Source organism: Symsagittifera roscoffensis, chromosome 3, assembly GCF_963678635.1.
Source record: "Symsagittifera roscoffensis chromosome 3, txSymRosc1.1, whole genome shotgun sequence".
Taxonomy (NCBI): Eukaryota; Metazoa; Xenacoelomorpha; order Acoela; family Convolutidae; genus Symsagittifera; species Symsagittifera roscoffensis.
The window spans coordinates 28,242,151-28,386,329 of NC_087064.1; the positions used below are offsets into that span (position 1 = coordinate 28,242,151).

The 144,179-nt window shown below is 37.2% G+C and overlaps 4 protein-coding genes across 4 annotated transcripts in view; 1 reads left to right on the forward strand and 3 right to left on the reverse strand.

Moving 5' to 3' along the window:
* Positions 1–11,181: 11,181 nt before the first annotated feature.
* LOC134841293 (mitogen-activated protein kinase kinase kinase 15-like) lies at positions 11,182–81,428 on the reverse strand. Its single transcript, XM_063857187.1, has 28 exons — positions 81,419–81,428; positions 50,284–50,509; positions 49,659–49,843; positions 49,215–49,365; positions 48,757–48,914; positions 47,981–48,211; positions 46,919–47,101; positions 41,194–41,297; positions 40,448–40,719; positions 39,811–40,127; positions 36,125–36,334; positions 35,830–35,903; positions 31,843–31,935; positions 31,288–31,521; positions 30,636–30,873; positions 27,194–27,344; positions 26,939–27,063; positions 26,654–26,751; positions 26,162–26,382; positions 25,144–25,444; positions 22,249–22,309; positions 22,110–22,175; positions 21,953–22,037; positions 21,790–21,878; positions 18,676–18,886; positions 14,827–15,154; positions 12,565–12,998; positions 11,182–11,444 (listed from the first exon to the last, which is right to left on the reverse strand). The coding sequence occupies exons 2-28, from the start codon at positions 50,495–50,497 to the stop codon at positions 11,392–11,394; spliced, it is 4,887 nt and encodes a 1,628-aa protein (XP_063713257.1). The 5' UTR covers positions 50,498–50,509; positions 81,419–81,428; the 3' UTR covers positions 11,182–11,391.
* On the reverse strand, positions 50,599–56,293 carry LOC134841472 (nuclear pore complex protein Nup214-like). Its single transcript, XM_063857482.1, has one exon. The coding sequence runs from the start codon at positions 56,288–56,290 to the stop codon at positions 50,705–50,707; it is 5,586 nt and encodes a 1,861-aa protein (XP_063713552.1). The 5' UTR covers positions 56,291–56,293; the 3' UTR covers positions 50,599–50,704.
* A 53,412-nt stretch (positions 81,429–134,840) lies between the features above and the next one.
* LOC134842148 (dynein light chain Tctex-type 5-like) lies at positions 134,841–138,332 on the reverse strand. The gene is made up of 5 exons (XM_063858355.1): positions 138,175–138,332; positions 138,020–138,051; positions 137,381–137,477; positions 135,241–135,487; positions 134,841–135,089 (listed from the first exon to the last, which is right to left on the reverse strand). The coding sequence occupies exons 1-5, from the start codon at positions 138,180–138,182 to the stop codon at positions 134,871–134,873; spliced, it is 603 nt and encodes a 200-aa protein (XP_063714425.1). The 5' UTR covers positions 138,183–138,332; the 3' UTR covers positions 134,841–134,870.
* A 2,793-nt stretch (positions 138,333–141,125) lies between these two features.
* Positions 141,126–144,179, forward strand: part of LOC134841397 (autophagy-related protein 13-like) — a 10,755-nt gene continuing 7,701 nt past the window's right edge. Inside the window, exons 1-2 of the mRNA XM_063857361.1 lie at positions 141,126–141,353; positions 143,200–143,383. Of these exons, the coding sequence (XP_063713431.1) occupies positions 141,183–141,353; positions 143,200–143,383 (355 nt within the window). The 5' untranslated portion in view covers positions 141,126–141,182. The remainder of the gene's footprint in view (positions 141,354–143,199; positions 143,384–144,179) is intronic.

Here is a 144,179-nt window from a genome sequence, read left to right on the forward strand (position 1 = left end):
TAAAATTGTGATTGTTTCTTTTATGGGATTTGTTTTATAAATTTACCAAGATGTTAATTGCCTAATGACTGGGTCAAGATTTTGGTATTTTTGTAGTAGTTCAAGTGTTAATTTCTCTGCATTTGGTAGAAAGATATTTTCAATTTCTAACTTTGAGAGACGTTTGTTATTGAGATGGTCATGGAGGTTAAAAACTTGATTTATTGTGTAGTTTGTATCGGTATCTGGAGGTCCTCATAAATTTATATTATCAGTTAAATTTTCTTTTTCTATTGAAGGGAATAGATTTGTCTTGTACATTTTTTGTTTGAATGGTTTTTGTTGTGTGTTGTTTTCGATCCTTGATGAATATGGTATTGGTTTAAATGTAGTTTAAAGTTTCCTAAGGGTTTCCTAAGAGGTCTACTTCATAATGATTGTTTTGGCAATCTAAATATAATGGAAAAAGTTGAAAGTTATTTATTTGTGTCTGATCAACCTCAGTTTTTACTGCATATTTGCATTCTAGTCTTGGCGATGTTTCATCTTTTGCAAGAAAAAAACTTAATATTTTGTGGTATTTCTACTGTTGTTTTTCTTGTTAATAATTCAGGTGGTGGGTTTCTACTAAAAATGTCTGGCAGTGCAAGATTTTTTCTTGCTTGTTAAACATATGTAGGTTTGGGTTTTTCATTAAAACTAATTGAAATCTGTAAACTTTATGGTTTGGATTTGGTTTTTGTGTGAAAAGAAAAATTATAGGTTTATGGTCTGTAAAGAGAATTATTGGATGTTTTGATCCAAGTATTAAAAATTCATATTCTGTGAGCGTGTATATTATAGCTGTGCATTTTCTCATAAGTGTAGAGAGTCTAAGTCCAGATTGTGTGAATAGTCTTGAGTTTGCTGAAATAAAATTTATTTTATTTGTTCCACCGTGTGATTGTAGTAATGCTGCGCCGATGCCAAAACTTGAGGCGTCGCAGATGGCATAAGATGGTTGAACTAGATCTGGAATGGTGTTGATATGTGTTCAGTGTTATAACTTCTTCAAATCGTTTCTGATGTTCTGTCGTCAGTTCAAATTTTTTCTGATGTCTAAGAATGTTATAAAATAGTCAGAAAAACAGTTGCATTTTATAGACGTTTTTGCTTATGAAGTTAAGCATTCCAAGAAATTCTTGGATTTTCTTTTTGTTGGATGGAGGTTGCAGCTTTATGATTGCGTCTATGCGGGATTTCAATGGTGTGATCGTATTTCCTTTGATAATATGTCCTAGGAATTTTACACGGGTGAGAAAAAATGTGATTTATCTTTGGCTGCTTTCATGTTCTCTTTAAGTGGTGTTAGATGATATTTTTCTAAGACATTAAATATTTCGTGCTTTGTCTGTGATTGCATGAAAACATCGTCTAAATATTACGTCAGTGAGCTCCTTTTTCCTGCTTGGTCTGTTTCTGATGCTCCACTAGTGCCGCCCCCATAAAGTGAAACAGAACAGGCATCCACGGGTGCCTTTCTCCTATTCTCGGGGTGATTAATACCTGTGACAATAGTCTCTCTTTGACAAAGATTTGATGTGGACGAAGATTACGTCAGTGAGCCCTTCGTTCTGCTTGGTATGTTTCTGCTCTTCTAGTGACGCCCCAACAAGTGAAACAGAACAGGCAATTGGCTAGAAAAAAACAAGCTGACCTTAAATGAAGATAAAACAAAAACAATGATACTATCTAAGAAGAGCAGCGGTAAATCAGATGTCAAAATGAATGGAATAATTATTGAAGAAAAACAATCGTTTCGATACTTAGGTGTTCAAACTGACTCTAAACTTTCCTTTACTGATCATATTACAACAATTGAAAATAAATTGTCGAGGTTTTGTGGGATGTATTACAGGTTGAGGAAAGTTTTAGGTAAAGATCAACTATTGAAAGCATATAACGCTCATGTGAAACCCATTTTACAGTCCGGGGTTTTGGATTATGCGTCAACAGACAAAACGAAATAAGAAACAATTGAAATTAAAATTAAACGGCTTATAAAAATTATTTGTTATGAGAAAAGAAACGAAAGCATCGAAAAATTGAGACAAAAACGCTAATTATACTTCGTAAAGCAATTACATATCTATGATTTATTGAAATTATTAAAGTTACTATGTAAGGTTTTGAGAAAAGAGTGCATATCGGCCATTGTCCAGGAAACTGTAACTGAGAAAAATTTGAATACAATTTTGAATATGAGAGTTTTAGCTAGGCAGAGACCTGTGCAATTAAAAGGTAATCAAAAAATTTCTAAAAAAATAGAATTAGAAAACTTTTCAACTTTGTTCTAAAATACTACCCAGATTTTGTAACTAAGATTCAGAGCTGCACACAATATCAATTACAAGTCTTCAACATGAGTTTTTGGACAATTTTATTCTAGAAAATTATCAACTGTTTAAACTCATTTTTGAGTAGAATTAGTATTTAAAAAAAAGATTTGCTGTCAAGGGTAGGTATACTGCTGAAATTTTCCCCTTTTTCACATCAAAGTTTTTTTTCCTCCTTAAATCATCAAATCTTTTTTTTTTGATTTCTTGATCAACTATCGATATTAAAAAATAACAGAGGTCATAGCAGGATCAGAGGCGCCTGCAAATGGGCTGCATAGTTCCACGGCGTTCTCGCAATGAGATTTTGTTTGGTTGTAAATGTAGTAACTTTTACAATGAATGGAATCTAATTTGCAAACAATTTAATATGATTATTATATTAACCACAGCCTTCAACAAAACAACCAAAACCTAACAAAAAAATTACAACACTTGCTGCTCCCGGTAGCACAAATACACAAAATATTATGCAACTGAACCGGTATAACAGGGCTAGGTACTATACCAAAACGAATTTTTACTAGACCGACCTTTTACCAGACCTCAATTTACTAACTCAATTAGTATAAGTTTAAATTAGTGGAAGACTTGGAAAAGAACCGGTTAGAACAAACAAAGCTTTATTGAGAAACCGTGAAATCATTGTATTTTACCAGACTAAACGGCCTCATTACATCTGTCAATCGTATTAGAAAAATTCATGCTTTGGAAAGTCAATAAAAATCAGCAAACAAATGGGAGAAAGGCCAAATGAGCGAAAGCTTCACGGGCGAAAGACCGAAAACAAAAATAGCCGAAAGTCAATTATTAAAATGAATCAATTGCCATTGAATGAAAAGGAGTTAAACGAAGCAAAATTTTGCTTTTTTATAACGAAATCCTTGAATTATAAATTTTGTTTCAATTTCGCCGGCAGTCAGTGATAATTTGAAAACTTTTTTTCCGCCGTTTTTATTTTCGGCTATGAATAAATCCCTGGAAACATTTAATTTCTCAGAGATTTTCACGCTTTTTTCCAAACTTTGGCATACTCAAATTTGATTGATTGATTTTTAATTTCGCCCATTCGGTCTTTCGCCTATGAGGGATTCCACCCAAACAAACGATAGTCCAAAGTTTCCAAAATCTGTTTTTCTTTTTTGAATTAATTGGCTTCCGCCCAAAACTAAGCCGAAAATTTTTGTAGACCCAAGCGTGGACTTAACCTCCAGGGTAATCTGCAGATACTGTCGTGGGATTTGAAGTTTCAAAATTGTTATAAGACACGTTTCGAAACTATCGCACTTGCGTAATTCCTTTAGCAAATGTTTTTCGGGAAACATTTACAATGCCCGGTTTCAATAGTCTTGATAACCGCAAAGGTGATAAAATTTTATTTGATATGGCGCGCGGAAAAAAATATCATTGTTTTTGCAGAAAAATTAGATCAAGACCCCCCCCCAGATACCCAGATATACCAAGTTAAGATCTTCCACCCCAGCATTTAATTCGCATTAAATTTGCTAAGCGCTGCATGTAAAATGCTCGATTTTGATCGGCTGAAAATTTTTAACTTAGAACTTTGGGGGGGGGGGGGGGGGGGGGAGATGTTAATTTGGTCCGAAATGTTTAGCTCATCCTGATAATTACAGGACCCTGCCTGATATGACCAATCTTTTTTGTATTTTATTTTCATCTATCCCAAAAGCTTAATTCAATGAAACAGTTTCAAGAAATTCGAAACAAATTTTTATTTCATTATGATAAATCATATCTGGCTTAGCAATCCATTTGGTTTAGTGTCATTAATGATTAGGAACTGAGTCACAATCATTGATTCACGATGTATTTTAATTATCATTTTTGATTCAAATTTCCTTAGTTTAAGCCCAATGATGTTTGTTTTTCACATGTTTCGAAGTTATTTGAATAAGACTGATGGAAGATGCAGTTTTTATTGGCTGCCATTTCACGTAAGTTGAATACATTTTAGTTCAGAGAAATCGCCAATTTCTTTGAAACTTCTTCATAGACTTTTTTGTTGTTGCAATTCACCCTGTAGTTGTTACAAGTTCCCAAGCCAGTTAAAGCGGCAATTTTATCATATTTGCAAAATAATTTATCGCAGAAGAGTTCACTCGTTGTTTTCATAGTTTTAAAATTCTTTTTCTGCAAAAAATTGCATCTGATTGCTTTATTGTTGTCAGTTTTTGCACAGACTAAACTTTTGCTGTTTTTCCCAGCAATTCTTAAGAATAAATTGTGCTTCAAGTTGTTCTCCGACGCGCATGCATTTTGGCTCTTTGGGTTTGCTTTTTCACCCGGATATTTGTATGGGTATTTAAGCCAAGCTCGAACAGCTTGTTGGACTATGTTTCGACCAGGATTTACTGTACAATATATGCTGCCATAGGTCATGTTAAAGTCCCAGGTTGAAAAGGTTCCAGTTCGGATGCAAGATGTCCCTTTAACCTCCGCTTTGACCTTCGAAATTTTGACGGGATTTGAATTCTTAGGCATCTTGAATTTGTGTCCCAGAATTGATTTTATTGAAGCAATAACTTCAGAGGTGCAGTCTTTGCTAGCCTCTGAGAAAAACAACAATATCATCAGAAAAGGCAATGAAAAAAACCGATACCTGATTATTATCATGTTTGAAATTAATTTCATAAACTGGAACTCGGTTTTATGTTAAGAAAAGAAAGGAAAGGTCAAAACGAGGAACAAATAATAAACTGAGGAGATAGGAAGTCAAAGATCATAGATCGAACAAAAATAGTAATCGATGAGAAATAAAAAATAGCTGAGCCTGGAGGGAAAATTATTGATCTTGATGATAAATTTCGGAAAAATAGAAAATCAAAGATCCTGATAATGGTGATGATCTTATTCGACACACACGCACACACACACACACACACATCACACACACATGCACACACACACACACACACACCTCCAAGTTCTAGGTGAATGGAGAGGTGTTTTAGTCTGGCAGTTTTCAACACTTCGCAAACACTAGCTAGAAAATGATAGTTAACAGCCCGGGTTGACCTCCATAAACCGAAAATGCTTATCTTACAATTCGATACACCCAAAATGTTTATCATTCAATTCCATATATCAAATGTATGGAAAAATGGTAACCATACACTTCCATATATGAAAATTGTATGACTAGCATTTTTTTGATGACGACAGCAAAAGTTTTTTAAAGTAATATTGAAATTGCCCCAATTTTTTTTGTTCTTTTTTTCAACCGCAAATCGAATTTTGTACTCAAACGAACATTTTCCAAAAAAAATTTTGCATGCAACTTTTAATTTTTTGAGTGCATAACCTAGTCCTGGATGCACAAAAATTGGATTTTTTCCGTTTCTCTGGATAACTTTTTTTAAAATAGGCTGAAAACTCCTATTTATTTTGTATGGCATGTTTCTATATGCCTTGATCAATGTCTGATAATTTGAAAATTCTAATTTTATAAATGATCATCTCTGAAAAGTTTGATGCTTTCAGTATATACTCTTACACAATACAGGTAGTTGCCGATGTATTCTAAATGCCAGACGATCAACCTTTGGTGATTCTAGTTTTGAGTGAACAACGGTTTTAGTCACTTGTTTTCGGTCACGAAAACATCCCAAAAACTTTCAGAAATAATTTTTTTTTTCATATCAATTTTTTGGTTTATGAAAAAATGCTTGTCTTACAAAACCCATAAATGAAAAAATGCGTATGTTAGAGTTTTCTTAACATTTTTTTTGTATCTATGGACTTTTACGAAATTTTATGATAGGCATTTTTCATATATGAAGATTGTAGGATAATTATTTTTGGTCAACCCGGGAGCTCAACAAAATGAAATAAAAAAAGTAGAACAAGCCTCGCATTAGTAAAATTTTTGATATATGTGGAGTCCAAGCTGTAAACCAGAGATTAAGAGTCGCACGTTCTCGCATCTGATCCGCGGGAGGTTGACAATTGGCTGACCTTACACACCAATGATGAACTTAAAAATTCCAAAAATTGGTAATGCTATCCAGCAACAATGCCACTAAAAAAACTACTGCTAATTGGGCCTTTGAACCTCCGACCAGTAGATCTGGAACCTCACATCCTTTTAACTATGCTAAGGTTGCTTACTGATCACTGATTGTCAAACACTAGCCACAAATTAAACAGAATTTCGAATTAAACAGCTACGAAATTTTCAATGCTGCAGATCTTGGTTATAACAAAGTGCCCATAAATGAGCACTTTTATTTGTTGGTTCCGTTCATACTATTACACTACGCTAGCGATAAAACAAATTCGTTTAAGTGAATAGCTCAGTTAGCCAAAAGATGAGCACTTTATTTGTAGATTAAGTTCATACTAATTCACTACGCTAGCGATAATACACATTCGCTTAAGTAACTAGCGCAATTAAAAATAATTTTTATGATAAAAGACTTGTAATGAAGCAGCTAACCCAATTTTACATACGCCGAAACCATTAAAGTCAAAGAAATCTTACTAATGTGAAAGAAAACGGAATTGAAGCAAAATCTTAAAACTCAACCTACTGGATTTTCACAAACACTAAATATGGCACTTTAACGACAAAAACTCTATCGGCTTTTAGACAAAATTGATACTTTTGAAAAAAAGTTAACAAAAATAAACAGAGAAACAATCGTCCAAAAACGCCAGACATTCCAGAAAAAAGTTCAACTTGCATAGATTTAAAAACCGAGCTCCAGCTAGGACTCAAACCCTGAACATTAGGTTCCTAAGACATTCAATTTACCATTATGCCAAACAAGTGAAATAACAGAGTACAGTTTTTTTGCTTCATTAAAAAGACCAAAAAATAAATAACAATTGTTTTCCATTGTATTATATACATTTTTATTACATTAAAACTGCTAATTTTTATTTACTTTCTTTGCATTTTGGTATTTCAATTTGAAGTTAACTAAAAATCAAGTATGAGTGCATTTTAAAGTTTCAGTGATGATCAAAAGAAAAAAGTAAGTAGGTATGTATAAAACTGTTCAAATTTTTGGTCTTAAGAAACAAGTTTTTTTGGGAACATTATAGAACAGTTTTACTGCAAAGAACATCAAAAAAAAACTTCGCGAACTGAGGTATCGAAATCACTTTCAGCGTACCTTTGAAAAAATTTACAATTCAACCCTAAAAATCAAAAACTCAAAATCTTACATTTGCGCACACCTCAACGCGCGCTCTTCTAAAGCAACAACGCGTACTTCTGTCTAATAACTCGCATTGAGTACTCGCAGCAATTGAAATATTCATTTATTTTTTGTTTCGGTTAATTTTAATCATTTTCGTTCCAATGTTTTAAAAGACGCGGGAGAAGCCATAACTTTTTTAAATAAAATTAACACGCCCACCTGACAGTTAGAAAATTGTCATGAAACCTAGGCAAGCAAAAAAAAAGACCTTGAATTTAAGCTTTCAATTTTATGACGTTTAAATTTATTGCGGTAAAATTCTTTGACTCTCAAGAACTTTTCACGATTGAATTTTTTTGTGCAACCAAAACATGATCTGAAATTTACTCATTTAAAAACAACTAAATTATTAAATAATTTTTTTTCCGCCCACATTTTTGAAAACTCAACGCCACTTTCGACATTAAGAACAAGCATATTTTTCACGCCACTTGAGCTTTTATAATTAAATTGCGTACTTTACCTTCTTTTAAGACAATGAATTCGAAATCAATTTTTTAAATACAAACCAGAATTTAGGACTTTTTCCTGATCGAACAATGAAAAACGACCAAGATCAGTGATAAATCACTCCTATCCCTACACTTAACTCAGAATAAAATAGGTTATTTTTTGGCAAAGAGTTACAAATAGTAGTTTTTCACTTTATTTAAATTGTGGTAACACTATTTATTTCTGGGAAAACCTCATAAACAGTTTGTTATTCAGCTATGGTTTACACATTGCCAAGCCAAACTGTGCATTTTGTGAATTGTAAGCGGATTCCGCAATGGGCCGAAATCAGACTTGTCTTTGCTGTTTTAGATTCCAAAAACAAATAGCTAATACACCGTACCGCTCAAAATCACTCCAAAAATAGGCAATTTTGCGGAATCCGCAACAGTCTTTGCGGAACTCTGAACCGTTTGTAGAATCCGCAAATATGCAATAAAATATAGGTAGTGTAAAATTGAGCTGTTGCGGAATCCGCAAAATGTAAGCGGAATCAGCAAATTGTAAGCGGAATCCTTACTTTCCTTAACTGCAAAAAGTTTAAACTGATCTGCTAAAAACTGAAAGAATGAACACCCTTCCAATCTCAAACACCGAAAGAATCAACATTTTTTCTATCTCGAATACTGAAAAAAAAACTCAAGTACTAAAAAATATATTTTTCCGATCTCATAAACTGAACGAAAAAAAAACGAACGAATACAAATTAAACTGTACAATTTCATAGATTAAAAATCAAGAAATATTGTTCGGAGTTTTATTTCAAACACTAAAAGGGTGCATCCACAATTTTAGTTGGACAATGATTTAAGTTTTGTTCAGGGATTCCAGTAACAAAAGATAAATCCTTGCTTTTATATTCCGCGGTAGCTAGGTAATGTCTTTAGCTATATCTCTTAAATGACTTACATGTTCTCTTACTGACTGGTTCAATTCAGTACAAAAAAAACTGCGATCTATTGATGCTCGTGGAATCCACTTACATTTCCGGAATCCTCTCACATTTGCGGCATCCGCTAACATTTTGCGGAATCCGCGAACTTTTATGGAATCCGAAACAACTAGCTATATTTACGTGTTGAAAATTCTGCGAGAATATGTTGTACCGACAAATTTGAAGTCACAGTATTCGCACGCGGAATCCACCAAATTTGTTTAAGTGGAATCCGTTTACATTTTGGAACACGTTTAAAGACTTGTCTCTGGAATCCAGTAACCTAAAGGCTCCAAATTCTACGCCTGTTTGACGTGAAGCTGACTTCTGTCTCACCGATAAAAATTTGGAACTACAACTTCATTTTCAATTTGTTGCTTTACAATGCCAAACTGTGCACTAAATAGGCGCAAAAAATACCCAGTTCTCTCAAATTTGGTTTATTTAACCAAGAAAGTGTCAATTAGAAAATGTTCTTGTAAATCAAAGAATTTTAAGATTATCAATTTTTCTCTGAATTTCTAAAGCTGAAATTTTTCAAAATTAAGTCTATGTTTCGTGAGAGAAAGTTTTTTCCTTTTTTTTGTGTGTATGATTTTATGTGTATGTGAAAAATTCAAACACTTTTTCTGTGTGTAAGAAGTTTTTGTGTATGAAAACTTCAGCTTTCGAAATTCAGTGAAAAAATTGACGCCCTCAAAAAATTTTATGATGAACAAAAACATTTTAAAATTGACACTTTTTGATTTTAAAAAACCTAATTTGAGAAAACTGGATCAATAAGAAAATTTTTCATTCCCTAGGGAAATAGGAAAAATAAATTCCATTTTCAAAACTAGAAATCAATTACGTTTTTTGTGACCTTTACAAATTTCCTGTTTGATAGTCGAGTTTGCTTTCCTTTCACACATAGGGGAAGCTTCGCTTCGCAAACACAAAAAGCAGCTCCATAGAGTGCAATTACACAAATTAGAAATAAGCCTGAAATTAATTTAAAAAATTCTGCTACCTCTGAGATGACCCCTTTTGATGAAAACTTTTATTTGCGACTCAAGTTAGGAAAAAAAAGGGTCGTAATAACACACAAAGCTAATCGCAAGTGTAAACAAAGGAAGTAAACTGAACTTTGCAATCATCAAACCGCGAAAACTTAAAATTTAAGATACTATCTTCAAAAAAGCATACATACAAACAAATAGGTTTTGAGTTTTTTTTAGGAAAAATTATATTATTTGTGTACTCTTAAATTAATTTTTGCGGTTTGATTTTGATTTTTGTTTCAAGTTCACTGCAGTTCCTTTGTTCGATTCAATTAACTTTACTACGTTCATAACGTTCATTTTTATCAAATACAAAAAAATACTTCGTTCCTGAACTTCTCTTTCAGCAAATTTTCTGAACAACTGCTAATCAGTCTCGAACAATTTTCCAGAAAACGCATTAACCATTAGTCATTCCTGAATTAAAACTTTTCTCCATACATTGCTCTTCATAGCTTCATGCATGCAATTTGACGAGAACTTTCTTCGTGGTATTTCGATGGATCGTTGAGCATAAAATGCACTTCCCAAATAGCAAAACACGGCCATCTCTCAAATTTCAATTGTTTTTGAAAATAAGCTTTTAAAAACTAACAATATTATGTCGTGATTCTAAAAAACTTCTAAAAAGTTGCATCTCTTAACTTATGTTTTAATCATCGATCGCTGCTGTATAACAAATAAAAACGAAAAGTTGGCTACGCAATTAAAAATCGCCAAAAAAAATAAATTTTACAGAACTTCATTTAACACTACGAACTTTCTTTGAGGAACGGAGAGAGAATCACGCAATCCTACGTCATATTTCCTTCTAGCTCTAGAATGGAAGAAGTAAAGACACTTGGAGCAAGCTCGTTGCACTTTTCAGAAACAATGTTTATTTTCTTTGTAAAAATTGGGTGCTATGTGAAGAATAAAGTTCAATCCTCACAATTGGCTGGTGTTTTTTTTTGTTCTCGGTTATTCGCAGCCAAATGACATGCGCTGCAACAGAATGAGTTCAAATTAACTTTCTTTAAACCTCTTTTTCAAATTAAACTTCCTCTCAACATAAGAAGCGATGCTTTTGGGATACTTTAGTTACCCTGAGATTAACAGATGAAAAAAGATGAATGTAAAACCTAAAATTTTGTGACATGAAAAAGTGAAGCATTTAATTTAGTTCTTCAGCATTAAGTAAATTTGGAAAGTTCTAACTAGCACCAACATGCATCCAAAAAAATCATTATTGATGCAAACTACTTTTGCAATTTAATTGAGTTAAAAATCAAGTTTGACAAACAGACGTGAGATTATTATAAACTAAGTTTTTCGAGAATTGTTCATTGGCACACAATGAAGAGAAGTTAGTTCGTAGATGGCTGGTCACTGTTCAGAGTTGTTTCAGAACTGATGGTACCTGGCAACAAAACAGAGCTCATTTATCCATGGAAAAGACCAACATTCGAGCTGTTGTCAATATTATGAGCTTGATTAAAATGTTTTTTTGGACTGGTGATTATTTATTCGCACTCGAGTAAAAAGACCGTTTACCCCACTTGCAATTAACGAATCTACCAAACCAAATTAAGCCTTCACCAAACTTTTCTCTAAATAGTAACCACGTCTACAATCTGTTCAAGCAATTAAACTTCAATATTTCAAGTAATTTCATGAAGCGAATCGGTTGGCAAACAAATTTAGTTTTTATTGAAAGGATCAAGCGATGATTTTTGAATTAGTTTAAGTTGTTAATTAGACCGAAACGGTTTGCAAAAATTTCATGTTTTTCTTATTGGAGCTATGAAAATTTGAAATTTTTTAATCGAGTGAATTGGTTCGCGAAAAGTTCGATTTTTCTAAGCAAGCTTTTCAAGCTATTAAACTATGAAATTTTTCATGTCATTTCATAGCGCAAATCAGTTTGCCAAAAGTTGGTTTTTGTAAGCATTCGGGTTTCTCTTTTTAGTTAACTAGTTTCAGACTCAAATGACTCTGTAAACGCAAAACTTCGGACAAAAAGTGGTCAGGTACTGTCTAGCCTTGAAGATGAATCGAGTTCATTTTGTCTAAAGAGTTTTGAACTTTTTTCAGAAAGAATATTCTAGAATATTCCAGAACTTAGAATGATTGAAAGTTCTTGAAACGCCTCTTAAACGTTGAGCTCGATGGTTGCTGTGAATGATTCTTGGAAGTTCTGATCTAAGTCTTTTTAAACGTTGTGCTCGGCGAAAAAGTTAAAACGTTAAGTCCATAGCGCATTAAGACTTCCATTTAATATATAAGAAGATATAAGATAGTAAATGCAAAATTGTTGTCAATATCTTTTCGGTTAACGAATCTGAACGAAGTTAATTAACCTAAAACTGCTCGTTTTCATGTCAAATTTCTGTTTTTCACTTATTTCCACACGTAAAACCGGGTCCAAAAAAATCTAATTAATCTAAAATATTATAGCTTTCGACCGATTAAACTGGTCAAGGTGAACGTTATGGTCAACAATTTAACATTAACTACATATACTAGTTCAAATGACTCACTTGTAGCAGCTGGACTGTTCAGTTCACATGCATTTGACCTGATCAGTCTCTGACCAACTTCCAAGTCCTCTAAGGTCAAATGATTTCTGAAAGATGTCTGATCATTATAGGCAGCATTCAGTGAGTTCCATCCTCCGCCAGTTGCGCTTGCAGTTTGGGGCTGTGGAAAGTTGTAACCATCATGCCAGTAACTGCCCGTGGCTTGGTTGATTAAATTATTCAAGTTTGTCCGCGTGAATAAACCATCGCCCTGATCCGAACTATTCTGATTCTGGTTTCTCTGAGGCTGCGTTTGCGTGCTGTTACCTTGCCTACTGCCACTCATGGACTGAATGTCCCTTATGACGTCGGAGATTCGAGCCTGATTCAGGTGAACTTGAATACTCAACAAGTTATTCAACGTTTGCTGAGTTTCGGAGAGATACCTCTCTAATCTAAAACAACACATTCAACACAAATGCGAAGCTGCTCTTTGAAAGTTTGCAAGAAAAATTGGCAAAAAAAAGTTTAGAAACTAGCAAAAGATGTTGACTCAAGTTGAAAAATTGAAATTGCGTTATAACAATCTAGTCAATAGACATTTGGAAAGCTTCACTGAACTCAAGAAGCATTTTCGGAAAAAACATATTGCCTCATAGTTCTGTGAACTTCAAGAATATTTTTGTGCAAGTATCATAGAAAAATCCTAGCTCTTAAATTTTCATAACGAAAACTGAGAATAAGACAAAAGCAATCAAACATTTGGTTATCTTTTAAAAATTTTCTGTTATTGTTTATCTTTGAACTGGGAGAGTGAAACTAAGGGACATTATAAGAGAAATTATAATTAAAAGACTTTAATATGATACTACACTTAAGATCCGACGTACTTTATTTGAGTTAGGCAAAATAAGGAAGAAAATTTGAAGCAAGAAAAATAATTAACTTGTTTTTGAAAACAGCCGAAAGACCAATGAAAAAATAGATATACCCTTAATTTATCAAATTTCCAGAACAATTTATGAGAGATACTTTCTGATAAAACTAACTCAATTAGAGAAAACTGGATCAATAGGTCATCAATTTATTCTGCAAAATGTTAAGACCCGCTATCGAAATTAGAAGTCGTTCGCGTTTTTGGCGACGTGTACAATTTTGGTGCTCGATCGTGGAATTGTCTCCCTTTTAACAATCTAAATTCTAAAATCTATTTTTGAAAGTAAAAGCCACGTTTTCTCTAGCTATTTGAATGTTTGTTTTAGGAGAGCGTTGTTTGCCTTTCTTCCAGGAAATAAAATAGAACAAAACTTAAAAATAAATCAAAATCAAACCGCGAGAAATCAAATTTGAGGGTGAAAAAACTGCAAAATTATATAGACTAATTTAAGTCTTTCACTATATCCATTGGAAAACAAAAATACCCTACACTATAGTTCTTTCCCACCCATTTAGGGAAAAAGAAACAGAAACTGGATCAACATATAAATTCCCTTTACACTTGGAACTATGAAAATAAAAGATTACTTTCTAGGCTAAAAATCAATCACTTTGTTTGTGCCATCTGCACTTTACTAGTTGAGAGCGTAATCTGTTTTATTTTAGGCAAATAAATTTCATGGAGTTGAAAAAGAAGTCAAAATTTAAACAGTATAACATCAACTTTTTATAGTATTTTTTGAAAAAAAAAATGACATAATTAGTGTCTTCACTTTCATCATTGACACTTAATTACGATTAATATGATGGTAAACATTTTTATTCTATAACACAGAGGCGAAGAAGCGGAGCTTCGCATTGCTTGCAATAAAACACAAACAGAAAAAACTGAAGTCGAAAAAAACGTTGAAAAAAACTAGTTCTAACGGAACCCCCGTTAATCGATAAAAGTTCATTTAAGCAAACATGCTAAGCAAAACATGCTAATTGAATATTAAATAAGCAGCGGAACAAAATCATTACACTGAACCATGAAATTTTTTTTAAAATTCTGTGAAACCCCCTGAAACCACAATTAACTACACTTGCAACTATAATGAAGAAAAAAAAGGTCCAGTCCTTAGGGTGAAAAGGCGACGGCGTTACCTTTAGGCCAAGTTGGAACGAGCCTGGAAGTTTTTAAGATTCAGTAAAAAAGCAACGAGAAAAGCAAGTAAGAAGGGTTATTTACGGAAAAAAGTCTTGTTCCTGATTACAAGACACTGGGTCTCGCAAGTGTAATGAAACTCCATTTCGTTCAATGACACTTGAGTGCTTGTATAATAGATATTGAAGTAATGTCACAACCTTGTCGTCTCTTGGGCCATTGATAAAAACTGTGCTGAGAATCCCGAGAGTGAACCAGTGATACCCGATGATCCAATCGAATTTGGCTCCGAGTTTATATTCCTCGGATCTGCTGCTCTTGTTGGTAGGGAGTAGGGATTCTGTACATTCCTCTGTCTGTTCAAAGTGTTACCTCCGGGTGCTGTCTGACTTCGCTGTTGGAAGGTATGGCTACTGTCGTTCACTTCGAAATTGTTCGTTCTTGGGATGCTCGTTCTGTGCGCGTTCAGAGAGAGAGTATCGAAATCTTCGGGGTCAAAGCCAGCATCTGAAGTTTCCGTTATGTCATCTAAATAAAAACAGTTTACCAATTAATTAGAATCGCTGACTATTAAAAACATAATTTTCAGGTTTTGGCCATTATTTGACTTCAAGTTTGAAAACGAGCGTTCGCTTTAATTTGAAGTCAAATCATAGTTACAAATTAATCATTCGATACAAGGGTTATTTCAGCATTACTAATAATCAGTCAACACAGCCATTTAATTAAGAATTGTAGAATGGTAGCACCTATAGCACCACTTATATTTGCGACTTAGTTTGGAGAAAATTGGTATCGTGCTATCACACGACGCTGCGTTGTGTAAGCAGACGGGCAATAGTCCGAAAAAGCAGACAGATCCCGGCCGGATTCGAACCACAAGCCTTTGTCGTCTCAAGGAGGTGTGTTACGTTTACGCCAGATGCGCTGTATTTTTGACTGATTTCTTTTTTACACAGAGGGTAAGCGGATCTTCGCACCACTTGCGATACAAAACAAGAAAGCCGCTATGTCGGAAAAAATCGAGAAAAAAATTTCAAGATGTCAAAAGAAACTATACCTGTCAAAATGAATCAGGCTAGTTTTAAAACAAACACCAGCTAAAGAAATATAATCTGAAATTGGCATCTGAATCAAACTACCAAAATAACCTTAGAAACCTTTCGAGCCAAAAAAATCAATAAGACTTCAGACTTATTAAAAGTTAACAACTCCCCCTCGCCCTCAAAATACAAAAAAACTTAAATTGTTCGTCAAAAATATGAGGCCATTAAGCCGATATAAAATAGACCGAAACCTATTAACCCGACAAAAAATCAAAATGGAAAAGCTGAAAACATATTTAAAAAAATTAAGACTTAAAATTTATCAAGCCGCCCTCAACCTCAAAACACGCACGCATACAGGCGAAAGATATTGCAAATGATTATAATGCACAGAACATCAAGCTAAGTATGCTCTTTGAGCTCTGTTGCTGTTATGTAACAAAGAGAAAACTTAGCTTAGCTGACTCTTTAAGCTTTATACCACTCGAAGTGGATAACTGTATTAAACTGATGAAACCGTCGAAAGCCTTCGGACCAGACGGTATCGGCACGGTTCATCTCAAACATCTTGGCCCGCTAGCTATTAACCTTTCTTGGAAAAATTTTCAATCGCTCTGTCTCATGAAGTCATAAGTAGTGCCCCTCCCGAAACCTAACAAGAACTTAAAAATTCAAAATCCTAGAGCTCGGTCTCAATTTTAAGTCCAGCCGCTAAAATTTAAAATCGATAATCAACCCAACTCTAACTAAACACCTCCCAAAAGCCCACATTCAACATGACTTTCGCTAAATGCACTCAACCCTTACGGCATTATCAGTCCGCGAATTTTTTTTATCAGTGATGAAATCAGACAACCAAGGCCACCCTCTAGAACAGTTTTGGCCACTCTAGACTTATTCAAAGCTTCGACATGGTCTGCCATCGAACTCCTGGATCTCCTTCGTGGCACCAGCGTACCAGGTAGCTTAACCAGATGGTACTCAAATCATCTGAGTGGTCGCCAAGCGAAACACTTTTCAGGGATGCTCTGTCTACATCCAGGATTGAACGTACAGGTGTCCCTGAAGGATCAGACCTATTACCAACATTATTCGAGTTTTACGTTCATGATTTCCACCCCCTTTGTAGTCAAACAACTTTCAAAAGACCTCATCTACCCTATCAAACTACTTAGCTAAGTTACACCAGTTACTTGCGTCTAGACTTCTAGATCTCTTCATTTTTCCTGATCAAAAAGCTTCGCCAGCTTTTTGCTCGTTCAACAAAAAATTCAGCACCAACCGCCCAGTCAAAATAGACAATACACCCCTATCATTGGAAAAGCACCTCAAAATACTCGGTGCCTTCACTGAGCCATCCCTTGAACTCTCAGAGCACTGTTAGCGAATGACAGCAAAAGCCTTGCACAGGATTGCGAAGCTGAAGGCCCATCTGGAAAAAATTGGGGTCAGTCAGAAGAGACATTACTGGTTACCTAGAAGGATTTGGTCAGACCAAATTTAGATTAAGCATACCCAGCATGGTCCCATGCCGCCAGTTTCTCGTCTTTGAACACACTTCAAGTAGTTCAAAACGCCGCTCTCTGCACTATAATTGGTTGTATAGAAGGGAGTGCCCCAGAACTCTTACCGTTTCAGAGTGTAAAATTTAGAATGTTGCCTATCATAAACTACTTTCCGCTCAACTTACCCTCAAAAGATATATCCCCTCAAACCTTTTTTTTTTTTTTTTATCACTATCACCCCAGTATATATATATACTCCCACAATAGAACATGTCCTCCAAGACACATTCAAACTCTTCTTTTACCACTTTAACTAAGCCCTTTCGCCTTAAAAACTACAAATCGGATTGAAAACAACCACAATAATAGTGTCGAGCAAACACCCTGATGTCTCTCCCAGTAAAGAATCCCTCCCTTGCGCCACCAGAAGAACCCCTTTCCCAATTAAGGTTCGATTACAGCCCCTTCTTGAACTCCTACCTAAATAAAACCAACCCAAACGTCCATCAAAACTGCCCCTACTGTACTTCCCAAGACACCACTTTACACCTTTTCAACTGCTCGAAGAATACCACTACCTTGATTGAAGATGAGAAATTTCTCAAACTCGGTTTAGGCATGCCGGACGAGCCCCCTCGGGGTTAACAACACACGTATACATTTTTTTTTTCGCTCGTCAAATAACGCAATATGAAACCATTAAGCCAATATAATATAGGCCGATACCAATCAAGCCGAAAAAAGGCCAAAAAAATGTAATGAAAAATTTAACCATAAACTCTATTAAGCAATTTGTGCGATCCAGAGGTGAGCATAAAAACTAACTAAGTTTCACTTGAAACAACCCAAAATTAGGCCACATTTATCAAAACACTAAGAGCAGCTAAAATAGTAATTGCTTATAGCAAAAAACAGAGGCGAAGCTGTGCTTCGCAAACACTAGCAAGAACACGGCAAAAATAAGCTCTATAAAATGCAATCAGTTTGAAAAACAAGAAGGTTCGTACCAATACACTACGCTCGCAAGCTCGCTAGTATTAACAATTCTACTATGTGGCAACTAAGCCGACAACCATAAGCAGTCAAATAATAAGCCGACAATTTTTTTTTGAAAGAAATGTACATTTATTATGAATTGAACCCAAAGTTACCACCTCTAATTTTAACCATTCTGTGAACTAGGTTATTCACGGGAAAAAGTTCAGCGCCCGATTGCACCACTCTTGCTTATCGCAAGGGCAATGAAGCAAAATTAAACACGTAACATTTTTAGGTGCTAAATCTTGTCAACGAAGTTATTTACGTAAAAAGTCTAGCACCCGGCTGCAACACCCTTACTTATCGCAAGGGTAAACATTATGGCAAATATAGCATAGTCATTTAGATGGCAATGCTTGATGCATTGAAAATCGTGTTCCTGTTCTTTTTAAATGCAGTGCCCTAAAAATATTTGGAACCAGAAGCCAAGGAAAAATCAAAAAGTGCCAACAAATCTCACCAAGGTCTTCCCTAGTTCCCTTTCTCTGGTTCAACCCTTCCTCCTCGTCCGAGCTGTCTTCAGTAGTTTCTCCTGTAGTCGTACCTTCCACTGCTTCCGGTCTCTTTCTGGCCAGCAGGAAGTGTGCATGCTCCACCATCGGTTCCAGCACCGAGGCTGTCTGCAGTATTTGATTGGGGCTATCGCCACACTCTTTCAACAGCTTCACAATCTGAACAGAATTAAATAGCATATCAACTTTTATTACGAGACAAAGAATTTTTAAAATATCTGAAATTAACTTTTACGCCACAAAATTATCAGGTACGACAATTCACCTGAGGAAATATTTCATTACTGTCTTTGTAATTTGGCAAAATTTATTAGTCCGACCACTCTCGAAGAGTGGCAACAAACCATTGCAAAAAGTTCGTTTGTCAAAGCTCCCCTCATAATTGCTAAATGACGCAAGCCAATTATGACGCATTAGCAGTATCAGTAAATTTGAAAAACAAGAAATTTACCAAATAACAGGCCTCAATTTATGGAGCGGACGCATTTTAACTAATATACGAAAAAGTTCATTAAAAACATCCGATCCTGCCCAGGTTCCAACCCTGAGACTAAATGAGAGACTGAAGATCGACTAAATGAGACACTGAAGCCAAAGTTTTAACGCTATATTTGAAAGCTATTTTAGCCATAATCACCGCTCTTTTCTGCATTAACCACCTATTTTAATCGCCCCTTCTGGAGACAAAAAGAAGATGAAATTAATTTCTGATCTTTTTAGATTTTTTCAGAATCTAAAAATGTTGGCCATGACAATTTTTTTAGAAAATTGTCATGGCACTCAAAGGAGCCGAAAAAATGTTGGCCATGACAATTTTTCAGAATCTAAAAATGTTGGCCATGACAATTTTTTAGAGAAAATTGTCATGGCACTCAAAGGAGCCAAAAAAATAGCCAACAGACAGTTGAAAAAGAGTCAGTGAACGAAATTATATAACAAAAAACTGACTTGTTTTTTGAAAAATCTCAACTTGATGGAAAATTGTCATAGCACTCAAGGGAAAATTGTCATGGCACTCAAAGGAGCCAAAAAAATAGCCAACAGACAGTTAAAAAAGAGTCAGTGAACAAAATTATGCAAACAGAGGCGACGTTGAGCTTCGCACCACTTGCGATGCAAATATGAATGACAATGAAAATCAAACAAAAAAATTCAAAAAATCGTTTTTGTTAATGAAAACTGCAACAAAAGCCTCGTAGCTGAATAAGTTAGCTTTATTTCAAGTTGCTGGAAATGCCATGCTTGAGACAAAAGCCCGGGAGTTCGATTCCAGTCGAGAGCTGTTTTTCTTGCAAATAGAGATTTTTCCCGTAGCTCAATGGGTTAGCTTTATTGCAAGTTGCTATCATCCACATGCTTGAGACAACAAAAAATTATCCACACAGAGGCGAAGCTGAGCCTCGCGCCACTTGCGATACAAATATGAATGACTATGAAAATCAAACGAAAAATTCAAAAAAAAAAACTGTTTTTGTCAATAAAAATTGCAACAGCTCATGGGTTAGCTTTAATCCAAGTTGCTGTAATCCCCATGCCAGTTCGAAAAGAGTCAGTGAACGCAATTATACACACAGAAGCGAAGCTGAGCAGACAATTGGAACAAAAGTTGGAAAAGAGTCAGTGAACACAATTATACACACAGAGACGAAGCACACACACACGCAGAAAATTTTTTTTTGGACGCAACGACGCAATAAGAGGTCACTTAATCGATATCAATCAGGCCGACATTTATTATGCCGATAAAAAAGACAAAAGAACAGTTTTTCACAAATCAAGCTGGTAAATTACAACCAATGTGAAAAGCAAGTTTCGATTCGACCGGACTTTTAGGACTTTTTAAATGCTGAAAATGACTGCAGTGAACATTGTTTAGAGCTAAAATAAACGATTGTTAGATAGGGCAAATAAGCCGACAAAACATAAGCAGACAGATAATAAGCCGTATTTTTTTGAACCGGAACATTTTCAGTTTGAAAAAAAAACGGGCCCTGGTCAGATTCGAACCCAGGACTTTTGCCGTCCTAGGCGTATGCGTTACCAACAGGCTAAGTGTGCAGGAAACACTACAAAACTTGAATTCATTATGAACCAAGGAAGGTACCATCAGGAGTTCAATTAGCCTGAGGAAAAAATTGTTTACGGAAAAAAAGTCTAGTACCCGATTGCAATACCCTTGCTATCGCAAAGGTAAATACATGATTTGAAATTTTAAAAGAAATGAAGTTTTCTGGATAGCAACGCTTGCTCAGATGAAAATCAATAGGTAAGCACAAATGTCATGGCACTCGAGAGTATAGAAAAATGTCATGACACCCAAGGATATCAAAAAAAAGGCCAACAGATAGTTAGAAAAGAGTCCGTGAAAAAACTGGATCAATCAGTAAAAATTTTGTTTCGCTGGGTAACTTGATAATTGAATTCGATTTTCGAAACAAGAAGTCGATCATGTTTTTCGTGACCTTAACATTTATGCTGTTCGATAAAGGAGTTTGCCTTCCTTTTAATAGAGGAAATAATCTGAACTTGAAAAAAAAGTAAATTTGAGCCTCAAGATATTTCTGACTTTTCCTGAAAGTCAAAAAAAAAACATCGCGACTAATATAAGAGTTTGAAATACGCTACCTTTTTAAACGAAAGTTATTCAAAGTTATTGTTGCTTTTCTGTATCCACTTAATTCATGCTTGTTAATTGCTGCCTGGTATTGAATAGTCAAGCAACTGAGAAATTGTGAAAAGATATTGTGATGGTAGTAAAGTAGAGCTTATGAAGCAGTAGGTCTCAGGTTCGAATCCATAAATTTCGCAATTTCTTTTCTAATTTTCGTATTTTTAGATTTTTAAGTGTTTCACGGTTTGGCTTAGATAGGTGAATTGCAGCCTCGACTCTGTTTAACAAACTTACAGCAGACGCTTGCGCTATATTACGAATTCTGTTTTGCATTTTCGAACTTGACTCACAAATTAGTGCACAATTTCAAAATCTGTGTAGAATAACACATGTTTCTTATATGTACAAAAAAACGATTGCGTAATCACTCACTAATTAAATATACACTTACCGTACTGATGAAGCACTGCAGACTGCTGAATATTTCGCCTATTTGTAGCAAAGAGTTTTCATCAGTTCCAATCCATTCCAGCACAGTTTCTGTCAAATTAAATACTCAATGAAATTAAACAAAACTCAGATACTTTTTTTGAATTAAATGCAGCCCTACAAACCAAGTCCTCCGTCCAAAACTTCATCAGTTTTCATGTCTACCCTCAAATAATCGCGAAAGGTCATCAATAGCATATTTAGAAGTTCCTGAAAACACAATAAAAACTTAGTTATTTCGATCGATATGGGTTTAGTAAACAATGTTAGATAAGCCCCTACTGTGGTAATCTGCAGTCTATTTTGACAGTGAGTTCTTTGCGTGTCCAGGATCCATAAATCCAGTATCTATTAAAGAAAAATGAGATAACACATTGTCAAAAACATTACTATCACTAAGCAGATCATGCTGAAAAATTACCCTTTCGGTCTTCGTTTCGATGAAATACGTCAAGGCATGTCGAATTCCATCCACAATGCTTCTAAAATTAAAATAGTGATTAATCGGAATTATATCACTGAGGCGAGATTGCGCTTCGCAAATACTAGCGAGAACACGACAAAAAAGCAGCGCTATAAAGTGCAATAAGAAAAAGTATAAATAAGCCTCGAATTGAAAAAAAAAATCGGCTACGCCTTCGTACATACGACCTACTGCTTCCTAGAATCTATGAGTATCACACACTAACCACGGACGCTTAATTAATGACAAACACTAGCCACAAATAAGGCAAAGAACGGATGCAGTGCAATTTCCATCCAATGCTACAGCGAAATTTCCATATAAGTGAACACTTGTATTTGCAAGAAATAATACATTAACGCTCGCAAGTGTAATGTTCAACAATATAACGGAGGCGGAGCGGATATTCGCACTACTTGTGATACAACACAAACGTAGCAAGGCAAACTAGCCAACAAAAAATTCAGACGGAAGCCGCTAAGTCAAAAAATACTTTAAAAATTAGTTCAATCAAAATTTTCTTATCTTTGTCTCGTTTTGTTTTGATCAAAGATTATGTTAAAAATATAAATATATATGTCGAAAAAATTGACTGTGAAGTAAGCGGTAACAAAGCCGACCATACTTGAGGAGACATACGTCGAGCCAAAAAAAATAGTTTTCATAGCCCCCAATCAAAACACACGCATAAGAAAAAATTTTCGCGCATAAGAATTATTTTTCGCTAACCAAACGAAGCAATAAAAAGCTATTAAAACGATATAATATCAGCTGAAAATGTAAACCAAAAATGATAACAAAAGAAAACACCTCATACGTTACCAAATCGAAGCAGATAAATTTACACAACATGAAAAGCAACTTTCGCAAGGATAAATAACATGTTTAACACATTTGTGATTTATTTCCAAATATCCATGAACACATGAAAACAGAAAAAAATCATCGAAAATCGAAAGTTGAAAACATAGCCAACGGAAAGTTGGAAAAAGTTAAAAAGAACAAGGAAACCGAAAAAAAAACTGATTGAATTCCACTGCAAAAAACATACCAGGTTGAAACTCTTTGATCTTTACGAGCAAATTACGATTGACACTTTTTTGAAAAAAACTAATCCAATTTAAGAAAACTGGAGCAGTGGGTAAATTTTAATTCCTTGGGAAATATAAAAACGGAAATCCACATTCGAGACAAGAACTCGTCTACGTTTTTCGTGCCATATCCACTTTCGTAATTGGAGAGCGTAAAAAACCTTGTCTTTAGCAGCTGAACTTTAATCGCACTCATAAAAAATCATATATACCTAAGTGCATTCATAAATGCATTAGTATGGATGAATGTACTTATGTAGTTATTGTAGCAGTTTAAGACTTTCTGAAAAAAAGACATCATTCTTCTACGCTTCAAAAATTAAATTATTGTCAATCATATGTTTTCCTTTTTCCTTTTTTTGACCTTTTGAAAAACGGGGCGAAGCTTTGTGTTCGAGTGTGTTGTAGTTTTTTTTGTTTTCCACGCAAAATCAGGTACCACAAATAATTCTGACTGGGTTGATTGATAAATCAAATCGAAGTTATTTTAGTCTTGATTCTTACGTCATAAAATAGTTTCCAAGGTGATGATAACCATGATTAAGGCGATGGTAACTTAAATTGGTGATTCAGGCTATAAAAAAACTTGATTATTTTAAATAAAAACTAGTTTTGAAAAGAAGCTTTATCCTGAGGAAAAGATTCAAAAAAACTTTTGTTCTTTTTTTGCAAACTGTTGTCGATTATCCCTAAATTCCTAAACTTTTTGGGTGTGCTAAACTTTTCGGGTAATTTATAGTTATCTCGTCACACTCTGCATAAAAAACGAAACTATTTTCAAGAACTTATTAATTTGAAGAACTTTTATTTGTAGTTTTTAAGAATATGGTCGGACCAATATGTGATACTTGCACAGCAACCGCTTACCCTTGTATATCATTTGTTTTCGGAGTTAAGCTTATAATTAGCTTTCTTTCCCGTGAAACGTTGAAATAGGTTTGACACTTGGAAATAACTTCAATTTGCAGAAATTGTCAGAAATACACCACTCTTCAATAAAATTGAAAACTCTGTGCACTTCAAAAAAATTCATGGTTGGCACTTTTTTTACTTATAGACGAAGCTGCGCTTCAAAAACACTAGCTAGAACACAAAAAATAGCTTTATAAAGTGAATTTTTTTTAAAAAAAAAGAAGTCAGCCTCCATTTAGTAAAACTTTGCAACGTATTGGCTTCGAACCTAAAAGCTCGAGAATTGGCGTCTCACGCCCTGCCCTCTCGTTTTATTATTGTTATTTTCTTTGGAACAAACAGCTTTTTTCGGATCATTTGATGAAATAAAAATGGATCAACTGTGTTAACTTATTACAATTCCAAAGTCATGATATCAAAAAGCCGTAAAGATGCCACCAAAAGTTCCACCAATATTTGCTGTGACTAAAAAGAATGGTCTTAGGTTAAAAAGAGAATGGTCATAGTATTGCACTAACGCTCACTTAAGTTCGTTAGTGTAATGAACTACTAAAAAAGAACTCTAAATTACCTATTAGAAAAAACTGGGTCAATGGGTAATTTTTTAATTCTGCTGTAAACTCTGTCCGTTATTGTAATTTATTCATTCATGTTTTTTGCGCCATTTGCACTTTTCTATTAGAAAACATGATGTGCTTTCCATTCAGCAAATGAATTAATGAGAGTCAACTACTTCTTAAAAATAAGAAAAACCACAAAACTTAGATAAATCACTTCGTTCATAAACGGTTAAAAAGTAGATTTGTGCTCCAAAGTTTGTATTTTAGCCGTTTTCCTTTAGTTTACTTACTTTCTCTTCCCTGACTTCGTAGGGGTCGATACTTCGCACGACTGTCCCGTCTGACTATCTCCCGATTTATGTCTTGACTTTTTGGTCTTTTGCTCCCCACTGCCACCAACGCCTACAGGCGAAGGAATACCGGTGCACTCTTTCAGCGATATCCTCGCTAGTTTTTTGTCCCTATCTGAGATCGAGACTGTTTTAATGTCTTCCACAGCTGGATCGGATCTGAACTTGGCTGACGTTTTGGAAACCAGATCAGTTACGAGGTCGTCTTCCACGTTCACTTTCATCGGATCCGCGTATGGCACTAAACATTAACGAACGTCTCAGCAAAAATTTGATATTATTCACTTTGGGCAATAGTTTGTCCACTAGCTTTCTATACCCGAAAGATTTAGGAAACTAATGAATCGAATACATGCTCGAATATTTACCATCTGTCTGTCACAAATCATAAAATTCACCAACAGCACCAAATAATTTAGCAATCCAGGAAACTAATGAATCGAATACATGCTCGAATATTTACCATCTGTCTGTCACAAATCATAAAATTCACCAACAGCACCAAATAATTTAGCAATCCATTTGACTCAATCTAAATTATCGTACATGGGTTCGAATAATGACTGATGATTAGTTTACGTCAGTTTACTAAACAATTACCACGAACTGGGAACTAGAAAGATGATGACGTCGAAACTATTTTGGAAGGATGTTTCCAATACTCCAACAAAATAGTGAACCAGGCTAAATCGGACACGATTTCAAGACACGAGGATTTTATTCTTGGCAAGCGATACAAACCGCATATCAATTATACCTAATGAATTTAAATACAGAGGCGAAGCTGCGCTTCGCAAACACTAGCCACAACACACAAAAGGCAAAAAGAGAAATAAGCCTCGAATTAGCAAAAATTCGTCTACGTCGACGAAAATTTCATTTGACGAGTTAGGTTGGAAAAAAGGAGGTTTATTCTAAGGCACTAACGCTCGCAAGCTGGCCAGTGTGAAAAACATACCTGATTTGCTCCGATCAAAGACTTCTTTATTTAGCCCCTGGCGACTGTCAGACTTCGGAATGTGGTCTCTACTGCCCACAGCACTGGACTCACTGCTCCTATCGCTTCCTCCCCCTCCTCCCCTTGCACTGGGGGGCTGACTCCTGCAGTGCTTTGCAATCCACGACTCCATCTTCAGTTCCTTCGGGGAGATCCTGTCTTCGGGATTTGTCTTACAGCACCTGCAATGTATCAGCGTCATCATCGCTTACTTTTCTGTTACGCTCAAAACAAGTTTTCACAGCTGATCTCTTTTATCCACTTGATTTAACTCTAAAGCCAGTCAAAATTTTGAAAAAATAATTCAAGGGAGCCTTCGTAATTAGCATGTTCGACACGCACACCGTTATCATATGGCATGTCACAAACGTGGGTTATTATTAGTCGATATATTTAAGCGCTGATTCAAATTAAGATACTTACTTTTTAAAAATCATAATGACTCAGACTTACTTTTCAATGAATTCGGCAGCTTCTTTCGATGCTTTTTCGGGCACTGGAGGAGTCACGGTTCCTCTGCCCACTTGGAAAATGATGAACAAAGGGTCAATCTGAAACAAAACACATCACTCTTAATTTTACGATATTTACAATAACTCGTTTCATGACGCCGAAAACTAATAAGCTTAATTTTATGCTTTATATAAATGATCGTTTACCTATCATTATCACCAAAAACAATTAAGCGCCCTTCAATTTCGTGACAAACTCCACTTTCTTAAAACTGACTTTACTTACCCCATGGAACGGAATCTTTCCACTGATCATTTCGATGACCGTGCAACCCAAAGACCAGACATCTGCAGTGTACGTGTAACCACGAGGACATGCTATCACCTCTGGTGCCAAGAAGTTGGGCGTCCCTGAAATACATGCAATAACATCAAGCTGCTTGGGTCAACTTTTTGAAAGTTTAGTTTTACTCTTTCATCAATGAAGATGGAGAGCCACATACTGAAAACAATGGAAAAATTGCTCGAATAGAATAGACACCTTTCATGTTGGTATTGAGAAGGTTGCTGATCTTGGACAATTGTTTGGATGTTCCGAAGTCAGCTATCTTCATGATGGGACACTCTTTATTGTTGAGATCCACGAGCACGTTCGCACCCTTGATGTCCCTGTGAATCACTTCATGCTCATGCTGAAACATGAATATTGCTAGTAACAATCTACATTCTGATCTCAGGAAAGGCAATATAGTTTTTTAAATGGCATTTAAAAAAAGAACGGCTGCAAAATGATACCGCTTTTAGACACAAATTTACACGTGTTTACCATTGTTGCAACATATTTTGTATATATTGTAACAATGAATAAAATGTGTTTTAAGTTGTGCTTCACTCCAAAAAAGAAAAAAATATCAATCAAAGAACACAAATTTGCACAAGCGCAGAAGACAACTCAACCTGTTAAAATATATTGACTAGAGAAAAGAAAGAAGTGTAAAAATTACTTGTAAGTCGAAAAAACTAAATCTAGCAAAATTCCATACTTTTGTCTGGGATGAGATTCATAAACAGCTTTAACAAGCATAGAGAATCAATGACCTAGTGGCAACTAAGGCTTGGTTAAAAAAAAAACTTGGGTCGAATCGTTAAGCCGAAGACGAAACTATAGCCATGAAAAATTCAAGCAAGCCATAAAATTTTTGAAATACAACTTTCTAAGATCCATACCTCCTGGAAGAGGCAAAACTTTATTACAAAATTCACTTATGACACTTTTTTATTAGCCACCCTTTTTATTAGCCCCTGCTCAATGCAGAAACAACCGCGGAGGACGGTGATCTTATCCATTTCGCCGCAGCCGATACCACCTTGAGGAGGCGGATGACTCTGGGACCCGTACAACAGTGACCGAAGTAGGATTCGAACGACCGACCCTCGAGTTGAGAGACGCGTGCCTTACCCCACTCGGCCACCTACTACGCAATACAAGTTGACTAAGCCGATACAACATAAGCCGAACCCGTTTAGCCAAAGAAAACTAAAAATCGGAGTTGGTAAATCTACAACACAGAGGCGAAGTTGCACTTCGCATACACAATCAAAAATATGACCGACAACGCTACTGGGAAAAACTGAATGAGTCTACAAAATTTCTTAAGTGACGCACACCAACTATGAGTCTACATAAATACTAAGTGACGCAAGCCAATAATGACGCATTAGCAGTACCAGTCAATTTGAAAAAAAAAATTACCAACTAACATGCCTCAATTTATAGAGCGGACGCATTTTAACTAGCATACGAAAAAAATTCATTCGACAAAACATGCGACCCTGCTGAGGTTCGAACCCTCTTATTTTGGTGCTATTCTCCTTCCCTACCTCTACGCTACAGAAACATATCACCTTGAAGCTAAAGTGCTATTTGTAATACAATAGTGTGTGTTATTATCCTTAGAATTTGCTGTACTTAATCGCTGGTTATTGATCTTATGCATATACTACAATAAAAGAGCATTTTGAAAAAGAGCACTAATATTTGCGACTTAGGTTGGAAAAAAAGTGAGTTCGTAATATCACACTAGCTTTGCTTGTGTAAACAGAGAAACTTTAAATTTGTGTAAAAACTGTTTGAATCAACAATTGAAGAACCCAAAATTGCAACCGAAACAGCTTGCAGATATGAATTGCACTTGAAAACAAAAACGCAAAACTAGCCGAAGAAAGTAGGACGAAAACCACAAATCCGAAAATATGAAAATATTTGAAATTAATTACTACCTCAATGAACTAAGAGGTAGTTTTGCTTAAAACTTTCAAGAAATTAAGCATGTCAGCAGAAGTGAGAATTTAAGCAGAATTTGTAAGCAACGTTGCTTAGGGTAAAAACTATCCTGCCTGCAAGTCTATTGCTCTCGCAAATGAACAAATAGCAAGATTGGTTGATCTTGCGAAAAAATGGATGACGTATAAGTGAGAAGGTTTTTTTTGTTCCGACCCTAGAAAATGAGGAGGAACTTTGTATTCAGGTTGGTTTTAGCGAGACAAACCAGCTTGAAATTTTTGGTCCAATTTCGAGCGAAAGAGGTGAGTAAAATTATCGTAATGGGTGGAGTGTTATATCATATCAAAGTCATTTCAGCCCTGATTCGACCGGCATTAAAGATATTTAAAAACTTTAAAAAGTTGTTCCAGTGTCGAGAAAAACCGGTTTGAAAATTTTGTCAAGCTTCGAGTAAGTAAACCAAGCGAGCAGGCTTTCTATAGAAAAACAAGCCATAAGAAATTTAGTTCAACTCCAGTATAATTTTTTTTTGAAAATATTTTAGCGCCATCTTTGGAACAGAAAATTTCAAAACAATTTCAGCAAAAAAAATTGAACTAAAAATCTTTTTTTTTTGGTTTTTTTTCGACTTAAATCGTAGCCCGATTTGCTTATCTTACTATTACTGTCGAATATGCCCAAATTCTCGGTTTTCGTCAGACCCTTTTATCACACGACTCGCAAAAAACCACACTGAATAAAAAATGAAAAAGTGCTTTTGTTATTTTTAGAAGATTATGGTCGGAAAATTCTGTGCTGCTTACACAACTACCGGCTATCATTGTTTAAATGTGAATTTTTAAAAGTTTTTTAGCCATTGTTATAAAATATGAATTAAATTTGTTTTAAAACTGTTATTGTTTTTAATTATTTCATCAGTCTCTCATTTTATTTTATGCATTGTCCTGATTTTGTTTAGGTTCATTAAAAAACTTTATGATATTCATATTGAAATTAATTGCAGGCTAATACAGTGCCCGTATTCTTCACAGAAATAATAGACCCTACTCCCCTAGAATATTCACCACTCCAAATTTTACTGAATGGACCTACCGGAATTTTATACCATAACATTTATGCCCATTTTAAGTTTATGAAAAATAACCCAGTTTTGAGCACTCCAAAAAAAGGTTTTTGGACGCAGAAAATGTTTCGTCTGGAGTAAATATCAAAAATTTTATGCCAATTTTAGTCTTCAAAAATCTTTGGCTAGATTTCACCTATAAATCAGAATTATTCCAAAGTTGCGGTACCCCTCTGATAATTTTTAACCCCTCCCCGCAATGAAAAACACATATGTGTTCAAAAATTGTCTACCCGCCCAGTAATTTTCGACTGCCCGAGAATTAAGTACTGCAAGTATCAGCAAAAATTAGATTTTTGTTATTTTACTTATTTTTCTTTCTTCATTATATTTTTGTTATTTTGTTTTATATGCAACTGAATTTATTGTTCGAGTGTTACCAAATTATTTGTTTAACTCTTGAGTTAATATGACCTTAAATACCTTGTGGTTTCCATGTTCTCGTCTGTAGAACTTTAAGCTATTGGTCAAACGAGTTTGTCCTTCGTTAGAGGATATTTGTAGAATTTCACGATTACGGCAGTTTTTTGAAGTCGCAGTATCTAACTACTGACTGGACTCGCGAAATTAACTTACCAAATAAATGAGCCCATCGAGAATCTGGTTCGTAAACTGAGCAGCAGTTGCGTCCGGAAGTCCTCCTCTGTAGTGCGAAGTGAGGAAGTTGGACAGACTACCCCCGTTAACGAATTCCATGAAGATGTAGAATTTGCCCACTTCTGGGTCCACGTGGTGTCCCAGGAATTTCACAATGTTTTGGTGCTTGAGACGCATGTGCAGCTGAATCTCATCACGCAACACCTGCATGGAGCCACTAAGAGCACAAAAATTTCATGTCATTACATTGAACACAGTCAATTAAGTCCTCCGACAAAGATGATCCTAAAGTTCTCAAAATGCCATGAATTCATCGACTCTTTTCAGGATTTATCGCCAATTTAAATTTTCGTTTAACTTTTGCAAACCAGTAATTTTATATTTCCCCGAGTTCTCATAAAACAGTACGTGAGACTGAAAAACCCTATTTATCACCGCAAGCAACTTCCGAAAAACGCATTTAGATGCAGTTTTTGGGCGCTTTTGATTTAAAAAATCGGTATATTTACTCCGCGGGCGTCCATTTTGATTTTATTAACATTTTCAATAATATTTTTTCCAAAGCCAACAAGGCTGAAACCATGTTTTGATTTGAAAATAAAGCAATGGTTTTTTATAACACGGCTTTTACCTGCCATTTTCTGACGATCCTCTGAATCCCATTTCGATCACTTTGAGAGCAAATACAGCATCTGTATCTTTATCCACAGCCTTGAACACTTTTCCGTATGCACCCGATCCCAAGTATGCTTTCTCTCCATTGGGCCTAGTCAGAATTTCGAAGTTTGTGATCTGCTGCTGTCTGCTCGATGGCGCGATCGGATTCTTGTCCGGGAACAATTCAGACTTTAAAGTCTCGTAGAGCCTGTAAACAAAGGGAGCTAGAAACAACAATCTCAATACATCACGCAAGGCAGCACTTTATTCAAACCGCTGTTGACCCCGGACTTAATCCTATTCTGTACATTTCTTGACTGGTAATATGGCCTAAGCTTTGAAAAGAGGGCACTGTACAGTGACAATTGATATGACATAAAAACTATTGTACACACGCTGCCCGTCATTTAAGCTCTTACAGGTAGAAACAATTTCAAAAAATTAGCAGGGGCTCAACAGCGGTTCTCTGTGAAAAGCTGAACAACTGATATGTTGGTCTTTTGTACAAATTTAGTGCCCATTTTCTAACCTGTCTCGGTGTATTTCCGAAGGAAAGTACACTTGGAAGTCGTCCAGTTTGTTCACATACATCAGCAGGCATCTCCCGTCGTTCATGTACGTGCTGAAACGAGTTCCCAATAAAATCTGAAGAAAACTTACAAAGCGATAAACCAGCCGAATCAACCCGAGGAGAAACAATTTAAGCCGAAAAAATTCAAATTCCCTCCCACTGAAGACATTCACACACGCCCACGAACACTTTCTGCGGTCGTCGAACGACCAATTATAAAGCTAATGAGCCGATAAAATATAGGCTGAAACCTATTAATCCGAAAAAAAACAATGAAGTTTTATTAAATCGAGCTGGTAAAATTACAAACCAACATAAAAAGCAAATTTCGAATAAGAAGGATATTGTAAATGATAACAAGCTCATAATCTGTCTGTTAAGAAAACTCAACAGACATTTTTTGAAGAGATGAGTCCAAGTGAGTCCTGCGAACTAAAATATTTACGTGAAAATTTACGGCAATTATTTACAAGTGTAAAGACCTATACTTTGAGTAAAAATTGTTCGAATCAGAAAAGTTGAAGCTGATTAAATTAGCAGACCAAAATGATCAGACAACTGATAGCACCACAGCACAAAAACTTCCATGCAGAAACATTTCAATTTTCAAAAAGTAACTGGACTCGATCCCCCACGCCTTTGTCGCTGCTTTACCTTTAAGCGCAGCGGGTAAAATATACAGCAGGAACTTGATATGAAAATAAAGTAATCTGATAAATTCTCGGAACAAAGTTATTAACAGGAAACGTTCCAGGTTGCAACACAAAACCCAGTTGCACTTGAGATACAAAAAAGAATGACTATCAATATTCGCAGATGAACCGAAAAATCGAAGAAACAATTTAGTTCCAAAAACAAAAATTTCAAAACAAATCCTTTATCTCCGATTTGAACTTCTTGCACCTTTGGAAATTTCACAAAAAAGGCGAAGCGAAGCTTCTCATTACTTGCAATACAACACATTCATTGCATGACAAACTAACATACAGAAAGTGACGAAAACGGTCGAAAATATCAAAATAGTTGATCTGTCAGAAATTTTTCTACATTGAACACTTTGTCTTGAAAAAATCCTTTCAAGAAAAAATGCCAAGTAAGACCATTGAATGTTAAACAATTATCGAAACAAAACATACAAAGCGGCAACAAAGCCGAAAATTCTTGAGCAGACACACGTTGCGCCTAAAAAGAATTGTTTTCAGTAGAAAAATTAACAACTCAAAAAAGATTTTAAAAAACTTTTTGCTAGTCAAACGGCTCAAAAAGAAGCATCTAAGCTGATATATCAAAGAAATAAGAAAAAAAAAAAAGAAAAACTGATACAAAACTCGGAGTTAAATTTAAAACCAATATTACGAGCATTTAAAATGCAGACAATCTCAATTTCCATTTGTAACTTTTAGCGTACAGACAAATCATATGCGCAGTCAATTCAGTACCCATGCTATTAATTCAGCGGTTACAAAACATACTGATTGATTGTCATTTCTTCCATTCTGTAAACAAAGTTCTTTACCGGAAAAAAAACAACTGCCGGTTGCAACACCATTGCTTTTCGCGAGGGTAAACAGAAGGTTCGACACAGAGGCAAAGCTTCGCAAACACTATCAAGAACACGACAAAAAGCAGCTCTATACAAAGCAAGAATAAACATTAGAAATAAGCCTCGAATTAGTAAAAAAAAAAACTTCTGCTACCTCTGAGATGATCACTTTTATTTGCGAGTCAGGTTAGAAAAAAAGAAGGTTCATAATAACACACTAAGCTGATCGCAAGTGTAAGCAAAGGAAATGAACTGAATTTTAAAAAATCAAACCGCGAAAACTCAAATTTTAGAGTGATAAATTTTATGATTTTTTCTTCAAAAAAAAGAAACAAACAAATGAATCAAATTACCAAGACTACAGGTTTTGCTATTTTTTTTTCAGGAAAAAATTTTAAATTAGTTCACGCTTAAATTCGATTTTTAAGCAAATTTTGATTTATTTGCGTTCCTGAACTTCTATTCCAGCAAAATTCCTGAACAACTCCCAATCATAGTCTCGACAATTTTTCCCGAAAGCGCATTAACCATTAAATTAGAATGTGCAATAAAAAATAGAAATGAGCCTCGAAATAATAAAAATGCGACTAGGTCTCGATTTCGGTCTGCGACATAAAGATTAAGAGCCTCACGCACTAACCACTTAACACATCCGAAACACTAGCCACAAATAAAGCAGAAAACAGATGCTATGAAATTTCCAAAGCTAGATCGTGATTATAGCCTGAGTGCCACCAAACAAGTGAACACTTTCCACTTTCAATGAACACTTTTATTTGAGAGCTAGGATTTAAAAAAATGTTCGTACTAATGCACTAGCTGCTCGCTGGTTTCAAACGTGTAAAAACTGACTGACAATTTTTGAGAACTTTTCTCAACTTTCGAAGGGAAAAATATATCAGGTTAAACTTGATATAGCTTAAACATGAAAAAATTCTTTCGTTAAACATGCAAAATTTTTATGCTTAAACATGGGAGATAGCTGCCACTCGCATTTAAATATAGTATAGATTATTCGTTTTCTTGCTAATTTTTGACGATTCTAAAACTAAAGAAATCAAAAGTCAAACCGCGAAAAAGTAAATTTGAGCCAGAGTAAATTTTAAGACTTTTCCAGAAAAAAACGAAACAAAAAAACAATCATCAAGACTTATATAAGAGTCAAGTCTGAAAAAATCATAGCCAACTGACGGTTGGAAAAGAGTAATGAACGCAATGAAACTTGTTTTTGCTGACTTGTTTTTTTTTCAAAAATCCTCATCTTTTGAATTTCGAAGAAAAAAATAGATGGCCTTAAAGCTCTTTGAATTTGTTAAACAACTTTGTTAAAATTGACCCCATTTGAGAAAACTGGATCAATAGGCAAAACTTTTTTTTTCACTGGGATATCTGATAATTAATTTTCATTTTCGAAATTAGAAGTCGATCACATTTTTCGTGGCCTTTACAATTTTGCTGTTCGATACCTTTTAACAACAGAAATGCACTGACCTCAAAAAAAAATTGCAAGTCAAACCGCGAAAAATTAAAAATTAAGCGTGAACAATATTTAAGATTTTTTCCTGAAAAAAATTCTTTAAAAAAATCAGCAAGACCTATATAAGAGTCCTCACAACCGTTCATCACTCTTAAAAATCATCATGACCTAGATTAGATTCTGAACTACCTGTACAAGAGACGGCAAATCGGCCAACGGTTTTTGTCAAAAGTTGATCCCTTTTTTGCAGAAAATGTTTTGAACTTTTGAAGTTTTTTTTTATTCCAACGGCGCTAAGAAATATCAACACAGAGGCGAAGTTGTACTTCGCATACACAAGCAAAAATATGACCGATAACGCTACTGGGAACAATTGAATGAGTAAAACTGTAAAACTGAATGAGTAAAAGTGACGCACGCCAATTATGAATCTATAAAATGCTAAGTGACGCAAGCGCAAGCCAATTATGACGCATTAGCAGTACCAGTCGATTTGAAAAAAAAAGAAATCAAATAACTAACATACCTCAACTTATAGAGCGGACGCAATTCAAGTAGTATACGAAAAAGTTCAGAAAGAACATCCGACGCTGCCCACGTTTGAAACCTCTTATTTTGTTGCTGATCTCATTCCCTACCTCTACGCTACAGATATATGATAAATTGAAGCTAAAGTGCTATTTGGAATATTATAGTCTGTGTTTTAATATCCTTAGCATTGTTTCAACAATATTTGCGACTTAGGCTGAAAAAAAAGATAGTTCATACTGTAACACTAGCTTTGCTTGTGTAAAAATAAACTGTTCAATAAAAATTTCATGGCTTAACCTTCTATGAATCGCTTCGCCCATTCACATTTAAAAACTTTTTTAAAAAGCACATTTAAACTCACATTTAGAAACTCTGAAAAGGACTGAGTGCTTACTTGACAGCAGCGAGGTCCGAAGCTGTGAATTGCCAGTTGGTATGTTTGGGGTCAATCAAAAGCAGATCGAAGCTCTAAACCGAAGCAAAGCAAGTCAATCGGACTGTCCCAAATAAATCAACACGGAAAGGACTACAGTAGCAATGAACTTGAAGTGGCTATGAATGGCTAAAAGGTAGGTGGGTCTCATGATTGCTCACTCCAAAATTTATAAAACTAATACCAAAATAACAGCTGCTGGACAGAAATACAGCTTTATTTTGTTTTCATTATTCAGACTAGATATATGTCTCACCTCTATAGGTCCAGGCACGTTTGCCCCGTATGAACAAGGTCCTCTGTGTATAATAAGGTTGGCGGGCACGAACTCATAGGTGCGATGGGCACTGGCACTAGTGGCATGAGTCACTTGCTCTATCACCAGCACTGGGTACTCACAGAAAGATTTGGAGGTGTCCTCTCCCACGAACAGAAAAAACTGCATCCAGAACTCAAACAGCTGCGCCTGTGACAAAAAACACGGTTGTTATTTACAGTTTTTCTTCATCTTGCATCAAATACTGCATATATACCGACACGCTCGGGGAAAGAAATTGAGCAAACGCTTTTTGCCTCTTTTCCACCACATCTCCAATTTTCAGCTTTCTTAGTTCTCTTATTTATTACACTGAGGCCAAGCTGCGCTTCGAAAACACACGCGAGAAAACGACAAAAAATTAGCTGTAAAAAAAGAAAATCAGCTGTAAAAAAGAAGTAAAAATAAGCCTTGAAAATTATGAAATAAAATAAGCTTAAGACATCCGCACTATCTTTGCATGTAATAATTGGTGAGCATGAAGCCACATTATGTATGAATTATGCATTTCAAAAAAAATTACCAGATATACTGAGCTGAAAAATTTCAGTTTTCATATTTGTACTATCGTTTGAAACAAAAAACTTCATTCGGTTCAATTGATGATCCAAAATTCATAATTTGTGTTGAATATTTATAATCGAATGCCAAAGCATATGCTTGAAATTTCTAACAAAAAAATAAAAACGCCGTAAAGGTGCCCCAAAATTGGCACCTTTTTTTTGCAAGGTTGGAAAAAAGATATACTCGCACTAACTCATCCAAAACGAAACAAAAAAATACAGAGGTGAAACTGCGCTTCGCACCGCTGGCGATACAAAACCAGAATGCCGCTAAGTCGGAAAAACAAACGAAACATCAAAAATGTAGAAAAAACTAGACCTGTTAAAATTAATCAGGCTAGGTTTGGAAAAAAACATGCCAGGACAATAGAATGTGATAGTCCAATCGGAAGAAAATTTACCAAGCGGTAACAAAGCTTAACATTCTTTATCAGAAAAAAACCAGACTTACAAAAATAACAAGTCTCCCTCACTCTCAAAACACGCATATACGAAAATTTTTCGCTCGTCGAAAGACACATTGAGGCCATTAAGCCTATATAAATTAGGCCCGAAACCTATCAGGCCTATAACACGAAAAAAACAAAGAAAATATACCAAGTCAAGAAGTTACAAATATAGCCAATCGAAGATTGGTAAAGAGTATTGAACGCAAGTAATTTAAAAAAAAAAACACTGACTCTGTTGAAAAAATCTCAACTTTCGAACTTCAAAGAAAAAATAGATCCCTTCAATCTTCAAGCTCTTTGAATTTCTAGAAAGATTTATGATTGGTGCTTTTTTGATAACATTAACCCAAATTGAGAAAACTGGATCAACAGGTAAAGTTCTTACTCCGCTGGAAATCTAAAAAATAAATTCCACTTTTGAAACTAGAAATCAATCACGTTTTTTGGCGCCATTTCCACGTTCGTATTTGGAGAGTGCTATTTACGTCAGTTTTAGCACATGAATTTCAATTGAAATCAAAAACTGTATACATAACTAAGTGCATTCATAGATGCATCAATATGTATGAATGCGCACCTGCGTTACTTGAGACTTTAATGCATATTTTAAGACGTTTTCCTAAAAAAATAGCAAGACCTATATAAGAGTCTTCACTACGTTCATTACTCTTAGACAGCAGAAGTAAGCAAAAACACTAAAAGCAACTCTAATGTGAAAAGCGTACAGCAAAAAAAAAACAATAATACGATGTGCCAACTAAGCCGAAAAAACATACGCAGACAAATAACAAGACGGCAACGGAAATTTTCTTTAAAACGCAATTTTTCCCATTTGAAAAAAAAAATTATCAGAGGGTTTCCGCGACTTTGGTTCAAATCTGATAAATTTAATAGTAAAATGTAGCCAACAATTTTCTGGTAAATAGGTATAAACAAAAAAATTTTGATTTTAAATTAGGATTTAAAGATTGAAATATACAGAAGCGAAGCTGCGCTTCGTAAACACTTGCGAGGAAAAGCATCTCTATAAAGAAAATTAAGAATAAGTAGAAATAAGCATCGAATAATTAAAACTTTTGCGGTGACGGATTCGAACCAGCGACTTCGAGATTAGGATTCTCGCGTCCTTCCCTCTCAGCCACAGGCTCTTGCACAATCTGCAAACACTGTCAATAAATAAAGCAGATAACAAATTCCAATGCTGCAGATCAATTTTCCAATGCTGCAGATCAAGATCACAGGAAAAGTGCCACCAAATCAGCACTTTTCATTGAAAATTAGGTTGGAAAAAAGTAGAGTCGACATACTAAAATACTACTCTCGCAAGCGTAAAACAGCCAATAGACAGCTGGAAAAGGCCAAAGAAACCTAAATAAATACTGAAAACTTTTTTTGAAAAAGTCTCGACTTCCGGATTTCCAAGAAAAATAGCCAACAGGCAGTTGGAAAATCTCAATTTTCGATGTTAAAAAAATAGATGGTTTGGAAACTCGTATTTCTGTAACAATTTATGGTTGACACTTTTTTAGATAAAATTAACACAATTTGAGGAAACTGGATCATTTCGCTGGAAAATTCGACAGAGGCCAAGCTTCGCTTCGCAAACACTTGCGAGAACACGACAAAAAGCAGCTTTATAAAGTGCAATGATAAAAATTAGACATAAGCTCCAAATTAGTAGAAACTTGGCTACCTCAGATTCGAACCTGCTACCAAGAGATTAAGAGTCTCACACACTAACCACTCAGCCCCGGAAGCTTAGTAGACTCCAAACACTAGCCACAACAAATAAAACAGACCAGTAGCTATGCAATTTCCAATAATACTGTGAAGGTTCCAAATAAAAGAACACTTTTAATGAACTTTTATTTGCGAGTTAGCTTAGAAAAAAAGAAGGTTCGTAATAACACTCTGCTGACGACCGCAAGTGTAATAATTAAATTGTTCTTTCAAAACTAGAAGTTGATCACGTTTTTTGTGACCTTTACACTTCTGCTGTTCGATAGTTGAGCTTGCCTTCCTTTTAACGAAGGAAATTATCAAAATTTGAAAATAAATCAAGTCAAACCGCGAAAAAGTAATTTTGATCCTGAGTAATTTTAAGAAAATTAAAAAAAAATTCATCACCAATATAATATTCCGGCACAGAGGCCAAGCTTCGCTTCGCAAAAACTTGCGAGAACACGACAAAAAGCACCTCTATTAAGTGCAATAATTAAAATTAGAAATAAGCCTCGAATTAGTAAAACGGCTACCTCTGAGATTCCAACCTGCGACCAAGAGATTTAGAATCTCAACCACTCAGCCACGGAAGCTTAATAGACACCAAAAATTAGCCAGAAAAAAAAACAAAACAGAGCTCAGTTGCTATGCAATTTCCAATGCTACAGTAAAATTTCCAAATAAATGTACACTTTTATTTGCGAGTTAGGTTAGAGAAAAAAGAAGGTTCGTAATAACACACATCCTGATCGCAAGTGTAAACCATTTTCCAGTAATATTAATATGATGCAGGCGCCAACAACCAAGAAAAAAATGCTCTGCGCTATAGCTACTTTCTCGCAAGAGAATTGTCTCAACTAAAATATAAATGTACACGATGAAGCGAACTAACCGAATCTTCATAGGAGTGACCAGGCAACGTCAACAACTTCTTCTGCTGCTTCGGAAGCGAGTGATCTGAGTTCGAATATGGACTGTTCACACTCTTGGCCAACTCCTGTCTCTTCGATAGAATCAACTTCAGGTTATGAAGTGTGGATTTAATGTACCACGCCGGCGCATTGAGGTGGAACATTCGTCTGGCTGCGTCAACTGCTTGTTGTTTGTCGTCCAACAGAACGCATAGTTCGAAGTAAGTGGCAACTACCCAGTAGTTCCCGATTTGGTCCAGACGACCCTGAGAGCCAATTGAGAAGCTCAGCTTGTTGTCTAAATAATGATTTCAGTGAAGTCTTTTGGAAAAACCACCTGTTGCGCAAATAATTCATATACAAAAGGTTCTTTAGAAGCGAGGGTGATAGCACTGACATCGAACGAACATTTCTATCCACCATTAAGGTTTAGCCGCTGAGCTTTTTTCAGACAAAGTGGTTTCAACAAGAAAAGGTTTTTTTTACCGAACAAAGTTTTCGTGAACAAAATGAAGGCTTTTCAAGCGAAACTAAGCGATGCCCCTTTTGAAGCTTATGGGGAAATTAAAAACTACTGCACTTAGTAAATTAGGAACTAAGTGGAAAATAAGCACTAACTGAGACGTTTCAGATCTTTATCAGTTTCGAATGTCTTGCCGGCAGCGACTAAAAGTGTGGCCAGATTAATCATGGCGTAGTCTGATGGTTCCAACTGGGCTCCCTTCTTGTACCAATCTATGGCGTTGTTGAGGTACTTTTCATTCTGATATTGGGACTCAATGTACAGGTCCTTGTATATTCTTCCGCAGAGACACAGCATGTCTGCACTGGGTTCCTCCACTGTTTCGATAACCTCCAGCGCTTCTTCTCTATCACCCAGTCTCTGGCGTCTAAATATAAGGCTGAGGTCTTTAATTAAGCTGGACAACAACAAATTGCAAGCATCTAGGCTCTAACGTGTTACCACTTCGACCAGGATCACCTGATTTTTGGTTGCTCTTTTGAACTTCAGAAACAATTTTTTTAATGAAGTTACAACAACAGCACTATATTGACTGGTTCTTGCAATTACCAGAAATGTTAACAAAGACTGACTTATACCACCACTACTTACCACTCATACAAAAAAATATCCTACGCTTTCAGGCTCCTAAATTATAGTTAAATGATTTTTTCCGCATTCAAAAAGCTTTTAATGAATCTGGAAAAGCGTAAGAAGTAAAGTATTCTTCTATTTTTATACTTAACTCACGTGCTCTAAAACTACCAGGGGGGGGGGGGTGTCTACACTTTAAGTTGCGGGGTTTCCTGCAATTAATAAGTACTTATTACGGCAATCAAATGCGTAAAATTAGATTTCTTGCCTGTTCAGTGCGAATGCATAGAGGTATATAAGCCCCTCTTTCTGCGAAAGATCGTAGTTCCTCTCCTTCACATAGCGGAACACGTCGATCATTGAAGCATAATCCTGAAATAACATGATGATCAATGATTGCAGATCAAATTCGAACAAGGCTATGAATCCAACAGAGAGTTGGAAAAGGTTACTGATTTCCACGAAACCGGAAAAATGATAGACGTTTATTGAATGATTTTCAACTTTCGAACGTTAAAGCAAAAATTAAAACAGGCGAAGTGGAGCTTAGCACTATTTGCGAAACAACACAAAAATAAGAAGTCGAAAAGAAGAAAAAATTGATAAAAATTGGGTCTACTACTTTAAATTTTCGTATATCTCCATAGAAATTTATTCCAGTCAGACATTCAAATATTAAATTAGCAACGGAATAAAACTTCAGAAGAGGAAACAAAAACGACAATCTTTGAACAAACACAAGTTGAGCCGAAAAAAAAATGATATTATAAATACTACAATGAAAGTTTCTTACAACACAAACAAAGTCCGTGATAGGCGCAAATTGCCGACAAAACTTGAGCAAACAAACGAAAGTCCGACAATTCAATTTTTACCGAATTTTTTAAAACTGCATACACCAAAAAAAAACAAAGCTCGACCGAGACTCAAACCCCAGACCTTAAGGTGCAAAGGCGGCGGCGTTACCCCTACGCCAAGTGGTAAGGAACACAAAGGATCTTACGAGAAGACAAAATAATTAAAAAAAGAATTTGTAAGAAAGTTTGTTGACGGGAAAGGGTATAGTGCACGAGAGCACGACACTTAATCTCGCAAGTGCTCTTTCAATTTCAAGATTCTTTAATGACTAACACTTTGATCATAAGACTAATCAATTAGAGAAAAGATTTTTCCACTCCTCTGGCAAATCTAAGAATTAAAATCCCCTTTCGAACCTAAAAATCATTTACGTTTATTGGAACCATTTGCACTTTCGTAATCGGAGAGTGTAATTTGCCTTCCGTTTAGCAAATGAAGTTGAATTGGAATTAAAAATGAAGCAAAACTCATACCGCAAAAAAATAACCACTCGACCTAAATAAGTGTTCGTTCATTGACACTTGAAAAGGGCTATAATTCAGGGGCGGATTTAGGAGGGGGCGGACGCCCCCCCCCCTCAGGGATTCGACCCCCTGCCGACCCAAAGGGTCCCCCCTTTGATACTTTTTAAGAAATCCATTTTTGGCCGACCGACCCTAAAAATTTTCTAAAGGCGCCTTCGGCGCCAATATATACTAATTTTTTTTTTTGGGGGGGGGGGGGGAGCGCGCGCCGAAAAAACGCAATTTTTCGGTCAAAACTTTCCAAAAAGTGCCTAAAAACGCCTTTTTTGACCTGTTTTTTCAAAATTTTGCCTGCGGCCCAAAAAATTTGGCCAAAATAGGGACAAAACCGTGCTTTGGGAGAGCTCGAAAAATCAATTTGGTCGACCTAAAAAAAAAAAAAAGGTCGTCAAAATTTTCGAAAATTTTTTGAAAATCCGCCCCCCCTCGAGAAAATCCTAGATCCGCCCCTGCTATAATTCAAAAGTGTTGACCTGTTACAAACAAAAGATGAAAAATGGTTCACAATTAAGACATTCTCGGGTGCTGAAAATTTTTTTTTCTAATTATATGGTGTAGTGCTAAATGTATAAAATGTGCTACTAATTTAGCCATTAAAAAACTACTGTTAAACTTGTTAAAATAATTCCAGCCTTTCGAATTTCTCGGAATAGTCAAAGAGCTATCCGTTTTTGACGTATGAGTACGAGGTTTTTAGTACGACGCGTTTATTGGATTCTGGTTCTCGAATTGAACGAAGTGATGAAAAAGAAAAGCAACTACCACAGTCAGAAAAACTGTGAGCCAACCTACTTTCAATCAGACTTCAGACGCATTTCCGTAGTTCGCGCGATTTTTGATTGGAACATGCGTTAAATTGTTTACACAGCGGCGATATAAGCAAGCCGGTGCAAAAAAAAGACAGAAGCCACAAAGTCAAAAACATACCCAACCTACAATTGGAAAAGAGTCAATGAACGCAAGTAAACAGAAAAACTTTCTGAAAAATGCATTTTTTGGAAAAAATCAATTTTCGAATCTCAAAAGAACATAGATGGCCTTGTAGCTCTTTGAATTTCTAGAACAAGTTACGGCTGGCAATTTTTTTGATAAAATCAACCCAATTTAAGAAAACTGGATCAACGGGTAAAATTTTTATTTCGCTGGGAAATCTGACAATTGAAGTCCATTTACGAAATTAGATATTTATCACTTTTTTGTGGCATTTTTTGTTGTTCAATAGTGGAGTTTGCTTTCCTTTTAACAAAGGAAATGAAGACTAAAAAATCAAAAATCAAACCGCGAAACATCATCATTGAACGTGGATAAAGTTTAAGACTTTTTCCTGAAAAGAAAACACTAAAACAAATCAGCCAGACCTATATAAGAGTCCTCATCACGCTCATTACTCTTGATAGCCAACAGACAGTTGGAAAAGAGTCATGAACGCATATAAACAGAACAAATAGAATACAATACTGATTTGTTTTTCTTTAAAAAAAACTTCAACTTTCGAATTGCGAAGCAAAAACATATCGTCTTTGAAAATCAAGACTAAATTATTATTGACACATATTGGATAAATAAACCCAATTTTTTTAAAAACTGGATCAATAGGTAAATTTTTTATTCCGTGGGGAAATCTGAAAAATAATTCCAATTTCGAAACTAGAAATCGATCACATCTTTCATAATTTTTACGCCTGTTTCATAGTGGAGTTTGCCTTCCTATTAAAAACCAAAAAAAAAAGAAATCAAAGTCGAACAGTGAAAAAGCAAATTTGATCTTTAACAAATTTTAAGACTTTTGTTCAGGCTCAAATTTACTTTAAGACTAAAAAAAAAAAATCATCACGACCTTCAAAAGTGTGTGAATTACGTTCACCGACTCTTAAACACTAAAAGCAACTACAATGTGAATTCCATACAGCAAAAAAAACTCTACGACATCGCAGCTATGCTAAAAAAACATTAGCAGACAAATAAAAAGCCAACAATGTTTTTTGAAACGGAAAAAATCCCGTTTGAAAAAAAACAAGCCCATTCGATAACTCCAACCCAAGAGTGCCGGAGACCGAAATTTTAATTCCCTATAAACTGAAACTGAGTTTACCATTTCTAAGTTTGACCATTCTGTGAACAAATTTACTTAAGGGAAAAGTCTACTACCCGATAGCAATACCCTTCAAAACATAGCCAACTGACATTGGAAAATAATAATGAACGCAAGGAAACAGTATAAAAACTGACTTGCTCGTTGAAACAAAAACAAATATTCGAATTTCTAAGAAAAAAATAGATACCCTTACAGCTTCTTGAATTTCACAAACAGTTTATGATTGGTGCTTTTTTTTGATAACATTAACACACTTTGAGTGAAATGGATCAATACGTAAACCTTTTCCTCCTAAGAAACCGATAATTAAATTCCATTTTCGAAATAAGAAGTCGACCACATTTATTGTGACCTTTACACTTTTGCTGTTCGAGAGTAGAGTTTGCCTTCCTTTTAGCAAAAGAAATGAATTTCAAAAATCAAACCGCAAAAAAACATCAACTTAAGCCTGAACGTATTTTGAGACTTTTCCTGAAACAAAACCACGATCTATAGAAGAATCTTTACGATGTTCGTCAAAAATAATATGATGAAAACAAGAAAAAGTACAAATAAGCCTCGATTTAGCAAAAACTCGGCTACGGGTCGGATTCGAATCTGCATCCTAGCAAATTTGAGTCAAACGCACAAATCACTCAGCCATGGATGCTTAAAATTCCCTAAACTAGCCAGCAAGCTACATCAGATAACAAATTGTCAATTCGATGAAGCAAAAGTAGCACTAACTACAAAAAGACATAATTTTGCATGTAATAAATTGGAAAGCATAAAGCTAAATTTTGTAAAAACTATGCATTTCAAAAAAGTTGCGAGATACAAGATTAAAAAAATTTCTGAAATCGAGCTTTTTATCATTGTACTGCTGTTTGAAACAAATAACTTCGTTTCATTTGATGAATTAAAAATGCATCGACTATGTTAACTTTTTACTTACCAATGTCAAAGCACATATGATATTATATTGCTACCGTAGCTTTCAAAAGTGGCATTTTGTTTGCGACTTAGTTTGAAAAAAAAAGAAAGTTCGTATTAATACACTTTGCTTCGCAAGTGTAAAAAGTAAGCTGACAAAAGTTCAGCAGAGAAACTATAGTCGGTCAATTCAACAACTTTCTAATTCCATACATATCGGAAAAAAACAAGGTCCGACCGTGACTTGGTTTCCCCATTATAGGATCACAAGGCAAATATTTGTAGAAATTTTTTTTTGGAAAAAGTCTGTACCCAAAAGCTAAATTTAAAAAATATCCCAACTGCTATTTTCTAATGAAAAAATGACAGTTGAGATTGCCAGACCCAATTTTGATTAAAAATTAAAGAAAGAAAACAGACATTTGGAAAAAAGTCAAAAAACAAGAAAACCGAAAATAATGACTGATTCATTTTTGAACGTTTTTCAATATTCTAATTGGGTAAACGGAATCAAAAGATAAAATTTTTTATTTCGCTAGAAATTCTCAACAAATGAAGTCCAATTTTGTACCTAAAAGTCGTTTAAGTTTTGCGCCATTTGCACTTTTCTATTCGAAAGCATAAATTCTTTTCATTTAGCAAAATGATTTTGAATTGAATCTTAACACAGAGGCAAAGCGGACCTTCGCATCACTCGCGATACCACAAAAATACCATTGCGCGCTAGCAAACAGGGAAGGAACTTAAAAACTTCAAAACGTTGTCTGAAATGATGTTATATTTGCTGAAAACACGTTCAGAAACACATTCGACGGCGTTTAATGAAACTTCAATAAAATTGTTGTCATGAAAAGCGTTGAACTACAAATTCAATAAGTTTTAACATTTCGTGCGATTCGTAGGAAAGCATACAATTTTGGTTGCCTCGGAAGACCTAAAATTAGGTAAGTAAGCCGATAAAATCTAAGCCGAAATCATTTAGGCTGAACAAACTTTTAATCAAAAAAAAAAAAAAAAAATAAAGTCAATCATAGTCAAATTAAAAATTGCAGGAGCAAATGAAAACATAAGAAGGAACTACAATGAAAACTGCATACAACAATAAATTCTAAGATGTTGCAACTAAGCCGAAAAAACATCAGCAGGCAAATTATAAACCGACAGCTTCTTTGGAACGGAATATTTCCCGTTTGAAAAAAAAAACAAGTCCAGGTTACATTCGAACCCAGGACTTTTGCCGTCCCAGGCGTATTTGTTACCCCCATATTAAGTGGGCCTGAACCACTCAGAAATTTGAATTCGAGTGATTCTGCTAAACAACTTTTTAACCCGAAACAAATCTATATTCCGATTTGATAACGCTTAGAGCGATTTAAGAGTGATCAAGTTTTATGAATTTTTTCACCTCTCTCACTGACACCTATCAATTGAAACTTAAGATCTTATTTACAAATTTGCAAAAGCGAAGAAAATTGTCAAGTAGGTTTTTCAATCAATCACAATGCAATAATTTTACAATTTTTGAAATGAATAAGTTCAAACTCGTCGTTCCGATCACAAGTACTAAAATAACAGCAATGAGAGAACCCAATGAGTAAACGTACCTGACACTCTCTGAGTGCCATCATGAAGAGATGGACAGTCTCGAATGTGAGTTGACTCCTGCTCTGCTTCAGCTTCTCCTCGTACACTCTCCTCAACTGAACCTGCAGACTCACTCCTTTGTGACTCTTCATCAGGTCTCGCATCTCAGTCACAATGGGCAGTGCCTCATCCTTGTTCGCAACCTAAACAACCCAACACAACCACACCCCAAATATCTCATACATACTATTCTAGCATTAATTGAAAACTTGGCCTGATAGACTTAAATCAGTATGTGCCTAGCACGTTAAACAATAGATGTTAGAAACTTGTCTTCAAATCTAAACATTTGATGTTTTTGAATTGTTAATGTTTTGGCTGATTTTCAGAACTGATTTCATTTATGAGATAACTCAAAAGAACAGACACGGTCAAAAGATGTCATATTAGTTGTCCTATAGATTCATTATCTAATTCTTGGCGATATGGGACAGTTTCAGATTATCGCGTATTTTTAATTGGTTGAAATATTTCATGCACCCTCAGGTTTCTTTTACAGGTTTTGTTACACAGACTACAAACAGGTCATAAGCATATGGTTAGCAAATTGATGACCCACCAGTTGCTGAAATATTGTAATGCACGTGACTTGAGGACAGTTCACGAAATGAAGACAGTTTCTGATAAGCGATTTACTAACGCGCTGCAAAAAGTACAGTAATGTAAAAAAAAGTGGTCTGCTAAACAGTAACTGCTTAGTGTGGATAGCCGGCACCCAGTTTTTCACCTTCTAATAAAACAGATGCTTATTGATTAAAATTGCAGATCTAGTATTGTAGCGTAAAGAAAAGACAAGACTCTTGATTGAAAGTCTATCAAAATATTGACACCTGCTCCAAAGATTCTGACAACAATTGTGCATAACTTCGACACGCTTTCCCCATTCAAAACTACAAACTACAATGCAGTGGTGCTTGAGATGAATAATGAAATATTGAGGTTCGGTTACACAACAATAGAACCAAGAAGACTTCATTATTCAACTTGCTTCTTCAACCACGCTTTTTAAAGACTTCACTGACCTGTTTGAACCCATTTAGCACTCTCCTCAACTCTTGGGCCAGACTGGTCCACTCAATTGCAGCAGTAGAGGATGTAGCATCACCAGATGCGCCTGAGCCTGGCGGCTTCGGCTTTAGTGCAGGCAACAGCACAACATGGTTCAAGTCCAGACTCATGTCATTGGACGAATTGGAAGTGCCTGGCTGACTGTAGTAGGGGAGGAGTCCAGCATCCGCATCCACACACAATTCCTGCAAAGTTGAAGGTCAAGTATTTGTTATCCAACGCTTTTACGCCATGTTTACCATGATAACTGTTTCAAAACAACACCCGTTGAATTATATTTCACACCATCCAATTTTCCCCATTTAAAATGTCATAAGTAAAACCACAAAAATTTGGTTGATGTTTATTCAAAATGCTCTTCTGATCAAAGCGTCAAAACTGACGTAGAAGGGCACCACCTTTTTAAGTGATAGTCTTCATGCAGTCGGCGCCTTCTCTCTATATAGCAGTTCAAGAGGGACGTTTGATTGCCGATTTAAAAACGTTTTAGGTGCCAAACTTTTCGGCGTGTAGAGAAACGAGTGAAACTCCATGCCCGGTTCAGGATGGCAGTTTATAGTTAATAGTAAGAACCGAGGAAAATGCCCCTTATGTGAGATTATGTGATAAGCCGCAGATGTTGGGCAGGTTCTTCGTGATACCCTCGCAAGCTATTGATGGTAAGAGGTAAGGTGTACCTGGCAGTAAAAGAGATGGTCGGAACAATAATCAAACATAACTTGACCCTCACCTTCAAGTACAGCAGAGAGTTCTGCTCTTCGTCTGAAACATTTCCTGGAATCTGATACAAGACCACATTCACATTCTTGCCGTAATTTCTGCGATGTCCGATTTTGAGAAACAGTTTCGACTCTTCTTCCTTGCTGACCAAATGCACAAATGCTATGTCTAAAACAAACACAGAGAATGAATAAATGTAAATCATTATCTAGAAATCGACATCAAGATACAAATCCAAATAAAAAGCAGAGGGTTGCAATTACCATCATTTTTTCATAGAAAGGCAAACAAAACACAGTTCCTAGCCCCTAGGTCTCCAAAATGAATGAGAAGCTTTTCCACATGAATTTGAAATGATGCTCAAATTAAGCATTGCTAAGACACGCTCATTTTCATGTTCGGCTGATAAAAACATTCAACACCCAGTCGAGCCTACTATGTCCATAAATTTCAATCTGCCTCACTAACCAGCAAACAGGAACTGTTCGGTAGATTTGACTTCGTCAAAAGCTATTGCGTTGTAGTCTATGAGTTGGAATTGCACTTTTTTCTTATCACAGGCGTCCTTCAGCAGCTTAATGGCCAGGTCGTCCTTCGATCCAGCTGTCACACACACAACCTAAATAATTACAATTGCAGTTTCCCTTGAAATTGTTTAATTATTTTCACTACAAAATAATGACTACTGCAACATACGATTCTTGTGTTATATTCAAACTTTCTTCTAAAATTTAAAAACCACCCTTTCAAAATACAATTTAAACACAATTCAACATTAGCAGTCTCGTAATTAAAAAAGAAAAAATAGTGTTCAGGAAAAATTTCATGTGAATAGTAGAGTTCGGACCATGACCAGCTATAACTTCGATAGAAAAATGTTAATCAATAGAACACAATCAATCGTACTCATACCTTAATGGATCTGGCGAGGGTGGAAGTGTTGGAGCCTGTGCTGGACACAGCATCAACGGACTCTTGTCTGGGAGGCAGAGTGTGTCTCCTCTCTGTCATTCGGGGAACCCGCATCGAATTGCTCTTTCCCAGCCCATGTCCATGCCCATGCCCATGACTCAACTTCCTCTCGCCATTCCCATTGCCTGTGACAAAATTTTATTCTGTCTTGATAAAGCAATCAACGCTCAAAACAGACACCCTTAAAGACTTTATGTCTACCGCTGTCAAATCCAAGGTTCCTCTGGCCACTGGATGGCCGATAGCGTGATACCTGTAGTCTCAAAATGCTGCTGAAATGCCAATTGCATAAAATGATGTTCAACGATTGCACCGTCTAAAACGGAAGGGATCAATAATCTACTGCTGCGCTGATAAGCATGCGTCTGATACATGCTTACTTAATAGTACCGGATCAATTTAGCATAACTTGTTTTGCAATAGCAAGCTCTTGGTCTTTGCTTAAACGTATTCAAGCAAGCGTAACAAATATTAGGTTGACTCATCTATTTTACGTTTTACAACTTCGTTTACCAAGTACAACTACGTTTGCAAAAGTAGAAATGCAAGGGTCCAAACATCTAACCGTTTCCGTTGGCTCCGTTTTTTGACTGGACACTGGGCGCTGACTGAAGTCTGTGACCACCTGGAGAGCTGACAGCAGCAGCAGCCGGTGACTCATGGGATTGACTATGGTTGCCACTACTGGGCCGATGGGCAGGGGACTGATGCACACTGTTGGTAGGCGGGGTCTGGTCAACATTAATACTGGGGATAGAAGTTACAAAGCCCCGAGTCATGCTAAACTATCTGAAATATCAGATCAAGTTTATCCAATTTCTTATCAAAAACCGAGAAAAAACTCCAGGTTATGTTTGTAGCTACAAGTCATTAAAGAATCTATTATTAGTATAAATAAAAGCGAAAACAAACAAAAGTTATTTCGAATTAAGTTCAATAGCAGGGACACTGTGATTTAATGACAGTCTTTTCGGGAGCAACTACATTTATCTCCAAGATGAAAAACTGCTTTTAGGCACATTAGCTGCTCCAAAAGCACTTCCTGACATTGCACTTCCAAAAGCGCTCGAACCAAATCCAGAATTTCCACTAGAAGCTGCACTTCCGAAAGCTGGAGCACCAGAGCCCATTCCTGAAGCTAAAGCTCCAAAAGTTGGCACGTTGGATCCCGTGGAGGTACCTCCAAAAAGTCCTCCACTGCTTGGAGCTGCTGCTCCTCCGAAAACCGAATTGGACCTTCCGGCTCCAAAAACTGCACCACCACCAAAAGCTGGATTCGAAACACCAATTCCAAACACTGTTTTACTGCCAAATGCTCCAGTTCCTTGTAATCCCCCGAAAGCTGTCGAAGTTCCAAAAGCACTCTGACCAGCTGCAGGTGATGCAACAGATTTACCGAATACGCTGCCTGTGGTCGTTACTGTGCCTGAACCAAAAGGCGAACCTCCGGTTTGACCAAAAACAGATCCACCAGATGTTGCACCAAAAGGACTTCCAGATACAGGAGCAGCTGCAGGGGATCCAAAGACATTTGTTCTAGCGCTTTGGGATCCAAACACTGAGCTACCATTATTAGCTCCTGAGCTCCCAAACACACTTCCTTGTGACTGTTGTGTTCCAGCTCCAAAAACATTTTGTGCAAAAGGTGATGCTGCAGTAGAGGCATCTGAAGTTAGAGCAACCGATGATCCACCAAATGGACTTCCAAAAACGTTGGATGACTTTTGTTGAGCATTGGCGCCACCTCCGAGACCTGAAAAAGCACTTCCTCCAAATAAACTTCCAGCATCTGAGGGTTTATCAGCTGCTTGTGCTGTACTTTGTCCAAAGATCGAAGACTGATTGGTAGTGGCAACAGACTGTAACCCAAAAGGGACGCTTGATGGTGTGGAAAAAAGTGACTTATTTGAGGCTGCCGCATTTAATGTAGTTTGACCAAACGGCGAAGTAATTTGACTGGATGAATTGCTCGCTTGTGTTTGCAAAGTACCATTCTGGTTATTTTGCGTCGCTAGCGTGCCAAAAAGCGAAGCCTGTCCAGATTCTGTGCTTACAGTCGTACTTTGGCCAGAAACTGAACCAGGATTTCCAGTGGTAGTGGCTGGTGCAGATACAGGAGTATAAGGATTTAATTCAGGTACATTAGCAGCTGCAGGTGTTTTTCGGTCGATATTCGAAACTTGACTTGAGACAGCTGAAGCAGGTGCTTGCTGACTAGATGTTAGCGTGGTATTGTGAGCACCTGTGGATACTAACGATGTCGCCGACGAAGGAAGAACCGGCTGTCCAGGTTGATCATTTGCCGCGGCATTGGTCGCTGTTGCAGGATGCGATAAGACCGGATTCAATGCTGGAGCATACGTTGTTACTTCTGATTTAGATGGGGCAGGAATACCTAATACTGATTGGGAAGAGTTCGATTTGATAGGTTCGCTAGTCAGAATAGATGCAGTTTGAAACGACGGAACCGAGCTCGTTTTGGGCAGACTGAAAAAAGAATCTGATGCCGATGTGGGTGCGGCTCCTTGTCGTCCAAATAATTTAGATTGGCTGGTAAGGGCCATACCTTGAGAAGAACTAGCAGGTAATGACGTATTTTTTGTATCATTTGATGGAAATATTGACGCAGCATTCACGAATATTGAAGAGGTTGTATCCGCTACATGTGTGCTTTGTGTGCTTGTTTCTGTTGTATTCTCATTAGCTTTTAGTTGAGAGTTATTAGATGAGTCACTTGTACTATTTCGCCCCAGGTTCAAAATATTACTCGAGTTCGACGTTGAATTGACGCCAGAAAAGATCGATTGGCCCATTTGAACATTGGGTTTACCAAAAATTGAAAGTCCTTCATTACTTTTTTGTTGTGGGGGGAGACTAAATAAACTTAGTTTGCTTGTATTCGTCTGTTCTGCATTGTTTGCCGTTGCAGACGCAGGCAAACCCAGTATCGATTGTGGCGTTTCGGTTCCTTCATTTTCGTTTGGCAAACCCAGTATTGATTGTGGTATTTTTGTACTTTCATTTGCGCTTGAAGGTTTGGTGTTCAGATCACTCGCAGTTGTAAAGGGAGTTTCACTAGCATACGGCAATCCAAAAATACTGGACTTGTTCTTTTGTGCCGTATTTGTATCCAGTGGCTTGTTGCTAATCGGTTCCAGCATCGATTTTAAAATGCTATCAGGAGCATCTTTGCAATCTTGGGGCTTCCCGACATTCCCAAAAAAGCTTCCCAGTTTAATTTGAGATTGGCCTTGATGCATAGAGCCCTGTCCCACGGGATTCAGGTTTGGACTAGATGCACTTTTCATAATATTTCCCATGTTCGCAATATTCTGCTTTGAGAACGTGTGAAGCGTGTTTTCATTTGCACTGGCTGAAAGCACAACATTTGGTGGCATTTCTTTTGCCGCTTCATTTACCGTTGCACCAGTAGCAGATTTCATCGGAACTCCAAAAATACTTGCTCCTGATGCTGGCTGTTTTTGCATAGAAGACGGCTGGAGATTTGAAGCTGACGCATTAGGAGGACCACTATTGAATTTCTGTTGAGTATCGTCTCTCTTGGGCTTAGGGGAAGCAGGAACATTTGCACTTGTATTCAAACTCTCTGCGTTCACAAAATTTTGACTCTCAAACTTCGGCTCCTGATCTTTAGCCAACGCAAATCCTAATCCTGCCACTGGTTTTGTAAATGCACTAGCGTTCGCGCCTCTTTCATGTCCTGGAAATAGCAAGGACTGGTTCGAGGGAACCACAGGGACTGGTTTGTTCTCCGGTTTCTGTGTCGATTGGACGTTTGAGAACCCAAGATTCGGCTTGACTTGCAGTTGCACATTAAGTTCTGCTTGCTTTACGTTTAAGTTTGGCTGCTGATAGTGTGAAAGACTCCCAGGAACTGTTTTCGTAGCGTTTGCCGACGATACGAGGTTCAAATCTTTGACGTTGACTACTGGTGCGTCCTTGTCAGATGGAGGTTGCTGACTCAAATAGACACTTTCGCGAAGCTTCTCTAACATCCTTACTCTATCTTCACCTTTTGATGATTGAAGTTGCCCGCTATTATCCCATTGCTCTTTTGCAGAAGAACTAGATTGCTCATCGAAGTTCAAAACTGATTTCCCCCACACAGTTGATGATTTAACATCTTCCAAACCTTTTCCACTCAGATTAACATGTTCAATTTTGATATTTTTAGGCTCAACTGCAACTCGTGTCACTGGTGCTTGTGTTCTTCTGGACAAATAATCCCTCAAAGCTGATATACTTTCCGGATCTGTTTCCTTTGATCTGTTCGATTCAGGTCTTATCCCTCCAACAGTGCTATCGTCAACTGAAAGATTTAAACCCTTCAGAGAACAATTTATATCTAAGGTTGACATCTCGCCTCTTTTTGAGTATAAGCCTAGACTATCACCACAGCCGTCGAATGTTGTCATATCGCATTTTCGGTCATACTTAGCTGCTAAATTGTCCAACTTTTGCCCCAAAGCCATTATAGTTTTGTAGTTGTTCTGCAAGACAGCATTTATCATCGTGTAGTATTCAGTTTCTCCTTTCTTCATCTTTCGTTCACGTGAGGCTAGACTTTCGATCATGGACAAAACTTCATTCGATCTGAGCTGTATGAAACCTTCGCTACTCTGTATAGAATCCGCCAGTTTTTGCAATTCAGGTGGTAAGGGGGCACTTTTCAAGTACGACTCGTATTTTTCATCATTATGCCGTTCTTGAAATACTTTTGCTCTTTTCGCAATGTTAAATGTATGCAGATGAGAATTCTTCAACATTTGTACATCGTAGATCAAACTATCGAGTTGAATTTTTAGTTCATTTTTAAACTTCTCATTAGTTTGTGTGTTATTTTGCAGCGGAGCGTATGACTTATCTGCTATAGGTTTCTGACTTGCCGCCTCGAGTTTCAGTTTTTCAAGGTCGCTTGAAAATGCATCCATAATGTTTTTTGTCGCTTTGATCAACTCTTGATTTTGAGCCGCTTCTTCTAATTTTTGTTTCTCCTTTATCGCCTGAGCAGCGTCCGGTTGTTTATTTTCCACTTTCGAAACGCCTGATAAATTCTGCATCTGCAGAGGTTGGTGGCCATCATTTTCCTTATTCTGCCTTTGAGCAACTTTTTGGACCGAAGGACCTTTAGACACCGTATTCTGAGACGATATTTTATTAGGCGTGAACTGGTTAACAGAATTGACCAATTCAGGTTGCTGAGCCATAGATACTGGTTGATGCTGATTCTGGATCAGAACTGGCCGATGGCTCGTAATTTGGTTCATTGCTTGAGACTTCAAACTTTGAGACCCGGATTGGTTGATTACTCCCGGCTGCTGAAGATTTAATCTCGCAAACTTCAATGGTTGTATATTCAACAGTGGATTGTCTGGCAAATCGTAAGCAATTGAAAACGCGTGAACAGACCCAAAATGAGTAAGCGCGAACAAAACAGGGTATTGTTTACCTGGTTTTGTTTCACCGTCCGCGGTTGTTACAGCTCCGACAAATCTTTGCGAACAGAAGCTAACAGCCAAGCCGGCGCATAGAGGGTCTTTAATCGAATCTTTAGGCACTGGTAACTGTGCTCGGGCATTTTCATCTAACATCAAACAATCCCATGTATCGCTGTGCTTCAAATGAGCTATTACTCCGATTTCACTTGACTTCGAGCTTGCACAAATTATCAGTTTCCATTCAGGTATAAAGTGCATAAAGGCTATCAACTCGATGTTTGGGTCAATATCAAAACTACTCATAATGACATCTTGAATCTCTGTATAGACTGGTACTTGTTGAGGATCCTTGTGCAACACTACACTGAAGTATCCAAGATCAGGATCCCGATCATAGGCACAAACAAAATGGAACGTCGCAATCCATATGATGTTAAGAACTCTTGTATTTTCAGGCGAGTGTTGTACAACTCGTTTGATGTCTCCAGTTGGCGTAACTTGCAAAAACTTTCCATCAAGACATCCTACTAATAGCTGTTTGCCTTTTGGACTCCAAGAAGCACAAGAAGCATTAAGTTGCTTGTTCAGGGTCACAGAGAGTTTTCGACTTTCGAAGTTCCAAATTTGAACACTTCTGTCGTTCATGCAGACCGCAAAAACATTGCCACACGGGTTGGATTTAATACATGTTGGGCAAATCTGTCCAAAATCATGTGATCCTAATTCATTCAGACCATCTGTCAAAAAGTAACGCATCATTATCGAGTTAATTTCCTGGGCGATGGTGACAAACAATTGGTCGTCCCAAGAGAACAGAACGTGCAGCACTGATGAGCAGTTTTGATTTAAAGTGAGAGGAAAACTCAACCCATTAATCAACCCCCAATGTTGAGTAGCTTCTTGATGTTCGTCAAAATTCTTCACTGTAAATGACGACAGAGAGGCCCTCGGAACATTCAACGCCGCAACCAATAGGTCATATTTATTGGCGCAGGCAACCGAATTCTGATTGCTCTTCGAAATGATCGCTGGGCTTTTAGAAGACAGGTTGGGCAAGTCCCCTACAGCTTTGCAAGTCACAAACTTGAAAATTTCAGGAGGTATCGAAGACATTTTTAACTAAAATGATTTCAAAATGGCCTTTCTTCACTGTTAGATATACATTCTTATACATATGACTGAGCTGAATGGAGCATTCAAAATAAAACCTATGAAAGATTCGACTGTCTGAAATAAATCCTAAAACAAACAAGGATAACCGGTTATGTGCAATTTGCACAGAATGCTCCGGCCATAGTCTTAAAAAACACTAAGTTTTTTTCAAACTATAGTCATTTTTTTCGGCGTGTGATAAAGAGATCTGAACAGGAAAACAGAACTTAGGCATATTCGACAGTAAGAGCAAAAACGGCGAATTGAAAAACAGTTTTTCTAGAAAAATGACTAGAAAAACAAAACACAATTTTCAATTTATTACTTTTTTTAAAATTTTTTTGCAGTTTTTTTAAATTTTGAAGTATTAGATTCCAAAAAGCGCTAAACAACTCAAAAAACTAAATATACTCGAGAAAAACTAGACTTTCATGGCTGAAACTAAGCTAATGTGAGCTATTTAAATAAGCTACTGCAAGACAACACGCTCACCTTATTAGCTCGAAACAGAAAAAATCAAAAATTTCAAACCGGTGTTTAAATATCGTTCGAATCATGACTGAAAAGGCTTTAATATGATATATTATTTGACCCAGTCCGACGATTATTTGTGGTACAAACACTAAAAAATTAAAACAAACTCGAATACAAAGTTCCTCCCCATTTTCAAATGGTCGGAAAAATAAGTACAGCCCATTACTGTGCCAGTAGCACAGAATCTTGCGACTCAATTATTCAAGTAGAGAAACTCAAAAAAGACAAGGATAGCCGGTTGCTGTGCAAGTACCATAGTCTCAATTTATTTTTCTTCAAATTGATGACGTTTTTTGTGCGTGATGTAAGAAAAGATCTGACACAAAGGAGAAGCGGAGCTTTGCATCACTTGCGACAAAATACAAGCGCAGTATTACAAGCTAGCTAATAGAAAATGGGACGGAAATAAAAACAAAATCAACAAATGGGAGGAAAAAAGGGAAAAAAGAAAAATGGTAGAAAAACAGAATAAATAAGCTTTTAGTATTTATTCAGCGACCACTAAGCCGACTACAAGTCGGTAGATGCCCATTGAGTCGGAAACACAAAACGTCATAAGAAATTTTTGTCATAAAAAAAATCGAACGATTAAATTGCAACACACACTCCCTGAATTTTTCAAAAAAAAATTAGCGCAGGACTCGCACCTACCGTGCTCTCAAAAAGGGCTTCCGAAAACATGTACCAAAACGGCGATAATTAAGGCTACCATGAAAATAAACTGGGGTCATCTAGCAAGGGTTTCTAATTCATGAAAAACGCCATATCTCGATATCAAAATGAATATACTCTGACAGAACCACGCGGAAAGGTTGAAATATTTGCGTTCGGTTACTTTTTTGAAACATTTATCGAAAAAAAAATTGAAAAAATCATAAAATCAAAAATCACGCCATTTCTCGAAACCAAAATAAATTGAGGAGTCAAACCAAAAAAAAGAGCAGTCATACTCGGACCCCAGATTTGCAAACTCGGAAAGTACCATGACAGCGCCCTACTATACTGTTGACAATTTCAAGTTGGGTTATCTTTTATACAGGTTTTTTGAAAAAAAGAAATTGAAGAAATCATACCAAACGCAATATCTGGAAAACCAACAGAATTTGGGCAGTCATACTTGGACGATAGATTTACAAACTATGAGTATAACCTGACAGCTGACATTGAGAAATTCAAGTTCAAATAGTTTTTCTATTTTTTGAAAAATAAATGAAGAAAATCATAAAAAAACGCTTTTTCTCGAAAACAGGATTTGAGCAGTCAAACTTGCACGCCAGATTTTCAACCCGTGAGTATACCCTGACAACACTCCGGCATCGGGTTGAAAAATTCATATTTAGTTGAGTAAACTGAAACAAAGATCTGTCCCAGGCGTATTCGTTAGCTCCAGGCAGCACTATAAATTCTATGTATTCGCAGAAAACTCTACAAAATTTGAATTCATTATGAACCAAGGTACCACCAGGAATCCAGATGAGTCCTGTGAAAAAAGTTAGATACGGGCAAAAAGTCTAGTACCCGATGGCAATACCCTTGCTTATCGCAAGGTAAAAAAAAATAAAAACTGATTACTTTTTAGTCGTTTATCTTAATTTTTGGCTGATCTTTTTCGAAAAGGGCTATGAAAAAATTTCAATGAGACGACTATTGGCTAAACTACTGAGCAAATTTCAGGAGAACTAAATTTAGACTTCAATTCCACTCATCTTGTCTTTTGTATATTTCGTATCTTTTAGTCTGAAAACTGAAAAACGCAAACTTCAGACCAATTTTTCTATTTCGATTTTTTTGGAATTTGAATTACGACTAACAAGCCTTTAATATGACACCACACTTGACCCCAGTGAGCTTTCCTAGAGGTACTTAAAATTGGGTGGAAAAAAACATAAAAGAAAGGTTGAAGCTTTATTTAAAAAAATATATATCAACTCAAGTTGATTGAAGAGCCAAAAAATTCAAAAGAACGACACAGACATCTTTTTTGATTTTTTTGGAATCCAATTCAAGCATGCTACGACAATTCAGACTCTACGATTTTCAGTCGAAGAAGTAAAAATTGGCTGTAAAACTCCCACAATGCATCCAATGCATCATAGTTCCTTGCAGTCACTTCGGGATGTGATCGGAAGAACCGTTTGCTGTGCATGTTGCACTCAATGTTACAAGTTACCTTTTAAAAATATTTTTTTTGTTTTTTTTTGGAGGGATGGTAGTTTTTGGAGAAGGGTTTATAGAGGGAGAGTTATCATGCAAAAAATTTATGTCACTTACGTTTTTCGTTCCATTCGAACTTTTGTTATTGGAAAGAAAAAATTCCTTCCTTTTAGCAATGAATTTGAATTGAGCAATGAATCAGTATTTAAAGTTAGCCAATTCAAATTCATTGCTAAAAGGAAGGAATTTTTGCTTTCCAATAACAAAAGTTCGAATGGAACGAAAAACGTAAGTGACACAAATTTGAGCGTGAACGAGGAAATCATTTAGCGTATGAATGAGAAAACCGTCCTAGTTCTGTCCAACCCATAGGAGTTGTAGAAAAAAAAACTAAAACACGACAAGCTACTTGTTGTGCACTTGGCGCACAATATTTTGACCGCGGTAAGAAATGCCAGCGAATGAAAAAGTAGCATATGGAAAAAGTAAACTAAAGTCTAATTTGTGCCGTTTTTTTTGAGATGCCGATTAAAACTCAGCACAAAACTGTATGAAAAACAGCTTTAAATGATTCAAAACCTTACTTTTGCACACCTTGCATTACAACATAAACATGACATGACAACCTCGCGTCAGAAATTGAGACGAAAGCCGCTTGAGCTCTAATAGTTTTTAAGCTTGAGCTCTAATAGTATCAGATTTAACTTTAGTTTTTAGATTAGTCTTGCCTGTACAAGTTAGAGAGACCATCGCAGGCCCCAGTACTCTGTTGTTTTATCTGCTCCAGCAGTGCTTCTCTAGCTTCAGGATCAAACCCGTTTCCATGAAGACAGGGTTCTCCGTCTTCCACAACTGTTCTTTGAACTCGTCCAAGTCGACATTTTTGTTCACGTCGCGATTAAACTCGAGTAGCAAAGCTTTCAATTGCTCGGACTTGTTCCCTGCGAAGGCGTTACACTCTCGGGAAATGTCAATCAGGATTTCCGTTTTCGGGATTGCCGGATTTTGGCCCAGAACTCACTTATCATGAGATCCCATTTGACTGGATGAGAGAATAGAGGACAGAAGCAGTGTGTTAAGTTGGCCCATTTGTTTTGAGACTGTTGATGCAAAAACCCAATAAACATAAGTGGTAGTGGATCAACTCTTCTCCACGCCAATGCATTAAACTTGACAGAACTTCAGAAAACTTACAGCTATTATGCAAAATATTCGCTGCTTTTCCGAAAAGATTGAAAGACAAATGGGAAGCTACAAATTCTCGAGAAAAATCCAAGTGGCTAAGTTTACAGTTGTATTCGAGTAACAACCAGCCAAGATTTGCACATCCCTCTTATCCTTTTCGATTTTGTCGTCAAACCACACAGCCGTCGTGTGGTTTGATTTCGATTTTGTCGTCACTTTGAATCGAATGAAATCTAACGCAATATTCTCCACCGAATCTGTGGCCACCATTGACAGTTCATATTTTTAAACAGGAGCTAGTCTCCCACTCATCTTTCATTCTTTTCGCTTTTTCCGCAATCTCTTTTGAACTAGTCTGGTGAGACAGCAACAACTTGTAGAAAACACTCACAACTTCTTTCTGGCGTCAGTCTGATTTTTTAAATTTTCCTATATTCAAGTCCGCTTCCAGACCAGTCCTAGACTGGTGTTCAAGACGTTTTCTCTTTCAAGTTTCAGCTCAACTTTCTTTTCAGACCTAGGAACGCAGATTCATTTTGGTTCTGACCTAAGATTTAGGCTTCTATTTCACAAGAATGTCAATTTCCAGTACGGTTACTGTCAAGAGTTTCAGTAGTGTTCCTACCTCAAATTCCAAGTACACCGCTCCAGAAGGGATTGCAAGCAAACCCCATACCAGGAACATATTGGAGTTCTCGTTTCTTTAAGCGTTTTAAATAGTTTTCCGCCTTCATCATTGGTTGGTGGATGTCGTGGCAACTGTCAAACTTCTTTTGGGGAATTCCCTAAATTGATCACTTTTAGCGTGATTTTTGAGTCATTCTCTAATCTGGTCGTCCTTCTCAATCCAATGTTCTGAAATACATCCTGCATGATACTCGACTTACGTTTCCACGTCTTTGTACTTCGTGACTGCCTGATAACAAGTTTAAAATCAACGCGTCTGGAAAATACGGAAAAGGTAACAAAGTCTAATTTGTGCCGTTTTTTTTGAGATGCCGATTAAAACTCAGCACAAAACTGTATGAAAAACAGCCTTAAGCGATTCAAACATTACTTTTGCACACCTTGCATTGCAACATAAACATGGAATGACAACCTAGCAGTCAGAAATTGAGACGAAAGCCGCTAAGTCGAAAAGTTTGAACATGCTAAAATTTTCATTTCTTTGTCTGGTACATCGTTTAATTTAAAAGTAGTTTTTTAAGCTTGAGCTCTAATAGTATCAAATTTAACTTAAGTCTTTAGAGTAGACTTGCCTGTACAAGTTAGAGGGACCATCGCAGGCCCCAGTACTCTGTTGTTTTATCTGCTTCAGCAGTGCTTCTCTAGCTTCAGGGTCATATCCGTTTCCATGAAGACAGGGTTCTCCGTCTTCCACAACTGTTCTTTGAACTCGTCCAATTCGACATTTTTGTTCACGTCGCGATTAAACTCGAGTAGCAAAGCTTTCAATTGCTCAGACTTGTTCCCTGCGAAGGTGTTACACTCTCGGGAAATGTCAATCAGGATTTTCGTTTTCGGGATTGCAGGATTTTTGCCCAGAGGCAACTCACTTATCATGAGATCCCATTTGAATGGATGAGAGAATAGAGGACAGAAGCAGTGTGTTAAGTTGGCCCGTATGTTTTAAGACTATTGATGCAAAAACCCAATGAACATAAGTGGTAGTGGATCAACTCTTCTCCACGCCAATGCATTAAACTTGACAGAACTTCAGAAAACTTACAGCTATTATGCAAAATATTCGCTGCTTTTCCGAAAAGATTGAAAGATAAATGGGAAGTTACAAATTCTCGAGAAAAATCCAAGTGGCTAAGTTTACAGTTGTATCCGAGTAACAACCAGCCAAGATTTGCACATCCCTCTTATCCTTTTCGATTTTGTCGTCAAACTACACAGCCGTCGTGTCGTTTGATTTCAATTTTGCCGTCACTTTGAATCGAATGAAATCTAACGCAATATTCTCCACCGAATCTGTGGCCACCATTGACAGTTCATATTTTTAAACAGGAGCTAGTCTCCCACTCATCTTTCATTCTTTTCGCTTTTTCCGCAATCTCTTTTGAACTAGTCTGGTGAGACAGCAACAACTTGTAGAAAACACTCACAACTTCTCCCTGGCGTCAGTCTGATTTTTTTAATTTTCCTATATTCAAGTCCGCTTCCAGACCAGTCCTAGACTCGTGTTCAAGACGTTTTCTCTTTCAAGTTTCAGCTCAACGTTCTTTTCAGACCTAGGAACGCAGATTCATTTTGGTTCTGACCTAAGAATCAAACCCAATTTTAGCTTCTATTTCACAAGAATGTCAATTTCTAGTACCGTTAATGTCAAAAGTTTCAGTAGTGTTCCTACCTCAAATTCTAAGTACGCCGCTCCAGAAGGGATTGCAAGCAAACCCTATACCAGGAACATATTGATGTTCTCCTTTCTTTACCCGTTTTAAATAGTTTTCCGCCTTCATCATTGGTTGGTGGATGTCGTGGCAACTGTCAAACTTCATTTTGGGAATTCCCTAAGTTGATCGCTTTTAGCGTGATTTTTGAGTCATTCTCTAATCTGGTCGTCCTTCTCAATTTCCACTTCTTTGTACTTCGTGACTGTCTGATAACAAGTCAAAATCAACGCGTCCGGAAAAACTGACTTGATCCATTTTACAAAACACATCGCATCCCACCTTTTCGCCAAACTCACGCTCTTATCTTTCAGTTTCGCTGTCTTTTAAAATCAGGTTTTCCAGAGTAAAACCCGCTAGGCATCAGCAAAACCAAAACTGAGCCTCTGTCCTAACAAACGAGTTCGCCATCAAGAATTTTGCCGATAAGGGAGCCCTCATTTCATTTACAAACTATTCTCTAAACAACTTTTCCCATCCATTTTTTACTTTGGCAGATTACTGGGAGCCCCAGCCTTTTCTTCTGTTGGCTACACGTTTATCCAGACGCTTCAGATATTTTTCCAGCTTTTTTACGGTGTCCGAAGCAACCCCCCATGTGTGAGCTCTGTTTCGCCTGAGGCCTTTCTCAACAGATCTCCTGTCACTTCTCCACTTAAATTCTGATTCGGGCTAGAAATCCACTCCACGCTGGTGTCAACTTCATACATTTATCCAAGCGTGGAGCCTCTTTTCGCCTCTATTTTAAGCAGTTTAAGATCCTCCTTTTCTGTCATTGACTCTGGAATCGTCAAATTTCCTTTTGTTCTCACGTTATTTCCTCCAGCGTCCTGGACGTGGGGTTTTTCCAATAAGCTGAATTTTTGCATCTGGTTATCATCATTATACTTATTTCTTTCAGCTTCAATTTTGAGACTGCTTCGCCCGACGGACTACGTTCGTCCGACTCTCGTTCAAGTTTTCTCGATTTCAGTTCCCTCGGAGGAATCGACGCGGTCACAACGGACTTGACTCCTTTCTCAGATTCATAGTCCACCGATTCTAGAATATCCACTTTAGTTATAAAAGTTTTATGTACTATAGTAGTAGATTTAATAGTTTGCGCTCTAATGTTATCAGGTTTAACTTTAGTTTTCTGATTAGAGTTGTCTTTAAAATATCGAGCCGTCTTCGCAGGCCCCAGTCCTCTCAGTTGTTTCATCTCCTTCAGCAGTGCTTCTTTAGCTTCTGGCTTAAACCCGTTCCCATGAAGACAAGGTTCTCTGTATTCCACTGCTATATCTCACAACTTTTCTCGTACGATTCTCACAACTCGTCCAAGTCAATCTTTCCCGTCAAGTCGCGATAAGACCCAGGTAGGAAAGCACTCAATGGCTCAGGGCTCAAGATTTTCAAGAAAAAACTAAATTGTCTCGTCGAAAGTGTTACACTCTCGGGAAATGTCACTCAGGATTTTCGTTTTCGGGATCGCCGGATTTCTGCATAGAGTTATAATCTGAGATCCCATATGAATAGATGAGAGAATGGGTGAGACAAGCATTCGAAACTTGAGGGAAGTCATTGGGTTAGGATGAAACCGTTCCAATGAGGCTCATAACTACCAACCAATGCAAAGTTCTCGGTTAGGTCGAATATAGACCCTTATGTATGTAGCAGTTGTTGGCCCATTTGTTTTGAGACTGTTGATGCGAAAACCCAATGATCATTAGTGGAAGTGGATCAACCCTTCTCCACGCCGATGTGTTACACTTGCCAGAACTTTGTAGAAGTCTTACAGCTAGTGTGCAAGAGATTTGCAGCTTTTCCGGAAAAGATTGAAGGAAAAATTGGAAGCTATACTTCAAGGAATTTTCAAAGGGTATATTGAAGTGGTATACAACTTTTTAATTTTTTTGTTTTCTACGCAAAATCAGGCACCACAATGATGATCGGACTGCGTTGATTGGTATATCATAGAGCTTCGATTGACTTTAAAACATTTCCAAAAAGCATCCAGTGTAGAGAAAAGCCGGTTTGAAATTTCTGATTATTGCTTTAATTTTGAGCTTCTAAGCTGAGCGTCAAGGCTTTCAATAGCTTATTTATGCTTAATTTAAGCCGTGAAAACTTTGTGTCACTTAAGTAAAAAAGGTGAGCGTCAAGGCTTTCAATAGCTTATTTATGCTTAATTAAAGCCGTGAAAACTTTGTGTCACTTAAGTAAAATTAATTTTAACCTTATTTTGAATCGAAATTTTAGTAAGAATGCCGAAGTTCTTGATTTTTCGTCAGACCAGAAATAGAATGTCAAGAAATAGAAAACGTCTGCCCAAACTGTAACAACCCACGGACGGTCACACAACCTATCAAAAATTCGAATGCATGTCAAACGTGACAGTTCTGACGGTTGATGCACGCATTCCTAATTTGTCTGCTTGTTGCTTGAAGCACAGATTTATAGACGACCACCAATTTCAGGAACAAAAGGTCTAGTACGGTTGCGACCAGGGATGTAAAAAAATATATTGTATTTAAATATATTGACAATAAATACATTTAAATAATTTATTTTCCAGTTCAAAAAATAAAATATATTTATTTTTCGTAACAATTATTGTTTGAATTGCAAAGCAGGTTTCCAACATAACTCGGCCAATAATTGAAGCTTGGCTTGGCTTGGCTAATTGACAATTCAATTGTCAGAATGCAAGCGACGCATGATTAATCCATTCGAGTTAAGCTAGCTCAACTCGAATGGATTAATCGTGCGTCTCTTGCATTCTGATTGGCCACGATCGTTTTGAATAGACTATTATTACAAGCGAATGAACTTGATGAACTCAATTCTGATTGGCCACGATCGTTTTGAATAGACTGTAATAGACTATTATTACACGCGAATGAACTTGAACTCATTTCTGATAGGCCACGATTGTTTTGGCCAAACTAGAGTCTACTACACACATATAAAGTTGTTTTACACTTGTGAAAACCTCGTCCCAACATTTTGAAGTTATATTCATACATAAATTCTGTTCTATCGATCAAAAAAAGCTGAAATTTGGTGAAGTTACGTTTTGAAAAGCACTGATCACGAATTTCATACTCAATATAGCACTTATATTTTATCAATGAAACAGAATTGACTGAGACTATAACTTCAAGAACATCTCGTTTCGGCTTTTTTGCACTTCGTTTTCTCGATGATTATGGCCCCTCACAAGAAACGCGACGTGGCTTTGCATTATTTCAAACCTCTTACTGGACCTGATTCGTTATGCCACTCGTTGGTCATCTACGTACATGTTTTCGCGGTTTTTTGAACTGAAAGACTTCTTCAACTCGCTTGATAGAGAATTGACTCCATATTTATTGTCTCCAAACGAACTTTTTTTGCTGGAAGAATTGCGCAACCCCCTAACCTAAAATTAATGGGGGGGGGAATTAACGGCCATTTCCGTTATTTCAGAGAAAGATGTTTTGTTCGGTGGAAATTTTTTCGAACTGTTGCAATCAATTAATTGTAATTGGAAAACACCGCAATCATTTATTGCAATATATTGCAATTAATTGCAATATTTCTGACGATCTTGAAAAAATATGTAGTCAGCCCCATGAGAAAAAGGAGTAAGTGCCTTCGCATTTTAATTGCTGCTTATTATGTATGCAAGCAACTGGAAAATTTCAACGGCAAGTAGATAGACTGCTTCGAGGGCTATTGCGTTAAATACAAATTGGGGGCAATTTCGGATACTTTGAAACATTTAAATATATTTTTATATTTATTTTTCTCCTCAAAAATATAAATATATTTATTTTTTTGAAAAAATATATTTAAATATATTTTTTACATCCCTGGTTGCGACAGAAAAAGTCTAGTACGGTTGCAACGCTCTTCTTGCTTATCACAAGTGCACTAAACAAAACAAGACAAACTATTTTCTGGAAACCATATGAATTGCTGCTAGGTGATAGGTAGAAAATTCTTTTTTTGAAAAATAACTTCGAATACTTAAACAAAGTCAAACGAAAATTTTACAACAAACTGGCAATAAATTCTATACTATTTTCCACTTTTTCATTGAATAGGTGACCTAGTGGTAGCATTGACTATGACTACGTCACTTGTTGGTCTCTCTGCAGTGTCTGTTTCAACTTTTCCGATTTTGTCTACTGTTTTCAGTCCAGATGAAATCCTTCCAAATATCGTGTGCAGACCGTCTAAAAACTGAGTCGGAGCTAAGGAAACAAAAAATTGACTCCCATTTGTATTCGGCCCGGAGTTTGCCATCGAAAGAATGCCTGCACCTGTGTGCCTCAAATCAGGGTGAATCTCGTCGTCAAAGTTTTTGCCATAAATAGATGCGCCTCCTCTACCTGTCCCTGTTGGATCACCCGTTTGAATGATGAAATTCGGAACGATTCGATGAAAGACACAGCCGTTGTAATAACCCCTGTCAGCCAACGATGCAAAATTATGACACGTCTTAGGTGCATGTTGCCAGTACAGCTCACATTCAAAATTACCCATGCTGGTTTGGAAGAAAACTTTGGGCGGTTGCTCAGACATAAAACTAAGAACTGAAAAAGGTCAAAAAATGGTTGGATAGGGAAGCGAGAGAGACAGACGTTAGTTTTCATTAATCTACTCAAGGCTTCAGCCTAGGTATTATATAAATACGTTGTTAATTTAATAATTTTCAAAGATGGCAATAAATCAAATAAAAGCAGAATTCACAACAGCAAGACTTATTTGTGGTCATAATTATTGTATTTTCCAGCATGACATTTTCAGTGTTTACTTCGAATTATTTAAAAAAAACACTATTCATTAAAAATAAGATTTCAAATGAAGTGTACATCATTGAAAATCAATTTAAAAAAAAGAGTTGAAGAGCTTCGAACAACTTGCGATACCAAATACGTCCATAAAAAAACTACGACAAAAGCTTCTAAAATATCTGCATCTGATGTTCTTTTTGCGGAAAATTGGTTGACGCCGTTCAGTGAAAAACCGAAAACACTTATTGAGCGTCAACTGAGCCAGCAAAACTTGGGTAAATTTCAATAGAACCGAAATCAACATTGTATAACAAGCGTTCACTTAGGTCGCATTTGAGGTGTATTTGACCTAAGTACCTTGAAGATAAAACAGTGGCAGCCTATGCAAAGATTGCGTGGAATAATTTCAAATTTTGGGATTTTACACAACATTTTGGACAATATTTCCTTCGATTTTCAGTTAATTTTTATATAGACCAAGAGCAAATGATCAAAGATACACTTTATAAACTATCAAAATTTGGATTCAAAGACTTTAGTCTGAAAACCAGTTTGGTCTGAAAAAGCCAGTTTTCTTCACTTACACTTACATGTTCAATTCTCGCTGAAAATGTTTCACGTCGCATGAACAAAACGTTTCTCCTCTAATTCGCGAAAAAAATTCATTATGATGCGAAACCTAGAGCAAATGAGGAAAACTGGTACTTCCAGACAAGGAAAAAACTGTTACGTCTTTAAAACCAATTTTTGATAGTTTCATAAAGGGTAGCTCTGATAATTTGCTCTTGGTAGATGTAAAAAACTTTCTGAAAATCGAAGGAAATTTAGTCCAAAATTGATATTGAAAACAGGCATTTTAGGTAGTAAAATTCTGAATTTGCGCTTAATTTTGTCCATTAGTGTATTTGATAAATTTATCTTGTTTTCGCAATGTCTTAACACTTCAATTTTAGTCAATGATTTATAATGAATTCAGTGTTTCTTTTTGTGAGGATGGCTGTATAGCCACTCGCTAAAGAAGGATAGGCTCTATAGCCATGAATCAAGGTCAGAGACACTATCTCTCGTTTAGGAGCCAATTCGTGGTTTACTCAGAGACGGGAGTTTCAGGTCGCTGCAGCGTAAAGGTCGCTGCGGGCCTCGAAAAGGAAAAACAACCATTCGAAGAAAAACCAGACCAGTGAGAAGTCGAGCAGATTTTTTCTCAAACATAAAAAATGATCGCTAATTTGTTACCAAAAGAAGCTACCCATAGCTCTCTGGATTTGTTTTGAAAACAACCCCTTTTGATTACTTTTGAAAACGCTTTCGATCAAAAAATTGGACCTGTCTATTCAACTAATGGACCAATGCTTGAATTTGAAATCACCGGTGACCGTAATAATTTTGTTGACCTGCAAAAAATTTATTTGGAAATACGATGCCAAGTAACGCAATCAAATGGAGCTGATCTGCGATACGACAACACTGATCCTACTGTGTCTGATTCACCGTTCCTCGTAAACAACTCCCTGTATTCCCTTTTCTCTGACTGTACCCTCTCTGCTAATGGAATCAAAATCTCAAATGCCAATAGTAATTTTGCGCATAAAAGCTTTATTGGAACAGAATTTTCTAACAGCAAAGGAGCCAAGGACTCATGGCTTAAGTGTCAGGGATATCGTTTTGAGAATAATCCAGCTGCAATACAACTGAAAAAACCCATCCACACCAGAAAAAAAATCAAACGTCACCGTGGCCATGTATGTGAATATTAAAACACGCTATAGCCGTTAAAACCGGGTGGTAAACCTATCATTGTAACTTCTTATTAGAAAGTGTGTGTTCGATCCATTTCAGATGGATCAACCTTGAGCTACTCTTATCTCAACAACATAAGATGAAACAGTTTCAGGTTCTCAAATTCAGTAGCTCAACCCATAACAAATCAGCCTGGAAATAATTCCAGGTAGTAAATCGATCGAGGTTGAAATACCTACTTACCTCAGTTTTATAAGGTTTGAATAAAATTTGTGACCGACAGCTCATTTCACTCAGAAACTTCCTCTGTATGGTTGTCGAAATCTTCAATTGAAAGCACTGCTTTTCGAAATTGTGTTACGGAACCACTCATCTAATTTTATTTCAGGAACGTAAAAACTCTGCTCAACTGATGTTTTTTTTTTTTTTTTGAAAAACTTGAATTAATCAAATATAAAAACAAAATAAAGCGTTAACGCTATCGTCTAAAAATTATAAATAGAATATCTCATCAAGTTTGTCATAGACTCTAATCGTGCCCAAAACGCAGGCGGCATTGGCTGATTGTATAGCCATTGAAAGCCGCTGTCTAAGGAATCCTGAGGCTCGGTCGTCGTTTGTAAGGGATTTAATGAGCCTTCCGAGCTTTTTGATAAAGGAGGACGTGTTCTTACTGCACTGTCCTTGTGTTGTGAAAGCAACAGCTTGGAAAACATGTCCTCGCCTTGTGAGTTCTTCATACTTCGCGTTCTTTAAGGTTTCTGCAGACTCAGCTGTCCGCAGACTCAGCTGTCATGTTTTAGTCAACCAAATAAAAGTAGCAACTCAACTCAAATAATAATTTCCCGTCCTTCTCGCAATTGTAAACAGGCTTATAGGGTTTTTCGTTTTCAGTAACCGAAAGAAAATCGTGCATGAAAAGCTCAATTCGAAGTTCATAGTATTAGGAACATTTAAAAATTGATGTCCTCATCGGGCATTGTCATCATATAAGTGATTATACAGAATATGAAGATGGACCAGTCAGTCACAAAGCAAAAAGTTTTCTTGTTGAACTATGATTTTAAACCTTGAAACTGGGCCAGTCATACACCACCCTCTGTACTATTCTACCAGGTTGACAACGGTTTTTATTCGAAAGAAAAACGATCGTACGATATGGTAAGAAATTAAATGCCGTTATTTGAGTTTTGAAGTGAAATAGGAAGTGTAATTTTGAAGTTGCAAAAGTATTTTTAACATTTCGATTTGGATGTGCAGAAGCTGGAGCATCAAAACAAAGTTTTTGCTTGTCAGAATAACACGAGATATTGCAGTAAGAAGACACGAAATCACGAGTTACGACCGACTTATTAATGAAAAAACAACCCCTCCGAGTTGTAACAATTGAGCAGCTACAATTGTTACCAGCCCTATTTCACAGATCGGGAAGGTCGAGAATAAAAATTACCCCCTTTACTGATAGTGAAAAAGGCAAAACTGTATTTGTAACAATTTTCAGCTTCCTGGAATGACTTGAATTTAATTTAATAACAGCCAAAATCGAAAAGAAAAACTAAATTTGTAGTTGACTTGTCACTTTAGGTCAAAACATGGCTCCAAGAGTCAACTTTCTTAGTTCTGGTTTGTTTCAAGAGTGTTTATATCACAGAGATTACAAATGTTTGATCACAGTGACTTTTGATTTATAAAGATTGGGAAAATGTAGTTGCTTCGGCAACATACTCCCGGGGCCCCGAATTGTCTGAAACGGCGCAAAAAGGCGTTGCAAAAAACCTTAACAAGAGCGGTAGCGGGGCGGTTGAGAGTGCCGTAAGCCGTTCTCACGATCACCACTCGTGTTGTGCCATCTCTTCCTGGATGTTCCTCCACCACACGTCCAATCGGCCAAATACCTCGCGGCGTGAGGTCTTTTAGTACCCACACTATGTCTCCAACCTTCAATGGTGGTTGCGTTTCGTTCCACTTGGGGCGTTTCATTAGTGAAGGTAGGTACTCCTTCTTCAACCGCTTCCACAGGTGGTTCATCATCTGTTGAACGTGGGTCCATTTAGTGTAGGTTAATGGCATGCTGTCGTCGAATACTCCTGGTGGAAGGCTGCTGAAAGGTCGTTGAATGAGAAAGTGATTTGATGTCAGTGGCTCGTCATTTTCTGGGCAATCAGTTACAATTGTCAAGGGTCTCGAATTCAGTATCATTTCGGTTTCGGCTAAAATTGTCTGAAAAACTTCAAGTGTGAGTTTTCGCGATCCAAGAATGATGAGGATTGTTCTCTTGGCAATCTGAATCAAGCGCTCCCAAGCGCCACCAAAATGAGGGCCATATGGCGGGTTGAAGAACCACTGGATATTTTGCCGTTGTAGCTTGAGAGAACAGGCTCTATTGTCAACCATTTTTATAGCGTCTTTTAGTTCTTTAGAGGCTCCAACAAACGTTTTTCCGTTATCACTGGTGAGCGTTTTTGGAGTTCCCCGTCTAGCTGTAAACCGACCTATTGCATTCATAAGTGAATCAGTGTTCAGATTTGGACAGTTTTCGAAATGAACAGCTCTAGTTGCAAAACAAGTACAAAATTATTCCGTAATGTTTCTCAATATCTGTTTTGTTTTCAATATAGAAGGGGCAAAAAAAATCTACTCCAGCATTAGTGAATGGGAAAAGATGATTTTCGTCGGGATATCGCTTCAGTGGTAATGGTGCCTTGATTGGCTGGAGGTTGTCTGCTTTGTATCGTCAACACAAGAAACAATGATGAGCGATTGAACGAAGAGATTGTCGTATCCCAATGATGTGGTAGCGCTGCTGCACGAAAGATTTGACGAACTCTTGTCCTTGATGCATGCAAATTTGGTGTGCATGCTGTAGATAGAGTTTAACTGTTGGATGAGTTGTTAATAGAATCAGCGGGTGACGTGATTCAAGCTCCATTGTTGGGGCAAACTCGAGCCTGCTGCGCGAACGAAGCATATGCTTTTGGTCAAGGTATGGATTGAATTTAATCAGTTTGTTCTTCGCTTCCAGGCGCCGCTTCTGTTGTAGATGTTCGATCGTTTCACTGAAAGATTCTCGCTGTGCTGATATGATGATATAATTTGTCGCTCGTTCCATATCGTTACTAGTTGAATGCTGTCGTTCTTTTCGATGTTTTCCGTTAAAGTCTTGGTCTTTTGCAGATGAGCTCAGTTTTGTGAAAAAACTGAAAACTGCGGCGATGGTCAACAAAAGTTTATTCCACGAGGAAAAACGACTGATGTCAAAGACTGGAGGACCTGAAAACGGTTTTTGTGATGCACACACTGAGGCGAATATTGAGACGCTATTAGTTTCTATTACGGAAGACTTCTGTGGCCATTCAGATGATTGTGACATCAGAAAGAATGGGGCTGCTAACCATTCTGATTCGATATCTATAGGTTTTAACCCTCTAGTGCCGTGATCAGCAGGGTTCAGATGAGTCGGTATATGGTGCCAGTTATTGTTTTCTTGAGTTGCGTTTATTTCGGCTAGACGATTTGACACAAAACTTTTTTGTTTTTTCTTCGAGTTGATCCAATCAATTACAACTTGACTGTCTGTCCACATATGTACGTCAGGATCGACGTTAAGCTGAAGTTGTACTTTAGCAAATGCAACTAGTCGAAATCCAATAATTGCTGCTTCAAGCTCTAATTTTGGAATACTCAGCTGCTTGATTGGAGCTACTTTGCTCTTACCTATTACATAGTGAGTTGCCAATTGTTTTTCTGGTTGATATTCGACTCTCACGTATACGACTGCTGACATTCCTATCAAGGACGCATCCGTGAACGTATGAAGTTGAACATTATCCCGTGTTGTTAATTGCCTTTTGAAAAGTGTTCGGGGAAGACTGATTGGTTTCATTGACACAAAGAGGTTTAGCAGCTTTTGTAGTTCTTTCTGACTGTTAGCGGGAAATAATGAGTCCCATGAATTGCCTAATTTCCACGTTGATTGCAAAATTGCTTTGAACAAAATGGTTACTGGTGCTAATATTCCCAGAGGATCAAAAATTGAGGACACTAGGCTGAAAAGTTTCCGTTGCGTGTATTCGTGGGCATCCCCACTAATTGCCTTTAGAGGCTCCATGTATAGTGTGTCATTTGTCAAATTCCATTTTTGTCCTAGAACTTTAATTGTTGGCTTAGGTGTTTCTTTTTTCGATGCTGGTAAACCGTTAAGTACCTTAGTGCTGTTCGATTCAAACTTGGTTAGTCTGATTCCGCCTTGTTGTAGAGCTGCTTTTGTCTGGAAAGCGGACTCCAATGCGTCGTTGGGTGAAGACGCTGAGTGAATGTAGTCGTCCATGTAAAAATTTGTTTTGACGGATTCAAAGGCAAGCGCAAAATTCACGATTTTGTCTTTGGCACATTTCTGTAGAATGTAGATAGCACAAAATGGAGAGCAAGTTGCTCCAAAGATTAGTCTTGAAAACTGGTAATGTCTTATAACATTTTTTTGTGATCCCAGAGAAAACGTAGCGAGGAACGGTCTTCTGCTTTTATGCTTATTTGCATAAACATTCCTTCAATGTCAGCTAGTGTCCCAATACCAAACTTACGAAACCGCAGGACTCCAGTAAGATTTGCGAGCAAATCTGGGCCTGTTAGCAGATTAGAATTTAGAGATTGGCCTTTGAATTTGGAGGCAGCATTTGAGACACGCCTTACCGTTCCCGGCTTGTTAGGGTTTACGACTTCGTGGTGAGGCAGATATCACAACCTAGAAGGTACTTCTTTGGTAAAAAATGCTGGCTGCCCGTAAGACTTTTCCAGGTCCGTAACTAGCGTCTTTTCATATAAATTTTGTAGATCGGTGTTTTTTCCGAGTCTTTTCTGCAATGATTGCAATTGTTTCAGAGCTACACAGTAGTTGTTGCTGAGAGTTGACTTGGGTTTCCAGGGAAGACCTATTTCGTATCGTCCATTTATAAGTCTTGTCGTGTTATCCAAGATTTGGAGAGCAAGCTTGTCGTCGCTGCTGTAGTTTGTGTTGAGTGTAGTGATTCCGTTTTCCTCGATTTTCCAAAATTGCTGTACAAGGTAGTCCAGAGGTTGCTCTGTTGTTTTGTTGCGAGAAACGTGGAAGACAAAGGGCCGATGTTTTGTTTTGGATGAGTGTCGCTGTTGTCTATTTTTGTTCAGTTGGTATTCGCCGGCTAATGTCCATCCAAGTTTTGTCTGCACAGCTGAAGGTATAAAGTTGTTCCCTTCAATAACGTGTAGAGGATATGTAAACAAGAATCAGTTTACACCAAGCAAAGCTCCAATCTTCCCATGATCGAGGTGTGGAAAATGAATATGGCGAAGTGTGTCGGTAGAGCTGCAAATCTCGTTCAAATTAAACACATCTGCCGCCGCTATGTTTAAGCAAGGAGTTTTGTACAAATTATTCATTGAAAACTTAACATCCGGTTTGTCATGCGGTGAGATGTGAACAGCATTATCAACCTTTGCAACTGGCATTTCATGATCAATGTCGATATAACGAAGAGACATTGATGTGTGTTCCATAGATGGAATTTGTAGTTTATCTGCTATTTCATCAACGATGAAGCTAAATTGGCTCCCATGGTCAATTAATGCATAAGTAGTTGTGCTCGTTTCACCATGGCAGAATGAAACCGGCATTAGTTGTAGTTGTTCAAACCATTGAGGTTGTTCTGAACAAAAACTCGAAAACTCACAGGCAGTGAATCCTTCCTGATTTTCTGCGCATGCTGCGTCTTTGCTTTGTTGCGATGACATCTCTGTTTTTGATCGCTGATGTTCTGATTTGTTAGAGTGCTGGGCACCATATCGGCTTAGGTCTGGTTGGTTTGGAAACCTTCTACTTTTAGGTTTGTACTCTTTGCTTTTTTGGTTAAAATCTGCAGACTGCTGATTAAAGTTTCGGGTTTCCTGGGGTGCGGGTTTCCTGGGGTGCGGGTTTACAAAAATTGACGGAACCCCAAACTGGTCCTTGTAAGTTTGGGTGCATAGTATTGTGAAACAAGTCATGATGGGCGTTGACAACGAAAGTTGATTTTTTAAACTTGTTTGGGTCGTGAAGGCTTGTGCGATGAAATCCGTTGCACACGAGACAACGGTTGTTTGAGACACAATTAGTTCGGAGGTGATGAGGGCTTAAGCAGTTGACACAAAGTTCAAGTTGTTTTACGATGTTGTAGCGTTGAGGTGGCGTAGAAGAACTGTACTGTGGGCATTGCATGATGTTATATTCGTTCTTACAAGAAGGGCATTGCTTGCGCTTTGTTCTGTATTGGTTGAAATTCTCAAGTCCAATTGTTTTGGAAGCCTGTGGATTGCTTGATATAACGTTTGAAGAAGAGGGCGCTAGGGCATTGCTGCTAAATGTTGACGGTTCTGCATTGTTGAAGGATGGAAATTGATTGTGAAGTTTGTCGTAGGTCTTCGCATGCACTTCTAGCCAATTTTGTAAGTGTTGAACATCTGTGTCCTGTATGTCGTTTCGCACGGTGTATTCCGTCCATTTAAGAAGCAAATCTTGTGGGACTTTACTTTTGACAAGCTTTGTCAAAGTAGAAGAATTCAAATCTGCATTAAAATTGAGATTTTTGAAGGTTTGCACCAATTCTTTCAGGAAGGCGGCAAAAGAAACAAAAAAATGACTGCTTTTGTTGGCTGCTGGCCATTTTTCTAATTGTTTTATATACGCGTTGACGACAATAAATGTATCGCCAAAACGTGATTTAAGATCCTCTGGCGCTGGTTTATAGAAGACTGGGTTGCATGAGTAGCCTTTGATTAGCTCTTTCGCCTTGGCAGTCACGGCGTTTTGTAGGTAGGTAATTCTGTGTGGTTGTATTGCTATCAACAGTGGCATTGAACATGTTCAACCAGTCATGGAAAGTCTGATGGTTGTATTGCTATCAACAGTGGCATTGAACATGTTCAACCAGTCATGGAAAGTCAGAGGATTACCATCAAATGATGGAATTTGAATTGGTGGTAACTTGACTGTGGTTTTGAAGTCAATTTTGTCTCTGTTATCTCGAAAACTCACAGGCAGTGAATCCTTCCTGATTTTCTGCGCATGCTGCGTCTTTGCTTTGTTGCGATGACATCTCTGTTTTTGATCGCTGATGTTCTGATTTGTTAGAGTGCTGGGCACCATATCGGCTTAGGTCTGGTTGCATGAGTAGCCTAATGAATGGAAGAGAGAAAGGATGAGAGAATTTGAGGGACGTCACTGAAATCTTAACCAGAAGGAGGCTCGTCGCTGCCAACTGGCGCAAAGTCGAACATGTAGTTGACTTGTCACTTTAGGTCAAAACATGGCTCCAAGAGTCAACTTTCTTAGTTCTGGTTTGTTTCAAGAGTGTTTATATCACAGAGATTACAAATGTTTGATCACAGTGACTTTTGATTTATAAAGATTGGGAAAATGTAGTTGCTTCGGCAACATACTCCCGGGGCCCCGAATTGTCTGAAACGGCGCAAAAAGGCGTTGCAAAAAACCTTAACAAGAGCGGTAGCGGGGCGGTTGAGAGTGCCGTAAGCCGTTCTCACGGTCACCACTCGTGTTGTGCCATCTCTTCCTGGATGTTCCTCCACCACACGTCCAATCGGCCAAATACCTCGCGGCGTGAGGTCTTTTAGTACCCACACTATGTCTCCAACCTTCAATGGTGGTTGCGTTTCGTTCCACTTGGGGCGTTTCATTAGTGAAGGTAGGTACTCCTTCTTCAACCGCTTCCACAGGTGGTTCATCATCTGTTGAACGTGGGTCCATTTAGTGTAGGTTAATGGCATGCTGTCGTCGAATACTCCTGGTGGAAGGCTGCTGAAAGGTCGTTGAATGAGAAAGTGATTTGGTGTCAGTGGCTCGTCATTTTCTGGGCAATCAGTTACAATTGTCAAGGGTCTCGAATTCAGTATCATTTCGGTTTCGGCTAAAATTGTCTGAAAAACTTCAAGTGTGAGTTTTCGCGATCCAAGAATGATGAGGATTGTTCTCTTGGCAATCTGAATCAAGCGCTCCCAAGCGCCACCGAAATGAGGGCCATATGGCGGGTTGAAGAACCACTGGATATTGTGAAAGATTTTTTCAATTAAACTGTGATTGTATGGGAATTCAAGTCATTTACGAAAAGTGACTTGTAACCTTCGAAGGTGTTATACTCTCAGGGAATGTCACGCAAGATTTTCATTTTCGGGACCGCCGGAGGCAACTCAAGTTTTTCTGAGATCCATTTGAATGGAAGAGAGAAAGGATGAGAGAATTTGAGGGACGTCACTGAAACCTTAACCAGAAGGAGGCTCGTCGCTGCCAACCGGCGCAAAGTCGAATAAAGCTCCTCTTTGTAGCAGATGTTAGCCAGTTTGTTTTGAGACTGTCAATGCAAAAAACTAAGGAAACTTAGTTAATCAACCCTTCTCCAAGCCACTATTTTAACTTTGACAGAATTTCCTTAAATTTTCACCAACTATGATGCTGCATTTCTTTAAAAATTGAAGGAGAACAATTGAAAAGCGATACTTCAAGGAAAAATTAAAGGTGCTTCTAAAGAGGCAAGTTCAGTGACTTTGATTACCCCTAAATGAAAAGGTTCGTAGCTAGGGATCATAATTCACTTAATCAAATTGATGAAATCTATCGGGTGATGATGGAATTGAAACCACTGCTAGAGGGGTCGGCATGTCGCAACTGGGAAGTATCATGACAAATCTTGCCAAGTACCATTGTTACTGCCTGCTATTGAATTGAGAGTACCCCGGTACTAGTAGTCTGCTACTGATCTGGGACGCTGAAGAGCTGTTCTCCATGTGTCTACTAGATTCGTAGTTTCGAAACAAGGATGGAACTGACTGGCTGCTAGCTCATATGGAAGAAAGATGAAAGCAAGTGCTTACTAGAATAATTCTGACTCATGGCAAGGCCGAATCGATAAACGAATCGGCCTCAAGACGAGAATTTTAAACACGATGTGGAAATTTGTAAACGAGAGATTTTCAGAAATGACAACGTGCACGTGGCAATTATTCTGTGATTGTATCACGTGCAGAAACAAGTGGACATTGTTTTAGAGAAGACGCTGGGACCAAGAATCCCAACAGCAGTGCTGTGAATCCCCAACAACAACAACAACAACAAGGCAGCAATGAAGATAACAAGGGTCCTGATTTATTGCAGAGTGAGCAGCAATGAAGTGCTGCGAGAACTGTTGGAGAAACTTGAAGTTCTGCTGGCATTACAGATTTTGAAGAAATCGAAAAATAAAAATAAATACACTGTTTTGCGGCAAAAATAGGTTCTTAAAGAAATGTTAACAGAAATTTTATTTTGCCTTTAATTGTAGAAAATTTTCTTTTATCTCTGAGGCTAATGAGACCAGAAATAAAAACTGTTATAAATTGTTACCTCAGATTAATGAATTTGGAATGGAAAACTTTCAATACTTATTTATGCAGGCCTTAAGTGAGTATTTTAACCTTTTTAAACCTGTCTGAAGTTTTTAATTTGCATAGGACGCAATCACTTTGTGGCGACCTCGTAAAAATTCGGTACGCTCGCTCGAGGAGGGTGGGTACTCATTACCTTTCCTAGCCACAGATATTCTTAATTTTTATATCTAGTGCTTCAGCATGAGTGAACGAAGCAAAAAAAAATTACGATGATATGACGTAAGTAGTCAGATAATTTTTTTTTTCTAGGATAATCCTCATGTTGCGTATTTTTTGAAAATGCTAGAACACATGGTTTACAGTCTTCTGAAGTTTATCTACTCGAATCTCGAAACCAACAATTACCCGACTCCGAAACCTCGTCGAGTGTTTTCCTAAGTACTCGAACTCGCCCTTCAAACACTCGAATGTAAATAACATTCATCCATTATCTCTTCTCTTGACACTTAGGGGTATTTTTTTATGCTGAATTCGAAAATGATCATCTCCCAGGGTAACTTTTTATGCTGAATTTTTCGGAGATCACGATGAAAACACTTTTAACATGAAAATTAAACTGGAGAAACGCATAACACAAAATTTTTATAACACAAGGACTGTTCTTGTGTAGAAACACGTTTCCGTCTTGAGTTTTCGGCGAATTACTCGTCACCTTTAAATACTCGAACTTGGAAACTCGAAATTAGGGGTTTAATACTCGAACTGAAACTCGAAATAGCAATTACTCGAACTCGGCCCGAGTACTCGGTACTCGACTCCTAAACCCTTTTAGAAACCAGTGAGCTGTAGTACGGTACTATTTATGACACGCAGTGAGTTGAGGTGACGTGAATAATTTTCAGTTTCTGATGCGATTTGTAAGTTGACTGTGGAACACTGAATCACCACTTGAAGATAACCCGGAGTTATGCGTTCAATAGAGACATTGAGGTGAAGGGTATTTCAGAGCATAAAAAGTCAGAGTCGAGGAAAGAATCAATCCATCTCTAATCGATTTAGTATACAACTGTCAATAAAAAAATTCAATTAGTGTTTTTTTGCTCGTGTTTCTCAAAGTAATCACGTTGTCTGGGTATCCGGGATGTGGTTTTTTTCGTGATAAACGAAAGCTGATCAAAATTCGTTTGGCTGTTGGCCTAAAAATGGTAACTTAATACTTAGCCCTCAAAAGACCAGAAAAACTGGCGAGGTCAAGATGGTTGTAAACAAGCAGAAATAAGGCAACGGACGTCAGCCAGCCGTCAATATGTGCTTTTCTACGCTCCTTCAAAATTTAATAATTGTGCGATTGTTATATAGACGTTTTTATGCCACTGCAGTGTGGGCCTGTTAAAGGAGATAGAGCATCACAATCCGCAAAGATTTCAGCGGCGAACTCTCCGCTCCGGGCGTATTCCCGAGTAGGAGGCCCTAATGTCATGCATTTGTTTTAGGCGGAAGGTGTGGACCCTCCACCTGGTAACACTTAGCTTTTTAACTTAGTTAAGACATTAAATTTCGGGGGTCGGAGCGTCAGGTGAAAAGTCTATAGCCCACTAATCCCAAAGCTCTGCGACCAAAAACAGTTGAATAGGAAACGTCAAATCAAACAAAAATAGTGAAAAACTTTTTGAAAAAAATAAACTTATTTTAAAACAAAAAAGTACAATGAACAGGAAAAAAAAAACAGAAAAAGACCGAAAACAGTTTAAAAAACAAAAAATGACGGTTTATTTATTGTTTCCGGACGACATGTTATCCGATCTTTCATTTGTTTTGGTTCGGATTGATTGATAACATTTTTGATCGAAAGATTGAATGTATTAGTTTTTGGTTAGGTACCCTTCCTTGAGTGTTGTTTGAGTCTTTAAGCATGTTAATGATAACTTTGCCGGTGACCGGAGGGTACAGTGGCAAGCTGCCAGACGTGTTCCAGACGCAACAGAGGACCACTGAGACAACATCCACAATGACTGTTGGGTATCGTTAGCACATTTTTAGTATCGTTCGGGTACTATTTCAGTAAACTTAGGAAGTGGGGGACACAATTGGCTCGGTGCGATTGTACCCTCCATCAATTGCGAATTTCCAAATTAAGGTTCTTAACTCGGGTATTTTGGTGGTAAAGAGGGTAGCGTAATCTTGATTAACGACTAATCATAGGTTATTACCTTATCATATATTACCTATCTACACTTTAGATCCGAACAACACCCTAATTTTGTCAATATTTACCGATTTTTGACCAAACAGTTAATCCCAATTTTTTGGATATCCGAGCTTTTTCGAACTATATAAAGCTTCTGTGCAGTGAGCTACACCGTAGATCAATGACCCTAACAAAACTGGTAGACATGGGCGAAAAAAACGTTTTCGATCAAATATTTCATTAATCTTCTGAATTTCGTTCATTATATTGAGGATTGAAACTTTGCCTTCTTAGAGGTAAAACGATGATAGTTTCAGAGCTAGGAGCTTGCTAGCATAAAACTCACAATTACTAGAACAGTTTTTAAGTAACCCTCCAAATAGCTCCGTGGATAGAGATAGAGACGTGAAAATCGGAAAATGAATGAATCGGAGAGTGCAAATGCAATAGTTTTTGGCAAAATGTTTGTTTCCAAACCAATTTTGGTCCGGTTTTTTGATTATTCAGTACTGTACAGGGCTACTGCGCTCGTTTCAAATAAGTTTTCAGCTTTTTCCGAAATAATTGCAAAAAAACCCTGAGAACCTATATAGGTAGTGAAAAAAATCCAATTCAGCTAACGCGTTTTTGATCATTTCTCAGAGACTGAAAAGCCAATTGGAATAATTTTAATACAATAAGTCGGCGTTGTTTATCGTTTTTCTGACCCTTAGCCGTTTTTATTCTGATAGTATCAGAAAAGAAAATTTAATAAGCCTTTATCTGTTTGGAGGGTCTAAATTTCAGGGAACCGTTCGAGCGACGGAAATTTTATGTAACTCTATTTTTATTCCGCACGGTAGCTGGACCGGTTCAAGTAAACTTGTTTGAAGTAAGTTAAAATTCAATTTGAGGCTTTACCCCGGCGAAAACACATGATTTTTTCAATTTTTGGCAACCCTCCGAATCAACCCTCCGGAGTCAGTTAAGCCCCTTAATAACTCTCTATAGTGATTTTTTGAGACCCCTCCGAACTAATTTAAGTGCTTAAGATACCGTCCGAAGTAACCGTCCAAAGTAAGTTGTTATTTGAGTACCCTCCGGAGTGTACTAAGCCCCTTAACATCCCTCATTAGTAGAAGAGTGAGGAGAAGTGGGGGGGGGGGGGGGGGAGGGGGGTGGTTGGTGACCCCTATGTTTAAAAATAGGGAAAAAAGCATCCGCTCATCAACCTATGTATTAGGATAAGGAATAGATTTCTTTTGTATTAATATAGGGATTAAGTTTCCTAATTAGTATAGCAGGTTTGAGATGGTAAATTTCAGATGGTAAGTTTTTTCAGCGCCCGAATTTCCTATGTATAAGGATAGGTATAGATTTCCTTATGCAAAAGGATTCGGTGTAGGGATTTAATAACTCAATAAGATGGCAAATCGGTTTTTCCAATGAATTAAGGTAGGGAATGGTAAAGTTTCAGTGTGATGGTAAGAGAATGATTAGATAAACGGTATTTTTTTTATTTAGTGTAGAAATGTCTAGATTTTTCGCAAAAATCTTGGCACGCGTTATGTAATTGTTGAGTAAAACATGTAGATTGTGTAATCAAGGTACTATGTTCTTTTTGTTTATGGTAAGTCAATGGTAAGATGTGCATAAAATTTCAAAATACGATAAGATTTGATGTAATTTGATTTAAAAAGTATTTTATTAAATGATCCTTATTATCAGAACAGTACTCAATCTAGCTGAAATTTTGCTGAAACCTACTGAAATTTCATTAAAAAATTCAATATTTTGGAAAAAACTGCAAAAATTTTAAATTTTTTGGAGAAAATTGCAAAAATTCAAAAAATTGTAAAAAATTGCATAAATCTGAAGTTTTTTCCCTAGTTTTTCGTTGCTACTGATTTATTTGAGAAAAAAAAATTCATCGGTCTAGAATTAAAACTAAGCTCAAATTGTATTCTAATTGGCATCATGTTGAAGCAGTGATACAAAACTTTCAATAAAATTATAGATTTTTCCATTTTTTCTTTCAAAATAATGAAATACGATAAAGTTTACCGTAATTTGAGCTAAAAATTGGTTTATATAACACTCTGAACATATGAAGCTCATATTAGCTGAATCAATTTTGAAACTGCTGATTTATCGGTAAAATAGTGCAATTAATCGTACTTTTCGAGAAAGTGAAAATTAATCAAATCTATCCATAGTTTTCCATTTTTATCCTTCCGTTTGTGTAATTATTTGGTTTTTTGTCCAGTTTAAGGAGAATTCACATAAAAGTCTCACTTCAAATGAACAAAAAAAGCAGTATTTATTGAAATTTCTAGATCAAACTCTAGTATCCCTCTCCTCTTCAGTTTTTTCTTAATGATTAACCAAAACTTGTACAAAAATTATAATCTCTGAGAAGTTTTTCACATTGATAATAAGAACAAATTTCGGATCATTGTTGGAAAATGAACATTTTACTGCTAGAATTGACTAAAAATGGGCTAAATTGTTCTTCAAAATTATATAGTTTGGATGAAGTTCGACAAAATTTTTTTTCAAAACTAATGATATCCCTCTGTTGCTTCTATATCAATTTTTTTTTTAAATTTTCCGTAAAATGTTTCTTTGTTTTAGGATTTTTCTTGCTTTCCGCTTAAAATGTTTTTGCTATTGAAATTACTTTGCAAAAAACTTAGTCAGAACTAGTAAAACTAGGAGGAAAATGGAATCAACTGAACGAACAATTTGTTGGCAGAGATAAAAATAGAACTGATAAGGTCAGATGATTATTTGAATTCTTACATGTTCTCCTGTAGGATCCCTTGTGCAGTTCCAACATTAAACTATTTAAGCAAAATTACAACTTTTGCGATCATGAACTATCTCTTTTTTTTGCGAAATAGTCATTAAATCGATTTTGATTCTTAATTTATGTCGGAATTTTCCTCAAAAAAGCCTCAATAGAAAGAACTGGTGCTAATGAAAAGCATTCAAAATTCCGTGTGAAAATTGTGATTATAAAATTGATTTTTCTACGTTGAGTTTTTTGAACAAGTTAAGAGATCAAAAACTTGTCGAATTGTTCTATTTCTAACCAGTGAAAAAAAAAATACCAATAAATTTATATCACTTTTTTTGGTATATTGTAATTTAAACAAATGGAAGTCTTTTGAATTTTGATAATCAATTAAAGGATATTGTGACAAATCTAGATTTTGCATTTGTATCAAATTCAAAACAATAATCGAAGTGATGTTCCTTATCTTCAACTTTTGTTTCATAGGCTCTTCTATGGTAATGACGTCATTCTTTGAATAAATTGACGTCACCAACCACGCATTTGTCCAAGTAGGGAGAAAATCTAGAAATTCAAGCACTTCAAAAAATCAACCAAACAGAAATTTGCAGTTTCTAGACATAACTTTGGATCAAAAATAATCATTTTTGAAAAATGTCAATTGAAAAAAACATTTGAACTTCCTCGAGTTGCTCTACAAGAAAAAAATAATTCCGTGTGATTTCCTTTTTGTTGAAAAAGATGCATACCTTTATTTTTTCTCATTTTTTAGGACGTTGATTTTGTCCAAAATAGAGTTCTCGACTAAGTAAATGTTTATTTAGAGAAACTTTTTCAATCAAAGAGTGAGGAGAAGGGGGGGGGGCTTATTGGTGACTCCTATTTATTAAAATAGAGAACAGAGCATCCACTCACGAACTAATGTTTTAAGATAAGGAATGCATTTTCTTTGTATTAATATAGGGAATAGGTTTCCTGGTTAAGATACCAGGTTTCAGATGGTAAATTTCATATAGCAAGTTTTTTTCGGCGCCCGAATTTCCCCGTGTATAAGGATAGTGTAAAGATTTCCCTATGCAAAAGAATTCGGTGTAGGGAATAAATAACTCAATAAGATAGAGAATCAGTTTTTCCAATGTATTAAGGTAGGGAATGGTAAAGTTTCAGTGTGATAGTAAGAGAATGATAAGAAAAACGGTGTTTTTTTTATTTCGTGTAGAAATGTCTAAGTTTTTCGCAAAAATCTTGGCACGCTTTATGTAATTGATGAGTAAATTATGTAGATTGTGTAATTAAGATGTAAGCTTTTTTGTTTATAGTAAGTCAATGATAAGATGAGCAAAAACTTGGATTTTTTTAAAATAAATTGAAGTTTTATTCAAAAAGTTTCAAAACACGATAAGATTTGTGGTAATTTGATTTAATAATTTTTTTAATTAGATGATCCTCATTTTCAGAACAGTACTCAATTTAGCTGAATTTTTGCTGAAGCCTACTGAAATTTTGAAAAAAAAATCAAAATTTTGGAAAAAAACTGCAAAAATTTCAAATTTTTTGGAGAAAATTGCAAAAATTCAAAAATTGGAAATAGTTGCATAAATCTGAAGTTTTTTCCCTAATTCTTGGTTGGTACTGATTTATTTGAAGAAATTTGCATAGGTCTAGAGTTAAAAACTAAGCTCAAATTGTTTTCTAATTGACATCATGTTGAGGCAGAGATACAAAATTTTCAATAAAATTATAGATTTTTCCACTTTTTTTCTTTCAAAATATTGAAATACGATAAATCTTACCCTAACTTGAGCTAAAAATTGGTTTATATAATGCTTTGAACATATCAAGCTCATATTAGCCAAATCACTATTGAAACTGCTGATTTCTCGGGAAAATAAATCAATTAATCGTAATTTTCGAGAAAGTGAAAATTAACCAAATCTATCCATAGTTTTCCATTTTTATCCTTCCGTTTGTGTAATTATTTGGTCTTTTGTCCAATTTGAGGAGAATTCATCTAAAAGTCTCACTTCAAATGAACAAAAAGAGCAGTATTTATTGGAAGTTCTAGATCAAACTCTAGTATTCCCTCTCCTCTTTAGTTTTTTCTTTATGATTAACCAAAACTTGTACAAAAATTACAATCTCTGAGAAGTTTTTCACGTTGATAATAAGAACAAATTTTGGATCATTGTTGAAAATTGAACCCTCCAAATAGCTCCGTGGATAGAGATAGAGACGTGAAAATCGGAAAATGAATGAATCGGAGAGTGCAAATGCAATAGTTTTTGGCAAAATGTTTGTTTCCAAACCAATTTTGGTCCAGTTTTTTGATTATTCAGTACTGTACAGGGCTACAGCGCCCGCTTCAAATAAGTTTTAAGCTTTTTCCGAAATAATTGCAAAAAAACCCTGAGAACCTATATAGCTAGTGAAAAAAATCCAATTCAGCTAACGCGTTTTTGATCATTTCTCAGAGACTGAAAAGCCAATTGGAATAATTTTAATACAATAAGTCGGCGTTGTTTATCGTTTTTCTGACCCTTAACCGTTTTTATTCTGATAGTATCAGAAAAGAAAATTTAATAAGCATTTATCTATTTGGAGGGTCTAAATTTCAGGGAACCGTTCGAGCGACGGAAAATTTTATGTAACTCTATTTTTATTCCGCACGGTAGCTGGATCGGCTTCCGGTTTCCTAATTAGGATAGCAGGTTTCAGATGATAAATTTCTGATGGTAAGTTTTTTCAGCGCCCGAATTTCCTATGTATAAGGATAGGTATAGATTTCCTTGTGCAAAAGGATTCGGTGTAGGGAATTAACACTTCAATAAGATGGCAAATCGGTTTTTCCAATGAATTAAGGTAGGGAATGGTAAAGTTTCAGTGTGATGGTAAGAGAACGATTAGATAAACGGTATTTTTTTTATTTTGTGTAGAAATGTCTAGATTTTTCGCAAAAATCTTGGCACGCGTTATGTAATTGTTGAGTAAAACATGTAGAATGTGTAATCAAGGTACTATGTTTTTTTTTGTTTATGGTAAGTCAATGGTAAGATTTGCATAAAATTTCAAAACACGATAAGATTTGATGTAATTTGATATAATAACTATTTTATTAGATGATCCTTATTATCAGAATAGTACTCAATCCAGCTGAAATTTTGCTGAAACCTAATGAAATTTCGAAAAAAAATTCAAAATTTTGGAAAAAACTGCAAAAATTTCAAATTTTTTGGAGAAAATTGCAAAAATTCAAAAATTGTAGAAAAAAAAATTTGCATAAATCTGTAGTTTTTTCCCTAGTTTTTTGTTGCTACTGATTTATTTGAGAAAAAAAATGCATCGGTCTAGAGTTTAAAACTAAGCTCAAACTGAATCTAATTGGCATCATGTTGAAGCAGTGATACAAAACTTTCAATATAATTATAGATTTTTCCATTTTTTTCTTTCAAAATATTGAAATACGATAAAGTTTACCCTAATTTGAGCTAAAAATTGGTTTATATAACACTCTGAACATATGAAGCTCATATTAGCTGAATCAATTTTGAAACTGCTGATTTCTCGGTAAATAGTGCAATTAATCGTACTTTTCGAGAAAGTGAAAATTAATCAAATCTATCCATAGTTTTCCATTTTTATCCTTCCGTTTGCGTAACTATTTGGTCTTTTGTCCAATTTGAGGAGAATTCACCTAAAAGTCTCACTTCAAATGAACAAAAAGAGCAGTATTTATTGAAATTTCTAGATCAAACTCTAGTATCCCTCTCCTCTTTAGTTTTTTCTTAATGATTAACCAAAACTTGTACAAAATTTATAATCTCTGAGAAGTTTTTCACGTTGATAATAAGAACAAATTTCGGATCATTGTTGGAAAATGAACATTTTACTGCTAGAATTGACTAAAAATGGGCTAAATTGTTCTTCAAATTTTTATAGTTTGGATGAAGTTCAACAAAATCTTTTTCAAAACTAATGATATCCCTCTGTTGCTTCTATAACAAATTTTTTAAAAATTTTCCGTAAAATGTTTCTTTGTTTTAGGATTTTTCTTGCTTTCCGCTGAAAATGTTTTTGCTATTGAACTTATTTTACAAAAAACTTAGTCAGAACTAGTAAAAAGAGGAGGAAAATGGAATCAACTGAACGAACAATTTGTTGGCAGAGATAAAAATAGAACTGATAAGGTCAGATGATTATTTGAACTCTTACATGTTCTCCTGTAGGATCCCTTGTGCAGTTCCAACTTTAAACTATTTAAGCAAAATTACAACTTTTGGGATCATTAACTATCACTTTTTTTTGCGAAATAAACATTAAATCGATTTTGATTCTTGATTTATGTCGGAATTTTCCTCAAAAAAGCCTCAATAAGAAAGAACTGGTGCTAATGAAAAGCATTCATAAGTCCGTGTGAAAATTGTGATTATAAAATTGTTTTTTCTACGTTGAGTTTTTTGAACAAGTTAAGAGCAGCTTGATTGTTTTTAATCTGAAAACCTTCGGAAGTAGAAATACGCAAGTGGGTCTAGTTCCTATCTGAAAGAACGCTTCTTAGAGAAATTGAATAGGAAAAGGAAACCAAGACGCAAGCTATGGAAATTAAAAACTATTGCAAAATCCATTAAGCGAAAAACTCTATAGTTCTACGTAAATTTCTAAATGAAGAAATTGAAGCTAACCATAACAAAATCTTTACTTACTGAAACTTTTCAGGCTAAAATTTAGATAAATCAGAGATCATACAGCTGGTTCTGCCAAAGTATCATTTTGTCTGGAAATTTTCAGCGAGCTTCATATTATTTTCTCTGAAAATCTTTCCAGATCAATCCTTTTTGTTTTTCATCCAAAAGAATAAAATGTAGATCTTGAAAGCAAATTTTCGATTTATGCGTCATTTATCCTCTTCCAAATTTTATTCAAAATTTTTTTCAAATTTACCTAATATAATGAATATTAAAAAAAATTTATCTCAAATTAGTATTTTTTCATCAGTTTCTGCTTCAACTACTATCTTCCAACTTATTTTAGTTTCAACAAAGTTTTACTTGAAAATTGGGTTTTAGAGGGAAAAATGTATCATTTCAACGAATACTCAATAATCCGAAGCAGAATTAATACAATAGATTTTTTGCTAGAAAACTTCAAACGATTTCTCAACCTGATAAAGTATGCTGCTGTTTCAACTCTGAATTTCTAAATTGAAGTAACTTTTTGGCTGAGAAAATTGTATATTAATAGGTTGAAGTTTTCAAAAGTTAGCAAAAAAAACATACATTTTCTAATCTTTTCTAGGGCAGTTTCAATGTTTTCCCTGAGATCGTCAAAAAACAGTAGAAAACCATCGTTCCAAATAAATCAATCCCCATCATCTATTTGAAAATGCAGTACTCTGTGAACACGCTTACAGGCACTAAACACGGAAAGCAGTAACTAGGCAAAACTTTTCAGTTAGTCTATGTCTTATAATTATCCTGTTTTTCACAAAATTTCAACAAATACTTACACACTCATTAGCGTATGTAATTCATTTTTACTACAAATTTATCTCAACAGAATCTCACCAAGCTTGCATCCAATGGAGTTTTTACTGCAGACTAAAGATTTTCAGATCGATTTCCATTGAAAGTTTCACGATAGTTTGAACTCGATTGTTGCAGGTTTTATCATCAAACTGATTTTTTGAATAAAAAGTTAAATGTCTGATCAAGGAAAGTGATGAAAAAATTGGATACATTTCTCTCGAATATTTCAAATATATTGTATAGACTTTTCACATTCAGTAAAAGTTTTTATTCAAAGTATAATCTTCTATGTTTTTATTAAAAATATATTAATTTTACCTTCTCTTGGATTGTGTTTCGAGACTGCTGAGCACATAATTTAATTTTATTTTGAATTGAAAAAAGCTTCTTCTTGATATGATTAGTGCGTTCCTTGCTGCTATATGTATAAAAGTTACATTTGGAACACTTGAAACGCCACAGTGCTTACGATGTCTTGATGCATTTTTACGTGTGATTTCTCGGCCATATTCAAGACATACAACTCTTTCGTTTCTATTCAGAGACGGTATCTCAATAAGTAATGAAAGAAAAATGGGAGATTTAAAATGTCCCAAGTTGTTAGAAAAGAAAAATTGAATAGCCTCAAAAGTGAAAAAAGGTAATAAAAACAGTTATGTGAATTCCTTAACCAATGGTTTTTAACGTGGAAGAAAATCAGAATGGATATGCTTTTTAGCCTAGCTGAAATAAAAATTATTCAATCTAACCATAGATTTTCAAAAAATTTTGCTATCAACCAATCAGAATCGAGCAATACTTATAAGGAAATTTTCATCTTTTCTGATATGAACCAATCAGAATCGAGCTTCAATGGTCATGGAATTTTCAAAAATTTATATGTCAACCGAATTGAGCTCTACTTATCGAGGATTTTTCAACAGTTTTGATATCGTTTGTTGATATCGAGCATTCCTTCACAGGTAGTATTCATGGAAATAACCAATCAGAAGGAAGTATTGACAGGTTTTAAAATACTTTGTAGATCAGAACCAATCTTTGTTCATGAAACTTCTCAATCAACCAATTTTAATGAAACTTTCTAACATAGCAACATATACATTTGACACCAAGGTGAGATTTTTTACCCGGTTCGTATTGTTTTTTCGGTACTCAATTCAAACTTTGAAAATTTGATCAAAAAGTTTGTCGAATTGTTCTTTTTCTAACCAGTGAAAATAAAAATTACCAAAATACACATTTTTATCACTTGTTTTTGTATAATGCATTTATCAGTTTGGAGGGTCCAAATTTCAGGGAAGCGTTCGAGCGACGGAAGTTTTTAAATAACTCTATTTTTATAAAACTCTAGCTTGACCGGTTCAAGTAACCTTGTTTGAAGTAACTCAAACCGCGATTTGAGGCTTTATCCCAGCGAAAACACATGATTTTTTCGATTTTTGGTACCCCTCCGAAGTAACCCTCAGGAGTCAGTTAAGCCCCTTAATACCTCTCCTTAGTGAATTTTTGAGAACCCTCGAAGTAATTTAAGTGCTTAAGATACCGTCCGAAGTAAACGTCCAAAGTAAGTTGATTATTTGAGTACCTCCGAAGTAACCCTCCGGCCGGAGTGTACTAAGCCCCTTAACATCCCTCAGTAGTAAAAGAGTGAGGAGAAGGGGGGTAGTGGGGGGGGGGGCTTATTGGTGACTCCTTTTTATTAAAATAGACAATAAAGCATCCACTCACGAACTATTGTATTAAGATAAGGATTGCATTTCCTTTGTATTAATAAAGGGAATACGTTTCCTGGTTAAGATACCAGGTTTCAGATGGTAAATTTCATATGGCAAGTTTTTTTCGGCGCCCGAATTTCCCCGTGTATAAGGATAGTGTAAAGATTTCCCTATGCAAAATAAATCGGTGTAGCGAATAAATAACTCAATAAGATAGCGAATCAGTTTTTTCAATGTTTTAAGGTAGGGAATGGTAAAGTTTCAGTGTGATGGTAAGAGAATGATAGGAAAAACGGTGTTTTTTTATTTCGTGTAGAAATGTCTAAGTTTTTTGCAAAAATCTTGGCACGCTTTATGTTATTGATGAGTAAAACATGTAGATTGTGTAATTAAGATGTCAACTTTTTTGTTTATAGTAAGTCAATGGTAAGATGTGCAAAAACTTGGAATTTTTATAAATAAATTGAAGTTTTATTCAAAAAGTTTCAAAACACGATAAGATATGATGTAATTTGATTTAATAATTTTTTTATTAGATGATCCTCATTTTCAGAACAGTACTCAATCTAGCTGAAATTTTGCTGTAGCCTACTGAATTTTTGAAAAAAATTTCAAAATTTTGGAAAAAAAATGCAAAAATTTCAAATTGTTTGGAGAAAATTGCAAAAATTCAAAAATTGGAAATAGTTGCATAAATTTGAAGTTTTTTCCCTAGTTCTTAGTTGCTACTAATTTATTTGAAAAAATTTGCATAGGTCTAGAGTTCAAAACTAACCTCAAATTGTATTCTAATTGGCATCATGTTGAGGCAGAGATACAAAATTTTCAATAAAAATATAGCTTTTTCCACTTTTTTCTTTCAAAATATTGAAATACGATACATTTTACCCTAACTTGAGCTAAAAATTGGTTTATATAATGCTCTGAACATATCAAGCTCATATTAGCTAAATCACTATTGAAACTGCTGATTTCTCGGGAAAATAATTTAATTAATCGTAATTTTTCCATTTTTATCCTTCCGTTTGTGTACCTATTTGGTCTTTTGTCCAATTTGAGGAGAATTCACCTAAAAGTCTCACTTCAAATGAACAAAAAGAGCAGTATTTATTGGAATTTCTAGATTAAACTCTAGTATTCCCTCTCCTCTTTAGTTTTTTCTTAATGATTAACCAAAACTTGTACAAAAATTACAACCTCTGAGAAATTTTTCACGTTGATAATAAGAACAAATTTCGGATCATTGTTGAGAAATGAACATTTTACTGCTAGAATTGACTAAAATTGGGCTAAATTGTTCTTCAAAATTATATAGTTTGGATGAAGTTCATCAAAATCTTTTTCAAAACTAATGATATCCATCTGTTGCTTCTATAACATAATTTTTTAAAAGTTTCCGAAAAATGTTTCTTTGTTTTAGGGTTGTTCTTGCTTTCCGCTTAACATGTTTTTGCATTGAACTTACTTTGCAAAAAACTTAGTCAGAACTAGTAAAATTAGGAGGAAAATGGAATCAACTGAACGAACAATTTGTTGGCAGAGATAAAAATAGAACTGATAAGGTCAGATGATTATTTGAACTCTTACATATTCTCCTGTAAGATCCCTTGTGCAGTTCCAACATTAAACTATTTAAGCAAAATTACAACTTTTGGGATCAATAACTATCACTTTTTTTTGCGAAATAGTCATTAAATCGATTTTGATTCTTGATTTATGTCGGAATTTTCATCAAAAAAGCCTTAATGAGAAGAACTGGTGCTAATGAAAAGCATTCAAAAGTCCGTGTGAAAATTGTGATTATAAAACTATTTTTTCTACGTTGAGTTTTTAGAACAAGTTAAGAGCAGCTTGATTGTTTTTAATCTGAAAACCTTCGGAAGTAGAAATACGCAAGTGGGTCTAGTTCCTATCTCAAAGAACGCTTCTTAGAGAAATTGAATAGGAAAAGGGAACCAAGACGCAAACTATGGCAATTAAAAACTAACTATTGCAAAATTCATTAAGCGAAAAACTCTATAGTTCTACGTAAATTTCTAAATGAAGAAATTGAAGCTAACCATAACAAAATCTTTATCTACTGAAAATTTTCATGCTAAAATTTAGATCAATCAGAGATCATACAGCTGGTTCTGCCAAATTATCAGTTTGTCTGGAAGTTTTCAGCGAGCTTCATATTATTTTCTCTGAAAATCTTTCCAGATCAATCCTTTTTGTTTTTCATCCAAAAGAATAAAATGTAGATCTTGAAACGAAATTTTCGATTTATGCGTCATGTATCGTCTTCCAAATTTTATTCAAATTTTTTTTCAAATTTACCTAATATAATGAATGATAAAAAATATTTCCAATAATTTCACTTTTATGTTGCATTTTTTCTCAAGATATAATTTTTTAACTAAATTTTAATACTTTCTCTCAAAACTCCTCATAATTAAAATTGAGTTTCTATCTCAAATTAGTATTTTTTCATCAGTTTCTGCTTCAACTACTATCTTCCAACTCATTTTAGTTTCAACAAAGTTTTACTTGAAAATTGGGTTTAAGAGGGAAAAATGTATCATTTCAACGAATACTCAAAAATCCGAAGCAGAATTAATACCATAGATTTTTTGCTAGAAAACTTCAAACGATTTCTCAACATGATAAAGTATGCTGCTGTTTCAACTCTGAATTTCTATATTGAAGTAACTTTTTGGCTGAGAAAATTGTATATTAATAGGTTGAAGTTTTCAAAAGTTAGCAAAAAAAACATAAGTTTTCAAATTTTTTCTAGGGCAGTTTCAATGTTTTCCCAGAGATCGTCAAAAATCAGTAGAAAACCATCGTTCCAAATAAATCAATCCCCATCATCTAATTGAAAATGCAGTACTCTGTGAACACGCTTACAAGCACTAAACACGGAAAGCAGTAACTAGGCAAAACTTTTCAATTAGTCTATGTCTTATAATTATCCTGTTTTTCACAAAATTTCAACAAATACTTACACACTCATTAGCGTATGTAATTCATTTTTACTACAAATTTATCTCAACAGAATCTCACCAAGCTTGCATCCAATGGAGTTTTTACTGCAGACTAAAGATTTTCAGATCGATTTCCATTGAAAGTTTCACGATAGTTTGAACTCGATTGTTGTTGGTTTTATCATCAAACAGATTTTTCGAATAAAAAGCTAAATACCTCATCAAGGAAAGTGATGAAAAAATTGTATAAATTTTACCCGAATTTTTCAAATATATTGTATAGACTTTTCACATTCAGTAAAAGTTTTTATTCAAACATATTCTTCTATGTTTTTATTAAAAATATTTTAATTTTACCTTCTCTAGGATTGTGTTTCGAGACTGCTGAGCACATAATTTAATATTATTTTGAAATGAAAAAAGCTTCTTCTTGATATGATTAGTGCGTTCCTCGCTGCTATATGTATAAAAGTTACATTTGAAACACTTTAAACGCCACAGTGCTGACTATCATCCGCGTGCCGAAGAGCTGTATTTACACATTGCGAGCTTCAGCTGTTTTTTGAAGTTAATAATTTATGCGTAATTTGGCTTGATGCTTTCCATTTTTTCATTTTTATTACAAGCTAGCTGAAATGAAAATTATCCAGTCTAACCATAGATTTTCAAAAAATTTTGCTATCAACCAATCAGAATCGAGCATTACTTATAAGGAAATTATCATCTTTTCTGATATCAACGAATCAGAAACAAGCTTTATTGGTCATGGAATTTTCAACAAACTCAATGACAATCAGTCTGAAATAAGCTCTACTTCTCATGGATTTTTCAACAATTTTGATATTGTTGTTGATATCGAGCATTCCTTCACAGGTAGTTTTTATGGTAATAACCAATCAGAAGGAAGTATTGGCAGATTTTAAAATACTTTGTAGATCAGAACCAAACTTTGTCCATGAAACTTCTCAATCAACCAATTTTAATGAAATTTTCTAACATAGCAACATATACATTTGACACCAAGGTGAGATTTCTTGCCCGGTTCGTATTGTTTTTTCGGTACTCAATTCAAACATTGAAATTTCGATCAAAAAGTTTGTCGAATAGTTCTATTTCTAACCAGCGAAAATATAATTACCGAAATACACATTTTTATCACTTGTTTTTGTATAATGCATTTATCAGTTTGGAGGGTCCAAATTTCAGGGAAGCGTTCGAGCGACGGAAGTTTTTATATAACTCTATTTTCATAAAACTCTAGGTTGACCGGTTCAAGTAACCTTGTTTGAAGTATTTTAAACCGCAATTTGAGGCTTTATCCCAGCGAAAACACATGATTTTTTCGATTTTTGGTACCCCTCCGAAGTAGCCCTCCGGAGTCAGTTAAGCCCCTTAATACCTCTCCTTAATAAATTTTTGAGAACCCTCGAAGTAATTTAAGTGCTTAAGATACCGTCCGAAGTAACCGTCCAAAGTAAATTGATTATTTGAGTACCTCCGAAGTAACCCTCCGGCCGGAGTGTACTAAGCCCCTTAACATCCCTCAGTAGTAAAAGAGTGAGGAGAAGCGGGGGGGGGGGGTTGTGGTGGGGGGGGGCTTATTGGTGACTCCTATTCATTAAAATAGAGAATAGAGCATCCGCTTATGAACTAATGTATTAAGATAAGGAATGCATTTCCTTTGTATTATTATAGGGAATAGGTTTCCTGGTTAAGATACTAGGTTTCAGATGGTAAATTTCAGATGGCAAGTTTTTTTCGGCGCCCGAATTTCCCTGTGTATAAGGATAGTGTAAAGATTTCCCTATGCAAAGAATTTGGTGTAGGGAATTAATAAATCAATAAGATAGCGAATCACTTTTTCCAATGTATTAAGGTAATGGTAAAGTTTCAGTGTGATGGTAAGAGAATGATAAGAAAAACTGTGTTTTTTTTATTTCGTGTAGAAATGTCTAAGTTTTTCGAAAACATCTTGGCACGCTTTATGTAATTGATGAGTAAAACATGTAGATTGTGTAATTAAGATTTAAACTTTTTTGTTTATAGTAAGTCAATGGTAAGATGTGCAAAAACTTGGAATTTTTATAAATAAATTGAAGTTTTATTCAAAAAGTTTCAAACACGATAAGATTTGATGTAATTTGATTTTATAATTTTATTATTAGATGATCCTCATTTTCAGAACAGTACTCAATCTAGCTGAAATTTTGCTGAAGCCAACTGAAATTTTGAAAAAAAATTCAAAATTTTGGAAAAAAACTGCAAAAATTTCAAATTTTTTGGAGAAAAATGCAAAAATTCAAAAATTGGAAAAAGTTGCATTAATCTGAAGTTTTTTCCCTAGTTCTTCGTTGCTACTGATTTATTTGAAAAAATATGCATAGGTCTAGAGTTTAAAACTAAGCTAAAATTGTATTCTAATTGGCATCATGTTGAGGCAGAGATACAAAATTTTCAATAAAATTATAGCTTTTTCCACTTTTTTCTTTCAAAATATTGAAATACGATACATTTTACCCTAACCTGAGCTAAAAGTTGGTTTATATAATGATCTGAACATATCAAGCTCATATTAGCTAAATCACTATTGAAACTGCTGATTTCTCGGGAAAAGTAAGTTTTTGCTATTGAACTTACTTTGCAAGAACTAGTCTAGATTAGTCTAGTTTAGTCAGAACTAGGGAATTTAGGAGGAAAATGGTATCAATTGAACGAACAATTTGTTGACAGAGATAAAAGAAGAACTGATGAAGTCAGATGATAATTTGAATTCTTACATGTTCTTCTTTAGCTTTCCTTGTGCAGTTGCAACAAAAAACTATTCCAGCAAAATTACAACTTTTGGGGATCATTATCTATCACTTTTTTTGCAAAATAGTTATTAAATCGCTTTTGATTCTTGATTTGCGAAGCCTCAAGGAGGAAGATCCGGTGCTAATGAAAAGCATTCAAAAGTCCGTGTAAAAATTGAGAATATAAAGTTGTTTTTTCTACGTTGAGTTTTTAGAACATATTAAGAGCAGCTTGATTGCTTTTAATCTGAAATCCTTCGGAAGTAGAAATACGCAAGTGGATCTAGTTCCTATTGGAAAGAACGCTTTTTAGAGAAATCGAATAAGAAAAGGAAACCAAAATGCAAACTATGGCAATTAAAAACTATTGCGAAACTTATGAAGCAAAAAACTTTATAGTTCTACGTAAATTTCTAATTGAAAAAAAATTGAAGCTAACCATAACAAAATATTTACTAAATGAAACTTTTCACGTTAAAACTTATTTAAAAAAGAGATCATACAGCTGGTTGGTTCTGCCAAAGTATCAATTTGCTTAGAAGTTTTCTGCGAGCTGCATATTATTTTCTCTAAAAATCTTTTCAGATCAATCCTTTTTGTTTTTCATCCAAAAGAATGATATGTAGACCTTGAAAGCAAATTTTTCGATTTATGCGTCATGTATCATCTTCCAAAAGATGTCGAACTTAGTTCACAAAAAAAGTTCTCACAACATCTGAGTTTTTATTCAATTTACCTAATAAAAAATGATAAAAAAAGAACCAAACGTTACACCTTTATGTTGCATTTTTTCTCAAGATATAATTTATTAACTAAATTTAAATAAATTATCTCAAAACTCCTCATAATTTAAATTGAGTTTCTATCTCAATTTAGTATTTTTTCATCAGTTTCTGCTTCAACTACTATCTTCTAACTTATTTTAATTTCAACAAAATTTTACTTGAAAATTGGATTTTAGAGGGAAAAATGTATCATTTCAACGAATACTCAATAATCCGAAGCAGAATTAAAACCATAGATTTTTTGCTAGAATTCTTCAAACGATTTCTCAACCTGATAAAATATGCTGCTGTTTCAACTCTGAATTTCTATATTGAAGTAACTTTTTGGCTGAGAAAGTTGTATATTAATAGGTTGAAGTTTTCAAAAGTTAGCAAAAAAAACACACATTTTCAAATCTTTTCTAGGGCAGTTTCAATTTTTTAACTGAAATTATCAAAAAAAAGTAGAAAACCATCGTTCCGAAAAAATCAATCCCCATTATCTATTTGAAAATGCAGTACTCTGTGAACACGCTTACAAGCACTAAACAAGGAAAGCAGTAACTAGGCAAAGTTTTCAACTAGTCTATGTCTTATAATTATCCAGTTTTTTACAAAATTTTAAGAAATACTTACACACTCATTAGCGTATATAATTCACTTTTACTACAAATTTATCTTAATAAAATCTCCCCAAGCTTGCATCCAATGGAGTTTTTACTTCAGACTAAAAATTTTCAGATCGATTTCCATTGAAAGTTTCACGATAGTTTGAACTCGATTGTTGCTGGTTTTATCATCAAACAGAACCTTTGATTAAAAAACTAAATGCCTGATCAAGGAAAGTGATCAAAAATTTGGATAAATTTTACTCGAATTTTTCAAATATATTGTATAGACTTTTCACATTCAGTAAAAGTTTTTGTTCAAAGTATAATCTTCCATTTTTTTAAATTAAAAATATATTAATTTTACCTTCTTTTGGCGTGTGTTTCGAGACTGCTGAGCACATAATTTAATTTTTTGTTGAAGAAAAAGGCTTCTTCTTGATATGCTTAAAGAGTTCCTCGCTGCTATATGTACAAAAATTACATTTTGAACACTTTAAACGCCAGAGTGCTTACGATGTCTTGACGCATCTTTACGTGTGATTTCTCTGCCACATTTAAGACATACAAATTTTTCGTTTGTGTTCAGTGAAAGCATCTCAATAAGTTATCAAAGAAATAATGGAAGATTTAAAATGTCCCAATTTTTTTGAAAAGAAAAATGAATAGCCTCAAAAATGAAAGAAGGTAATAAAAACAGTTATGTGAATTCCTTAACCAATTGTTTTTAACGTGGAAGAAAATCAGAATGGAAATGCTTTTTAGCCTAGCTGAAATGAAAAATATCCAGTCTAACCATGGATTTTCAAAAAGTTTTGCTATCAACCAATCGGAATCGAGCAATACTTATAAGGAAATTTTCATCTTTTCTGATATCAACCAATCAGAATCGAGCTTCAATGGTCATGGAATTTTCAAAAATTTATATGTCAACCGAATTGAGCTCTACTTACTTATCGAGGATTTTTCAACAATTTTACACTGAAGCACTGAAGCACTGAAGCATTGAAAATTGCATAGCATCTGTTCTCTGATCATATTGTAGCTAATGTAGCTTAGTATGTTATTACGAATCTTCTTTTTTGTCTAACCTAACTCGCAAATAAAAGTGTTCACTTGTTTGGAAATTGCATTGAAGCATTGAAAATTGCATAGCATCTGTTCTCTGCTCTAATTTGTAGCTAATGTTTAATCTTCTTTTTACTAATAAGCTTCGGTGGTTAGTGTGTGTGTTTCATAATCTCAAGGTCGCAGTTGCGAATCTCAGTCGAGCCGAATTTTTGCTTGCTTATTCGAGGCTTGTTTATTCTTATTGTACTTTATAAAGCTGCTTTTTTTTGTTCTGGCTAGTGTTTACGAAGCGAAGCTTTTCTGTGTTGAATTAAGTCGTTTTTTTAACAAACTATTTTCAGGAGGACGACATCCCATTTCCTTTTGGACTGCGTCCGTCAGTTTCTTCGATGCCACCGTACATGGACGCTCAGACCCCCAAATGCAGTTCACAATCAGTCGGCAAACAGCTATTCGCAGAGAGTGGAAATAATGCAAGTGACATGGAAGAGATCGACCAGACTCTGACTTCGACAAATCACCCGAAGACAGGTGGACGCGTTCAGGTGGGTCAAACTCGCAGCTTGTCTCAGTTGACCTAGAGTTCACTTCTATTATAGTGGTGTTACTTCGTGGTGTTAAACCCAGACAGGTGTTGCACCGATAATCGGTATTCGCTTTGACTATCATCCGCGTGCCGAAGAGCTGTATTTACACATTGCGAGCTTCAGCTGTTTTTTGAAGTTAATAATTTATGCGTAATTTGGCTTGATGCTTTCCATTTTTTCATTTTTATTACAAGCTAGCTGAAATGAAAATTATCCAGTCTAACCATGGATTTTCAAATAGTTTTGCTATCAACCAATCAGAATCGAGCAATTTTTATAAGGAAACTTTCATCTTTTCTGATATGAACCAATCAGAATCGAGCTTCAATGGTCATGGAATTTTCAAAAATTTATATGTCAACCGAATTGAGCTCTACTTATCGAGGATTTTTCAACAGTTTTGATATCGTTTGTTGATATCGAGCATTCCTTCACAGGTAGTATTCATGGAAATAACCAATCAGAAGGAAGTATTGACAGATTTTAAAATACTTTGTAGATCAGAACCAATCTTTGTTCATGAAACTTCCCAATCAACCAATTTTATTGAAATTTTTTAACATAGCAACATATACTTTTGACACCAAAGTGCGATTTCTTGTCTGGTTCATATTGTTTTTTTTAAACTAGTTTCAAATTTTGAAATTTCGATCAAAAATTTGTCGAATTGTTCTATTTCTAACCAGTGAAAAAAAATACCAATACATTTATATCACTTTTTTTGGTATATTGTAATTTAAACAAATGGAAGTCTTTTGAATTTTGATAATCAATTAAAGGATATTGTGACAAATCTAGATTTTGCATTTGTATCAAATTCAAAACAATAATCGAAGTGATGTTCCTTATCTTCAACTTTTGTTTCATAGGCTCTTCTATGGTAATGACGTCATTCTTTGAATAAATTGACGTCACCAACCACGCATTTGTCCAAGTAGGGAGAAAATCTAGAAATTCAAGCACTTCAAAAAATCAACCAAACAGAAATTTGCAGTTTCTAGACATAACTTTGGATCAAAAATAATCATTTTTGAAAAATGTCAATTGAAAAAAACATTTGAACTTCCTCGAGTTGCTCTACAAGAAAAAAATAATTCCGTGTGATTTCCTTTTTGTTGAAAAAGATGCATACCTTTATTTTTTCTCATTTTTTAGGACGTTGATTTTGTCCAAAATAGAGTTCTCGACTAAGTAAATGTTTATTTAGAGAAACTTTTTCAATCAAAGAGTGAGGAGAAGGGGGGGGCTTATTGGTGACTCCTATTTATTAAAATAGAGAACAGAGCATCCACTCACGAACTAATGTTTTAAGATAAGGAATGCATTTTCTTTGTATTAATATAGGGAATAGGTTTCCTGGTTAAGATACCAGGTTTCAGATGGTAAATTTCATATGGCAAGTTTTTTTCGGCGCCCGAATTTCCCCGTGTATAAGGATAGTGTAAAGATTTCCCTATGCAAAAGAATTCGGTGTAGGGTTTAATTATTTTAGAAAATTTGAACTTAATCAAAAAGTCGTTAGATAATATATCAAAGACTCTTTTTATCCCCTATCCGATACCGAAATTTGTAAAAACTCCTCAGCAAATTTCTTTAATTCTCCATTTTTTAAATCAGGTGATCAGGTTGGAATAAGATTTCAAGAGATTTTTTTGTGACTGGAAACGACAATGTGTAAAAAGTACCATAAAGGAAGCTGAAATCTGATTGGACACAACTACAGACCAATTAAAGAAAATCAAGTCTGATTGGTTAAACCCACACGTTCGAGTTGAAAATACCCCTCACTCCAACTAAAATTCATTTTATTTTCAACTAAACTACCGTCCACTACCTCCTCTCTCAGCTCTAGGAATTTAAATTTCAACTTATCTACCGTCAGCTACCCCCTATCAACTGTAAATCAATCGTTCTTTTCTTTCTTTTAGTCAACTTATTGCTCAAAATGATCTTCTCAGTGCAAAACAGCAACCTCATGAACTCTGTAGATTTTTGGCCTAATCTAGTTCAAATTCAAGTGCGAGAAAAAGTCTCTGGAGTTTTTCTGGTACGAGTGGACATCCCAATCCAAGTCTTGCCCATTGTGGAAGTGATGCGAAGGGATTTCAACGAACATCAGATGACGCAAGTACCCATGACAGAGAACCAACTTGGAGAAATTCAAATGATGGAGGAAAGGCTGAGCACGTGAGAATGCACTACCCCGACACTCCTGACTCTAGATATTTGGCTCAACTAGTCAACGATTTCTTCTTTCCTTGGGAGGAAGAAGGATCAGCTGAAAACCTCATCACAATAGTTGAAGATCACTGCTTCTCGGAATTACTGACGCCTCCAGCTCCACTACAATCTCGTCTTGCTCTGCGTTCAATAGAGAACCTCCAGAACTCTCTCCAGCTCTTTGATTGAATGTTTTTTGTAAATAAATGTGGTTTGGCATTAACTTCGTTCTTTGTATTCAATTAATTTCTTCAATTTCATTTTAATTATGAGAATAGATGAGAAGTTCAGGATAAATCATTGAAAAAAATGAGAACTTAATTTAGTGCTCCAATTTTGCGCACATGTTAAAAAACTTGATTAATTTTCGCACACATATTGAAAAACAAGAGAAAGTTTAAACAGAAGTTCAAACTACCAGAAACATTAAAAAACTTCTATTTTGTAGGAAAAACGTGATACATTTTTCTCTTCTTGTCAAAAAAATTGAAACACTTTTCGAGTTTTGTCAGAAAATTTAAACACGTTTCGCATATCGCCGGAAAAATTGAAATACTTTTCGGTTTTTTTGTCGAAAAAATGAATACTTCCTCGCATTTTGTTTAAAAAAGCGAAGCACTGTTCGCATTTGTAGGAAAAAAGTGAAACACTTTTCACATACGCTCGAAAAAATTGAAACACTTTTCACATTTTTCCTAAAAAAACTGAAACCTTTTTCGTATTTTGTTGAAAAAGTGGAACAAATTTTGCGTTTTTTAGAAAAAATAGAATGACTTTCAGCGTCTTGCCAAAATAAACTATTACAATTTTTCTTGCATATTTATTTATTAATCTTTATGAAATTTTTAGTCAAAATTTATTCCTTTAGAAAAATAATTTTTTCATGTGTGTTGATCAGAAATAATAGAAAACCAATATATTAACATAGGTAATAGCGATGAAAAACATCAAAATAGAAGTTTTCTAAGCAAAAAGTCAACATGTTTTTTAAATTTAATTTTTGCGTTTTTCGCTGTATCATTCAAAAAATAAATTTAGAATTTTACATAGCTTTTGAAAAAAAAGAAGAAAAAAATTGCATTTTACCAAAAAAATCCTAGATTTCTTAGTATCAAGCAAAAATTCTTGAGAGTTTTTTTTTGCATACGTTACAAACACATATAGATTTATAAAATAAAAACTGTTGACGCTTGAAAAAAATTAACTTTGACAATAATTTTATAATAGTTATATAGATATCATAACAAAAATTATTTGAAAAAAGCCATTCCGAGGGTTTGACAAAATTATCTTTCAATTTTTTAGGCAACAAAAGTAATTCCACCTGAGAAAATGACGTCATTACACTATAAATTTTATAGAACAGTAAGAATTGTAGAATATATGTGCCAGAGAAAGTGACATCAATATTCATTAACTTCTAGATTCTTCTAAATTTTAGAATCTACAGATTGAATCTTTGAACTTTATAAGAAGTTATTGCAATTAACTTCTAGATTTTTCTGCATCTTCTAAATTCTTGAATTATCCAATAAAAATTTAACCAATCAGAGATTCAGAACTAACTCTAAAGTGATGAAATTGATGAAAAAACTTGAGGATGTTACTCAGTTTGCTAGTTTCTTAAATCTAAATAATGATTATCAACCAAGGTTGTGACTAAAAGGAATAAACTTCAAGGAAACTCTTCCCTATTAACAATTTTAAAATTAGCTTCAAATCAACTTAAAAATTTTATCCTATAAAACCCATTATAAACATTTGAAGTCAACCAAGTTTTGAAACATTTTTGAATAAATTTAGACAATTTTAGAGAAGGTCAGCAAAATTTTCAGCTGAAAATAATTTATTTCATTTTATTTGAAAATATCTTAGAGTTCAATTTGGTCTATCAACGTGAGTAACATTTTTTGATGAAACGGAAACCTATCCCAAAAGTTGAAGCCAATCATGAAAGAACGGGTGAGTTACTGCATCCAGTTTAAAATTGGTAGCAAAACTGTGAAGATTCTCAAATTTAATATAATCTCGCAGTCTAATGAGCAAATTATCACAGATATTTCAGAATGGAGAGAGCTCGAGAGTAACATAATTAGAGAATTTAGAAAAGATTTCGCTATGTCTGAGTCACCTTCGAGAAAATAGTACGTGTTTTCATATGATTCAATTGAAAAAACTTTTGATGAAGTTGTGGATCAAGGATACGGAAATAGTTTTCATTTACTTACAAGAGAAAATTTACTACAAATGCCTATTTTTGAAGAAATGGTTGAATTTGAAATTTTCTACAGAGAATGGAAGAAGTGCTTCAGTTCTTTCTGAATTTCCTACATGATTGGCAAAAAATTGAAACCATTCGTGATAGAAGGTTCAAGAAAAAAAAAGAGTGAGTGTTCAACAAAATAACTTTGTTCTGTTGAGAAGAAAACATGGTGTGGTACATTAAGAAGAAAGTGACAACGAACTCGAAACTTAACTCAATTTTTGTCTCTTTACACATTTTTTCAAGTTTCCCATTTGTTTGTAAATTGCTTTTTTTTTCAATCAAATTAAGTGTTTGTGAACCAAAGCTTAGTTTTTAAAGATTTATCAGAGCAAACTACTACGAAAACATAGTAAAACAGTTGATTAATTTATCACAAAGCTTACACAATCACTATTCACAGAACTATGACAATCAATAAAACTATCAATAATCTTCAACAAATCCGATCCACATTTTGATGATTGAACTTTTCCAACTCTGTCCAGAAACACTGCACCATGAGTTTTTGTGGAAGCAAGTTTTTGATTAGAATTTAGATAATTTCTCTTATATTGTTTCCGAATTAGTCGTTTCTTTGCAAAACTAAGCATCATTTCGGCTCCTGTCCATCGTAAGTTATGTTGAACTGCTCAATTAAGCTGATCGAATACTTCTTTGCTTGATGTAAGAATACTTGAGTTGAATTTGTGTTTGGACAAAGTGTAAAGACAGTCAATTTCTTGATATATGTAAATATGTTTATCTGATCTCTGCAAAAATTGGCTAGAATTTGTTCCTATTAAAAGCAAATGGAACTTACAATTATCCAAAGAACATAAAGAATTGTGGGTGGACACATTATAATCTTGGGTTACTATGTATTTTTCGTACAACGCATTGGAAACAGAAGTAAAAAGCGAGTTTTTACTGTAGTCTAATTAAAAGCTGGGAAGAGCTTGACACATGGCAGCTGCCATTGAGAAGAATTATTTTTGCGGAAAGTTGTGGATTTATATTGGAGAAGTAACGCCTACACATCTTCCTTCTAGGGAAAATTTATATAAAACCTTCCATGTTTGGCACTACTTCCATATATGGAAATCGCAATGACTCACATTATTTACTTCCATTGTCCTTTAATCTGAAAATTTTTTCTCCATTCCTCCTCATCTGATCAGTTTGGTCTTCAAAATATACTCGAGAAAAGAAGCTAGTCCCAATTATATTGAATTCTCAAAAAATTAAAAAAGAATTGGGAGATCTGTTTGGTTCTAAAAATCCCACGAGGGAAAAATTGATTTCAAACCGTGCTTTCAATTATTGAAAATTAATGATTTGGTACAACTTTAAAAGTCTAACTTAGTGAAAAAGAAGGAGAAGCAATATCGGACATCCGTCATACGTTATTCACGATGCTGATAACCTTGAACTTATACCTATATACGAAGCCAACACTGGCAAACAGTCAACTATGGATCAGAAGCTCGACATCTTTAATAGAGTATAAGAAATAGCAACATACAACATGGACCTTTATCAAATTTAAAGGTTGAAGTTTTACAAAAAACTTTAAAAAAGTGGTTAACAGATGACGTTGATGGAGATTGTATTAGTTTTAACTTGTATAGAAGACCAGAAAGTCCAATATTGTTGTTAAAAAGATGGAGAGGATATTTCAGAAAAGAAGAGTACTGCCAAACTTATCAACAATGTTTTTTTTCGAAGAGTTAACTCAGATTGAGGGATCAATCAGTAAAAAACAAAACGATGGAAGAGCCTATGAAACAAAAATTTGAAGATAAGGAACATCATTTTGATTACTGTTTTGAATTTGATACAAATACAAAATCTAGATTTGTAGTCGATTATCCAAGTTTGAAAGACTTCCGGATGTTTGCATTACAATATACAAAAAAGAAAGTGATAAAATTGTATATTTGTTAATTTCATTTTTCACTGGTTAGAAATAGAACAAATCGAAAAAATTTTAATCGAAATTTCAAACTTTGCATTTAGTATTGAAAAAACAATATGAACCAGACAAGAAATCTCACTTTGGTGTCAACTGCCTATGTTAGTTATGTTAGAAAAATTCAATAAAATTGATTGATTGGGAAATTTCATAAACATGGTTTGGTTCTGAGTGTTTTAAAATCTTTCAATACTTCCTTCTGATTGGTTATTACCATAAATACTACCAAAAATAGTGAAACTTCCAAAAATTCAAACTGTCGTGAAACTTTCAATAGAAATTGATCCGAAACTTTTAATCTTCAGAAAAAACTCCATTGGTTGCAAGCTTGCGGAGATTTGGTTGCGATGAAATTGTAGTAAAAATGAATAAAAGACGCCAATGAGTGCTTGAGTGTTTGTTGAAACAATGTAAAAAACTGGATTTTTGTAAAACATCGACTGATTGAAAATTTTGCCTAGTTACTATTTTAAAGTTTTCCTTGTTTAGTGCTTGAAAAACAGTTCGTAGAGTAGTGCATGTTCAAGCAGATAATGGGTTAATTTGTTCAGAATTATGCTTTTCCACTGTTTAATGACGATAAGAAAAGATTAAATAATGTATGTTTTCGCCAACTTGTGAAAACTTCAACTTAATAATTTACATTATTCTCAGCCAAAAAGTTACTTCAATATAGAAATTCACCGTTGAAACAGCAGCATATTTGATCAGGTTGAGAAATCGTTTAAAAATTCCTTCAAAAAATCTATGGTATTAATTCTGCTTCGGATTATTGAATGTTTGTTGAAATGATAAATTTTTCCATCTAAAATTCAATTTTCAAGTGGAATTTGTTAAAGTTAAAATAAGTTGGAAGATAGCAGATGATGCAGAAACTGAAAAAATACTTATTTGAGATAGAAACTCAATTGAAATCTTTAGGATTTTTGAGATGAATCTCCGAAAATTCAGCTTATAAATTATATCTTGAGAAAAAATCCAACATAAAATTTTAAGGCTCGGAAAACTTTTTTATCATTTGATTGAATAGGTAAATTTATACAAAAACTCAGATGTTTTGAGAATTTTTTTTAATGAACCAAGTCCGATATTTTTTGGAAGATGATACATGAAGCATAAACAAATAGTTTGATTTCAAGATCTACATTTCCTTTTTTTGGGTAATCTGAACAGAAACGGAAAAGTTGTATGTCTTAAATGTGGCAGAGAAATCACACTTAAAGGTGCGTCAAGACATCGAAAGCACTGTGGCGTTTAAAGTGTTCCAAATGTAACTTTTATACATATAGCAGCGAGGAACGCACTAATCATATCATGAAGAAGCTTTTTTTCTTTTCAAAATAAAATTAAATTACGTGCTCAGCAGTCTCAAAACACAATCCAAGAGAAGGTAAAATTAATATGTTTTTAATAAAAACATAGAAGATTATACTTTGAATAAAAACTTTTACTGAATGTGAAAAATCTATACAATATATTTGAAAAATTTGAGTAAAATTTATACAATTTTTTCATCACTTTCCTTGATCAGGCATTTAGTTTTTATTCAAAAGTTCTGTTTGATGATAAAACCAGCAACAATCGAGTTCAAACTATCGTGAAATTTTCAATGGAAATCGATCTCAAAATTTTTAGTCTGCAGTAAAAACTCCATTGGATGCAAGCTTGGGGAGATTTTGTTGAGATAAATTTATAGTAAAAATGAATTACATACGCTAATGAGTTTTTAAGTATTTGTTGAAATTTTGTAAAAAACTGGATAATTATAAGGCATAGACTAATTGAAAAGTTTTGCCTAGTTACTGCTTTGTAACATTCGTCTACTGCAGTCACACATGAGGCTTAAGAAAAATAGGCCCTATAACCATTGGCTCAAGAGTCAGGGACACTATCTCTTGTGTTTTTGTACCTCAAATCAGTCGGAGCCAATTCGGTTCGCTTGTGACATGAGACTACGACCCGTTACAGCTTAAAGGCTACTACTAAAATATCCCCCCACTCTAGAATTAGAAACTTCCCCATACTTAGGTCTCTAGATACCCAAAATACATGAACGCCATTAAAAACCGGGTTGGAACAATCCGTTAAGTTACTTTTTATTAGACAGTGGAACTTTGATCCATTTCAGATGGATCAACCTAAAACTCGCCTTACCTCAACATAACAATTATAAAACACACTCTAGAAATTTAAATTAGTACTCACATTGTAGCACGCTCAAGAACCAGGAAGTAAATAAGTCGGTGAGCAACTCAAGAATCAACAAAGTAACTAAATTGAGTTTAATGTTAGTCAGTTTCAATAACAAGAACAAGTTTTTACTCTAGACTGTAAGTTCTCGTGAACCATTGGGACACTCTAGCTGTCCACCTTTCCACCGAAGGTTCACTCTGGTCCAGTTAATAATAGTACTCCAATCACAACAATCCAGTTCGTGGGAATGCGCTCGTCTCTGTTTTAGATGGGACAGCTCTACTCTCGATTATTATTGCTACTGAAATTGCGAATAGCAATTTCCCACTGATTTTTCTAGCAACTTTCCCGCGATTGTCACTCGATCGTTCTGACTTCTCTTTTCTGATTTTCAGTTATCGCGAGAAAATCGTGCATGACAGGTTCCATTCGAAATTTTGAAAAATTTAATTTCACTCCAAAATTAAGTGCTTTTTGCTTCTCTCAAGGTCAAACTTCCAAATATGACCGACTGGCACATACTCCCCGGACTCGAGATCGATGTCCTCATCGCGTGCTGTCTTCTGCCAGTGAGTCCCAGAAAACCGAGTGTTACTCAAATTACAGTGCCAGTGGTCATTTACAGAAGTTTGCAGCAGACTTAAGCTTATCTACACCCCAAAATTCACAGCCATGTAAAATTTTCACACTATCGCTAAACAGTAATCAAAATCTGCACACACCTGCACCCTTGAATTCTCGCTTTTCAAGCCAATTTAAAATTTCTTTTGTCCCATTCAATTAGGAAATTGTCATGCAGCATTTTCGTTTATATAATAGATATAGCATATTAATAACAATATCTTGTTTTGTTAAAATTTCTTTTTCGTAAACCCAGGTTTCACCCGGATCCACGCTCAAGCCCCCTTTCCCTCTCAAGACTCAAGATCCATTCGAGCCACCTGCTCATCTCGCACTCTTCGCCTTGGAGGTACTGCACCCTGAAGTACTAGATACGGCAAACTGTCTCAACAGTTCCTCTTCATCATCGGAGCTAATCACAATCTCCTCCCAAGCCTTCAGCTGCTCGTAGGATCGCATCCATTCTCTTTGCTCTTGCAACCTCCCTGCTTGGTTGGGTAGTGCCTTCACCCTAGATTCCCGGTTCAAACAAAAGGAATTGTGCAGGCTCAAGCTCACGTTCTTCGCCAGGTCCTCCTCTAGTATCGATTCCCTCGCCTTGGTATTGTCTCTAGACATTTTACCCACTCTCTTCCATCCTGTCGTGATTGCATTACGATGGGTTAACAGGGGTCTCTTGAAAGCTTCCGGCCCAATCTCGGCCTGGAACTGTCGATACTCCTTTTGATGTTTTCTCATGTGATCTTTCGTTGTCATGTACAACCAGGACGTCAGCGTCGCCCGAAACCATGGGAAGTACCTCAAACGGCTCCAGACATGTCTAACTTCCGTTGGTATGGCGAATACCTTGCACGCAGTCTCAAACAACTCGAGTCTCCTACTGTAGTCTATCGCGTATATTGACTCTGCCGTTGGCGTCCCCGCTTCCCGATACTTTGTTATATTCTCTTCTATCCATCTCAGAGCCAAGATCGTACTCACTACCAAGATCGTCACCTTCTGTCGGTGATCCGGTAGTCCGATCGACCGGATTTCTTCCATATCCCACACCAGGCAAAGGTTCTTGTGATCTGGATACCACACCGTTTGCGCTAAACAGTGGCATGGGCATTCTCCATGGGTGATTTCAATGCTCCTGAGGTTACGCTCCCCCGAGGCTTCCAAGAGAGGCTCAAGCTCCATCATTTTCTCATGTATCGTGTCGTTATCCTCCAGGTTTGGAGCACTTCCCACAGGTTTCCCGATCACGTTTTGTCTCTCGTGATCGCTTGTGTTCTCTCTCTCCAACTTCAAAAGTTCTTCTCCCCAGATTTCACTCAAGTCATCTCTCAATTCTTTTGGTACTGTCCCTCTGATTTTTCTCAACAACTTGTGCGAGTGATGCGATATCCGAGCCAACCTCACGCACTTGGGCACTGAGAAGGCCTTGTCCACCAGTACTCTCTGGCTGGATGCTTCCACCATCACCATGTGCAGTGGGTAGTGACTTCCGCACAAGTTGGCCATCATTGACCCTATCAGCGATTTCGCGTTCAATGGCAAGCCATAAGCTTCGCTCATGGGAAATCCCATTTCCGCCTCGAGACCAACCTTCCAGCTCCGGATGTGTTTCTGAGTCACCTGCAACACCCCGGGCCATGATTCTAAGCTCAACGCCGTCACTAAATGATGTTCAGATTCTAGTCTTTCCAGTGACTGCAGACTACACATTCTCGAGAAGAATCCGAGAGCTGTCGCTATATTCACCGTGGTTCTCGCGTAACACTCCGCTACTATTTGCACTTCACTTTTCTCCCTTTCTGTTATGTCTTCGAACCAAGTAACCAGGTCTTCTTTTTGAAATGACAGTATTCTAACGCATGACCGTCCATCGCAGGTGTGCTCTCCGTTTCCACACGTCGAATCCAGACAGCTACCCGGCTCCAATTTCTTTGCTGACCCGGGATTACTCGTCTTTTCGCCTGGCTCTTGCATCTGAGGTGAAATTAGCTTATGCAGCACACTTAACTTTGCCAGATCTTCATCTTCCGTTGGTGCTAACCTCACTCGCTCGGTGGTTTCCTCGATCAGACTCGCGTGGGGATGTGGACACCAGGAGGGTCTTAATAGCTTCCATACCACTCCCAAGTTCGTGGTTAACAAGCCATTTCCATCGCCCATGTTCACTTCAACTCTCTTGTTTGAACGCGGTATGCTCACCACCTCTGGTGTTTTCTCAAGAATCAGGCCCAGGCTCGGCCCCCCTTTTTCCACCGCGTCTATTTCCATTATTCTTTCTGTCCAAAACTTCAGCAGCTCCGCTACCTCATGGTTCCTGTGGGCTCCTCCAGCGTCCGAGTCTAAGAAGTGGTTGTAGGCCATTCCCATCACTCCAGACACATATTGGTATTCCCCCTTCTCGCTGAGCCTCGAGTACTGCTTTGACGAGGCCAGGTTACGGTGAACATCATGTTCTTCTTCGAACTTCTTATTATAAAACCTCCGTACCTCGTCTAGCTTCCTATGGTTCTCTAGGGATAGTCTGGAACCCTCTTCCTTTTCTATTCCTGTGCTCTGATACACGTTCAAGATGACCGTTGAGACTCTTTTTCCCATGGTTTTGCTTAAGCTTGCTCTCTGTTGACATGCCAGGATGGTGCTATCAGACATCATCGACATTATCCATCTCAAGAAACACGTGGCATCCTTTCTTCTAGCCAGGCTCAAGCCTGAATTATCCCTGGCTACGTGTTGCATCAGTGCCTGATACACATCTAGCTTCTTGCTTCCCAACTTCAGCCTGTCATACGAGGTCAGCGTTTCCAACTCTATCCCCACCAGACTCCAGGTGAACATTAATTGTCCTGCAGTTCTAACGAAGGGATTCGCCATTAATGGTGGTGCTGATGAGGGTGTCCTCATTGATTCTTCAAAATGATCCTTCAACAAACTCTGCCAGGACCTCTTCAGATGATTTGCCATTTCTATTCTATTAACCTCGGCTTTTTGCTGGGTGGCCCAATTGCGTCGCTTGCGAGCTACTCCACTGTCCAACTTCTTCCAGCAGTCCTCCATTTCTTTCAATGTTTCAAGGGCCACCCACCACGTCCGGGAGGTGTTCCTCGTCTTGTTCCTCTCCTCGTCTTGTTCCTCTCTTTCAATGTTTCAAGGGCCACCCACCACGTCCGGGAGGTGTTCCTCGTCTTGTTCCTCTCGTCTTGTTCCTCTCCTGTCCGTTCGTTGAACCTCTCTTCACGTTTATCTTCTGAGGCTTGAAGTCTTCCTCCGATGTCGAACTGGTGGAAACCTCTATTTCCCTCTCTACTTCAAGTGGTCTTCTGAGCTCCGAGCTGCTCTTGTATGCCGCCGTCTTGCATCGAGCCAAAATCATGGGCGCCGTCTCTCTCAAGTTTCCTTCCGAAACAGCATCCACGGAAGGACTACCCAATCCTTCCACTTCTCTCTTCCTCTTGCGAGTCTTCACATCTCTACTTGAGGGTGTTGTGGCTACCATCACTGATTCGACCTCTCCATCCACTCCTTCCAACTCTTGCCTCCCCCCTGCTCGAGCCTTAAGGATATTAGTACTTTTAATCATATTACTAGTCCCAACCTTATCCCTTTTTATATCATCAACCATTTTATCTACAGTTTTTTGTCTCCGAGTAGAGCTGTCCTCACATTTTTCTTCTCTAGTCTTCGATCGTGAATTCCTCAGCTCTACCAGCTTGCTCAGTAGCTTTTTTCTCGCCTTCTCATCCAGGCCCGTTCCTATCAGAAGCGGTTCTCCAAATCTTACGACTGTGTCCCACAGTTCCTCCTTGAATTTTTCCAGCGTCGTCTCGCTGCCCACTTCTTGATTGAATTCTTCCAAGAACTCCTGCCAAGCATCGTCCTTCAGGGATCCCAGGAATATGTCCCTGTTCCCTTCGAAAGTGTTCTTTTCCCTTTCCTCCGAGCTCAAGAGTATCATCCCCATATTGAAGGTTTCACTTGCCAACGGCAATTCCAGATTCTTCCGGGGGGACGGATTCAGGGGTGGGGTGGCAGTATCTGCCCAATTCTCCTCGCTCAAGTCTTTCAACAGCTCTTGAGTGGTGAGCTCCTCCCCTGATGGCCCTGGTTCAGGCGTATTCCCCACTTCCATGTCCTCACCGGCTTCACTGAGAGTTTCATCCATACTCTCTTCTTCTGACTCATGTCTCCTTCTCTCGAGAATTTTCTTAAATCGGTCCTCGACGGGTCCACTCCTCTTGTCTCCAGGCGTGTCCACTGACAGTGGTGATGGTGTCGTAGGATCCAGCTTTTTGTATTCCGTCAGTGCTACATGCAGTTGACCTGCTGCATCTAGTTCTGTTCCCTCCTGTCTCATTTCCACCTGTTCCAAGCCATAGGGTGCCTTATATTTTCTCGTGGCAAATTTCATGTCGTCCACCAATGCGACGTGCCCCTCCATCACGATCATCCTGCCATCATCCCATATGGGTAGCATGTTCTCAAGTCCCTCCTTCTCTAGAGTTCTCAAGACCTTCCGCACCTCATATCCGGGGGGCTGCGAACCTCTACTCTTTTTCGCTTGCGTCGTCCACGAATTTACCTTCGTCTCGCTGGTATGGAAGTAGACCGCCGCCGTGTAGCCGATGAACAGGGGGTCCCAGCCATCAGTGAAATCCTTCTGCATTTCCTCCGTCGTCATCCTCGCCATTATGGAGGGAACTACCAAGGGACTATTCATTCCTAAGGTCATCCTCCTGACTATTGGGAACTCAGGCATGGTGGCTGGGAGGATTTCTTTCTCCATTATGGTCTCCAGCTCCCTCTTCACCAGTGCGAAGCACTCCTTCCAGGCAGGAATTCTCAAGATTTCTCGTCTGCCGTCAATGGGTTCAAGTTCCAGAATTTGGGATACATTTCGATGGGACCCTCTCGCTTGCCTCCCATTCTACATTGCATTTGCCCCCTGAAGTTGTACACTATTAGCTCGGCATCTTTCACCTTTCCAAAGAGTACCGTGTTGCTCATTCGCCCTCTGAGCACCTCCTGCTGACACCAATTTAACGCCGTCCCATCCAGTATACTGATAAAACTCAAGTGCGTTACAGAGTGACGATACGTTGTCACCAGGGGGTCTGGGAACGCGTACGTCACTGCTGGACCATATATGCAGGTCACCACCTCCTCTAGGCCCCGGATTATCCCCATTGGGTCCGACCTCATTGCCAGGCATAGGTCCGTCAACAGAGGCATCCCTCTGTTCGTCTTCTTCCATTCTTCTCTCGAAGTTGGATTCTCATCTTCACCCGTCATGTGCCGATTTTGCATCATGAGGTATTGTACTAGCAACGTCTTCAACCCTGCGGCACACTTGTAGGAGCTGGTTTCAATGCTCGTGTGGACTCTCCCCATAGACAGAGGCTCTCCATATTCCATTAATCGATGAAACGACACCAATTCCCCATGGGTCAAGAGTACTAGTGCCAGGTACCCATCCACTCGAAGTGTCTCCACTCCTCGACTAAACATGTATGCTGGGCCCATGTTGAACAAGTATCTGGGGTAGACCAAATACAGGGCCAAGAGCAGGCTGATGGGCATGCCCAGTATCTCCTGCACGAAGGCTCCAAAGATAGTCGCCGTGGTACCGAATATTCCTGCCAAGAATTCCTTCTCCCAGCAAGGACTCAAGAACTTGAGAATCTCGTAATCCCTCCTAGTCTTCAATTCGCCTTTGGCGTGCTCTCTCCAGAACCCTCCAATCGTCACTTCATTGGCGGCCGAGACAAATCTAGCCACCGTCATGTCTCTTGTTTCGGCCAGCTCCAGTTGTTTCTCCAGAAAACTCCAGACTTGTTCCACGAGGGGTGGTGCTTCCTCCCTTGTCTTGTTCGTGGCGTTCTCCAGCCTTGGTGTCAAAAATGGCCACCAGCCATTCTCTTGAGTCAAACGATATTTCATCGATTCTAATTGCTTTTCCGTCTCGGCCACATTTCTTCTCTCGTTACTGGGACCTCTAGACTTGCTGGTTGAGTTTGTGATCTTCACATCCATACTCCGAAACCACAAGCTGGCCGTTAATTTTCTTATCGCCGGGTGATCGTCCCCGATGACTGGGCTGAACTTGAGTTGCCTGGCAAAGTTCGATATCTCTAGCAAGAGCACCTCATCTAATACGATCAGGATGTCGGCTAGTCCATAAAAGCCCCTCAGTGCATGAGATATGTCCGCCCATGCCGCCGCCAATTCTGACTTGCGAAGCCTCAGGTTCGATGGCTCCAACTCCCGATTGGGGGCTGCCATTAGAATCCGCCATTCATTCCCTTCTGCTATCAGGATCAAGACCGCGTACACGAACTGTAGGGCGTATCCAGGGGATGTGGTAAACACCACCTTCGTCTTGGACCCAAATCTCGAGACAACACTCTCTTGCACTTCATTCATCGCCGCAAACAACGCCTGAATGGCTTCCCATATCTTCCTCGATGTCGGAATTTCATCGCCCTTTAGTTGCTCAAGAAGTCCCATCGCGTGTAGGTGATCATTCATTCCTGCAAACAATAGCAGCTCAGGTTCACAGGGCATCTCCGACTTTATTGCCACCACCAGAGTTAACATCTGATTTAATTCAGCTCCTGGCAAAGAGTATATCAAAGTCTCCGGCCAGAACAACTTGGGAGACGTTCCTTTGAAGTCTGATCCCGCCACAATGACTACTCTTGCAGCAGCTGGATCTGCTCTATCATAAACTGCCAGGGTTTTGGCCAGCTGGGTACTCCCACAGGGCTTCCCGTACCTGGGGTCTTCCGCCAATTTCGAGCCTTCGTAAGCGGCATCTGGCAATCCCGTTCCTCCCGGATTGAGTAGCTTGTCTACCACCTTTAACTGTGCCGGGGTTGCCAACCTGATCCTGGCGATGCTAGTTCGGTGCTTGGGAGGTTCTGCTATAAGTCCAGGACTCCCCAGCAGCTTGAGAGGTCTGTAGTTAATGGGTCCCATGATCGCTTTTGTGGGAATTCCAGTCAGGTCTGTGGTCTCCATCAACTTCGCTCTCGAGAAGTGCGCCTCATGAGCTTTCAACCAGTCCACGCAATGATGCCTATTCAAATCCTCGTGTGACACTCGTTCGATCCCCAGGGTTTCCGCCAATTCTCGCCTGCATTCCAAACTCTCTAGATCCAGTTCTTTCACCTTCTCAGGATATCTCAAGCGAGCGGTCTCCATAGACTTCTTTTCCCGTTTGCTCTCTGTCACTACCACTGAGGATATCGCCGAGCCTGGAGGTGTTGATGACGTCACCTCCTCAGACTCCATTGGCGTGGCACTCTGCAATCTGGTCTGGCTGCTCCTTGAACTGTCTCTAGTGTCAACTCTCGGTCCCAAGCGACCAGACAAGGCCCTTGAGGCAAGGAATGGTGGGTTCGGAGGTGGTCCTAATGTGAATTGGGCTGTCTCTAGCAGATCCGCCTCTAGCGCGTTTATGTGTTCTTGGAAGACGTCGTTTAGCCACTCTGCTCCCCTTGGTCTATCAAAATGGATTCCATCATTGGAGGTGTCTTCAGGGAATCCCTCTTTCTCCATGCGCTCTGCCACGTCCAACAGTCTGACAGGGAGCACACTCTTCCGGTGGATGTCTCTTATCACCTTGTTTAGGTTCCGCACCTTCTCGTTCATCTCCAAGGCGTGCTGATCAAACATCATGTTGTAGGGGACAGTACATACCGTCAACAGGATAGGGTCCATCTGAATCCTCAGTTCCTCAAGAAGGCAGCTCACCTTATCGTGCAGCCTTGTTATTTTCCTCGCTTCTCCCCTTGATACATCGTTGGTCCCGACCATCAGGGTCACCGTGTATACTTTGGTCATCCCCAGCATGTCAAGCGTTGCCAACATCTGTGGCGTGGCAGCTCCAGCGAAACTCAAGATTCCCGTCTGCCAGTGCGATCGGATCCGGGTCAACACCCGCACCAGGCTGTCCCCTACGATTAGGTGAACCGCACCTTCTGGTACCCGGGGTGGCGCCAAGTACTGCACCCAGGCCGCATCATGAAAGCAGTCTCTCCTAGCTTTCTGCTCCGCACTCCAGTCCAGCCGATTGTGCCTGTGGTACCTCCCCTCTGTATTCTTCTTATAACTCGAGATCACGACACTCCTAACCGGCTGTTCCCTCCACGTCGGGGGAAGCTCCGGTCTTGCCGAACTCTCACGACTCTTTTGTCGCAATCTCTCGCCCAGTTCTTTCAGACGCGATGAGCCGCCGCTCACCTGACTGTCACTCGAGGTCGAGGTTGGGGTATATCCCGGCAGCTCCACATCCATCAGTGGGCGTATGGGTTGCGTCTCTAGGCTACGCAAGGAAGACGTTGCGTCATTCGGTATCCAGACTTCCAACCCTTCACTCATGTGTTCTCGGGCCTCGCGGTCAAGGTTGAACCGTGCTCTTGCTCTGGGGGCTTCATCCACCTCCATACGTGACTCTGGCCTCGAGCTGGTGACCACTCGCTCCTTCGGCCTGGCTCCCTTCTGTGCATCAAGCTCGCGTTGTCGTTGTTCTATTCTGTCCAATTCCGACCTCAGTTGATCACGATTTGCGGCGTTCTCCCGCACCCTTAACTCCTGTTGATGTTCAGCTTTTTGCATCTCAAGCAACCTCAGAGCCTGGTCTCGCTCGTTGACCGCCTGGTCCCTTTCCAGCTGAACCTTCTCCCGATCCAGCTTTGCCTGATCCCGATCGAGGTTCGCCTTATTCCTTTCCTTCTGCGTCTTCTCGAGCTCTTTCTTTAGAACACCTAGATCCGGATATGCCTCGGTCGTCTGTTGCGTTCGTGACATCGATGGCACCCTACTCGAGCTCTGGCTTGTGGATCTTACTGTTGGCCTAGTCGGTAATGGGAATTCCCCTGCGCCATATTCGGTATTGTTATTCAGGCCAGGATTCCTTGCCAAGTCAAAACACCTTACTCCTCCATCCACATTCCAAGACAACCAATTGGTCTGTTCTTGGTTCGATATTCCCTCGGTGGTGTAGCCGATCATCAAGACAGCCTCCGTTGCAGAATCCCTGCACTCACCCTGGTCCTCCAACTGGAGGATGGCATTCAGCATCACCGCCATTCTCTCGTCTATTTGGGTGTAGTCCAAGTCCCTCAGGCGTCTGTACAGCTCATCAAGAGTGGGCTTCTTCAGGGCCGCGGGCATGGATTTCCAGAATCGGTCTGCCATTCTTCGTGACTTCGGGATGTATATAGGTATGTGTTAACCAGCTCAAGAATTACCCAACCGACTTAAGTATTACCCAACTCAAGAATTACCCAACCGACTTAAGTATTACCCAACTCAAGAATTCTCTAGAAACGTTCCCTTGCAAATACTTGCTGTAGGTGCGGATTATCGCGAGTTCAATCAAGATTTCCCTTTCTGTTTCTCGCTTCGAGTATAGTTGGATTTTCAACTTTGTTTTTCAAACTTGATCTGAAAACAGAAAGCATATTAAAACCTCACATGTCATATTCCTAACCTAGAGGCCCCCCTTTTCACCAGTATGGTTAAAATCTTATCATTCTCATATCACTTAAAACAATTCAATTGGAATTTCCTTAAAAGCATGCAGATTCATTTTATGTTTTAGCACCGTTAACTCTTTTTTAAAATTCAATTGTCATGCCAATCATATCTTAAGATCCCTTTACCTGCGCCGCACCCCAGTACCTAGCTCAAGACTCCTCCCTCACACCCGACTCGATACCCCCATGTACCCGACTCAGGCGATGCTCAAGTAGTACTTCTTATGAAGATACACCATTATCTCAGTTTCTGCAAAGACCACATCTAGGATAGCGTACAATTCCCTCGGGCTCAGTTTGCCCCTGTTTGGGTCATACACCGGCATTGAGACCTCTGTTATCCCTCTTTCAATCATGAAGTCTCGTAATCTTGTTAGTGCCAATATCACGTGTTCGGGATCGATTGTGTTCCTGTCATTGACCCTCGTTACTAGGAAGCACAGATATTTGCCCGGGACTTGTGCCACTGACAGTGGAAGCGCTGCCATCCCTCCCAGTCCTGGTCTCTGTCTGAACAGAAACTCTACATTCTGGTACTCTCTTTTGAAGTCAGCTTCCAATCTTGATTTGAAACTCATGTCCGCCGTGATGCAGATCGCGCTGGTCCTGTTTGACAGGATGAAGTCGCTATCCGTTATCATGATGTTCTCCGAGTATTCATTGGGTATTTCGAATTTCGTTTTGAAATTCCGACCTATAGTAGGCTCTGGCTCTTCTTCCTCCAGTTCCAATTCGCTCGTTTCTCTCACTTCCTTGAGCTTCTTTATCATCAAATTTTCGGCGTGGGTAAGTCCTACCCCCACTCCCCGGACAAAAATATTTATCGACGTCCCCGTCGATGTTGTCGGGTCTGAATTGTCCTGAGGAATGTCCAGTGGCCTGTCTGTTGCCGTTCATCCGAAAAGAGGGTCCTCTGTCTTCATGTAATTTGCTGCTGATACATCGACTTGCTGAATGCTTTGTCCTTCGCGGCTCTCGTCTTTGACATCACGCATCCACTCTAGAATCCTCAAGTTCGTGTTCTCCCTCCTCTCTATCTCACTCTGTTCGAGATCCGTTTCTTCTTCTGGCGTCGAATAATCATCCTGCGGATAATGACCACCATCATTAATGACCTGCCATTCCTCTCCGGCTTCCAGTTCGCCTGCCTTCAGTAACTCCTCGCCCAAATTGTCTGGCTGTATCTTATCGATCAAGAAGTCATCCCCGTACCTGTTGTACCTCATGCCGGTGCGTTTACGATTGCCAGTCCTGGTTTCCGGTGGTGTTGGTCGATCCGGCTCCATCCACTTCGGCACCTCGTCTTGCTCCGGGTCGTTCCAGTCTTCTTCTACAAATGATCCTGCATCAGACCCCACTCCTATCTTTTCATTGTCGTCCAAACTCAAGTTCTCATTACCATCATTTTTCTCTCGAGTACCTTTCTCATTCACTTCACACGCTGGCTCTACCACCAGGTACTCAAGACCCTCCATGTCCTTCGGTATGCACCAATCCTCTGGGGACGGGACGTGAGGCTTCAGATTTTCATAATGTGCCGCTCGCCCAGTACTCAAGCGATAGAACCGTCCTTGTTGATGAACCTCCGTTATCATGAATGGTCCCCTCCACTTCTTGAGTAGTTTCTTTGTTCCCTTGGGCGGTATTACATTTTGGAAGACCCACACGTATTGGCCCACTTCATATGGCTTTGCTCTTAATATTTTTTCGTCGTATTTCCTGTGTTGCCTCATTTGCGCTTGCGCCGTGTTCCTCCTGCATAGCTCGTTCAACTCCTGTTGTCTTTTGATCGCTTCTTTCACGTATGCCTGAGGCGACGTCCTTTTCCCCTCGTATTCCGGGTAAAAGAATGTCAGAGGCATTGCTCTCTCGCTGCCCGTCAACATCATGAAAGGACTGATGCCCGTAGTTGAGTGCTGTGTACTGTTGTAGGCTCCTACTACCTGTGGCAGGTATTTGTCCCAGTCCGTCATGTATCTTGAGCAGTACACCCTTAACATGTTGACCAGTGTCCTGTTTTGTCTCTCTACCAACCCATTGGTCTGCGGATGATAGGTCGTAGAGTGTGCTTGAGCAATGTGCGATCTCTTCATCAATTCTTTTGTCAAGTCCCCCACAAAAGCTTTGCCGTTTCCGACTGGAAAGTCATTGGACAACCATACCGCGATATCCAATGCGTTATCAGATGATCACATGTCTCTTCGGCCGAGGCTGTCTGGCACGGAACTGCTTCCGCCAACTTTGTGAAGTGATCTATTATAACCAGTATCTGGTTGTATCCCGACTCTGTCATGCAGATTTTTTGATGGTCTATCTGCACCACTTCATTGAACTCCGAGCTCTCGACGGACTTGAGGGGAAACTTCATCTTCCTTGGGTCTTTTACCTGGAGACATGCCAGGCAGGCATTCACCCATCTCTCGCAAGCTTTTCTCATTCCTGGCCAATCAAATCTGTGAAGTATCCTTTGTTGTACTTTGTCTATCCCCTGGTGACCCATCTGGTCGTGTGATCTGAAAAGCACCTCTGTCTAGTACAATTGTGGTAGTATGATGAGGTTGTGTTTGTGTAATATCTTTTCCTCATCTCTCCTCTTGCACGCTACCACTCCATCAGCTGTGTGATAAAGTAAGTCTTTCTTTTCTTTGTAGAACTGGCTCAAGATCTTGTAGCTGTCTTCCTCAAGTTCCCCCTTCTCCTTGACCCCCGACTGGATCCATTTGGAGAGGTTACTTGTCATTTTGTCATTCTTCTGGGCTCTTATTAGGTCTGACAGCCTATATCTTGCCTTGACATGCTCCTTTAGCGCCATGATCTGTCCATTCATCTCACCAGGGTTGTGGGTGTCATCACTCAGTTTCACGCATATCATCCTTTTCACGATTTTCATATCATCTTCTGGCACCAGATTCGTTCTGATGTTTGAGTTGCATGATAGTTCCCTGAATGGTTTCCTTGCGACCGCAATTTTCTCAAGTTCCTCACCACCTCGCATCTCCTGTATGTCCATGTTGTATGTTCCTGAAGATGGATCCGTCTGTAACTCCCTGTCGTGGTGCCTTGTCTTCTCTTCCGCCAGTATCATGCACAGACTGTCTTGGTTTTCGCTGCTCTCATCTGAGTCTTCATCCCATCCTTCACGCTCCCCGGACAATTTTCCTTCTCCGGTTCCTTCTTCCGTGAACCTGGAACACTCCCCGGACTCTTGACCTAGTCCCAGGTGTTCAGTATCTTCCTTGAACGTCACTTTCTTTTTCCTAACCTTGGTCTGCTCCAGAATGTCTTCGGGGATTTTGTCAACTAGTGACCGCACGACATCTTTGCTGTCAGTGACGCTTCCTCTTGATGAGTCAGTATCGTTCACCGTCTCTTTTCTCCGAAGTATAGTGAATTCCGGTTTCTCTCGACCCTTCTCCTGGATCACGGGCTTATCATCTGATAGTTTCTCGAGCAACCTCATTAAGTCATCATCTATCTGTGCAGTTCCTGCTTCCACCTGGTTAAGATCATAGCCTTTTGCCTTGAGTGTCTCCTTCACGATCTTCGACTTGAGTATAATCTCAATCGGAATCCTCTTGCTCTTCCTCAAGATGGTTTTCTCTGGAGGCTCTTTAGGCAATTCAGGATGATCTTCTATCGGTTTGCCTGACTTGTCCAGCCATCTCGTGAGTGGAAGACTGTCGTACGTTTCCTTGTCCATGAATGAGAAGCCATCTTTGATTTCAGGTCTGTTTGCTTCTCTTTGCTCTTGTCTCTCATAGAACTCCGTCTTCTTACTCAAGCTGTCGGCATTCTGATGTTTATCTCGCGTTCTATGCTCAATTATCATGTTGTATCCGTCCAGGCGAACTATCCACCTCCCAATGTAACTTTGGTCCATTGAGTACGTTTTCAGCCAGCTCAGTGCTCTGTTGTCGACTCGCAACTTGAATGGCTCACTGCCCAGGTATGCCCTGTATTTCTCGACAAAGGTAACCACCGCGAACATCTCAGCTTTCGGTGCTCCGTACTTCATTTCCGTGTCACTCAGGACTTTGCTCCTGTACGCTATTGGTCTCAAGACTGTCTTCCCATTCCATTCTTGTTCTTGGTGGTGTCCAGCACGTACATCCCTTTCTCAGTCGGCATACCCAGTACTGGTGCCTCACATAGCTCTTTCTTTATCCTCTGGAATGACTCTTCTGCTGCGTTGCTCCACGTGAACTTCTTGCCCTTGTGTCTCATTAATTGTTGCATCGGGTATACCTTGTCTGCATAGCCTTTGATGAACTCTCTATAATAGTTAGCGAAACCCAGGAAGCTCATCAACTGGTGCTCTGTCTTTGGTGATTTCCAGGTCAGAACTGCTTCCACGGCGTCCGTATCAGGTCTGATGCCGTGCTTGTCTACCATCCTGCCCAAGTATTTTATTGAGTCCTTGAGTATCTCGCACTTTGATGGTTTACACTTTAGCCCCGACCTCTTCATGCATGCAAACACTTCGTCTAGTCTCTCAATGTGGTCTTCCAGTGTTGGCGTCGCTATTACCACGTCATCCACGTAGCACATTACCAGGTTGCCATACTTCTTCGTTACGCCTATCAGCGCGTGTGCCATCAACCGCTGAAACGTGGCTGTGGCATTGCAAAGTCCAAACGGCATCCGTTTCCATTGAAACAGACCCAACTCGCAGGCAAACTCTGTCTTGTCCCTGTCCTGCTTCCTTAGTGGTACTTGCCAAAAGGCCGAGCCTAAATCAAGAGTCGTAAAAAATTTTGCATCACCTAACTTCGAGAGGCTCTCATCAATCCTAGGTATGGGATAGGCATCCTTCACCGTGACGGAGTTCAGGTATCGAAAGTCACAACAAAACCTCAACTGGTCGCCTTTCTTTTTGGCCATCACTACTCCACACGCCCACGGTGACTTGGATGGTTCTATCATGTCATACTCTAGTAACGTCTCGATCTCTTTTCTACACGCGTCCGATTTGTGTGGGGTCATGCGCCTCGCCCCCTCCCTGTGTGGTACCGCGTTTTCCTCAAGTTCTATTTCATGCTCAACGAAATTACAACACCCAATATCCGCCTTATGCCTCGAAAAAACTTCCTCGTTCCGCTCTAGTACGTCCTTGATGGCTTCGAGCTGTTCATCTTTCAGTATGCCCCTCAAATGTTCAATCTCCGGCAGGACCGGTTTTTCATTTTGCATTTCATCTAGTGTGGGTCGCTCCGGAAAGTTCGAACAGCTCGAAAGACCATCATCCGTTTCTGACTTAAGTGATTTAATAAGACCTGAAGAATCTTTTATTTTCTGCAATCGTCTCAAGATACAAATTTTGTCCCTGTGATTGGGGCAATCAACAACTTCATTTTGTTTTGAGTTCTCAATTGTTTCATATCGAGTTTTAACCGGTAAAGCATATCCCAGTTTCCTCCCTCTCTGTATCGTGATCGGTATATCAAGGGTATTCAACAAGACACTGACGCAGAGGCCGCTCTTCGTTATCGAAAATGATCTTCCTAAAACAGCAGCACTTTGACTATTAGGATTCGGAACTATGCACACTTGCTTGTTGTCACTTAGTTCATTGTAATTTTTCATCCTCAAACTTACGATTGCCGCTTCGTTAGCTTTTAGCCTCACCCTCCTACTCAAGAATACCGGTGCTTTGATTTCATTTGCCATTATTAAATTTACCGGTTTGATTGCGTACCTCCTATCCGGGTTCCGTATCCTGAACATTGCGTTGTTTAGATCAATCGTTACATCGAAATTCCTGATGAAGTCTCTGCCCAAAATGAATTGGTCAGATTCATCTAGGTTTTCTACCACGATAAAGCTCATCCACAGGTTACGTTCCCCCAAATTGAGGGCTATTATCGGCGTCCTGCCCAGCACCCGAAGGTCCCCTTTGTTTGCAGCCGACAGCCGTATTCTCGAGTTTATCAAGTCACCTTTGTCAAAGCCCATCCTCTCCCAAGTTTCGATTGGTATGACGCTCAAGACTGCTCCCGTGTCAAGCAACCCACGCAACTGAGTCTTTTTGCCACTTATATCCAGCACGTGCCCTGTCACATCTGCCTCCGTTCCGATGTGCATTGCATCTTCTTCAAGCATGGCGCAGTGTCCAATCGATCTCACTTTCAATTCTTCTTTCCCTACGTAGATTTGTCCAATTAGGTCTTCGTCACATGTTATCATCGTCTTGGTATAGATGTTAATCCCATCTATATTTAGCATCACCTCGTGTGGACCATAAGCTTCAGTATATCTGCTATCAACACGTACCGACTTGCTGCCCCCTCTCATGAGTAGTGCTCTCAAGGCTCTAGAAGTCGTTTGTGGGCTTATACAGCTCAAGTAATCTGCGTACACGTCAATGTGCATTATCGTCTGGTCGCTCGGTTCGCTCAAGTTTCTGGTTACCTCGTGGCCGCCCACTGTGATTATCAACATTATTCTAGCCCCAATTTTCGATATGCCGAATGGCTTTCCCGTCACCATTTTTACAGTGTTACAATTCCCCGTCTTTGTTGAGCCCAGTACAGCCTCTGGTGTTTGGTTCGATCCGGTTAATGCTTCGTTGAAATTCTGTCTTTCGATCTCCAGCTTTAGTCGTTGCTCTATTTCTTTCGCTGCCAGATCCTGTTTCACTTTGGCAATTGCTTCCGTCGCCGCTTTCTCATAATTTATCTCTAGAGATTTGCCGGCCGCGGATTCTATCGCACCGTTGACATGTGTTACAGTTTTCACTGTTTTCGTCGGCAATTCGGTGTTTGGTGCCCCTAAGTTCCTAGATTCAAACTCGTTCTGCCTATTCCGCTGATTCTGTACCGCCGCTAATGCCAACTTATGTTTGGGGTGATTCTGGTCCTTGACCGCTTCCCAGAACAAGGGACAATCCATTCTGAAGTGCCCCTCCTGGTTACAGAAGAAGCATCTGGCGCCTATCTTGATGATTAAGCCATTATAGTACTCGTGTTCCTCCATCTGGCTCATGTCCTCCTCATCCGGTGCGTATCCTAGGCTCTTCATGCCTTGTTTGTATGTTGTGCAGTCAGCCACGTGGTGATCCGCCGACCCGCAGTTCGCGCATGATCTGCGCTTGTCCATGTCATCTCTAGGCTTGTACCATGACGACCTCTGGGGTTGACTTCCCCCCTGTGTGTTCCTGTTTTCTGTATATGAGTATTTCTTGGGTTTCATCAGCATGTATTCCCTTGATTTCCGTCTCATTTCTTCTGGGGTTGGTGCGCTGTCTTTCGACAATGTGTAGTATGTTGCTAACATTGTCCTTAAGTCGTCACTTTTTACCCCATCAATGAACTTCGAGGCAATGCTAAAGTTTCTTCTGTTTGTCGACTCCTCTGGGTCACTCCTTCTTCTCAAGCTCTCGAGATCATCTAGGAACCGATCTATTGACTCGTCGTCCCTCTGCCTTCTCTTTTCAAATCGCATCATCGCTTGGTGACCCTTCATGCCTGACCCGAATCGATTCAGCAATATCTCGAAGATCTTGTCCGCGGTATCGCGTTCTTCTTCTTTCTTTGCAACCACGCATTTCAATGCCGTGCCTTCCAGGTTACTGAGTATGGCTGTGCATGCTTGTCTTTCATCATTTAAGTTATCTTGTTCTAGATGTAATCTCATCACTTCCACCCACGTGTCAATGCATCCATCTGAGTCGTCTTTGAATTCTTTTGGCTTCTTGAAAGTTTTCCTTGATTTTCCGTCTCTCCTATCGCTCGAGTTAGTGTTCCTCGTGGCGAAGGCCTCTAGAGTCCTGTTCATCATCTCCCAAGTGCTTGCCCACGTCATGGCATCCGGACCTGCGTTGCTGCTAGCTGTTGAGTCCCCCGGACCACTTGTTGTGTTTGAATTCCCACTTTTCATGATTGTTTTATCAGCCGTTGGTGCTATGCTCACCGTATCCCGGGTTAAGGGCAACGGTGTCGATTGCCGTTTACCCCTTTGTGGTTCTACAAAGTCAACTCTGGTGCCTTGCGTGCGATCCGCTGCCGGTCTTTCTTGTGAGGTAGAATTTCTCAAGATTGCATCCAATTTCGTCTGTATTGCACCTGAACTTTCGGCCTGATTCTTGCTCATTATGTCCAGCCTCTTTTCCAGGCTACCTATTTGGCTGTTGACATCATCATATCGGTTTTTCAACTGTTGCAAATCTTTTTTGATGTTCCCTTCTCGTTCTTTATTGGTGGCTTCTACCTTATCTGTCATCTCCTTGAGTCTCTCGTCTGTTGCCTTAGCCAGGTTAAAATAACTATCCAGATACTCGTGTTTGTTGTATTTTAATTCTTTTCTTATCACTTCTCTGTCCTCTTCGCTGTGCTTCAGCTTTTTGTCGATCTGATTCAGTTTTGCCATCAAGTCACCTAGCTCAAGAGTAGCCTCTTCATGGTCAGCCGTTGATCTTTCTTCGGCCGTTGCTTCTGCTTTAGTTTGTTCCTCTCTCGGATTGGCTTCTGTCGTCTTCGTGCTCACTGTCCCAAATGTTCGTGCTCTTTCAGCTTTTGGTTCTTCAGTCACGTTCTCTTTCGTTTTTATTCCGACCATCATCGCCAACCTTTCTGTAAAAGATGTCTTTTTTTCTTGGGAGTCTTCTTTCACCGTTTCTTCGGTGTTGCCTATTGCATCTTCCACATCGTCTATTGGTGAGAACTCTATGGGTTTCTGGTTTGGTTCTTCTGCATTGGGCATTGGAGTTGACTCCGTCGTCTTCTTCTCCAGTTCATCTACGCTTTGATCGGGTGTCTCTAGATCAATCTCGATGGTGGGTTCCACTCGTTCCCCTTCCGTGCCCTCTTTTGCCCTGTTCTCCGCTGTACTCCTTGTGCTGACCATGTTAACTGAAAAGTTCTTCTTTGTTATCTTTGGGCCCATTGATGTTGTTTTGCGTAGCGACGAATTATACTTTGCTTCGGTAGGTCTTTTTTCAGCTACCGGTACCCTGCTCCGCCTCATTATTTCTATTTACAATTGCTCTTATTTACAATTTTACTTTATACACAATCCTATTCTAAGAATAAAATCTTTCGAGAGAAAAAAAAATATTTCTTAAAAAAAAAAATATATATACAACGTGGTGAAAACCTTGTTTCAGTTCTCTTTATTAACTTTTCGAGAAACTTTCCTTATTTGTGGTCTCAACCGTACCTGGTTCCAATTAGTCTTGTTCTATCTTAATTCTGCCTTAAAACACTTCTTGTAATTTTACTTCAATTTTTATACTGTCCCAAGACTTCCAATTGCCGTCCCTACTCTTCTTTGTACCGTCCCAGGCTTCTTTCTCCTGTCCCAAGACTGTTCGGTACCGTCCCAGTACTTTCCGGCCGTGTCCCAAGACTCTTGTCCAAGACTAGTGTCCCAAGACTAGTGTCCCAAGACTAGTGTCCCAAGACTACTGTCCCAAGACTAGTGTCCCAAGACTACTGTCCCAAGACTAGTGTCCCAAGACTAGTGTCCCAAGACCAGTGTCCCAAGACTAGTGTCCCAAGACTAGTGTCCCAAGACTACTGTCCCAAGACCCCTGTCCCAAGACCCCTGTCCCAAGACCCTGTCCCAAGACCCTTGTCCCAAGACCCTGTCCCAAGACCCTGTCCCAAGACCCTGTCCCAAGACCCTTGTCCCAAGACCTTGTCCCAAGACCCTGTCCCAAGACCTTGTCCCAAGACCCTGTCCCAAGACCTTGTCCCAAGACCCTGTCCCAAGACCCTGTCCCAAGACCCTTGTCCCAAGACCTTGTCCCAAGACCTTGTCCCAAGACCCTGTCCCAAGACCCTTGTCCCAAGACCCTGTCCCAAGACCCTGTCCCAAGACCACTGTCCCAAGACTGTACTGTCCCAAGACTGTCCCCAGACTGCTCTGTCCTAAGACTTCTTCGGCACTGTCCCAAGACTGTTGACAAGTGTCTGGGTGGTGGGACTTCTTTCCTCTTCGTTATGGGGACTTCTTGATTCGCCGTACCTTGTACCACCATTCAAGCTCTAGTAAAATTTCCCCAAAATCCTCTCTTAAAAGCCAAATGCTGACCCCCCTTTTTCTTATTTCTCTTTTTGGCTACCTCTATTTCAATGTTCCAAGTAACTTGAGACCAAAACCTGTGCGCAGGTATCTTGTGATCACCTGTTCGTACAAAATTTTAACACAAATCCTCACCAAAATGCGACAAAAATCTAAGCAAGAAAAAATAATAAAAACAGAAAGATGAGCCCACCTAAAATTCAAAGGTGACGAATGTCTACCTTCTATCGAAAAAAATGTCTGGTACCTAATTGCCACGCGTTTCCTTCCCCCCTGCTAGCGATCTTATGGGGTATCACAAAAACTGTCTATGTCCGTTCCCCCCTACCGATCCGACCAGGGTACCTACCTTAACCTAATTCCAATTTTGGATATCCGCTTCCTATGACCAACGCGTGTAAATGACTAATGTAACTAAATCAACGATGTCGACTAATTAGTTACTCTAATTTCTCCCCTTTTTACAATTTACAACCGCCAACCTCTAACTTAACCAGCCCCCTTTCTAACCTCCCCCCTTTTTAGCCCCCCTTCTTAAACCTAAAATTACCTTAAGCGCCGGGTGCTAAACCTCTCAAGAGAAAACCGTAGACCTGTCTCCAGGCCTGCTCAAGTAAAAACGTTTCTCAAAACCGGGGGATATCGCTTATCCAATTTTACACTTATTTCCTATAATGTAATGTGAATTGTAACGATACCCGTTCTGCCCAACATGAGAACTCGAGAACTGTCAAATCCTTCTTGGCTGCTTTCCCACTCGACTGATCACCTGTTCCAGCTCAGTCTCCTATTGGTTCAGTCTCCTACAGCTCAAGTGTTCCTGAACCAGTTTCCCACTCGGCCGGTCACCTGTTCCAGTCGAGTCTCCTATTGGTTCAGATCAAGTGCTCCTGAACAACCTTCCCACTCGGCTGGTCACCTCTTCCAGTCAAGTCTCCTTGTTGTCCAGCTAAGTTCCAAGCAATCTGAAAACCCTTGACAACGCCCCACACTCGGGCACTTTATTAAGGTTACTGGATTCAATTACTAGGTTGATCGAAACGATCGAACTTGTAAAACAGTATGGGTATACTATTTAATTAATATAAAGGTTTGATCCAACTAATCTGGTGTCAAAGTCACTGTCTTTTTTCGTTTTATGGTTTTTGTTCCGCTTTTTGTCTTTTTGCTCGTGCTTTTGTCCCCCTAGTTGCCCCCTTTACTCGGTTAGCTAAGCCTCGTTCGGAGAGCGTACCAGGAAGTTTTCTTGAGTTTTCTTTAAAAAGCTATCACGGTACAAACTTTTACTGAATGTGAAAAATCTATACAATATATTTGAAAAATTCGAGTAAAATTTATACAATTTTTTCATCACTTTCCTTGATCAGGCATTTAGTTTTTATTCAAAAGTTCTGTTTGATGATAAAACCAGCAACAATCGAGTTCAAACTATCGTGAAATTTTCAATGGAAATCGATCTCAAAATTTTTAGTCTGCAGTAAAAACTCCATTGGATGCAAGCTTGGGGAGATTTTGTTGAGATAAATTTATAGTAAAAATGAATTACATACGCTAATGAGTTTTTAAGTATTTGTTGAAATTTTGTAAAAAACTGGATAATTATAAGGCATAGACTAATTGAAAAGTTTTGCCTAGTTACTGCTTTGTAACATTCGTCTACTGCAGTCACACATGAGGCTTAAGAAAAATAGGCCCTATAACATTTGGCTCAAGAGTCAGGGACACTATCTCTTGTGTTTTTGTACCTCAAATCAGTCGGAGCCAATTCGGTTCGCTTGTGACATGAGACTACGACCCGTTACAGCTTAAAGGCTACTACTAAAATATCCCCCCACTCTAGAATTAGAAACGTCCCCATACTTAGGTCTCTAGATACCCAAAATACATGAACGCCATTAAAAACCGGGTTGGAACAATCCGTTAAGTTACTTTTTATTAGACAGTGGAACTTTGATCCATTTCAGATGGATCAACCTAAAACTCGCCTTACCTCAACATAACAATTATAAAACACACTCTAGAAATTTAAATTAGTACTCACATTGTAGCACGCTCAAGAACCAGGAAGTAAATAAGTCGGTGAGCAACTCAAGAATCAACAAAGTAACTAAATTGAGTTTAATGTTAGTCAGTTTCAATAACAAGAACAAGTTTTTACTCTAGACTGTAAGTTCTCGTGAACCATTGGGACACTCTAGCTGTCCACTTTTCCACCGAAGGTTCACTCTGGTCCAGTTAATAATAGTACTCCAATCACAACAATCCAGTTCGTGGGAATGCGCTCGTCTCTGTTTTAGATGGGACAGCTCTACTCTCGATTATTATTGCTACTGAAATTGCGAATAGCAGTTTCCCACTGATTTTTCTAGCAACTTTCCCGCGATTGTCACTCGATCGTTCTGACTTCTCTTTTCTGATTTTCAGTTATCGCGAGAAAATCGTGCATGACAGGTTCCATTCGAAATTTTGAAAAATTTAAATTCACTCCAAAATTAAGTGCTTTTTGCTTCTCTCAAGGTCAAACTTCCAAATATGACCGACTGGCACACTTTCCTTGTTTAGTGCTTGTAAGCGTGTTCACAGAGTACTGCATTTTCATATAGATAATGGGGATTGATTTATTCGGAACGATGGTTTTCTACTGTTTTTTGACGATTTCAGGGAAAAAATTGAAACTGCCCTAGAAAAGATTTGAAAATGTATGTTTTTTTTTGCTAACTTTTGAAAACTTCAACCTATTATTATACAACTTCCTCAGCCAAAAAGTTACTTCAATATAAAAATTCAGAGTTGAAACAGCAGCATACTTTATCAGGTTGAGAAATCGTTTGAAGTTTTCCAGCAAAAAATTTATGGTTTTAATTCTGCTTCTGATTATTGAGTATTCGTTGAAATGATACATTTTTCCCTCTAAAACCCAATTTTCAAGTAAAACTTTGTTGAAACTAAAATAAGTTGGAAGATAGTAGTTGAAGCAGAAACTGATGAAAAAATACTACTTTGAGATAGAAATTCAATTTTAATTATGAGGAGTTTTGAGATAAATTATTAAAATTTAGTTAAAAAATTATATCTTGAGAAAAAATGCAACATAAAAGTGAAATTATTGGAAATTTTTTATATCATTCTTTATATTAGGTAAATTTGAAAAAAAAATTGAATAAAAATTGGAAGATGATACATGACGCATAAATCGAACATTTGTTTTCAAGATCTACATTTCATTCTTTTGGATGAAAAACGAAAAGAATTGATCTGGAAAGATTTTCAGAGAAAATAATATGAAGCTCGCTGAAAACTTCCAGACAAACTGATACTTTGGCAGAACCAGCTGTATGATCTATGATTTATCTAAATTTTAGCATGAAAAAATTCAGTAAGTAAAGATTTGTTATGGTTAGCTTCAATTTCTTCATTTAGAAATTTACGTAAAACTATAGAGTTTTTCGCTTAATGAATTTTGCAATAGTTTTCAATTGCCATAGTTTGCGTCTTGGTTTCCTTTTCCTATTCAATTTCTCTAAGAAGCGTTCTTTCAGATAGGAACTAGACCCACTCGCGTTTTTCTACTTCCGAAGGTTTTCAGATTAAGAACAATCAAGCTGCTCTTAATTTGTTGTAAAAATTCATCTCAACGTAAAAATACAACTATTTTGAACTTTCGTAGCCGCGCATCTCTACAGCACAAAAAGTACATTGTTAAAGGAACAAAACAAAGAATATTTCGAGGTACCACTGTCTGGAATAACTTTGACGATGAATTTGAAAAATGAGGAGTTGTAAAAAGAAAATCAGTACCCAGACATCTGGACATCAAAAATTGTATATGTTACAATTATGAAGATTCCTAATGAAGCATCAAAAAACCTAAACAGAATAACAGCTGAACTAAATTTTGAGAGTCCAGGAGTTTGTGAACCGATTTTTTCTCTACAGCACAGAGCAAAATTGAACTTACAATCGAAAAAATTTCAAAAATCAAGTTCGGTGTTAGTCATCTTTACAAGTCCGGTGTTAGTCAACTTTCGATTGTAATCTGAAATCCCATTTGGTCTATAAAAACAAATGTAGTGGTTGCAGTTCCACCTTTGTATGGAAAACATACCGACACTTAACCACACGGATAACAGAACATTAAAAGAGTTGATACGGCTGTGTGGCAGCATGTAAGGCATCCGAATGGCGAGTAGGTGACTAAAGCATTGACCCTGAGACAATTTTAAGATTAGAGGCTTATCATATAAGTAAACGGTAGCCCCAAATGAACAAGCTCGACGAGTACAGGAGCCGAGAGGTCACACTAAAACATTTTTCTGACATTGCGCTGGTCAGCTGGAGTCGATATTCATTTTTAAGACATTCAGCTCGAATTAAAACACACTGAATGCGTGAAATATATTATTTTAAATCAAAAATTAAAGCAATTTTGACATGTTTTGGAGAGCGAAATATCTCCAATAACGAAATTTCTAAATGTTTTTTTTTAAAATTAATATGTAATTTGCTTTGTTTTCTAGAAAAGCAATGCTGAACATTCGGAGTTATAAATTCTTCTAACAGTAAACATCTTGACTTTCTCTTGTACATATCTGATGATGCTAGTTATTGCAAAAACCTTTGTTCTGTAAGAAAAATTTATTGTATTTTATTTTCATTCCATTGACTGATAACTATTTTAAACATGTTCTGATAATACTACACGTGTTTAACTAATTCCTCTTTCCCTGAGATGCACGTTGTCGTAACTCAATTCATATGCTTCTGCGTATAGGTGTTTGGTTAGCCCTCAAAAATATTATCGACATGGTTTAGATGCTGCTTCGAGTCTTTGATTTCCTGCCAAGTGACGAATTAGCTTGCGTTCTCGGAAATATTCGTCATTAGTTGGGCTGAATTTCGGGGCGGTTCACCAAATCCTTCAAATTGTTTAATTTTGTGAGCAAATGCCAGATAAAATCGAGATTATTGACGAAATCGAGATAATTGACTTGGCCCCAGACTGAGCGTCTTTTTGAGTCAGTCAATCAATCATCCATCACTTTGTTACGTTGGTCTGCTAAAAAACTCATTTTCACTTTTTGTGCTACAAGATTTGTCTGCTTAACGATTGGTCCCCTCTATTTTTGTAGATGAATGACTGAAAAAACGGAAAAATTAAAAAAAAAATAAACAAATTGAGTTTTTTGCAGAAATTTTTTATTCTAAAATGGCACTAAAAACTCCAAAAGCTAATGTTTTTAAGTTAAATTGAGTTTTCAAGTGGTCGGAAAAAAAGACAATTGTATTGTAGTTAATTTTCGGAGGCACGAATGGCTAAACGTTGCTCACAGTTGCTCCTGGTACAGAGAGGATGTTGATGTTTCTAAACGTTAGGAACCTGGCATAGGAACTTTTTCTGTGTGGATTTTTTGAAGCTAAAGGCCGGGACGTCATTATTTCTTGTATTTAATAAGTAATTATTTGTTGTTGGTTGTATTTGCAAATCGTTTGCAAACAGATAACAGTCGTATTTACAAATGAGATAACAGTTTTACTACATTTTGAGCCGGAGGGCGAGAGCGAATCACGTAATTTTGGAATGTGAACATAAGGTTTTTTTTTCTTATGATGGTGTTTTTTCTCCTGATGTTAGGGATAGACTAGTCGACAGAATCAAACTCAAATCAAGGTTTTAAATCTCAAAAATGCCTTATTGCAGTGCAGGACCATTTTGGACAAAATTCACCTATTTTTTTGAAGATTTTATATCAATCGTGTGGAAATGATCTCTGTTACTTTCTCAGAAATTGTTACGTTTCGGTTTCCGAATTTTTAATAAGGCTTAGGTGAAATCTAACTTTCCCTAACAAACCAAATGGTTTCCGAGATAACTTGAAATTTTTTAATTTTTTTTTGCTGAATTCACTCAAAATTGAAGCAATTATTCAATGCTAATAGACACATGCTAATATCTACGACCCCAATAATTGTGGTTGGAACATTTAGTACTACTGAATGTCACCGGTTACTCTTGTTGTTTAACCACTCTCAAAGAGTGGGGACGAATAATGACGCAGGGTCCGTTTTTTTTTAGGTTTTTATAACCAGTTTTAATTACCTCAAGGTAAGCTCGTAGGGTTCAAGTGTGGTATCGGATCAAAGCTGTATTGGTCGTGACTGGGATTCTGAGAAAAAGTTGTCTGTAAAAAAAACTAAAATTGACGAGAGCTGACCTTCCAATACAATTTTAACATTTTTAACGCTAAAATGTTATAGTTATTTTAACGATGTTATTTCTCTTTTTAACAAATTCAGTCGACCTCTTCAAAAAAGTTACCGAAATTTTGAATAATAATTGAAAAATTTTTTAAGTTTTTAAATTATTTTTCGTTTCGTAGACGGTTTTTTTTTCTAAAGCAAACTTCCTTATTTTTGTTTCAATGTTCGTTTGCGTGCGTTCTGCTATTTTTTATAGCTTGTTTGCGAAATGCAGCTTTGCATGTGTGTAGACTGTAAACCTACTAATTTAAGAAGTGGAATCCAGAGTTGGATATTGTAGTTGTGCTTTGAGATGAAAGAGTTCGAGAGATGGTAATAAATTCTGAATTATTTACTCAAAATATAAAGCATAAATTGCCGTAACTGCAAACAAACTATTATTTGAGAAAGTTGCTACGATTTCTTGGTCGAACTTGGCGTTCCACAAACTGCGAGATCCTAGATGAATACCCTGGTTATCAATCTGACCGATGGTTGTATGTGCTATCAATTTGTAGCGGTTCCCTCCCGCGCAATTGTTCAGCATCACTTTAGCTTGCAGTTTCACTTCCTGTAACAAGCCATACAAGATTTCCGAATGCTTTTTTTAAAATAAAGTATTTGATTTTGACTTGTTCTTGTTTTCATCAATCAATAGTTTGTAACCGAATGAAAATTCACATTTAGCTTTTTTGTTAAGCTGTTTCTTGATAAAAGCGAACCTCTGGGATTAGTTTAGTCAGTTCGCCAAGTTTCTCATGGTCATATGTTTTGCCCTGGAGCATTCGGTGCATGATTGATTCGCTTATCTGTCTCAATTCAGTCGTTGGCAGTGTTCCCACCGGCTCCAGTCGGTAGGTGTTCTCTAGCTTGGGCATCGGAGAAGTGTCTACTTGAGACAGAAGACCGCCTCCTCTACTCGACTGTGATTGGTTGTCGTCCGAATGAAATTCTTCCACGCGAGTGGTTCTAGAGCAAATTATGTGATTTATGTGAGATTTAAGTAAAAGCTCAGGCTCAACCGAAACTCCAAAAATAACGTTTTGCTTCTAAATCACTAGCAGATATTAATCGTCTCAACTAGATGATCGATTTGTTTTCTCGTCCTAGTTGCCACATTTTGATTTTTTTCTGCTCACATTTTTTTATGTTGCTTCTAGTGTTTGATTTATTCCTACAATTTGTAATTTTGCTTCCCTGGAATTGTTTTTCCTTTTTTTGATCCGCACTTTTTAAGTTGGTTGTATTTTTACAACTCGGTTTATTGAAATGTCTTTTTTTTCGGCTTGTTTTATATCGGATTTTTTCCCAGATGATCAATACTACTATGATGGAGTGGTCCCTCGAAAAAAAACTATGATAGACAGGTCCCACGTGTATTTCGCATGAAATAATTTATAAACTAATTTGTGTATAATTTATTTATTACCCTTGAAATAAGCAAGGATATCGCAATCGGGTACAAAACGTTTTTCCCTTGAATAACGTCGTTCACAGGACTCATCTCATCTCTAGTGGTGCATTGTTTCATAAATACTTCAAATTTCTTAGCGTTTCCGGCTACTCAACAAGGTAAGGAATACGCATCGGACGCAAAGGTCCTGGGTTTGATTCTGACGAGGAACTGTCTTTTTTCAAACGGGAAATGTTTTGTTCCAAATAAAAGTTTCTGTCAATTATTTGCCAGCTTATGTTTTGTCGGCTTAATTGCCACATCTTGAATTTTTTTTCTGCTCACTTTTTCTTTTTTCATTCTTTTAGTGTTTGATTTCTTCATGCAATTTAAAATTGTTTTATATCGAATTAGTAGCCTTTTTGCGTCATTCGATGCACGAAAAAGTTTTTGTGGGCCTGTATATGTTACTTAGTTTTGAAAAATTTTGGATTGATGAGTTCTGCTCAGGTATTTTTGGCTTTGTCGCCTTTTGGATAATTTTGTTCCGATGCTGATCTTGCATTATATTGTTTGGGCATGCTTTTTTCACAACTTTTTTTCATTCATTTTGATAGATCTAATTGTATCGATTAAAAATTGTAATTACTATATTGTTTATATCAAGAAATGTGCTGGCTTCAACTTATTTCGCAACACGATTTAGCACCATAATTGGGCTAACTTATTTGAATCAAAACTCAATTTTGGCATTTTTTTTGGAACTTTCTATCTTAAAATGGCGAGGAAAGACGTCTTACGAACTAACGAAACGTTTGAAAATAGACTGCGACATCTTTCTGAATGGCGAACTCATATTTGTTAAACGATTTAAGAGCTCTAGGTGCCTTATTCTCAGTGGACCTGTTTTTTTTTTCAAGTGACCAATATATCATAGTAGTACCGATCAATCATATAAATTTCACAGATTTTTTTATATACCACGTGGCCTGAACTGATCATGAAAGGAGTGTTTTTCCTACTATCTAGGCAGAGTCATAGACATTTCGAAGTTTCCTACTTGAACAAAATACTACGCGCTTTTTCTCTGTTTTATGCACAAACAACACTGTGGGTGTTAATCAGCTTTAATCAGGTGTCAAATTGAATGCAGTCAAGCTAATTGGTCCATTTATGCGTTATTAGGCGCAAGATATATCAGTTGATATTGCGAGGAAAGAAACGAAAGTTTTTTCTTCTTAAATTGGATCAAATTTTAAAGCCCGATGAGATAAAGAGCAATTTCGGGGCGTCATCGTGATAGTAGCTATTTTGCTGACGGAGGTACTCTTCAGGGGAAATGATCTATACGAGTGTCGCTTTTCCCATTATAATAACAAGCAACTACATTCAAGAACGTTTTTTTTTGTCCTTTTCCCCGAATTCTAGAAGGCAGTTCACATTCTTGTAACTGTGGTGAAACTACTCACATTTTCCGTTGTTCCTTAATGAAAGCGTCGAGAGATCCTCGGTACTTATTGTGATGCTGGTGAGTGTTGCTAGTCCGTCGCTGACTCTGACTTAAGTCTGAACAAAACCGTAACGTCTAATTTAATTACTCCACCGTTTTTCTTATTTGTCTACAAAATTAATCATCCTAAACAAAAATTAATCAGCCTTACAAAAATTAATCAGCCCATAAATATTTGGCTTTTAGCTAAAAGCTAGCGAGCAGTAACCTGATTATCAGTAGTTGAGTTATGTTTTCGTTGAATTAAACCCTATAAAATCTTGGGTTTTCGTACTTGCTCTTAGTTTTGAGCAGGCTACTAAGAGAAGCCGAGAATGATAAAAATAAATATGAAATTCAGATTTAGCTATTAGTTTTTTATTTACGAAAATAACTAATGGCGTCCGACATGATATCGGCCAATTACTGCTGAAGGAAGCTGATCTGAAGCCTCGAAAACTTAGAAAAGAGACGATTCTAGCTGTCGGATTTGTGTCCGGATTGCTTCATTTCGCTTGTGGCATTCATTTTGCTTAAGACTAAGATGCATTGCTAGAAAGACAGACAGTTTTTAGTGCAATTTCTCCATCTGGAACAACCGAGTCTATTCTAATTTTACCTGATGGACCGACGCTTGTGCGCCTGGGGTTGCTAAACGAGAATATTGTTTTGAGAATTTGCCTGATCAAAAATTAGTTCAGCAGCCTATTGAGCATTTGAATTTTCAAGAAAATTTTAAGAAATTGGAGTATCAAAAAATGCTTTTAAGCTTACCCGTGCATCTTTTCTCTGGTGTTCAACGTGAAAACGTTTTGAGTACTTCACTTTAATGGCTTGATGGTTGCAATGGAAAACTTGAATGTTTTGACTGAAGTGCACCTGCGCTTTCCAAAGTATCGTGTGCTGCGGCAAACAAGTGCGTGCTATTTAATTCAAATATTTTTCTTTTTAAAGTGAAGGATTATCTTGTTTGTTTTGCCTCTCATCTAATATTTATCCAAGTCAGCGAGGAAACTAAAAGTTGAATAGGAAACGATTGCACGTGCATCTTAAATTTGCTTTGCGAACGGGTGGTTGGGATGGTTATGTTCCAGAGTAAACCTCAATTGTTTCTTAAGCAAATAAAAGTATCCAGCGACTGTGTAAGTAAATGTAGAACAGAACGTTCCGACGACTAAATAATTTTGCGTCTTGTTAAGTTTTCAAAGCGGTAAATTTTAAAGTTTTGTGATGCATTCAGATTTAGTGATTGGAAATGATTTTCGCTCGTTCAGGCTGTTTGTACTTTGGAAAAATTAATTTTGGAAATTGCTTACGCTGGCTTTTCTATTTTGTTGGTTTGTGTAATTTCTTTTTTCCCTTAGTTTTTACTTCCTCTAAGGGTTTATTTGGCTCAAATGGTTTTTGGCAAGTTTGATATCGGCTTAATAATCTTAAATTGGGTAATTTCAAAAACAAAAACAGCTGTTTGGGCTTTTGTGTTTCAAGAGGGTGTAAATTTTCGAGACAATCTTACGAATAATTTTTTTAGATATTATTATTTTTACACAGGCATAGCTTGTGTTATAGTATGAACTATCTTTTTTTTCCAATCATAGTCGCAAATATTGTTGCGATACAATTGTTGCGACTAAATGTGTTATCGGTCATATTTTTGCTGTATGCGAATTGCAACTTCACCTCTGTATTAAAAATATAGATTGTTTCCTACATTCTGGCCTCCGTTTAGTTTTCTACTTTTGAGTTGCATCGCAGATGCTACACAGCTTTGAACCATTCTTCGTTTTCTTGATCGTAATGTATTCGTCCGTAAAAATCGACTAGATCTTTCGAAGAAAAAGAAGCTGTTTTTTTTGTTTTCATTTTTTTGTTTTCGTTTTCTTCACGTAATTTATTAAGAGTAATGAATGTAGTGAGTACTTTTATATAGATCTTGATGTTTTTGTGCATTTTTTTTCAGAAAAAAGTCTTAAAATTTGTTCACGCTCAGTTTTATTTTCGCAGTTTGACTTTTGATTTCTTTTTAAGTTCAGTTAAAGGAAGGTTAACTCCACTACTGAACAGCAAAACTGAAAAGGTAACAGTAAACGTGATCGAATTCTTGTTTTGAAAGTGGAATTTAATTATCGATTTTCGCAGCGAAATAAAAGTTTTTCCTATTGATCCAGGTTTCTCAATTTGGGTTATTTTTTTAAACAAGGGTCAATCATTAATTGTTCTAGAAATTCAAAGTTCATTTTTTCAAGATCCGATGAAGTTAGATGAGCATCTTATATAGGTCGCGATGTTTTTTTTCCGTTTTTTCAGGAAGTCTTGAAATTTGTTCATGTTCAAAATAAGTTTTTCGGGGTTTGGCTTCTGATTTATGTTTCAGTTCTGATCATTTCCTTTGCTAAAAGGAAGGTAAACTCCACTATTGAACAGCAAAAGTGAAATGGTTACGGAAAACGCGATCGACTTCTAGTTTTGAAAGAAGAATTTAATTATAGAATTTCCCAGCGAAATAAAAGTTTTACCTTTTGATCTAGTTTTTTCATGTAGTGCTAATTCATCAAAAAAGTGTCAGTCATAACTTGGTATTGAAATTCAAAGAGCGTTGAAGCCATCTGTTTTTTTTTAAATTCGAAATTTGAGATTTTTCTGTTTACTTGCGTTGATAGAATCTTTTCCAACTGTTAGTTGGCTATGTTTTTCTCGGAAGTTCGAACGGTGATATTGTTTCAAAAAACAACTAAATATATTTTTTCTGTTCATTCATAGACCCTTTTACAGCTGTCTGTTGGCTGTTTTACACTAGCCAGCTTGTGAGCTCGTGTATTAGTATGTCGAATAGTGAATTAGTTTTTTTCCAAGCTAACTCTCAAACAAAAGTGCTCATTTGGTGGCACTTATGCTGTAATCACGATCTGTAACATTGAAATTTTCCCAGCATCTGTTATCTGCTTTTTTTCCTGATAAAAGCAAAAGAGCTGAGCTTCGCTTCTGCGTTTAATTTTATATTCGGTCCACTCTGAGCTTTCTTGAGGTAACTCGAATAAAATAACCAGATGTAATAGTTTTTTATCCATTTCTAAGGCGTTATCGGAAAAATAACGTTCGGGTTTAAAGTATAGCTTTTGGGTCGCTGAGATAAACTTAACTCCAAAATTTTTAAAATTAGAAAATTCAGAAACGACATTTACAATTTTTTTACCGTTGTAGCAAGTTTCACTGAGATGGTGAGACAACGCACTCTTCAAAAGGGCCTCTTCTAGATACCCAACTATCACACTTTTGCCTAAATGTTTCTAGTAACTCAACAATCATACTTGCACCAGCTTCTTTGCATAGTGCCTGAAATCAAGAAATTTGGGGTCAATTTGTCAAGTCGAGTCATACCTAGTTGGCGGAGTTCAGCTCTTGTGACAGTCCTGTCTCGTATCCCAAGCACTAATAATCAGCTACGATAACTTCAAGTTTCTCCAGTCTCTGTTTACGCGTCGGCATACTAAATATCAATCTGGTTACCAGGTAAACGAGTTGTTAAGGTACCGAGGTTGGCTGGTTTTATGCTCTTGGCTAAAAATTAAATTAAACGTGAACAACCTTCAAAGTAATGTTGAGCATCAAAACAAAGCAGCTAATTATGGTTTAAAACTTAAAGCTGACAGATTTAAACTGTTTGCAAATAAATTGGTTGATGCTTATTTGACTTCTGTCAGAAGGTGTTATGTTATTACAGATTAGTCTATGTTATACTGGCATCGCAGTACTCTTGTCACCGGTAGATCATATGTATAAAAATGAGTTCGGAAAAAGACAAGTCCGAACTGGATAAGTACATCAAGTTTTTCTGTCTGAAGACGATCGAACTCATCTACAGTTGCAGACAGAAGAACACAGGTCCAGTGCTGCAGAACGTGGATCCCAACTCCAGGCCTTGGTTCAATATCCAGACTCCAGAAGTGCCAGAGGTAGTTTGAACACTAAAACGAGTATTGTTAAAGCGCCACCTTGTACGCTTTGATGTAGTTATTTAGGTTTTGTTTTGTATCAGGAAGAGTGTGCAATATAAACGAGTTGATTAACTCTGCGAGTGTCTTAGCGCTGTTTCTCCATCTTATATTATTTATTAAATGGAAGTCTAATGCGCTATGGATGCAACGTTTTTACTCAATCCAAGCATAGTCTATTATTACGAAGAATTTTTTCTAACTTAAGTGGCAAATAAAAGTGTTAATTTGGTGTCACTTTTGTTATATTTCAATTTAATCTTATTTCAGCTTATTTAAGCATAAACAATTTAATGGCATATTTTGTTGCTATATTTTTGGTTAGTGTTAGGTTCTGTTTGAAAAAACATGTATTATGAAAATGCATGGGATTTGTTGTTTTTCGTTACTTTTGCAACGCTTTGACAATTTTTTGCACTAATGGAAAACCTATTACTCTTCTATGTGCCTGCATATTTTGCAAGTCTTTTTTCATTTTACCTTACGTTTTACGGCCTTCGAAAGTTTCAATAGGAGGATTTTTGGCGTATTTATTTTGATGTTTTTTTCATTTTCTCAAATTTTAAATGCATAAATCTGGGAGATGAAGGTGTTAATCAAAAGAACAAATTTGGTGATCTCCCCTTATCAATGGCTGTTCTTTAATTTTGGTAGAGAAAAGATATGGCCTCAATAAAGCCCGTTTTTTGTCATTTTGGTTAGTTTTTTTTAAACTTTTTTCTCAAAAACTACCCTGTCAAATCGGAGATTGAAGGTTTACCCGAAAAAAATAAAATGAACCTGCACAAGCGCCTATGCCTTATGTTCTGCAAAAATAATGGCCTTAGAAAATATCCAATTTTTGAAATTTTGCCCGTTTTTTGGAAAGTTTTTTTCTTCAAAAACTAACCTGCTGATTCTGAGGATGACAGCTCATTAAAACTAACATGGTGCTTAGATTTTCCCTGCGTGATCTGTTTCACCCTTTTTTGTAGAAAAGCTAGTATGGACTTGAGAAAATTCATTTTCAAATTTTTATCTTAGAACCTTAGTCACAATTCCCGAAAACTAGCTAAATCTGATTTTAAGGGTTCAATCAGAAAATTTTGTTTGGAGACCTGAGGTTTTTCCCATTTTTTATAGAGAAAAGTCTAAGGATTTAGGAAAAGTCAAAAATATAACTGAAACTTCACAAATTTGTAAATTTACCGTGTCTGATTTTTTTCATTTTTGATGAATTTGTTATGACATATGTTTTGTTTTCGGATCAACAGGTTTCGACCCAAAACTCATCGCCTTTGTTGCCGCTCGGTAAATGATTTCCATTACTAAAGGCTTGTTATGAACTTCATTTGATACAAATTATTTTTGCAAGTAATTTTTTCCAACATAATTTTTCAGAAAATTTTATTGACTCTCTTTTTTTGTTCACCATTTTGTTGCGAAATGTGTTTTTTTTTGCATCGCAAGTGTTGCGAAGCTCCGCCTGGTTTCTTTGTGAAACATTTTTTAACCCGCTCTACTCAGATCTTGTAGTTTTTAGGATGTTACTTCAGATTAAAGAGTTCCTGGAATCGATCTATCCAACGGTAGGTTTTTGTGACCAAAAAAATGAGCTTGACCTAAAAGTTTTTTTAAAAAAAGTGTTTGTTCTAATAAAGGCAAACACGGATTTTAAGTTTTGAATTGATTACAGCTGTGATGAAACAGTTCAGTTTTAGGCCCATACAATTTGTTGGGCGCAATTGGTTGTTTCTGCTTTTATTGCTTTGAAATTTTAAAACAAATTGATTTCAATTAATTCAATGTTCCTAGTAACCTTGTTTAGGTGGGCAAAGAAGCTAAGCGAGTACTTGATAAGCAGCTACCTTCTCCTCAGAAGTCGCTCATCATCCAGACGTATATCCACCTTCCGCCTAACAACAAGACAGTGATTGAAGCCTGGAAAATATCCAGCTCAGACGAATGCGACAAAAATGTGAAACTCATCACTGGAGTATATGCAAAATTAGGTAAGTCCCGGAGGCACAGACAGGGCCAGTATATTTAAAAGAAAAGTAACCGGAAGTATCTCAAATTGATTATAAAAGAAAGAGTGATCAATCTATATTTAAATTAGAAGAGCCGGGCACTGCATTTAGTCCACAATGTTCCGAACGCAGTCATCATAACGGATTTAATAAGTTCTTTCTTTTCCATTTCAGTTTTTTTAAGTTTTTTTTCTAATTTTTTTTTTAATTTTAGTTTTTTCCGTTTTAGTTTTTGACCTGTGGGAGGGAACTTAGTATTGGGTGTAATGTTCTTCTGCGCAAAATCAGGTATTATAACAGCTTTTTTTAAAATTTTTTTTATCTTTTTAGTTTTTGACCTTGAGGTAGGGAACTTAGTATTAGGGTCTGTTGTTTTTCTACGCAAAATCAGGTATCATAATGGATTTAAAAGTTAACTTTTTTGATTTTAGTTTTTGACCCTGTATGAGGGCACTTAGTATTAGGGTCTGTTGATCTTTTACGCAAATCAGGTATCATCAACGGATTTTTAAAAAATTCTTGTTTTAATTTTAGTTTTTGACCCTGTGGGAATGAACTTACTATTAGGGTGTGTTGTTCTTCTACGCAAAATCAGGTATCATAATGGATTCAATATTTTTCCATACAGTTTTTGAATCTGTGGGAGAACTTAGTGCTAGTGTGTGTTGCTCTTGAACGCAAAATTAGGTATCATAACGGATTTTATAAAAGTTTCTTACAATTGGGGGGGGGGAACTTACTATGAATGTGTGTTCTTCTACGCAAAATCAGGTACCAC

Excerpts from the sequence above, each read along its gene's own strand:
- LOC134841293 (XM_063857187.1), bottom strand. The coding sequence starts at position 50,497 with ATGACTCGGGGCTTTGTAACTTCTATCCCCAGTATTAATGTTGACCAG. Across the intron at positions 41,298-46,918 it reads TGGCACTCAGAGAGTGTCAG|GATTATGCTTCAATGATCGA; the intron begins GTACGTTTACTC and ends ATGTTATTTCAG. Across the intron at positions 22,310-25,143 it reads ACGAAGTCAGGGAAGAGAAA|AAGCATTGTGGATGGAATTC; the intron begins GTAAGTAAACTA and ends TTTTAATTTTAG.
- LOC134841472 (XM_063857482.1), bottom strand. The coding sequence starts at position 56,290 with ATGTCTTCGATACCTCCTGAAATTTTCAAGTTTGTGACTTGCAAAGCT.
- LOC134842148 (XM_063858355.1), bottom strand. Across the intron at positions 135,488-137,380 it reads ATTAAGGAACAACGGAAAAT|AACCACTCGCGTGGAAGAAT; the intron begins GTGAGTAGTTTC and ends AATTTGCTCTAG. Across the intron at positions 135,090-135,240 it reads TGACTAAACTAATCCCAGAG|GAAGTGAAACTGCAAGCTAA; the intron begins GTTCGCTTTTAT and ends GGCTTGTTACAG.